Source organism: Patella vulgata, chromosome 4 (assembly GCF_932274485.2).
Source record: "Patella vulgata chromosome 4, xgPatVulg1.2, whole genome shotgun sequence".
Taxonomy (NCBI): Eukaryota; Metazoa; Mollusca; class Gastropoda; family Patellidae; genus Patella; species Patella vulgata.
The window spans coordinates 68,488,923-68,633,101 of record NC_065882.2 but is presented as its reverse complement, the minus strand read 5'-3'; the positions used below and the strand labels follow the sequence as shown (position 1 = coordinate 68,633,101).

Sequence of the window (144,179 nt, the reverse complement as noted above, 5' to 3'; positions counted from 1 at the left end):
GGCCCTTTTATCAGGTATCACAACCTCCCTGTCTAGCCCTTATATCCAGTATCACATCACAATCTTGATTCTTGACCCTTATGTCCTGTATCACAGTCTCCCTGGTCTGGCCCTTTCATCAGGTATCACATTACTCTGTATCTCACATATCAGGTATCACAGTCTCCCAGGTCTGGCCCTTATATCAGGTATCACAGTTTCCCTGGTCTGGCCCTTATATTTGAATCACGGTCTTCCTTATCTGTCCCATATATTAGTTCTCCATGGCCCTTATATCAGGTTCTTTTTTCATATTATTGATAAAAATACAAAAATGTTGGGGTTTTTTTTGCAGTTGGAGTTTTCCTCTTCTCATTTTTATGTGTTGTTGGATCATCGACATTTGCTGTTGGTGTAATGATGAAAGGAACAGCAGCCATGTTGCCGTTAATGTTGATAGGACGTCTGATCTTTGGTTCAGGAAATGGATCATTAACAAGTAGGTTCAGCAAGAAAATCTAGGGTTTTACATCTTAATATCAATTCTAAGACTGGTTTTAAAAAATTTTATTGTGTGCCAGGAATTTAGTCATGGCAGCAGCACTATGATTAAAAATGCGTCTTTGTTGTCATGTTATACGAGGACCATTCTTTGCACTCCCATATGTTACATAAATGATAGTTAAACAGATTCCAAATATAAATAGGTGATGTACTGAACGTTTTCAAAAACACACTTTTATGGATAACAGTTACTATGGTTTATTTCACTGCGGCGTTTCAACAAGGTTTCACAAGTCGTTATCAAGCATATACACAAATAGATAAAAAAATGAGAAAAATATGAATATATATATACAAACATCAGTGCGAACTATCCAATGGAATGCATGAGAGTGAACCTTAGTAGCTATAACAAGCTATTGATGTAACAAAGGTGCATAATCGTATATATTAGTATAAGCTTATTATACAATTAAAAGATCAAACAGGGGATCAACTGAGATTATCAAATATTGAAACCATACACATTATACCATAACTGAAACCAGTATATACTAAGATTGACTAAATAAACATTCAAGAAGATCAAACTGAGGGTTTATAGAATTATATCGAAACCATAATCTTTTCATTATATTTAAACAGATTCCAAGGTGAAATATAAATAGGTGATGTGCTGAATGTTTATATATATTTTGCTTTTTTTATACAAACTTAAAAATTAATGACTAATATTGTGGCCATAATTATATTATATTCAGTTGTACAGAACAGAATAACAGCTTACTGGTTCAGAAACAAGGAGCTAGCTATGGCTTTTGGTATAACTCTGGCTTTTTCAAGACTTGGTAGTGTGTTAAACTTTTTCCTAACTCAGAATTTTGCTCAAGTTTATGGTCTACAGTGGACTATGTGGGGAGGTAACAATTATGAACATTTATCAAATTTTGCAATCAAAAAACACTATTCTCGACGTAATACTTTGTAATGAAATAAGTGAATTATGCCATTATACATTGTGGGCATGGGTGGCTAAGTGAATTAACATGCTATGCTGTGGATCATGAGGCCTATCATCTATGCAAGCTGTGAGTTTTATTCCATAACTTCCAGTTTTTCTTCCATTGCTGAAGAGCTAAGTATGGAAGGAAATGGTTAAAATAAAGAATTGACATAATTATTAGTCCCAGAATAACCTAGTTTTGGTGACTTGACGGTAAATTCCATTTCTGTCTTTATATATTATTTTAACCCCTTCGCACTTAGACAGCCCCAAACTGCCCTGTCACATGGACAGCTGTGTGGCCCGCAAAAACTAGTAAATGGTCCTATAATACAAAAAAAACTATTCACATATCTCGGGCGGTTTGAAACAGCAAAAGTTTTCTAAATTCTCATTATGTTGTCCCCAATTGTGTCAAAATTTACACAATAATTTTGTTATTTCTAGGTGCAATGTTGTGTGGAATAGGTTTTGTTTCGGCCATTGTTGTTAGTTCTTTAGATAAATGGGGTACAAAACAGAAAGGTGATGATGAGACCTTAAGGTCAGATTCTAAAAAGTTGGTAAGTACTGAAATTAGACTATTCTTCCTGTCCAAACTGGGACTTTCATTAGGACATAGAGAGTAATGGGGTTAATGTCCACTCGACACAAACTAGGTCCCGTAGGGGTCTTTAGCAGTAAAAGGAAACCATATTACCCAGAGAAAACCCACAAGGTTGAACAAGCCACCCTATTCCTTGTCAAGTACATGAGACAAATCCCTTTGATAAAATACTTAATCATTCAATCTAGTCTGATTTGAAATAGCTGGTCTATTTAATAGGTTAGTCTGATTTGAGATAGCTGGTCTATTTACTAGGCTAGTATGATTTGAAATAGCTGGTCTATATAATAGGTTAGTCTGATTTGAAATAGCTGGTCTATTTAATAGGTTAGTCTGATTTGAAATAGCAGGTCTATTTAATAGGTTAGTCTGATTTGAAATAGCAGGTCTATTTAATATGCCAGCCTGATCTGATATTTGTAATGACCTTAGAATAAAAACATAACCTCAGCCAAAGAATCTACATCTAATATCTTTGTATGTATTTTACTCATCCATTTCACTTTTTAATGATTTGAAATAGCTGGTCTATTTAATGGGTTAACCTTTGTTGAAATAGTTTGTCTATTTAATGGGTTAACCTTTGTTGAAATAGTTTGTCTGTTTAATGGGTTAGCTTAATGTGTTGAAATAGTTGGTCTATTTAATTGCCTAGCCTGACTATTTGTAGCTGGTCTATTTAAAGGCTAGCATGATTTGAAATAGTTGGTCTATATAATGGCTAGCTGGATTTGAAATACCAGCAATATCAAAAAAAAAAAAAAGCAATATCACTTCGGTGGAAGCTATTCCACACTTTGAAATCCCTTGTGTATTTAAAGGGACAATAACACTCTTGCTGGCTTGAAAGCTCCAGAAAATAAATAATATCTCTATCTAAGTACTAGATGTTTAAGTGTCCTACCTGTTGTGTAAATTATCCATTACATCCTATTTTACTTGTCCAGAGAGTTCGAAAATATTTTTAAATCGAAGTTTCATTTGAAAAGGTTTACGTTAGACGTTTCAAACCATTATGTTGAATATTTCAAAATTTTTAAATAAGGTGTGTTAAGATGAAATTTGTATCATCAATTAATTGAAATATTCTAAAATAGTACAATTTTTTGACCAGAATAAAGATTGGGACATATTATTCAGTTACAAGAGTGGTATTGAGCCTTTAATGGGCAAGTCTGATTTAAAATTGCTGGTCTGTTTAATGGGCTACACTGATTTGAAATAGCTGGTTTACATAATGACAAAATTTTGATATTGATAATGTTCGTTCTATTTCAGAAATTCACAGACATCCGGTATTTCACATTACCCTTCTGGCTTCTTGTTCTAGCTATTATGTTCTTCTATAATGGAGTATTCCCATTTGTTGCAGATGCTAGGTAACAAATCTTTAACGCTTCATGAACTTCATATTATAACATTTATTTATATAACTAATTAAAGCCAAACAGTCAAAAGTAATTGAGAACCTGCCGTTAGTGTTTTGGGCACTACATTGACATGTGGACTTATTAAGAGAACTGCAAGTCACAGACGGAAATCCAGACGCTTATGTGCAGAGGGCTGTTTTTGCGCTATTGGGAATTTTCTTATCCTTTTTAGAGACAGTTTCTTGAGTACGTGATTATTGTTTTGCTCTAGACCATTTACACATAATATTCAATTTACATGAAAGTAATTTTCAAAAGTCTTTTTGAATAAAGATCACTAATTGTTATGTTACAGTAAATTTATTAAAGATAAGTATGATCTGCCTAAAACTACGTCTGCGTATCTTGCGGGAGCTGTTTATGATGTGTCTATGGTTGTTTCTCCATTCCTGGGAGGTCTTATTGTAAGTATTTATATATTTAATTGATTGCTTCTTCTAATAATTATTAATAATGGTCCAAGTAACCTATTTCTTAGGTTTAGCTTATTTTCAGTGTTTAATTTTTCAACCCAGCATTTTACAAAATATTTGTTTAAGATGGGTGAAATATTTATCATCTGTCTCATTAAATAACACAAAAATAATAACACCTAGGCCTAGGGTATGTTCGATAGAGTGTCTGGATGTTCTGAATTAACAGAATTACAATCAAGTGTCATAGTTCTGTTAGTCTTGATGTGTGAGAAGAATCATGACAATAAAAAACACATCAATCATGTTGTTTTATCTTTCATGATTGACCAAGTTACGATCTTATTCAGTCAAATAAACTAAATATTTGGAACAATAGAAATGTTTTAGTCAGTAATGTGAATATTTATGTAACAAATATGGATTAATTTGTAAATTATTTATAAATTATTGGTAAGCAGGGAATATTTATGTAATACAAGTTATATTTATAGCACGGCTTTCATGAGTTAACAGGTTAAAATATTGAGGCCGTAGGCCGAGATGTTAAACCTGTAAATGAATGAAGCGTGCTAAAAATGACTGGTAACATTGACACCTGCTCAAGATGCTTGTTGTTATTGCAAAGAAATCCCACCCCACTTGTCTATATGATTTCTACTAAAACTAGTGTAAACCAGCAAAATAGTGTAATAACATTGAACATGTCTAGTTATTGCACGGTTAAAACTCCATCCAATCTACTAGACGGAAATCAATCTGCATATGCAACAAAAAGAACCAAAAAAATTTCCCGTCCATGTTACAAATGTATTTATTTATAAATTACAGGATGTTATTGGTAAGCAGGGAATATTTATGTAATACATTATGTATTTATTTATACATTATAGGATGTTATTGGTAAGCAGCGGTATATTTATGTATTATATATATATGTATTGATTTGTAAATTATTTATAAATTATAGGATGTTATTGGTAAGCGAGGAATATTAGCCCTAATTTGTGCATTATTAACCATTCCTGTATTTGGTATATTGGCCTTTACATCTGTTTATCCATTGGTTGCTACTCTCTGGTTGGGAATAACTTATTCATTTGCTGCGGTAAGTTGACATACATTTTTAAATAATCTCATTAGACAGAGATTGGTTTATAATAATAATAAACCATAAATTCCCATATGTAAGGTGCTAGTTCCACTCAACTGCTTGTTTTCAGATTAACATATATATTTTTATTTGAATATTTTGTTTGCATGCACAAGTCTTTATTGATAGGAGTCCAGATTGGAACACATGGAGAGACCAGAGTGGGTTGATAAAATAATTATTTTAAAAGAGAGAAATGGGGTTTAACGTCCACTCGACAAAAACTAGGTCATTTCGGGACTAACATATGTTTATTTTTTTTAAAATTTTATTTCAATAATTCGCTTGGGCGTAGGGGTCTTTAGCAGTGGGAAGAAACCGCAGGACCCGGAGAAAACCCACGAGGTTGGACAGGCAACCCTACTCCTTGTCACGTACAACTGGGGATTCGAAACAAAGCCAGTTGACTCAATGACAGGCCTTATGTTACAGCACGTACGTGCTAACCATTCGGCCATCCAAATCCCCCAATTATTTTAAAAAGTTGTTCAGCTTTTATATTTAATCTGTATACTAGTTATATAAATTAATTTGACTGATTGTTATTTTTTCATTAGGCAAGTTTATGGCCATCTATACCACTGGTAGTAAGTCAAGCTACTGTAGGTACAGCTATGGGTGTTACGACATCAGTACAGATGATTGGTATTGGTATATCTAATCTTGTTGTTGGAGAAATTCTCGGAAAAAAGTAAGAATAAACTCTAAAATGAGGCTGAATTATTTGAGTTGAAACAATTTTATTTAATAAATAAATTTGCTTAATATCTAGGATCCAAATCCTCCTCCCAACACTGATTAGTGTTTTGTTTCCATTTGTAACTAATTAGTTAGACTATTATATGCCTGTGGGCTGTTACCTTGTTTATCAGATTTAGAAATCAAACGATTGCAGTTTGTGCACAATTATACTGCTACCATTCTTGTTACATGAACACGATTTGGACCATTACTGAATATCTCCAAGAACTGCAGTGGTTACTATTTCTCATTCTTGTTACAAGAACATGATTTGGTTGGACCATTACCGAATATCTCCAAGAACTGCAGTGGTTACCATTTCTCATGGTTATACGTACATGTACCGATAGTACATTTAACTAATTTTGGACTATTGCACTACATTCTTTCTTGGTTATAGTTCAGACAAGACTGCTCTAGGTAAATTGGATAGAACTCATTTTCCGTGTCTGTCACATTCCTATAGAACAATCTTCCAATAAAATTAATATCCAAAAACTTTTGTCTTCCTCCAATACTTTTAAAGATGCATTATGTAAGAGCTAAATCTGCCTATTGCAGGTATTATTTTCTAGCTTCAAGTCTTATATGAATTATTATTTAGACATTTATTCACATGACAAGCCAAGAATGAAGTAATTTGAATGAAATTTTCGATATATTCATTTTTCATTATCTATTTTTGAATTATTATAGCATGAACGGACAGCTCTTTATCTAAATCTTACATAATGGATCTTTAGATATGTAGAACAGACTAATTATTCTAACATGCTTAGAAATACAATGTAGTGCTATTAATAGACAGATAATAATAATAAAAACTGGTAATTACCAGGTAATAACTTAAACATACATTATGCAAGAGCTAAATCTTCCTATTGCAGGTCTTTCTTTAGGTCTTAAATGTTATCTAAATTTTTAATTAACTTACCAAGACCATAATCAACTCTAGATGCCATCGGATGCCTGCAATATTTAGTGGATTCAAATATATTTTCTGGTGGATGCTTTTACCGTAAAAATGGATAATCAAGACTTTGTTTATTATCGTAACAACGGTAGTAATGATGATTGAGGCTAGACTATAATTATATTGCCAATATCTGGGCTCAGATTAAAGTAATTTTACTGAAATTTTCAGCATATTCTCTTTTCATTATATATTTTGTAACTGTTATAGCGAGAACTGTCAGTTCTTTATCTAATCTTACCTAAAGCCGCTTTAATATACCTATAATTTATTTTAGTTTAACTGCTGTTGAGAGATTAACCAGATGGAAGTATGTTATGATATTCTTACTGGGCAATACATTAGCTTGTGTGGCTACAACACTTTTGATGAATATAACTGATAAGAAAAGGGTTTGTTTATTTTATTTTTATTGTATATTAATTAGATATGGGCACTCGAGTTTGGGCAAATATTAAAGTGATCATTTTATTAAATCTGATGTGTGTATCATAGTAAAGCAATGTTGGATTGACAACATTTTGTTTATCTTATTTATTGTAGCGAAACTACCTGGTAATCACTTAATATACCAATAATTTTATTTTCCTGAATCACAAAAACTGTATCTTTAAAATACAGATTTGACGTCATCCTTTGATGTTGGTGTATCATTATTTCAAATAATGGTACAAGCAATATGCCAAGCGTATATTATTTATACTAGTTAAAATTTTGGACCCGTGTGACGTATTTCATTGCAAAGCCCATGTGAGTGTCTTTATTTTTTAAGTTACTTAATGGTCTTGAGCTTAAGACATTGCGTAATATATTGAAACAAGAACTTGTGTCTATCGTCACTCTTGTTGTTTCAATATATTACTTAAAGGAGCTAAATCACTAATATTTGGGACCTACAAATTGACACAAATGGGTCGCAACATATATAATAATGTAATATGAATGTAAATAAACTGATTTACATTCCATCTTTTCCGTTTTACTCTCATTTCAAAGCAGTTATGTTCGGCGAAATATGCCAGAAGTCTCAATCGAATGGTATTCTCTAGCGACTGGTTATTCCAGTCTATACCGATAGTATTTATTGCGCATACTCTCCAGATAAAAATAATGGGGTCACCGTTTGACATGACTTGTGCAATATGTCTAAACTCGTTCTTCGGGTCGCTTGTTACAAATTGCACTGAAACGCATTATGGTACACGAATCCAATCGTAAAATGTTTATTTTGTCTTAAATATTGGATATCAGAAGCCCATCTTTTCCCGGTAAGATCACAACACCAGTGTGGATTAAAATTGACAAATAATTCATGTTTTCAATGTCGAAGGTTTTGGATGATACTGAGTTAGAGACTTAGCTACTTTAATGTCTCGTTCTCGACCATTAAACCACACTTAGTTAACAAAGGAGCATTATTTCATCTTTTACATTATACTTTATTTCAGGGTGGTATTCTGAACTTGAGTCGTAAACAGAAACTACAAAAGTTACATGATGTAACAGAAAGCTTTAACAGTGAAAGTGGAACATATGACACAGATTCTGAACGCCAACCAATTCTGGGTGCACGACATCGTAGTATTAATGCCTAATCACACTTTTCGGCACAGGAAATCAGGGTTTTTTTTGTTTGTAACACTGAATTAATTTAATTGATGATTGTCCAATTAAATAGGCATCATTGTGCTGTTGAGCTATTTGAGATCTTCTCCAGTTGGTAAAAATATAATTCCCTAATTGATGGGATTTGACTAAACAGTTATATTGAGATGTTCAGATTTGACAAGTATGCCAAATCATCCCCAAAATCTACTCATTTAAACTTTCAATTTACCAGTCAAAAAAAATTTCTATTGCTTTTTGAAGAGTCTGCATTTTGAGATGCTCAGATTAGACAAGTATGCCAAACTATCTCCGAGAACTAGTTGTTTCAGCTTTCATTTTGCTAGTCAAACATATTTTCTGTTGCTTTTCAAACAGTCTGTATTCAGAATTACCTTATCTAATGAGACCAGTTTGTATCAAATTAGAAAAATCTTCTGACATTATTTTTTTGAATATTTCTATAATTTAATGTTAGTGCTGTCAATAGTGCAATTGTTAGGTCATAAGTGTTTTTTTGTTTGTTTGTTTGTTTATAGGCTTAAAGGTAGTACAAACTACCTTTGGAGATCTTTGACTAACTAGTTTGTATCAATTTGTTTGATTGTTTCTTGAATGCAATCTTATTATTATTAATATTGTGCAATTGTTAAATCATATGTTTTCTTATTTATTTTTTTAAAATAGCTTTCAACATTTATTTATAATAATCTATCATTGTGGTATTGTATAATTATATGAATGACATTATGAACTTTGAACTTTATTACAGGCCAAGCAAAAAATTTTCTGTAACCAAGAACTTATATACAAATATAAATATTATACTTTGTGTAGTATCATGGGTCTTCTGTAAGACATGGAGAGCGGGCCATCAAATCCGGTCGCCACATCCTACGTACGACCCATGCATCTTTTCTTACTACATATCTTAGTAGCCTTGTGATCGTCTAGTATTTTCACTGTCGTCTTTGCTTCCCCTTCACATTGTGTATTTACTTCTTACTGTTTTCTCAGTTAAAAGTTTACCATGGTTTCTTTTATAGGACTCATGGACATCACGCACAGACTAGGCTATTCATGACCCTGAACCTGTGCAATTACTGATATGATTGGTTACTTTAGCCAAATGATGCAATAAGTAAATTTCCAATCACGTGTAATCTGGTGGTATTTTGTTGACACATAGAACCAGCTATGTTTTGGTTCTATAACTTTTTTTATGTCAACCTGTCACTTATATTTTTAGTGCACATTTAGTACAGTTGGCCAAAGACGTTAATTAATGAAATATACATGTAATGTGGCCATTAATCATAAGAGCAAAAATTCTAGCAAAAGTCTTACATTTGATAATTTAATAAACATGGATAAAAATAAAGTATAAGTATGGCCCAGCCCCTTTTGTACAAACTAACACCTCTGTGTGTGAATAAAATAAGTAATAAATTAATTATAGTGTCAACATGTAGGGGTATAATAAAATCTTCAATATAATTTCATACAAAAATGACGAACCACAAAACTATTACAGATAATGAAATATTTGTTTTTTTGTTTAACTCCATAATTTGACAGATTGTGTTATTAAATATAAGGTAGAGCATAATAGTTGCATTTTAAATGGATAGTCTGTTATTATGCTAGAATATGGTATAGTCTTGGTATTCATACAATCTATTCTGATTTTAAAAAATAAGATTCCCGGTACTTATTATATTTTATTTGTTTAAATTTTCATGTTATTTTTTTATTTTATATTTGATATTTAGTCCCAAATTTATTATCAAAATATTTGTACTTAATGTTAAAAAAAATTGAACATGTTACAAATGGAATGTATCCGTATTTTAAATAAGGAAATATTCTGTATTGAAAAAAAGAAAGAACTAACATAAAGGATTGATTGAAGTTTATTAATTTCCCAATTTTCTTGGATTCATTGTAGTGTAGAACTGTAATATTCTCACATCCATTTATTGTGAGATATTACTACTGAATTGATCACAAATATACTTTCTATTGTAAATATTTTCAAATTACCATTTTACATGGTTTTCTTAGTCTTTTAGTGATTAATTATTAGATTAGTTTTGTTTGTTTCAAAAGAATTTTTTTTCATGTTATTTAGTGTGTTTTTATAGATTAGAAATCCAACGGACTCAAACTTAGTTAATTTTAATTTAAAATACTGTAGTTTTTTTTTTGTTTTTTTTTTTTAAAAAAAGTGTGGGAGATTTATTATATTATATTTTTAGAATTAAAGAGCTAAATTATATCTTTCTCATGTATTTATAGAAAGTATTAGATAACAGTCAACAGTATTGAAATTATCTTAGTAGATTAGGTTATATTTTCATATAGACATGTTTAAATATTATTTTCATTATATATTGCATAGACTACATAATTTAGTTTATATTGCATATAGGCTACAAATTTTAGTTTATATTTCCATTATATATTTTTTTTGCATTGTTCATTATATAGGGATTGCATATACATACATATTTTTCATTATATACGGCATCCGTTACTCACTCATTGTTGTATATAATGCATGTTTGTATGTATTTTGTTTTATGATTATAATAATTGTATTTTAGTTTTTACTTAGTTTTATTTTAACTGTTTTATATATACTATTACATGTCTATATATAAAGCTATATTTGACACACAGCATATCTCCCTATATAATAATATACTCAGGGTCAATAAAGCAGATTTAATCAAATGAAATATATGGTTTAATTATTTGCAGTTGTCAAATAACAACAAAGAAAAAAATGCAAAGCCCACATTTAATTTCACTTGTCCCAAAATTCTCAAATGGTAGTAAATATTCTAAGAATCAATTAAAGCTACAATTTCATATTTTTAAGTTATATTTTTAAAATGTATTAAAATAAAGCCTTAAAATCGATGCTATGTATAAACAGTCCTACCTTGATAAAGAATAATCCTATTAATCCTATAATTCACTATTGCCAGCGGAGAAATTGGCAAAAATATCATTTTCAACTTCAATTTCAAACGTTTGTAGATAGCTATTCCATGGTAGGGAATAGAAAAACAAGGGAGGTAATTTTGTTATTATTTCCGGCGTGAAACAGTTTTGAGTGTGAAAATGATAACTATGATCGTATAATAGTGAGTTGACAACCTATTGAGCAAAAGACATAGAAATAATTATGTTTTGACTTTCTTAAGCTGGAAAAACATTAACTGTCAGGAAGCTAAGAAATTGAATGTAAAACTAAATTAAATTTGTTATAAATGAGCTGATAAATCTTGTAACCTTTGCTTCAGAAATTTGGGTGGGTGTCTCGTGAGTATTTTAAACTGGATTTAAGGGAAACATTTCCCTCATAGTAGTGTATGGGGTATGTCCGTCCCAGTCAGTGCAGAAAAATAGGACGTTAAACCCCATTTCATTCATTTATTCTGGGTGTTTTATGCCAGGTTTTGAGGCATTGATTAAGAGTGTGAACCTTATGGTTAACCATCACTGAAGTGCACATAAAATAGAAATAAATGCATGTACATCTTCCTCATTGTAAGTGCGTGTCAAGCTTATGTGGAGATGAATGGTTTTTAAAAGCCTTATAACAAAATATGACAAATATTATTCAGAGGATAACTTACGCTCCTTTTACAATGCACTTATATAAACTTATGACACATAATTTATTAAGAGTGCTTTCTGAATTTTCAATCACAATTTAAAATGGTTTAGCAAAAAAAACGTTTGGTCGTCCTCTTTTTAAGATAGATAGCGACGTTTACGCCCACCAGAAACAATGTTGTCCGAGTTACATATAGCTCTAAATGCATTGTCAATAATTCCACTCCACTCCGCGCAAGTATTAGAAAATGCCAATATTCTTTGCCAATATGTCTTTGATCCGCCGAAAAGAATTTGACTCCGTGATCGGGATGGGATATTCAACAGTATGATTTATTTCCCGCCTGTGTTTTTGAACTAGTTAAAACGAAATAGAAGTGACCGGGCTTTTTACAACGAAACTTAAGCTTACCTAGCCCAATGTTCCAATTTATTGGGGGTTTTGAATACAGTTCTTATTTCTTCATGGAGCCACGCTTGGCACATTGGGTTAGACGTTGGATCAATCCCTGGCACATGGGTTAGGCGTTGGTTCAATAACCAGGGCGCCGCAAAAGGATTTTTCAGTGTGGTTTCTCCTTGTCTGGTGGACTTTTATAAGTTAATGCCGAACTTGCTAAGGTCACTCCTATTTTATTCGAGTTTTTGAAATGGGTAGTCAAACGCTGGCTTGTTTACACCATATCGCGTTTATATCATCTGTAGAAGATACCTGATGTCAAATTTTTAATTCATGATATCTTAGTATATATTGAACGGAAAAATGAAATAAATGGGGTTTAGCATCCTACTGTTCTGCTGTAACAATATTATGGCAATATTGGTTCCAAATTTATGAACGCATGAAATATATCACGTAATTCAACAGACTGGTCATTTACCTTTTTGGTTGTCATAAATACATCATTTGGTTGTCATAAACTTAGTATATCCTCTCTTGTTTATGAAGACCCGCCAACGGTGATGAAATGTATTTTGTTGACAAAATTAGGTAATAAAAAGTCCCTGCCGTAATGGAAGGTATGGGGCATGTCTATTCCATATATAGAATTTGGTATTTTGGTCGGTCTATGACGTAAACCAAAATAGACAGCGGGGATGTAATTCGACAGAACTCACCCAGACTGACATAACAGATATTATTCTTGAGAACGGGGGAGATTTGTGACTAACAATTGTATCACATTTTGAAGAATAAAAATTAGAAAGACCCTAACTTGTAGTCTAGTTTTGCCCACGAAAGAAAAACACAACGTTAAAGTCAAAGATCCAGTAGTACTACACTGCACCAACTGGGATAATGAAGACGGCCATGTGTCATGCATTGTACTACAAGGAAATTTTGAACGGAAAGTAATGTGCCCGCCAATGTATACACGCTGTTCCACCTCCGTCCTGCACTACTGACAAGAGAAGAATATACGGAACGGATTTGAACCATTTTAGGCTGACATTTGTTCACAGTTACGTAGTTTGCAAGGGATTATAAATCCTGCAAATGGCGAAAAGGGACTTTTAAGTATGCCTGATATTGCATTATGTTTATGGGGTGGGGGGGGGCTACTCTAATGCCAGCATGCCTTGCTTATCAAAGGATCTGGTTTATAAAACTCGCCTCGATTATAATGATTAAAATGAGTCATGTTGAGATGATTGTAATTTAAACATTTTGTTATAAAGATTCTGCTTCAGGTAAAGATGAACCAAAAACATGGCGCGACTGCTTTCGAATGAATGAATAACAATAAAAGCGTGTAAAATTGATTGATATAAATTTTATTTCTTGTGGATCAAACTTAGAAGTCTATACAGTGAATGGCCCATGTGCTGTACTTGATAACGAAAGGTAAATTTCACCTACACATTATTTTTATAAAATGAAAGTCTAGTTTTATCCAGACACCGCATAATACAGCTTGGGACACCGGTCTTCATTTCCAGATGAAGACTGACGGGTTTAAGTTGTTGGAAAATGTATCACATATATTGAGTTTGTTACTGGACCCTAAGGTAGATGATTTAAAGGGATTTTAACACAAAATTAAGCAGTTTTATTCTCCAAAATATTATCGGGATTGGCCCTTTAACAATAGTTTTTATAAACATGAAATGTCTGAAGCTTATTTCAGCATCAGTAAATTAAAATAAATGATTAAGAAATATTCTTAAATAAAATAATTGATGTTGATATTAACAAGAAAATATAAGGCGTGAAACTTATTTGATTGTGAATAGATTAAATAATGAATAAATAAATGTTTTAAATATGAAATGTCTGAAGCTTATTTCAGCGTCAATAAATTAAAATAAATGATTAAGAAATATTTTTCAATGAAATAATTAATGTTGATATTAACAAGAAAATATAAGGCGTGAAACTTATTTGATTGTGAATAGATTAAATTAATGAATAAATAAGTGTTTTAAATATGAAATGTCTGAAGCTTATTTCAGCGTCAATAAATTAAAATAAATGATTAAGAAATATTTTTAAATGAAATAATTAATGTTGATATTAACAAGAAAATATAAGGCGTGAAACTTATTTGATTGTGAATAGATTAAAATAATGAATAAATATGTGTTTTAAAACGAAGAATTTAATGTTGATATTAACCAAAGTTTATGAAAATGAAAGTTGTAAAGCTTATGGTTATGAATAATTTAAAATAATGGGACACTTTTTAACTTTGATGAGTGTTTAATCAAATTGTACCTCTGTCAAGCTTCATGTATATGAAACTTCGATGAGTGCTTAATCCAATCGTATCTCTTTCCAGCTCCGTGCATATGAAACTAATGAATTTCAATATTATAAACTAACTATTCCCAGCTTTTCCATTTCGTGATCTTCTTGAGCGGCGTCTGTGTCTTCCTTGGAGCAAGTATTGTTATATATTGCGTTCCGTAGTTTAAAGATGATATAGATGAAAGAATGACAGAGAGGTGCACCCGCAAAGGGGACTAAAAGTACGTACATAATGGCCACATCAGTTTTGCCGGAGTAATCGAGAATTTTGTAAATATATGGTTCATTCTTATGATTAGTTCCACCAACAGCCCAATATAATACTGTAAATAGTGCATAAACCACACAGAATATGACTGAGTGAAAGAAGTGAATTAATTTGACTGGATGTCGGCTTATTATTGTATCCAGAACAACAAGAGCTACATTGATACCATGTGTATTAATACTAACAGCCGTTGGACCAGTTTCAGCTGGAAGAATAAAACAAAATTATCTCGTAAACACAATGGTCCAGGTTTCGTAGTCCCTTTAGGAACGGTGTTCGGACTATGTCCTCTGATCGTTCCTGTTCGTGCCTATATTACGCTGTATGAAAATACCATTCTACTCCCACCCGAGTTCTAAGACTATTTTGGAACCCCTACCTTCTATGTTCGCCATAAGCAATCATTTCTCGCCACATCTGACATAAATTTATAATAATTCAACACTAGAATTTTGCGATTAAAAAACAAAAACAAAATACATTTGAACTGGTCCGCCATTACGAGACTCGAACAAACGCAGAGTCCTCATATTTTCTAATCGCATTAAAATAATGTTGAATTATTATGAATTTGTGTCCGATATGGTGAAAAATAGAGGGTAAGGATTCAAAATAGGCTTAGAACAAAGGTGGGGGGGGGGTAGAGCGGTACATTCATATTGCAGCTTAAAGGAACTACCGATTTAGATGTCTTTAGACTAACACACTGCTATTTACTGTACTGGAATTTTACATATTCGCACATATAATAACACGATGCCAGCCTCGCGGCTATGTCCAGAACTAGTGGGAGTCGAGCTTGAATACCTGGGAGTCACCAGACCCGTAACTGGGGAGGGGGAAGGCGCACGAAAATTGACCGATTTCTTCAGTGTGAAAGGGAGAGAGACACCCCTCCCCTCCCGCAACCCCACCCTAGATATACATTGTCCGTCAATTTTACAGCACCACTGAGCTAGTTACGGCCCTTGACTATATAGACCCATTGCAAAGAAAATCAAACCAAACATGATTTTATATAGAGCGCATTTTTGCTATCGCTGAACTTCTTTTCTGGTCACAATTTTAAAACTTTAAATATTAGAATAAAACTTTTAGACGAATGCATTCAAACATGTAAATATCGAGATTGGCGGTAAGAAAGAGGGGTTCAGGAATAATATTGAGATGTTAGTCAATAAAGACAAAATATCTGTGAAATGATGAACTTACGATCATATACAGCCAGCCAGAATATTATACTGATGACTGGTGAAACTGTACTTGCTATATTCACAAGGACGAACTGAATCTTTAAAACTCGTGGAGTATACTTCCAGTAATATTCACCTGGATAAAATAAACAATAGAAATGGAGAGGGGTTGGGCATATTGACGAGAGCAGTAATAATCGGCCAATAAAAAATTGTCTTTCAGTCTTTAAAGAAGCGACATGACAGTCGGTCAATAAATTTGTTCCTTGTAGAAAAATGAAATGAAATAATATGGGGTTAACGCCCTACTTTTCTACAACCAGACTAATTAGGGCGGGTATAAACATGTCCGTGAGAGACAGCGGCGTTTCTGTCTGCTCTTAATCGCACTTAAAGAGTGATGGGTTATTTTACGTGTACGCCATGACCTCGGTTTTTCGTCCCATCCGAACGACTAGGCGGTCTCCGCCCTGCATAACTGACAATGGGAAACCAGGCTCAGTCTAGGATATTCCGAGGAATCGTGCCCGTTAACTCGTGGTCTTTGAGCCTGTTCATTACTCAATATTTGACAATAGATTATTTTATGGTACCAAAAACACCAAAATGAAGACTTATGTTAAATATGCAGTCATAACAGAACATTTATGCCAAAAACGTTTCTTTTGGAACTCATTCTGGATATCCCTTCCTAGAATGATTGCAATCAGATCAGGAGGCAGAGTGTAATGTCATTAATAAAAGGCTGCCGTTCACACTCCGGGGCATGTAAAAGTTAACTATACTACTTAATTTATTCGTATGATTATAAAATATCTCACCATTAGGATTTTTCCAATATAATCTGTATAACCAGGCAGTAAAACACCTAACTATAAAACTCAGTGTTAGTGTATAGTAGGCCCAATAGGTAAACCATATAAAAACTTTAGGACCGCTACTTTTTAAGCCTGATGCAACCACCACCATGATACTGTAGGCTGCTAAAACACTTCGATATATAGCATATAGTAAAGGCACTTTCTTGCACTGAAAATAAGAAATTAAAATGGCTTTTTGAACTTGGATTTGCAGCTGTGTATTTTCTATGGTTTTATGTCCAATGCATGAGAAGACATATGTTCGAGATCCATGACTCTCTTATTTGGAACCTAGAAATAGACAAAAATGGTTCTAAAAGCACATATTAATGTAATATGAATGTATGTAAAGGGAAGTATATTCAATTTTTGAAAAAATATTGTAAGTTCTAATCAATTATGTTCTGTGAAATACGTAAACAATCAAAATTAAACGGTAGTCGTTTACGCCTGCTTAGTGCATTCTACACGTTTTTTAAATTATTATTTTCTCTGTTGTGAATGAGCCTTTACTAATTACTTCCACATTGTGTTGTACGATATGTTTTTATTTGTTCATTACAAAATGGCACCAAAAACCATAAGGTACACGATGTTAATTGTGTCTTAAATATTGGATACTAGGATCCTATAGTTTCACGGCACGATAACAACATCAAAGTTGATTGAAACTGACTAATATTGAATTCTAATTTGTGTTTTTAATTTCGAATGTTATGGAAAATATTGAGTTAGAGAATTAGCTGCCTTAAAGGGGCATTGTGGAAGATTAGATAAAGAGCTGGTAGTTCTCACTATAATAGTTAAAAACTAGATAATGTAAAGGGAATGTGATGAAAACTTCAGTCAAATTGTTCAACCTTGAACAGAAATATTAGCGATTGAATTTTAGGCCAAGTCTCGATAATCATTATTAAAGTCGGTACGATAGAAAAACATAGTCTCGATTATCCAGTTTTGAATTTAATCATCAATGGCCGTTGAACAGCAGATCGGATTCAATGTTAATGTCTTTTAACGTTAATAAATGTCTAATTAATAGTTTATATACAATTTTAGGCATAAAGAAAGACTTGCAATAGCTCTTGCATAATGCTTGTTTAAATACCTTTCTTCTTACTCGATGGATTAAATACAATTCATTGCCTTTTGCGTTATATGAATCAGTGTACATACAATTTTTTGGCACATTGATAGGTTGGTTCCCCCACTAACACACCCGATGAAAAACAGGTCCCTTGCACACGATTAGCCACGATTAGTTGACCAGGGATATTTAATGTGGATTTAACGTTTGGGTGTAACTCAACGCCTTGCATACTCAGTGCCGATTCTAATATTCTGCGTATCATAGTTGAAAACGTTATGCAATGAAATGAAATGGGGTTTAACGTCCTACTGTTCTGCTCCTATACTGGCCTAATGAAGACGGGCATACGCCATGCAGTGTGCTATGAGGGAAATTTTGCCCGGGAAGCGGCACTATGGCCTACTCTTATATCGAATTCCAATTGCCAGGGGATCTTTTACGTGCAAGCCAATGTATACATGGGTCCTCGGTTTTTCGTCCCATCCGAACGACTAGACATCTGTCCTTGTCACGCCCTCCGTCCTGCACCACTGACAAAGGGAAACATAAGGGTCGGGTTCTAGCTTTAAACCGACATGGGGTTGGCGAAGATGGTATTTACACAAACTTTTAATGGTGTGTTGCAGACGAAAAATCAGGTTGTAATTTATCTAAAGTATCGGGAAACAAAAAACTATCCTACTTTACAGCTACTCAAATTATAAACTTCCCGGTCCAATGTTCATACTTCGCCCGACTATTATAAATGGGTGGTTTTAAACATTTTATATTGTAACTTGTTACGTTGGGAATTAATAAATTGTTCGAATATTGTATTTAAATATTTAGAAATGGCAAAATATAGTCAAAGTAAATGCGCCCACCTGCCACTTTGTGAGAGGTGGGGGTGGGGGTTACTTTCTGATTTCGAATTAGCATCAAATTACTATAACATTACGTTGTCAGATTCAAAACCATATTAATTATTCGTTCTAGTATATTTTTAAACTGTTCTTTCGGTTCATTTTTATCCAGAGTTTTGTTTCCGGAGTATATCTCATAAACCGTCCGAAATATTTTTGTGAAACTTTGTACATGTATACATCGACCTATTATAGTAGTTGTTCGATTTGCTAATTGGAAATGTTTCCGATTTATTAGTTTTGAAAGTTTTTGGTTCAAGATGTATTTATGAAATCTATAAAATTAAAAATAATTTGTGTTTCATGGAAACAAAATTGACTTGGTTTTTAGAATACCATTTTTATTTTGGGGCATATCTCATAAACTTTTCAATCTTTATGAAAAATTGTGGCTAAATAGTATCTATAATAGCTAAATATAAATTTCTTGGTTGAATAATTTTTGTTTTTTTACAATAAAAATATTTGACTTAGTTTTTGGTACATTTTTTATGCCGGAATATATCTGATAAACCGGATATCTTTATGAAAATATTTTGTGTTTGAAAACAAAGTTGAGATATCAACAATCATTCAAGATATCTGTATGAAATTTGGCTTTCAAACTTGTCTAATTCACCCATCTTGATCTGAGCATACAAATGCTTAGTCTTTTGGTACCTTCATAGTAATTGTTAAAAGAAAACGGCTGCAGTAGTTTGTAACCGAATTCTGTTTATGTCCACTATACTGTAAGATAGCTTATTGGGATGCCTGATGATTATTCCTCGTTACCATCGTCTCTAGGGATACCACATGTTGACAAATTTTCAATTCGTCATGTAAATACTAAACGGAACAGAACTATTTTTGGAATAATATTCCTTCCAGAGGCCTGTATTTCCCAAAAGTGTAGTTTGTAATTAAATAAAATGTCTCAAATGACGATCAGATAATTTGACATATAATATATAAGTATTCTAATTATAATTATGCCCCATATGCAGGGCCGGATTATCAATGGGGCGTGGTGGGGCCCAGGTCAAAGGGCCTCCGACACCCCCCCCCCCCCCAACAAAAAAAATCTCAGTTGTGGGAAAAGCGATGTGTGAGCATGGTTGGGCCGAGAATTACATCTGCTAGTGGCAGTGATGGCTGATGGGGCCATCCGAGGCTCTCCATCGGGTTTTCAAAGTCATAGACAGTGGGCCCCCTTCCATTTATTGTGGGCTGATGTTGAGGTATCCGTGTTTCTTTCTTTTTTTCTGGCTCATTTTGTTTTCGTTATACTATAGTATCAGTACAAATCTACAAAATATCAAAATTGGGACGAAATAAAGAATACCCATAAATTGAACCCATTATACTTTACAGATATGGAAAATGGTTTTATTTCTATGGGGATTAGCATATCTTCTGTAAGTCATTGCAGTTTACTATTACAGATTACCCAGACCTTCCAGGAACAGTTATTTGTTGATGAACACGTGACTAACAACCACAAACAGGTTTTTGTTTATAAAAAAACTCCAGTGTTTATTGCAACACAACTTGTTCTCTCTATTTGAAAATCGTGTGAAATCGCATTCATTTCGCTTTGATAGTGGCCATACAGATAAATTAATTAAAAACCTCACGATAGCGTATTAGATTTATAGTGAAATCGATGACATTCTAATATTAACGCCCTATGCTGTTCTTCACCGACCGGGCTAAGGAAGTCGGGCTGAGCAGTGTGTTATGAGAGAAATTTGTCTTTGACAGTGGTGCTAGCACCTACTCTTATTACGAATTCCAACTTGCACACCCGCGGAACCTTGGTTTTTCGACCAACCCGTTATGCACCACTGACAAGGGGACACGCGCTTTAATCCTGCGGGTGCGGTACATTCTCGGCACCAAGACAGAACCCCGGTCCTCCTGGTTAAAGAGCCAGCGCCTTACTCACCGAGCGAGCCCTGTCCCACTAACAAGGGGACACCACTCCGGACCAGGATCAAACCTGGACCTTCCGGTAAGTAAGCCAGCCCCTTACTGAGTCAAATACGGGTACAATACAGTTTTACCTGCCTCGTCCATCATGGCCTTACCTGGAATGTCACAAAGTCTTCTTGTTGCTTGTGATCCAACGATATATATCTGGCGAATTTAGAACAACGGGTTTTACGCGATTCCATTTTGATATACTGTGATCTCTTAAACAAAATATGAAATGGGAATAAAGGCTATATAATACCAAACCCTAATACACATTGTATGCTTAAGTCAAGTATATTCAATTGATTCATTTCATTTCCTGAACACAAAGTTTTGCTCGTGTGATAGTAGGACGGAAACTCATTTTTCAACTATTAAAATGTAGCCTGTGTTTGACCTTGGCTGATGTTTGATCTTGGCTGATGTTAAATTGTTTCAGTGACGTAGGGGCCTAATTGAACTGGAAATTGAACAGGGCTCCATTTTGTTGAATTGGCTGTGTCATAAAAATATATTGGCTAATTGGCCAATCTGTCAAGCTATTAACCCTTTGAGTTCATACTTAAGAAAGTCAAAACATAATTATTTCTATGTCTTTTGCTCAATAGGTTATCAACTCACTATTATACGACCATGGGCATTATTTCCCACACTTAAAAATCATTGACACAAGAAATAATAACACAATTACCTCCCTTGTTTTCCTATTGCCTCCATGCACTAGCTACCTTCAAACGTTAAATTTGAAGTTGAAAATGATATTTTTGCCAATTTTTCAGCTGGCAATAGTGAATTATAGGATTAATAGGATTATTCTTTAACAAGGTAGGACGGTTTATGGATACCATCTATTTTAAGGCTTTATTTTAATAAATTTTAAAAATATAACTTAAAAATATGAAATTGTAGCTTTAAAGGAGTAAGTCGCTAATATTTGGGACCTAGAAGTTGACACAAATGGTTCGCAACGCATATATATTTGTAATATGAATGTATATAAACTGATTTACATTCAATCGTTTCCCTTTTTACTCTAACTTCAAATCAGTTATGTTCGGCGAAATACGCCAGAAGTCTCAATCGAATGGCAACCTCTAGCGCCTGCTTTTTCCAGTCTACACCGATAGTATCTATTGTGCATGCTCCCCAGATAAGAATATGCCGTCACCGTTTGACGTGACTTGTGGATTATGTCTAGCTTCGTTCTTCGTGTACCAATGGTAAAATGTTTATTTTGTCTTAAATATTGGATATCAGAAGCCCATCTTTTCCCGGTAAGATCACAACATCAATGTTGATTTAAAGTGACAAATAATTCGTGTTTTCATGTCGAAGATTTTGGACGATATTGAGTTAGAGACTTAGCTACTTTAACGCTATGACACACATTATGTAAACTTAAGTTAAATCGCGTTGTTGCTATGTCTCTGTCATTTTCTGTACCGGTATTTAAACTTCTGCTTCCTGTATACGAAGGCCTGTACATACGTTATTTTAACCCTTAGATCGAATATATTATGTTTTTAATATTGCAACTCCCGTCTGATGGCCGATGCCTAGTTTTGGACACTCGTTACAATTTTTATTAATTTATCTGAATTATCGTCGTTAGTGTTGGGATTAGGTACAGCCCACAGAAAAAAAAAGTAGGCCATACAACTCATAAATACGTCCGTCATTTTTTTTTTTTTTTTTTTTTTTTTTGTAAGACTAGAGAATCCTAATCATTGTACTTCATTTGTTGACTTCATTGAAATAATGCAGGAGGACCAATGCACCATGGGACAAACTAGCCGAATAGAAATTCGGCCGAATGACTGTGGACACACTTAGTTAAGCGAAATTCGACGCCGATTGATTCGGCCGAACAATTCGGTCAATTCATTCCGCTGGTGTGTCCATAAGACAAACACACCGACAACATGCACAAATTACACGGACTAATTACAAGCAATAAACGACAAACGTAGGCCAGGTACACGTAGGCATATCAATTCACGTAAGACGGGAGACATCAGTAGTGGAGCCATTTCAACAATGTATATCTAGGTCAACATTTGGTTGAAAATTTTAAAATATCCGCCTCCATTAAAACCCAGCGTTACTAATAGTAAATAGCCTAGCTAATATCAAATAGGCCTAGGGGTCTATCTATCAGGTACATGCCTTGTTTTTATCCGACATAGATCTACATCGTCATACATCTCCCGTTTAAAAATGGCGTTCCTAGTAACGGCTTAACGATTCGATTTTAAATACGATGATTTATACCCGTTTCAGGATTGATTATATGCTTAATTGTAGTTGGATGTGGCAGAAATATTATAAATAACAATAATCAATCATTGTTTTGATGAAAAATATTGTCAATTTTTGCTTACTGAGGCCCGATGTGATTTGCGTTGGACTTTGCTACGTGGAACTATACCATCTCTCATCTCGAGAGCTAAGGTTTGTTATCTAGGTGATTTCCAGGGGAAAAAAATATTCACAGCACACTGCATGGCGTGGGCTATGTCTTGTTCGCTAGTCCGATAGGTGTGGACATCAAAATTCCATTCATTTCACCACTCGTCAGGAGGCAAACCACCATTAATTTCCCCATTGACTTCAATGTTAATTCTGGCCTCTTTGCCCACCTCCAACTTTTCGTTGGGCAGAATGCTTTTCACTACAGACAGAAGAACAAATGGTCATGTCTTTGCACAAAAATTTGTATGAGGTTGACCACCAAAATTTTGAGATACACTAACTTGAAGGGGCATACTAAAAAAACATGTAACTAGTTGCCTTACATATCACCGTATCCAACCTGGTTACCCCGTTATCCTTCCGCCTCAAAATCATGAATATTTACCAAAACCTGGCAGAAAATGTTAATTCCAACCCTCTTCGTCCATTCTAGACCCAAAAATCTACAAACATGGACATGCAAAAAGGGAGAAAAGAGACACAGAGAGAATTGCTATAAATAGACGAACTGGTACCGAGATGGTGAAATTTAATGGTGGTCTGCACCCGTCAGTCGTTCAAATTATACAAGTTACCTCCCTTGAGTCATATTTCGTTTCCATTGCCAATCCGTCTAAAAACTAGTGCAGTTGGGTCAGTGTCGTTTTATACGAAGTAGAGAACAGTTCTCAATTTTAATATTGGGACTAGACGAACTCCCAAAATGAATTAGTCCATAATTATTAAAGACCCATAACGTAAATCTAGATACATTGCATGTAATAAATTTCTCAAAATTTTGCAAGATCACCAATTTTTTTTTTCAGGTAGACTATTTTTTTGTTTACACGTATTGGATTCGGAACTGGCAAGGACCGTCATGGTGTTTACGAATTGGCAGTTGATTTAAGTTTGGTGTGTTAAAATTTTAGCACTTTACCATTTTGAATTGTGTGTTTTTATGTTGAACACTTAGTGTCGTTAATATTATACCCCAGAACAAGGCTACAGAGTACAGAGGCCCTGAGTAGGCCTACTGCGAGTACTGGTACTGTCCAAAATCATATTTCCAACACTCCAAGCTCACCTGAACTTAAGTGACCTTTACTTTCTTTATTATTGCAAGTGCAATAGGTTAAACATACCTTATGCAAGAGCTTAATCTGCAGTTTTGCAGGTCTTTCTTTAGGCCTGAAATGTTATCTAAATTATTAATTAGACATTTGATAATGACCTTATAACCAATGTAATATTTTTAATTTTATTTTTCACAGAGCCATGTCTGGTACAGATTCTGTAAGTGTGGATGTGGAAACTCTAAAAGAAAATATTTCGGAATTAAAATATGAATTGGCACATTATAAAACAACCAATGAAGATCTGGTTTCTAAACTAGCTAAAGCAGAAAGACAATTATCAAAAGTCAATGATTACAATGAAGAATTAAGAATACAATTAGAAAAGTTAAGTAAAGAAGTTCATCAATACCGAAAGACAGCCAAGTTAGCAAATGACAAACTCTCAAGCACTGTTTGTACTGGAGCAATTGGTGTACAAGTCTGTGCAGATGACTTTGAAATAGGTAATAATAATTTGTTTATCATTAAAGTACCTGATCTTAGATGTCTATTTACTGCATTAATAAGCCATGATATTATTTTTGACAAGAATACATTTGATCTGAGGGAGCCACGGTGGCTAAGTCGGTAAGATGCTGGCTCACTAACCTGGAGGTCGCGTGTTCGATCCCTGCATTGACCGAGAAAGTTCATCAGTATTTTCCGGCGTGGTTTCGTTTGGATAGGATGAAAAACCAAGGACCTGTGTATGCATTGGCGTGCACATAAAAGATCCCTTGACAGATGGAATCGATATAAGAGTAGGCCATAGTGCCAGTGTGCGGGCACACTGTACCCCCTCTTCATTAGCCCAGTCGGAGCAGAACAGTAGGACATTAAACCCAATTTCATTTCATTTTTTTCATTAGCTCTGAACATGTCTGACTTGAATGTTTAATTATTTTTGTTTCTTGTGTCATCATTCATCTTGCCATGATGTCACATAGAGTAGAACATTGGAATGAATGTACTCTTATTTCAATAAATACCTTTCATCATATCCTTGCATTAACTTATAGTTATGCCAAGGTTTGATTTGTCATCAAGGTGCAAAAAGAATTCAATTATCATATATTTATAGTAAAATCAGTTACTGATTCTCTAAATTTACTCACCTTTGCTCTGATTTGATTTTGGTGGCATAGGGTACAAAACAGTTACCTCTCATTTATTCACACCTTTTTTTCAATTTTGGCTACCTGTACTTTGACTACCATTATGACATTAGACCGTGACTCGGTCCAGATGCCCTAGTGCTACATCGGACAAGAAAGAAATGTGTTGCAACTTTCACGAATCAGTGATGTAACTATATGATTAATTTGCCTCTTTTGTATTTTAGTGTTTGAATCAAAAGCCTTACCTAGTTGGGACACTCAAGAAAAAGTTGAGGTAAGCTGAAATAAATATTTTAGTGTCTAGTGTCACATGAGGAGACTTGCAGTCTTCATGTCAACACAAATAAGTGTTTGAGTAAAACTGTATTTTTGCATTACAGTAAAAATGTTTTTTGAATTATTGTTTAATGACATCAGTGATAATTAAATGGTTATACCCTGGATACACCATTCAAATTTTGTAAACAAACAAACCATATTGTAATATATTTAGTATGGTTGACACATTGCAAAAAAATTTGTCATGGTCCCTGGTAAATAGTATGCTTTGAAGGAATATCCAACTCCTATTTACTAGGGTGACCACATTAGCTCGGTGAGGATGGTGCTGGCTCAATAACCAACAGATTCTTGGTTTGATCATAGAAATATCTTGATGTTGGTTAAGAAAGTTCTTCAGGATTTTCTAAACTTGTTTCTCCTTGTTGATAATGAAGGAACAGGATGAAGAGTTTGGTATTCAGAACAACTTTCTAGTCTTTCGGAGGGGGCCCACGGTGGCTCAGTGGGTGGGATGTTGACACACTAGTCTGGAGGTACTGTGTGCGATGGCAGAGATAGTTTATCAGGATTTTTTAAAATACATATTTTTTGAAAATTTAATTTATTCATTTTAAAAATTAAATGATAAATCAAACAATATATTTAATTAGTTATGTTTTATTTTAAGGATAATGTCATAGACACAAGCTGTATAGCAGATGCTTTGAAAGCTACTGCTGAGGCTGCTTTATATGGACAGGCTGACTCTACAACTCACATTGGTAATCAAACGGGAAAATCTTACGATTCTACCCAGTATGTTTATGATGAAACTAGTCAGATGTATTATGATTATAATTCAGGATATTACATAGATACTGTAAGTAGAACAAAGAATTAATACAAACACCTCCTAGCCTTTAGGTCGTTTACAGACTTGATGATCCAATCCCATACCCTAACCCTGGAAATTGATTGGTCCACATCCTGTAATCAGGGTAGAAAGTGTTTAGCATAAACCCTGAAATGCCCATAATTGTACAAGATTTATTCACCTTTTCCTTCATGGACTCTAGATTGAGTTCTTTCAAAGAACATATGCACCTGCCGCAAGACATCTGAAAGATCAAATAGTGCATAAACCATTAAATAATGTTATTAGTTATATATATACCTACAGTTTTTTTATGATTAAAAGAATACTAATATGGGATGGTTATCAAATTTTCTTACCATTCATTTATTCACATGTGTTGGGGTTATTTTTTTCCTTCAGCAAAACAATTTATATTATGATCCGAAGTCAGGAACCTATTTCTATTATGATACCACCACACAGACATATGAGTTTCACTCACAAATAGATATATCACAAAACCCAACCCCAACTAAACCAGTAGAAGTCCAATTTGATAAGAGAGGTAGGAGGGAGAAGCGTAAAACACACAAAAAGAAGGTAAGACATCCAAAGTTTTTAACAATTTTTTGTATCTCTTAGAGTTAATAGGTAAAACAGCCAAGCTTTGTAGCATATTTTTCTTTGTTTTTGACTTTTTGAGTGAATATTACATTTTGTCATTATGTTTGGCTAGATAGCTGAATTTGTTTACTAATCACATTACGATTAGTTGTATTGAATGTGCCTTGAACATCCAGGTTAAAATTACTCACACTTCTCAACACCCCTTTGCACTTTTAAAGACCCCTGTGAATTATTGGATTAAGATAGGTAGGTCATGAAATTAATCACTTGGTTAATGTCTCTCTCATTAATAGTGCTTATTTAATGTACTAAAACTTCGATACGTTACCAAATATAGTCGAAATTATTTTGTTGTTAGATGACTACAGATATTGATGAGGTGACTAGCTCCATTAGTAACTTACAGATACAGTCACAGATGAAACATGCTTTAGGTAATTATGATTGTTTATATATTATTCCTTTTAATTCCTAGGATGAGAAAAAACACAAGAAACACAAAAGAACAAGGTCTGAAAGTACAGAAACGTCAAAGAAATCCAGAAAGAAATCTAGAAAGGAAAAGAAGAGAGAGAGAAGTCATGAACACAGGGAACGAAAAACCTCAGAATCCAGAAAAGGAAGTGCGTCTAGAAAGGAAAAAACTTCTTTAGCAAATAAAAACTATTCCCCTGAGGCAGAGGATGAAAATGTGATCAAAGATCTTGATGATTTTCCCGTGAATTCTGGAGCAGTCTCGTCTCTTCTTTCTGTACTTTTAAAAGATAAGTCTGAACTTGAACATAGAGATTTGATTGATCCTACATTAGAAAAAACAAAATGTGAAAGTGAAAGTATGGAAGTCGATGATATTATGCTACTTGATGAAATAACAGACTCTAATAAAAATACAAATATTGATTCAGTGGAAAAATGCGAACCCAAAAAACCTAATATTTGTACTGAAGACAATCTCAAAGATAGGGAAATTGAAACGGTTTATTCGGAGAAGGAAATTACAGACTCTTCTGAGGTTGTATATGTATCTGATGGAGATTCAGATGGTATTTGTACAGGAGAATCAGAACTTGAGTCAGGTGAACTTTCTTCTGATTCCTCCAGTGATTCAGACTCAGATAACGATGAAGATATTGTGATAGAAGGTGATGGTACAATTGAGATATTGAATGAGTTTGTACCTTATACTGGTGATGAGAAATATCAAATAGCAAATGGTAATATATATAGATGTTATTAGTTTCTTAAAATAATTAGACAATAAGTTCTTAATTTGTATCAAATGGTAGCCTAATATAATGTTATTATTTTCTTAAAATGATTAGACAAGAAGATCTTAATTTGTATCAAATGGTAATATAGACTTTATTATTTTCTTAAAATAATTAGACAATAAAATCTTAATTTGAATAAAATGGTAATATAGACTTTATTAATTTCTTGAAATAATTAGACAAAAGATCATAATTTGTATCAAATGAAAAAGTACATAGATCTATATTTTTTTTAATTTTGTTGGTTTTGCATTTAAATGCAGAGAATATTGTTTATTTAAATATTTTAACGATAAGATTGTAATTAAGATATATATGTTGTTTTTATTATAGAAGCATCAGCTAGTTGGCCTCCATGTATTAGAGCTATAGTACAAGTATCAGATTGTTTTGATGTAGGTGATCTCTCTATTATAACATGTACTGGTGGAATTGTTGGTAGAGAAAAAGGCAAAAATCATGTTATAATGATTAATGATCTCAATATAAGTAGGGTAAGTAACTCTTGTTAGCATGATAATTAATTTGATCAAAGTAATGAGTAAATACAGTTATTTTAATTTCAATATTTGTAATATAGATACATGGTTATGATAATATCAGTAGGATAAGTAAATTATGTAATTGTAATATAATTATTAGTTGGATAGTAAGCAGGGTAATAGTCCATGATTTATGGCATCAGGTAGTATATAAATAAAATAAAATGGGGTTAAACATCTTATATTTCGGCAACGATTACTATACTCACAAATCCACCATGCACTACCAAGTACCGGTAGTACATAAATGAATAGAGTAAATACATCATACTATAATTATATTATAATAGAATCATTGTAGTATATGGTTTGATTATGATAACAATATGTGATATTATTTTATTATAGAATCACTGTAGTATATATGGTTTGATTATGATAACAATAACTATATGTGATATTATTTTGTTATAGAATCATTGTAGTACATGGTTTTATTATGATAACAATAACTATATGTGATAGGATCATTGTAGTATATGGTTTGATTATGATAACAATATGAGATATTATTTTATTATAGAATCATTGTAGTACATTGTTTGATTATGATAACAATAATTATATGTGATATCGTTTTATTATAGAATCATTGTAGTATATGGTTTGATTATGATAACAATAACTATATGGTTAAAGATGAAGGAAGTCAACATGGTACATATATTAACACTACTCGTCTATCACAGGTATGGTAGATTTCTTTACCTCTTATATTACAAACATCTACCGTATAGTAGGTATATCCTAAAGTATTTGTTTGTATTATATTTATTTGGGTGAGAGCAGATTACCTCCCTGTAACTGGTATAGTTTTAACTCAAAAATAGCCACAGTGACTAAATGGGTATGACGCTGGCTCGCTAGCCAGAAGGTCGCATATTCGATCCATGCATTGGCCTAGAAAGTTCATCTGGATTTTCCGACATGGTTTCCCCTTGTCAGTGGTGCAGAATGGAGGGCCTGACAAGGACAGCTGTCTAGTCATTTGAAATTTCATTTCATTTCATTTTAACGCAAAAATATTGATAAATAAATAGTAACAGATTGTATAATACTTATCAAGACCAACTGCTTTTGTATTGTATTCATATCACAAATGACTTCACTTACTACTAAATCTGATTGCTTTTCTATCAAAATCACAAATTGCTTAGATTTCACGACTTACAATGGATTTATATATTTATAGCCAAACAAAGTGAGTCATGAAGCGGCAGTAAATCATGGTGATATAATGAAAGTTGGTAGTACTGAGTTTTTATTACATATACATCCTGGTAATGATACATGTTTAGATTGTGAACCTGGGGAGGTCAAGGCCAGGGTTAAAAAAGATGAACCAAATAATATCGGTAAGTAATAAAAACTGATATTTTTATCTGTTTGGTCCAAAGAATTTTTTCTGAAAACATTAAGGAGCTGGATAGCTGATCGATCTTATCAGGATAGTCACCAATGAGGCATTTAGTTCATGGACAGATTGTATAAATTGAACTTTTTTGTCCCATGGAAGAACAGTGCCAACATGGTGCTCCTCTGCAATTGGGTTACCACCTCTAGCATAATTATGTTAACCCAAGCAAACGTTCTAGAGACAATTGCCTTGGCCAACCAGGCAATAGTTTTATCTTATGATTATGGTTATACATAAGGAGTAAGGTCATCATCTGTCTGTCCTTACAGGTTATCTTTGTGTATATCTGCCCACCACTGCAATAATAAGATACAGATGCATTATTTAGTGCCAAAATAGTCCATGGGGGTACACGATTGAACGTTCCGGAATTGAATTCTCTCAATCCCAAAAATAGTGACAATCGAGTGAAAAGATGGATTTCGGGCTACAACGCATGCATCAACTGAATAAGTAAATTTCTCAACCAACCATGCAGTCGAAACATATATTCGTTGTGTTTAATTATGTCACGATTCTACTCACACCACCTCTGTTGTCGGGACTGACATAACTGTGATGGGATTGAATTCTGCGTTACTCAATGACATTTCCTACTTTATCAGAAAAATAACCATTTTCTTTATTAAGTTTATTGAATATGAAAATTAATTAAACCTTTCAGTTATTCTGTCTGCGGCAGAGAAGAAAAAACAAAAGAAAGCTGAATTAAACACTATTAAAAAACGATATGGTTTGAAAGTGAGTGAATTATTTGTATCAGTTAAAAGTGGGAGTAGCTAGAGATAATTGTTACATTTTAGTTACACATACATTCAATGTGGACAGATTGTTGTCACCTTGTTAAAAGGGGGGTTGGATGGCTGAATGGTTAGCGTGCGCGCGCTGTATCATAAAGTCTGTCATTGAGTCGAATGGCGTGGTTTCGAATCCCCGGTTGTACGTGGCAAGGAGTAGGGTCGCCTGTCCAACCTCGTGGGTTTTCTCCGGGTCCTCCGGTTTCCTCCTACTGCTAAAGACCCCTACGCGCAAGCGAATTATGTAAATAAAATTGAACCATATGTTAGTCCCGAAATGGCCTAGTTTGTGTCGAGTGGACTTTAAACCCCATTTCTCTCTCTCTGTCACCTTGTTAACACACTACAGTTTGTTGTCAGATTGTTTTCAAATTATAGAGTTATCCCCCTGTTTACATTCTTGTTATTGTAACACCATGTTCCTGAAGCAACGACTGCGAGTTTTACAACATCTTGACGTTGCTAGATTACTTCACAATTCCCGAACTTATAGCTACGTTATCTACAGACACGTGAACAGTAGCATCCAATCAGAGGTTCTGACATCGCGACCTTCGCGGAAACCTTGACATTGAACGAACATTGAACTTTGCAGCTCGATTATCACAGGTAGATATTTTAGGAATCTGATAGGCTTACAAGCTGGGCTTGTACCCAATCGAAATTAGTGCCGAAATATGCAGGGTATTACGTGAAGGCCTTGATAAGATCTACGTAGTTAAAGCGAGATCAAGCCTCCTATTGAAGATGTTGTATCACAAGACAAGGTTCTCAACAGAACTTTTAAACTTGGTCAGATTACAGATCGTTGCATAAAGAAGAACCCTATTCAATTTTGAAAGCATTTCAATTCACATTTTGACAATTGACATGATACAGGAATTTTTTTAAAACACAGTTGGGATTGTTCATTAGGAGGAACCCTATCAAAATTAAGAATGTGTTGATGGTATATTTTTATGTTATCCCCCAGTTTACTTACTATGTAGTGTTATTAATGCAATACAGAACAGAATTCATGGTAAAGAAAAATAATTCAGTTCAAACATGTTTTCATGGACATTTTAATTTTTAAAGCTTGGGACATAGATCTTAATGTGGGATTTTAGATCAAGCATGTCTGACTGAAGTGGCTGGGTGTAAAAAGTGATGCTGTTTCAAAAATTTGGGGTTAATGGAATCCAGAATTAGGTCACCAGAAGTCATTTATCAGCTTCAGGAAATAGAGTCAATAATCTTCCATACCATGGGGTTGTCTATGTTTAACTCTATGTTTAACTTAATTTATACAGATTGTTGCTTTACTTCAATATGTGCATTCTTATTAGTTAAAGAAAATTGTATATTTTAGAATATGGCGTATGAGGATAATAATCAGGCTATAAATAATCCAGCGTATGAAGACAAGGCTGCTGTAAGACGTAAGAAAGTTGGTAGTGATGGACCTGGTCACAAAGCTGAAGCACCAGCTTCTGTCCATAAGTATGAAATGCTTTTAAAATTTTTGATGAATGATCTATTTTAAAAAAGATTACCAGGCATTGGAAGGGTATCTATAGAAGATCCCTGATCGTAAATTTTGAATGGGGTTGCAATCTTAACTTCCCAGGCTCAATTTAACATTTCGAGCTCGTAAATGCAATAAATTTAAAAACGTCTGAATGGAAATTTTATAAATTTATTGGGATTGTTCATAGATGAACCCTTTCAAACTTCAGGATATTTCAGTCGCAAATCAAAGAGATATCTCCATATTTACCTTCAAATTAATATGACGCCTTTTAAATGTAATACAGGGCAGTGTTCTCAAGAGACTGTAAGGAAGGACCCTATTGAATTTCACAATTTTTGAATCTTAAATTTCAAAGATTTTTTCTTTTCATTCAGATATTGACCTTTTAAAGTTTGGGGCATTGTGTATTAGGAGGTCTGATGAACCGTGTAGATGTTTAATTAATATAAAGATGAAATGGGGTTTAACATCCAACTGCTAACTGGGATAATTTATGTACTATACCGTGATATCCCAAATTAAGTTTTATATATCTAGTTATATCAAATTACCTCTTCTTGTCTTAATTCTTTGATTTTTTCTATTCTAAAAGTCTATAAAGTAGGCTTATTAAAATACTCTCTGTTTAGCATAGAATGCTTATTTCTGGTACAGTTTACTCTCAATTAACAATTATTTTTTTTCCTTCAGACCAATATCTGGTAAAAATGTTGGTCATAAACTGTTATCCAAAATGGGGTGGAAAGAAGGCGAAGGTTTAGGAAAATCAAGTTCTGGTATAGTCGATCCAGTGAGTAATATCTTCCAACTGTTACAATTATTTATTTATAAATGGTTTGAGGTCAGAGATGACACAGAAAACTAAGACTGACAATGTTTTAATCATACTGGAGCCACGGTGGCTAAGTGGGTAAGATGCTGGCTCGCTAGCCTGGAGGTTGGGTGTTCGATCCCTGCATTGGCCGAGAAAGTTCATCTGATTTTCCGACGTGGTTTCCCCTTGTCAGTGATGCAGGACGGAGGGCCTGACAAGGACAGCTGTCTAGTCGTTCGGATGGGACTTAAAACTGAGGTCCCGTGTATATATCAGTGGTGCAGGACAGAGGGCCTGGCAAGGGACAATGTATAGTTGTTTGGATGGTCCGAAAAACCAAGGTCTCATGTACACATTGGAGTGCATATAAAAGTTTCCTTGGCAGTTGAAATTCAGTATAAGAGTAGGCCATAGTGCCGTCGTCCGGGCAGAATCTCCCTCATAACACACTGTATGGCGTATGCATGTCTTCATTAGCCCAGTCTGAGCAGAACAGTAGGATGTTAAACCCCATTTCATTTCATTTTAATCATACCACTGGATTACTTTTTATTAAGGAAAAGCATTTTCTATATTCAGTCGTTCTTTCACTTGCAATAAGTCTCAGTGAAATAAAATGAAATTGGGTTTAACATCCTACATTTTTCCACCATCCGGGCTAGTGGAGAGGGAAATATGCCATGCAGTGTGCTATGAGGAAAATTTTGCCCATACCACTGGATTACTTTTTATTAAGGAAAAGCATTTTCTATATTCAGTCGTTCTTTCACTTGCAATAAGTCTCAGTGAAATAAAATGAAATTGGGTTTAACATCCTACATTTTTCCACCATCCGGGCTAGTGGAGAGGGAAATATGCCATGCAGTGTGCTATGAGGAAAATTTTGCCCATACAATGCCGCTACGCCTTACTGAAATGAAATTGGGTTTACCATAACGTCCTACTTTTCTACACCAACCAGGTTAATGGAGAGGGACTTATGTCATGCAGTGTGCTATAAGGGAATTTTGCCCACACAGTGGCACTACACCCTACTTTTGTTTTATGTGCATTATGTACCCACTGGTAAGGGGTTGCCAGTCTGGAAAATCCTGATGTACTTTCTCAGCCAATACCATTATGGTTCAACCTAGAACCTCCTAGTTAGTGAGCCAGCACATTATTCACTGAACTCCTGTGAATCCAGAACATTTGGTATCAAGGTATTAAGTGTAATAGGCAAGGAAACAGTTTGTTATATTTACAAACATTTAACACTTTAAACAGTTTTATTGACAAAATACCAGTAATGTACGTCTCTTATTTCAGATTAATGTTAATTATCGGTCTAATAAAGCTGCTGGCCTGGGATCATCTGTATCCATAGAACAGCCAATAGATAATATTGATGGTAGAAGTGTCAGAAAAGTTAACATGTGGCGTCAAGCTCAAGAACGATATGATAAAATCGATGAAACTCTTCGTAAAACACCACAAGATTCTGAAAGTCAGAATGAGATTAAAGTGCCAGAAAGTGAAAGTAAGACAATGTGGGTTAAAGGTGATACTCAGAATCCAACAGAACAGAGTGAAAATACTTGAACTGTGTACATTACACAGATTAAAAATACTTGAACTGTGTACCTTACACAAAGTTAAATACTTAAACTGTAGTTGGTCAATGGAAACACTTGAAAAAGAATTGAAACAATGTGGGTTAAAGGTGCTACTCAGAATCTAACAGAACAGATTCCAACTGAACAGATTAAGAATACTTGTGAACTGTGTATGTTACATAGAATCCAACAGAACAGAGCGAAAATACTTTGAACTGTGTCTGTTACACAGATTAAAAACTTAAACTGTGTCTGTTACACAGATTAAAAATACTTGAACTGTGTACATTACACAGATTAAAACTACTTGAACTGTGTATGTTACACAAAGTAAAAATACTTGAACTGTGTCCGTTACACAAAGTAAAAATACTTGAACTGTGTACATTACACAGTGTAAAAATACTTGAACTGTGTCCGTTACACAGATTAAAAGTACTTGAAATGTGTCTGTTACACAAGGTAAAAATACTTGAAATGTAGTTAGTTAATGGAAACACTTGATAAATAATTGAAAAATTTAACATTTTCAGTGCTACAGAGTCATCTGTAGGGGCTATTGTAGGGTAATTTTGATATAGTACAACTGTACAAAATACCACTAAAATGATAACAGTGAAATTCATCAAATACTATTAAAAAGGGATTTAATAGTGTGGCAATATAAATCCTATTAGTTTGTGAATATGCAGCAGAAACATCTTGACAACACACTCTTTGGTTAGAGCAGTAATTTTTTGGGGTAAAAAAGTCCCAAGAAAAAAGACAGTGATTGAGTATGGATTGGGCTGAAGTGGGTCATTGTCTTGATTGACAACAATTGTATTTATTTATTCATGGATGAATGATTCATAATTACTTATGTTGTGAATTTATATCTTGTTTGAAAGTTGTATGATATACAATAATTGTCTCAAACTATATATTGTTAACCTTTTTCATAAAATATTTGTATAATATGGTTTATTATTAGTGCTAGTCAGAGAGAGAGAGAGGAAGAGAGAGAGGGGAGGGGAGGGAGAGAGAGAGTTTAAAATCCACTCAACACAGACTAGATAATTTTGAAACCACTCAACACAGACTAGATAATTTTGAAACTAACATAAGGTACAATCTTTTCATTATTTCAATAATAAAACCCACGAGCAACCTGTATCATTGACTTGTACAAGCTTAGGATCAAAACAACACCACTCGATTCAATGACAGGCCTTATGATCTAACGGCGCACAATAGACCATTTAGCCATCCAACCCCATTCGAGTCAAGTAGATGTATATTAGTCAGAGGTGGTGAGGCATCATTGAGAATTGTAAAAGATTTGTCCAGCAATTGCAAACTGTTCCACATAGATGATATAAAACCATTCTTTCAGCACAGTGCAAATCACATAGCCTTGGCGCCACATCTAGTTTTGATTTGAACGCTCTATTTAGGCTACTTACTCCAACTATACTTTTTAGTTTCATTAGCAATCAAGGTAGGTTACAAGAGGTTATAACACAATGTCAGTCTGATAAAGATCATAAATTGGTTTCTTTACATAGATTCGACAAAGAGTAAGCATAAACATTGTCTAGGCAAAATTTCCCTCATAGCACACTGCATGACAAAGGCTCGTTTTTTAGTAGCTCAATCGATACATTTCGTTTGTTTATAATAATAATAATACAGAAATTACATTGTGCAGAAACACCACTGTAGCAAGGTCCCTAGTGCTTGATCTTCGATTCCAAAGCGTAAGTGGAACAGATATGTTTTAAGCCTACATTTGAAAATGTCAGTTTTTAAGGGGATGATTAGGATCGATCGAGTTCAATAATACAGATGAAGCATATCTAAAAGAGCGTCTACACATTTGGAGATTCACTTTTGGTACAACGAGGATGTTTTTGTCATTTGATTGCAGAGTGCGAGAGTGTTGTGGTTTGACAAGTAGATCGAATATATAATCAGACGCGGTGCCATTTATTGATTCAAATGTTAATAATGTTAATAATAATATTTTTATACAGTCAACACATCTTTCATTAAACTGTTTCATTTATTTTTAAAATAATTTCAGAATTTTATCGGCAGCAATACACAATATTAATATGTGAGCGCATAAAAATTGAAAAGCTGTGTCCTGCTTCAACCCAAACACAAGTTGTATGTCCACACGGTTATAGAATTACATCAAATAAAGTATGTCATCCATAACAATAATTTCTTGGCACAATATTTGTAAAAACAGTTTAATAATATTAGATATATTTATTCAACAAAATAGAATTTCCAGATTAGTATATTATAACTATAATAAACATTTATCATATATGATATAAGGCACAAATAAATCCTCTAATATAAAAAAATATTTCATCTATTTACTATAATAATATTATGATGTTATAAGGCATGGACAAATTCTCTTATATAAAATACTTCATCATTTTACAATAACAATATATATGTATTGCAACAAAATATTAAATTATTTATTTGACAAATACGACAGAAAGGAAAGACATGAATTTTAAAGATAATTATTAACATTCTATACACAATTGTCAACATCTCTGGCTAAATGAGGGCCATTATTTTCATTTATTAGATTTCAACGTTTTTCTTAAGTACAAGTAAATAACCATTAACCAAAATTAAAAGGATATTGACATAAAACAATCATTTATTTCTGAACAAAGTTTCTCTTAATACCAATTATTTATATTTATGAGACACCTGAAACACCTTATTGTGGCAAGAAACTATACAATAGTCATTTATACTGAACATTTAAATAATAGACTGTTCTCTGAAAATGAAACTATGTGTGGCAAGCTTTAGTAACAAAGAAATATAGGCCCACTAACATCATTTTAATTAAGGAAATTATGTTATACCAATATGTTGTAACTTTTAGAGTGCTCACAAGGTTTCTGGGTTAGAAATAATAACTGCAATAACTCTGCAAAAAATTAATAATCTACCTACAGGCCACACATCACCAATGATTTCCCTATTGACTTTAATGTTAATTTTGTTGGGTAAAACATTTTCTACCACAGATGGAGCAACATGTGGCAACCTCTTGCTCAAAGGCACTTTGAGGTTCATCATGGAAATCCTGAGATACACAAACTGGAAGTAGAGAAAAGTAACCATGGAGAGAAAGACTAAAAATAACTTTGACCCTTGTTTCGTGGCTGACGGCGTAGGAATAATTGATTAGCTGTGTCCTTATACAGGAGCAAATTCGGCTTTTTCCTAACTGAACAATCCAAGCAAATCTGACAGGATATTCCTAAATAAGCTGGGGGCACATTAACAATATATTTTTCTATACATACAATTATACAGGTGGTATCGTGAGCACTTTGATCTTGTACATATTTCTGAAAATATTTCTGAACACGTTTATAGTAAAATAGTATCTATCATGTGACATATACAATGTACAAATGCATTAATCTATAAAATATAAAGGCCAGTTGAAGACAACTTCTGGTGGAAAACAGAATAATATTAAAAACAATAAAACAAGCCAACAGTGAGGCTAATGTCCTCATCTCAATATTAAAAGAAATAGATGGCGTTCATTAATTATTGGCTCATTTAACTTTTTGTAAAACATTGAGCCATCAAATTGCTTACCCACTCAGCTTAACTTTAGCAAAAAATGATGATTATCAAACGTAGTACAGGTATTGATGTTAAGAAACTATACACCAAATTTCATCACTCTCGTACAATTACAATCACTGTTCTGAGGTATTGACAAATGACAAATCCAATTGCTCATTCCTGCTTAGCTGAAGCAGAAAATGCTGGCCATCAAACTCAGTCAAGGCATTCACCTTATGAATATCTACCTCAATTACAAGAAGAGTTGCTTTGTTCAAAACAGTGTACGACTGTGTAACCGACAGACTGGCAGGTAAATCTACTTTAACAGCACCCTTTAAAAGGCGGGGGACTAAAGATTGAATTTCAATTATATGGGAACTGTGAATATGAAACTAATTTCTTACAATAATAACAACAATCAGAATTTGTAACAAAACAAAGAAACTGAAAGATATAACATTCTGTATACCATGTACTTGAAGGTGCTTGCATGGTGTTAAAGGAGCTGTATATATTTTAGGAAATCAAACAGGTTAATTCTGCATGAAAGAACAATACAAATTTCAATTTTCATATGTTTCCGGCTTTAAGTCCCCAAATTCACCCTATCAATATAGCCTGGATAACCATGTCTCTAACTTTTATATTGGTAAGTTATAATTATCGTCCCAATTACAGTCTTTCAAACATCTGAGCAGTGGAATTCCTTAAAACAAGTTTGTTATACTGATTCAACATTTTTAGCTTTAACATTCACACACAAACCAGGATTATTCTTCACATTTTCATACTTAAAGCATTTTTATCAACTTGTTTCCTGTGAAATCTGGGACTGTCCCTTTAAGATAAAATTGAATCTTGCCATATCTGCCTAGCTTCATACATAGCTAATAATAATTTTTGAATATGTATTATACAAGAAATAAACACAATATATTTATAAACACAATGTAACATTATTATACTATCCATAATGAGTAATTTAATCCCATGTGACAACTGGAGAGAATAGTTCATGCCAAGTCACATGACACAAACATGACCTCTTTTAATAGACTTTTTATAGCAGGTGTATTCCCTCATGAATACAATGTTTTGCGAAGGATTTGAACCAAAATTTTGATAGATTAATTAGTTTGAATGTGTTTTTAGTCCAAATATATCATCAAATCACTCGGGAAGGTATCTTTAAAACCTAATATCAATAAATACATGTAAATAGTAACTTTATTATCCAAAACGAACACTAAACGGGCACTGTATATATATATACAGTGTAAAACAAGACAATGTTAATACAATTGATTAAATAAAGATATAAAATATATAGGTTAATACGAACACAAAAGCTGACAAAATTGATTCTTTCTTAATAGGTTTTTCAATAAAATTTGTTCAAATGCTTAAAACATTTAGATGACATCATTAGTACAGTGTTCAACATTGACATGATATGTGCTTTAAATCAGATGAGTAGGTGTATGTTTTATCGCTTACTGACTGACATACAATGATAAACATCCCTTGATAATAATAATATGTAGGATTCTTTAAATCTTTACAGAATTTGATCACCTCGGTAATGGATGCTAAATTTTATCATAATCTGAAGATGTTTCTAGTTTACCACATCTACATGTAAACAAAATACCATCCTGAAAAAAATATCACAATAATATTAATATTAATGCATGTCTTGTTGCAACACCACAAAGTGGATGACACTACCTGTACATTCATCGTTTTATAAAGTATTTATCACTCTGCTTAACCTGAGCAGATAATGTTCATCATTGAACTTAGTCAAGGTACTGATGCAATGAAACTACAGGTATACACTCAGTTGCATCACTTTCACTCAATTAGAGTTAGAGTTATCGATTTCCAAAGCATCAGCAAATCAAATAATCTATGCTTAGTCTCGGTGGAAAGTCAGACCCTGTCAAGAGCAGATGGGTGAGCAGACAAAACCATTTTAGTAATCCCCTGCATTCTCCAGAGCATCCCCTGCTCATTTGACACCACTTTTCGACCAATCTTAATTCAAGAAAGTTACATTTTGGTCGACAATACATAACAAATTCAGTATGAACTTACCGCAACATAAACTGGTAAAGTCATCCAGAAATCAGCATTAGGTATTACATCCTTTCCATGACGACCTCGAGCAATGTTCAACATGGCACCAAATGTAAAATAGACTATCAATGTAACTGTAAATCTGAAACATACACAACACAAACTAGGTCTTGAAAAAACACAACACAAACTAGGTCACTTATAGTTTATCCAATTCTAAATAACTCGACTACATACTGAGGTAATTAGTATTTGAGAGTGGAGGGTGGTGGCAAGCCGGCCACTTCACAGAACTGTATGACAGACAAGAGAGAGATAAATGGGGTTAAATGTCCATTTGATATAAACTGGGTCATTTTGGGACAAACATATGGCCCAATTTTATTTCAATAATGCACTTGAAGATGGAAGAATGAAAACCATTTATTTGGATCATGTCTTTATTCTAAATCAATTGATTGGCTCATTTTTCTATGAATGACATAGATAGGTTTGCAGCTGAAGTTGCAACTGTCAAGGTATTCTTAAGTCGATAGACAGGATGTACACAAGTAATTTACTTCTCTTCAATTTAAAGCTAGAAATATTCCATGCCAGGTTTAATGATCTGTTTGATTCGAATCACAAGAGAAATTGAACATTTGATCTCCGGACATGCATTTCTAGTAGTTGCCTGGTCTGTATTCAATGATATTGACAGCAATAAATAAAGAGTTTACAATTAATAACCATCCACTGGCAGTTAATAAAAGTTGTCTTTAACTGTATTTGAACTACAATATTAATTACATACTCAGTTTCAATATAACTCACAATTTCAATTGGCTTCATCTTATCTACTGGTATGATTAGTTGAAAAAGTCCAGCAAGTTTCAAAATTCAATTTAAAAAATTGTGGCCTGAACAGCAATCACAGGTTTACGAGGCAGGGGGGCCTTTGGGCAACAAATGCTGGGAAAATTTGGGCACACAATTATACTTTGTAAAAATTGTATTAAAAAAATATTGTGTTCTTGAATGTGTCCAATTTAACAGCGAATTTATAATTATTATGTAACATACTAAGAACCTAACTACATTTTTTGGGCACCAACCACCACCGCCCCCCCCTCCCCCCAGTCAAAAATTTCCCCGTACGCCTATGACAGCAATTCCAAGGTTTCAATGACAAGGGGATGTGTGACCCTGAATTTCAAGTGAGTTCACATCAAAGTACAGCAAATTTACATAAATTTGACCTTCACTGTGAGTACAAGAAATAGGACTGATCGATGGAACAGACAAATGCAAATGATGTACTATGGTTCTACAATAATAAGGGCTGGTGTACATACATGATTAATAAAATTGTTCCACCACTTAGTTGTGTTACACTTTCAGAAGGTAATATAATTACACATGCACCAGCATATTCAAATGTTATATTATACTGAAATCATAATACATAACAACAACAAAATAATTTAGAGTCATTTTTATCAAAAACATTAAATCAAGCCAACAGTGAGGCTGATGTCCGCCGCTGGAATCTCAAAATTAATAGATGACACATTATAATTAATTGCATATTTATCTGTTTGAAATGCGTCACACAAGCAACCTGCTTATTTAAACTTGGCCCATGGTGAAAATGCTCATGATCGAACTTTGTCAAGGCTTTAAGGTACCGGTAATGTAACAAATACACAAAGTTTCATTACTCTCCTTCAATTAGAAGTTATAAAGTCCCAAAGCATCAACCAATCAAATTGCTTATCTCTACTAAGCCTTTATTAAGAATGTTAATCAATAAACTCAGTCACGACATTCACCGAATAAACATCTACACCCAGTTTCAACATTCTAAAGCAGACTTATTGACTTCTAAAAGTTTTGACCTCACATTCAATACTCATCATTGAACTTAGTCGAGATATTCACCTGATAAACACCTACACCATGTTTAAATGTACTACCTTAAGCCTAGATCACAACCCGCCTTATGTGCTTTGACATGCATGGTTTTGGTAGATCACATACCAGCATGCAAGAAACCGGTTGAAAATTTTGAATGTGCGATCTTCTACAGTGCCCAACACACGCAAGTGACGTGTAAATTTTACGCACAGGTTTACTAAAAGTTACCCTGTAGACTGCCGTAGTAGCACGTACGGTGGGTTATGAGGTTATGAGCGAGGCTTAAATTGGAAGAAGAGTAATTTTGTCCAAAACATTTGACAGATAGACCAATCCATCTTACCCGCATTACTGGTAATAATCGGAATAGTTCACAGTTTTCTTTGAATTAAATCTACCAGTACATGCAGTTTTGATGAAAGCATATTAAACTTAGTAAAAAATTAATAAAAATATGATATCTAATTGTAAATCAAACTGCTCGACAGACTGCCCAAAGTTTCTACCAACAGGTTAATTGGTTCTTTAATTCCTATCGATATTATCACAATAAAAAGATTAAACATGCATTATGCAAGAGCTAAATCTGCCTACCTATTGTAGGTCTTTCTTTAGGCCTGAAATGTTTTCTAAAGTATTAATTAGACATTAATTAACTGGTCCAGGCCTGAATCAACTCTCGATGGCATCAGATTTCTCCGATATTAAATAGATTAGAATGGTTCAGCGATACTTTGATTTAATCAAATATGGAGGACCGATACTTAGCTTCCATCAACCAGTACAGTGGTTGAAATTATTGCACACATCTGTCAAACCTTCAAAGGCTAATATCTTCGCTTGCAATAGAGTAATTTGAATGAAATTTTCAAATTATTCATTTTACGTCATCTACTTTCGAACTATTATAGCAAGAATGGCTAGTTCTTTATCTAAATCTTACATAATGTATCTTTAATCAATATATATAACTCACCAGATACTGTTCTTTTACAAATACTATGACAGGATTAACAGGAACTTTACTTTCTACTGCAGTTTTGGACGGCCATAATGAATTAGAATTACACTCAAAAAAAATCTGTGTTTTAAGTAAACAAGATTTATTAAATAATCCCGGACCAAATGTTGTGTTAAAACCTGGTGGCACTGCAAATATAGAAACATGTGAAAATCATATGCTGGTAACTGTGCTAGTTTTGTTTTAATAAAATCAGAAAGAAAGTTAAAAGGCAGATGGGGGTTTACTATACAACCCCAATTATAGTCTCACACCACCCCAGTAATATCGGAGAATTGATTTGTCTCATTACTTGTTGTTTTTTTTAATGTGAGAGAGAGAGAGAGAGAGGGGGGAGGGGGTAGTGTCCACTCGACACAAACCAGGTCATTTCGGGACTAACATATGGTTCAATTCAGTTGCGCGTAGGGGTCTTTAGCAGTGGGAAGAAACTGGAGGACCTGGAGAAAACCCACGAGGTTGGACAGGTGACACTGCTCCTTGTCATATACAACCAGAGAATCGAAACTGCGGCAGTTGACTCATTGACAGACCTTACGATACAGCATGCACGTGCTAACCATTCGGCCATCCACCCTGGGCTGAAGGCACCGGTCACAGACTTTGTCAGACACAAATAATCACAGTCTCTTTATTATAATATATATGTTGTATGATACTTTGTTTCTGACCAATATATACGCTGTATGATAATTTGTGATTGACAATATCTGTGACATGTGCCTTATATCCCGTATTTATCATAAATAACTATAACTACTAATATCAGCATCAACATCTTGGTTTTTATCAATATGGTTAAATATCTTTTTTATGATAAAAAATATTTCTGAGTTCATCATTTAATGGTGGTACATCTAATTGTCAGTTGTTGAGCAATTTACTTTGCTTTAGAAAAATTGATGTCATTTGAGGTTTAACTCTCAATAGCTGCTCTTAAATGTTTTGTTAAAATTTGTTGTAATAAGAATCCCAAATTTGAAAAAAATTCAGCTACCAAAGAATTATCATGTGGAAGAAATGCATAGAATATGGATATATGTTAAATAAAAAATGCAAATGAACAAAAATGATACACTTAAAGCAGTGGACAATCTAGCCGAATGATTCGCCCTGCTGAATCAAACGGTGTCGAAATTAGCCTAGTGTGTCCACTGTCATTCAGCTGAATGAACGGTTCGCTAGAATCAAACATATATGTTTGATATATTTGCCTAGTGCTTTAACTTTGCCAATGCATTCGCCTGATTGTAGAATTCATTAGCCAATCACTACTCATCATCTACACATATCAAGAAGTGTCACGTGATTGTTTGAAGACATGGTCGCCGCCATGTTTAATCATGTGATGTGAAAGGTGATGCAATCAACTGGTGAATTGGGTGAAGGATTCGCCAAGTGTGTCAACCCATTCGCCTTCTAATAAAATTTTGTCCCAATTAATTCGGCTAATGAGTCCACTTCCTTATTAAATTATATTAATACTAAACGACCTGGGGACTTATTCCTAAAATCTTTAATAACTTATTTTAAGAATGATATCTTTTCATTGGTTTACAGCTAAAATGAGGACTATAATTTGCATTCTCGGCCAATGAAAATGCTGAATTGTTAAAATACTTTAGTTGAAATAATCATGAATAAGGCCCCTGGACAAAATATACATGCAATAGGATTCCTCCTAATAACTACCTTAACAATTTTTGCAAGTTTAAAATTTTTGAAATCTCAAAATTCTGACCTTTAGACTTAATGGTAAGTAGACTATTATGCTAGGTTCCCAATGTTATGCGATGCGTTATGATAGGATTGTCTCTAAATAATCGACACTCTGCTACATTTGGATACGTTTCGATACAATCAACACGATTGCTACAACTTACCTCAATATATGATAAGACCTGATAGGATCACCACGATTAAAACCACAATTCCAATCGTAGTGCGAATCGTGATAGTGGGAACCTAGCGTTAACAAAAACTGTGATAAGATGGACAGGCCAAGAAATGGATCAACAGGGATGCCAACAATATACAAATGGAGAATATAACTTAATACTTACCAGGATAAGAATGAAATGGATCTTCGGTATATCTACCCAGATTGAAATATGATGAGGATGAGTTAGATTTAGATGACTGACAAACTGAAGCATTGCTGCAATTTGCAATTTTTTGACATAAACCCATATAAAATGTACAGGTAGCTGGAACAGTACCATTTACTGGTAAACATGATGATCTGTTACCCTCAAATGTCCAAACTCTACAAAAATGATGTAAAAATATATCTTACCATAATAAATATACAATGAGCTAAGGAGTAACTGCAAAGTCCAAAAAAAAAAAATTTGTTCAATCAAGGTGCCCATTCCCATTAGAGGAATTCGTATCCTTGATTGAAGTTTGAAACATGTGTTTGTTTACCTCGTGCTACTCTCCCAGAATATACCCCTACACTTTTTTTTCTTAATTAAGCACCTACACCCATCCCCAACATTGACTTGTCATGGCCTGTCAAGTCAGTGAAATACAATATTTGCAGATATATGCAAAAGATGTGTCGTTAGATTGGGCTGTTTATGTTATGATATGTAGTGAAAAGCAAATGAAATGGGGTTAACATCCTACTTTTCTGCGCCAACTGGGCTAATAAAGACGGGCATAGGCCTACACTATACTACATGAAGGAAATTTTGTCAAGATACAGTGTTTCCATCCTGTGCTACTCTTCATTGAATAACTTAATTGTTAAGGCTGCTGTATGACAATTTGATTTCAGATTTGCATCCAATCATAATGAATAGAAACTTTTTTTTATTGCTAGGCTTTCTTTCCTGAACTACTGAGGTGACAAGGCTTACAAGGGGATCGATCATGCAGAGTAAATCCTGAGTAACTTTCTCAGCCAAGCTAAGGATAGAATCTGGCATCGCTGATAATTAGCAAATTAATGACATAAGATGTTACAGGCATTAATAAACAAAAAGAATTTGCGAGGTGAAAGTAAACGAAACCAGTAATTGCTGACGTTTAAATTATACATGTAGGTACCGTAACGGCGTAACGCGAGATGACCCTGGCCTTGTCCCTTCCTTAGTTCCTAAAATGTTTAGGCTAAAGTGCAAAGAAGAATAAAATATCTGAAACGGAACTTTGCTGTCAGGTTAGTCAAATCATATCCTAGTGCACCAGCTCCACAAATTTGTACTGGGGCGGCTTGCAAAACTGGTAGAAAACAAAAAAACAATGTCAATGTGCAGAGAAGCAATTTGTTATTGTTGATAGTCGCCATGTTTTATCATGTGACATCTATAAATAGGTTTTTCTTGTATCCGGGCAATCGGGAGTATTCGGTTAATTCAGGTTAACAGCCAAACAGAATCTAAAACAAATCCTCGGACATGGCACGAAAAAATATATAACAATCTGAATATCAGAATGTAGTAATTGATGGCTTGCATTGTAGTCTCCCGATCACAACAAAAGTAGTCAGCAAATGAATAATTTTATAGTTAAGGGCATTATATTGTGGAGTAATTGACCAAAATTATACTCTTATAGTTATATTACGGTACCGGCAAAAATTAAACACGCAGTTTCCACAAGACTGATAAGTTGACAGTCGGTTAGATCATCATTTAAAGCTACAATTTCATATTTTTAAGTTTTATTTTTAAATTTTTTTAAAATAAAGCCTTAAAATAGATAGTTAAACAGTCCTACCTATAATTCACTATTGCCAGCTGAGAAATTGGCAAAGATATCATTTTCAGCTTCAAATTCAAACGTTTGAACATAGCTATTCCATGGAGGTAATAGGAAAACAAGGGAGGTAATTGTGTTATTATTTCCTGTGTCAATGATTTTTAAGGGTGGGAAATAATGCCCATCATCGGATAATAGTGAGTTGATAACCAATTGAGCAAAAGACATAGAAATAATTATGTTTTGACTTTCTTAGAAAATATGAAATTCTCGCTTTAACAGCATATTAGGTAATTTTTCACATGATTTTAATTCTTTTTGTACGTTTGACGATAAATTTAACAGGATGACTTGCACAAAAAATATGTCTTTTTTTTCTCTCTGTCAAAACACAAGAATTATTCAACTGTGAAATATCTAATTGGAAAAGTCACAACTAATATAATAGGTTATGGGAGGAGTGGAGGTCATAAGGTCTGTCATTGAGTTATGTGGCTTGGTTTCGATCCCAAGCTTATAACTGATAATGAATAGGGTCGCCATCATGGGTTTTCAGGTTTCCTCTTACTGCTCTAAAGAAGTGTGCACAAAAAATTATTGAAATAAAATTGTACTATGTGTCAGTAGCAGCAGTTTGATAAGTTGGCATCATGCAATCCTGCAGATGTTCCGGATAAGTGCTGCTGTTGTTGAGGCATTGGCCAGTGGACCATACTGACTCCGGTAGAAACAATCAGATAGTCTCATAATAGTGGTGTAATGGCATCCAAAGTAAATGGCATCCAAATTTTGGGCAAAAGCTGTGGTTCTCATACCCTCTTGAAATATTACAATGGTGCATTTTAGAGTTGCAGTGACCCTTCTATACCTCTATGTCTGTACCATCAAAATGGAATGTTCAACATTCACTATCTGTAGACACATTCTGTCAAATTATTTTTTTTGTTATAAGAGCACACATTATGTAAATAGTAAGAAATAAAACAACAAACACTGTTTTGATAGTGTAGTACATGATTAACTTCTTTATGGCAGGTAGTGTTACCATGACAACATAAGATGAAATATATATAACAATGCATGATTGGCAACCAATTAGAAAACAACACATGTTTTCTTTTTTAAGATTGACATTTTTAATATATTACAAATTTATATAAAATAGACATAAATGAGAATGGGGAAAAAGACATAATAATGAAACTTTTTTTTTATGAAACTGGTGTTCTTTTCTTCTATGAATTCACTCATGTGAACAATGATTTTTAAGGAACAAACAGATGACAAAGTTATTAATGAATAATAATGTAGGTAAAATGATAGTCAAGTCATTGCTTTGAATAAAAGACAAAATAAAATGAGTATTATATTAAACAATAAAATTGGCATCTATAATACAAATATAGCTTTGTAACCAAGAGTTACATTTGTACATACTTCTGTATGTAATACAGCTTTTAATTGAACATAAACTCATTTTCATTAACATTTTATTACTCTTATAATCTATAGTAATCCATAGTTAGTCTAATTTCTTTAATTTTTCTTGTACCTAATATCATTAACTAACAATTTTAATACTCTTTCTTATTCGAAATCTCTTTGTTCATGCTATTAGCTCTCTGATAGCCTAACTGTCCAGTATTATGCTCTACAATACATATATTTTTGTTCTATTATTATCATATCAATGTATAATATCTTGTTTACATTGCACTTAATTTCCCCTAGATCTAATGGTATGAGAAAGTGTGTCAGTTTTAAAGTCCAAGATTTATAGATCTATGTAGCAATGATTATGAAAAGCATTGGACAATAAAAATCTGCTTGTGACACATTTTACTTTTCCATAATTAAACCTGAAATTAATAAATAATTTACATGTCCATAAAAATAATAAAAACAGGCTAAAAAATTTGATTCTATGTTCAACAAACAACATGTTGTATTCATAAACACAGAATCACAACAATAAAATTTCAGAATCAAGAGTAGTCTAGACATAACATTTTATTCAAAGATTCCTTTTATTTTCTATTGTCATCATAAGCAAAGCTGGTCCACTTCAGCATCATTTGATAAAAGTCTGAAGAGTTCTTAGCAATCAACTACATCTATTTGGGATAACATTTGATAAGAAGAAGAAAGGGAGATTTGAAAGGAGAAAAAAGAATGACACATATATATCTATATATATATATATAGGCTACCGACTACAATAGCACCTTTAGGAACAATGGGCTTAAAACTTTACAATAAAAAAACCAACAAAACAGCGCAGTTAAAATTCTTAACAACATAAATAAATACATCTCATTTACCAAACCATTCATAACAGACTTAGGCTTAACTTTGGCACAGTCTTTATACAATATATTAAATATATATTCCTACATGTTATATATTATCATCTTTTAATAAATATGACTAAGATTGTGGAAATGTTTTGAAATACATGTATGAATATATCCAGGTTATAATAAGTTGTTTAATACTAATTAACTGTAAAATGAAAATTTTATCTGTAATAATGAACATACTAATCATTTCCTGTTCCATGCACAGGTAGTAAGTCTATTTTTATTAATAAAATCAAATTCCAATTGGCAAGCTGTTCAGTAGACAAAGATCTAGGAGAGCTTGTCTCAAACCTTACACCCAATATGCTTAAAACAGAAATATGGCTTCATCCATATAAATTGCATTACTGCATTGTACTATGAAAACTTCCATATAACAACCTATCCTACATCTATTGGCAGAGTACTAATGTCATCTAGTAATGAATCTACCAACGTTCAAACAGCACCTTAGCCTGGAGTTAGAAATAAAAAACTTTACAATTGATATGCATTCTCTCTTATTACTTAAAGCAGCATTAGATAAGATTAGATAAAGAGCTGACAGTTCTCGCTATAATAGTTAAAAAAAAAATGGTAATGAAAAAAGAATATGCTGAAAATTTCAGTAAAATTACTTCACTCTGAGCCCAGATATTGGCGATACAATTATCGTCTAGCCTCGATTGTCATAACTACCGTTGTTACGACAATAAACAAAGTCTTGATTATCAATTTTTACGATAACCACATCGACCACAAAACATATTTAAATCTAGTTGTATCGCAGCCATCCGATGGCATAAAGAGTTGATTATCGTCATGATAATTAATTAATGATTTATATAACATTTCAGGCCTAAAGAAAGACCTGCAATAGGCAGATTTAGCTCTTGCATATGCCTATTTAAGTGGTCAATGGGGTAGTGAAACTCACTACATCTTATTTACATGCCAATAATCATTCACATACCGTTATAGTAGAATATGAAGAAGATTGATTTAAGAATTAGACACTCAGATAGGAAAACAATATGGTGATATATTATTTTAGTTAAAAATTTTCATCAATATATTAAATAAATATTCTATTTTTTTTACAAACATTAATATTATTTTAAGTCATGACAGCAAGTCAATGTCTGTAACATCCAAGCTCAAATGACTGATCATTTACCTACAACTCTCTGACATGATACAGAGACCAATAAATGCATCAGGGTGATGGTGCTGACATGACATTTCATGTCATTTTGTATAAATTTACCGTCAAGTTTTAACAGTCAAATTTCAAAATAATAAATTGGAATACAGGTTATTGTAAATCCACACAGTTCCGTTTTTTAAAGTTATAATAGATAAGCGTTTCAAACCAATCATTAACCTTTCTGCATTAAAAGGTCTCTTAGAAAAATTTAAAAGAATGTCCACTGAAATGTCCAGATTAAACTTCAATACTATACAAACTTTCACACCAATACAACGATAGCTGTTTCACCATGACTATCATAATAAATAAATATGTAAAGCACAGTCATAACAGTTACAAGTAAATCACCAGGTAATTTTTATCAATTCCATACAAACAGATTACAATATTATTCCACGACTTGTTAACCCACAGTCACCATAAATGCCATTAAAATTAGCTCTGATATTTTGATTTGTGTATGAAATACCATAAATGCCATTAAAATTAGCTCTGATATTTTGATTTGTGTATGAAATACTGATAATGTAGTAGTTACATCTATTATATCATTATTAATAACAAAACTATCAATATTCAAGCTACTGATCATCATTTACAATTTTTCAGACAATATCTAATATTTCATGGTTTACTCCACACTGATATGTACTCAGATTGATCATTAAATTGTTTACAAAAACAATACAAAAATATCAATGGTAGACAATCTTTCGGCATGGATTCAATTGGATTAAAATAGAGCCCATTAAAAGATTTTACCACTTACAGGTAATGTAGAATAAAAAATATTTCATGCAGAGGTTTTCGGGTTTTGTGAAATTTTCAATTCATCATATTTTTGTAAATACTGAAAGGAACTGAACCATTTGGTGACTGATGCGTCTTTCAAAGATTCTACACTCATAATATTGTAGTTTGCAAGGGATAAAAATTCCTTATATGGTAATCAGCAGCTTTCAAAAGATCACGTAACAATATAACTGTAGAATAATAATGTAAACTATTAGGCAGGCATTGATCAGCTGACTTGTGAAGATTATTATTCTCCACCATACATACTACGCATATATACATATATCGCACATTTAAACAACACACCTCACCTTATATTATAATCCTTTTAAATATTAATCTACGGTACAGACCTCAAGCCAAGACATCATCGAGTTATTACATTTGTCCAGAATATATCATGATATGTAGAATTCTTACACACTAGCATCATAAGTGTAAGTACCGGTATATATATATATATATATATTCATGAACCTAAAACCAATATATAATAATCATGGTTCAATCATGCACTCAATGTATCATTTTTCTTCGCAATTTTACCTGATTTAAAGATAGGTTGCCAGGCAATGAAACATACGCCCACAGCATCTAAATCGTCCGGGCAGTCAACAAGGGTTGTCTCATATTTTTACTTTTTTCGGTAATGAAACATTTATAATACACTAAAATCTGATTAAGAGCAACAACTCACGAAGTAATTATCAGAAAACTATTAGAACTTGTTTGGTTTTTATAAAGTTCTGGCCCATGCTAACGTTTTGTATGCAAAGCTTTTAATATCATGGATTTAACTGTTTAAGTCATAAAAATTCATTGAAAATCAATATACTTGTTCGTCTCAAGATCTTAAACTCTGTGTATCAATCGGATTATAACTTTAGCCTTTAGCGCATCACAAGATTTTGCAAAGTGATCAAGGGCCATAACTTTGGCAGTAATTATCGGAAATCATTGAAAATCAATAGGAATCTTCGTCTCATGACCTCAAACACTGTGTATAAATTTAAACTCAATCGGATATTAATTTTAGCCTCTAGAGCATCCACAAGATTCTTTGAAGTGATCAAGGGCCATAACTCTGGCAGTAATTATCTGAAACCGCTGAAAATCAATAGGCTTCTTCGTCTCATGACCTTAAACGCTGTGTATAAATTGAAAGTCAATCGGATATTAACTTTGGCCTCTAGAGCATCCACAAGATTTTTCAAAGTCTCATGACCTTAAACAGTGCGTATAAATTTAAAGTCAATCGGATATTAACTTTAACTTCTAGAGCATCCACTAGATTTTTCAAGAGCCATGACTCGGAAATCGCTGCAAATCGATAGGCTTCTTCATCTCAAGACCTTAAACACTGTGTATAAATTTAAAGTCAATCAGATATTAACTTTAGCCTCTAGAGCGTCCACAAGCAATTGTGGACGCTGGGCGGACGGACAGACGGACGGACGGACGGGGGCGACGACAATATACGACCACATTTCAATGTGGGCGTATAAAAACTAAATTTGTATTGCTCAGGATACCTTTGTCTCTTGTGGACGCCGGGCGGACGGACAGACGGACGGACGGGGGCGACGACAATATACGACCACATTTCAATGTGGGCGTATAAAAACTAAATTTGTATTGCTCAGGATACCTTTGTCTCTGCTCGGTTATTTATTTGATTAATTTAAAAGGAACTAATTATGCCAATTGACATATATTACTGTCCATGACAATAAAAAGAAAAAAAAAGAGATTCCTTTAATCTAATGATGAAATGGAATAAGTCTCTTAAAATACTATTAGTGCAGAAGACAAAAAAGAAAATATGGTGATCATGGCTATCAAAAAGAACCAGTACTTTTAATTTTGGGAAAAAGGCAAATATAATTTGTGCGTTAATATCGTTTTATTTCTTTAACCGGGTTAAATGTTAAATATCATAAAAATAAAATGAATGAAATAACAATAAACTAGACTCTCTTTCATATTAATAATTATATATATATAATCTAATATATGCACTTGTATCTTTCATACAATTTGGTAACAACAAACACATTATGACAACATAACAACACATACAGACATCCATTCTGTAACCAGTAAATTTCCAAGTCTTCATATAACGATGGATAACGAACATGTACATTGTACACATTGATAGCGTCAACTAATTATTCTTCATGTTTTAACTATTAAGACTTGAATTCTTTTTAAAAAAAAAAAGATACCAATGAAATGGAAATGACCATTGATTGTGTGAAAAGTGACATCTAATATGACTACCGGTATATTAGAGATATCAAGATATTATGAAATCTCCATAGAACAATTTACATTGTAAAGTGATTGTAAAAATAAGTCTTTACGCCTCTGTATATGAGGTTCTCTCCCCTTATCACCATGGTAACCAAAACCATCCAACCAGATGGCCATATGATGAAATCAATGTTATGGAATGTCAAAGGATAACGTTCTATAAACAAATTGACAATACGATGCTGTGGTCTATATTATAGCACTAAAGCCTGATCTAGGATCAGTCAGCTGAAGGACATGAAAAATGCTGAAATATGAGCGAACATTCCGTGTTAATTTCACACTTTCATTCAATAGTCTAAATAATGACTTCTGTTAAATCAAACAGATCAACACCAAAAGGAATCCAATTGAAATGAGTCTGGTTCAGCAAATTTATCTTTTTTCAATCTCTGTTTTTAAGCACATAAACCTGAATTCCATGAGAAAAAGATGTGATAAAATACATCTGACTGGGTCAATTTACAGCTTTCTAGTTTTAACTCTCTCAAATCATTAAATGATCATTACTAGCTGCTAGATGGGTAGATATTATTCCTCCGTTGATAAAGATAGACCATTCATATTATAGCAAGTCTATAAACGATCCAATTTAAAAGTGTCCTCAGTCGCTGGGTCAGTCACCATACTTGGATCAGTCAGCATCTGTAATCCATCAAGATCCAACGGATCCAACCCAGCTTTGAAAGCTTCATCAGTTGAGAAAAAGTCTGTATCAAAACCATCTGTCATTCCAATGATTGCGTTTCCAAGATCTTTGGCAAAATCATGATTTGGCCGACCAAGAATATCGTCAGCACCTGAAAAATAAATTTAAGCAAGTTCCAATTAATTGTTACTATAGTCTGTGCCATTTTAACTAGTCTACAAAGATATACAATGACACACATACCAGATCCAACTGGTCAATTTTGTAAAACCAAAACCATGCCACAGAATAGTTGGTTATTGGTCCAATTATTTCTTTTACTCAGAAACTATTAGGTTACATATATTATCATACAAATTATGGCATCACTTGTTCTTTGTACCAAAGGATACTAAATAGCTTAACCCTTGTGCGGAAATGTCTCACGAAAAATCTTCTCGGCACCAGGGGTAATCTAAGACCCAAGACATAAATACATGTAGGTATTTGGATATATAATTTTATTCAAATGCGATTAAACTAGAGCTTCATAAAGACAGACTAATAATCAATCAAAGTAAAACAAATTATTTGTGGTATTAACAGTGAAGATATGAATTACAAGGTATTTTTGAAACCGTCAAAATCTGCAAATAACATTATTGTCATTTCCATGTAGAATCGACTTTTGATGGGGTTGGTAGAGAACCTAGATTTATTTTTAGATCTACAATACTAGAATTATCAACACAATATCATCAGTAAGAAAGATTCCAAATACAAAGCTTGCACTGAGCACAGAACATATTAGGCACTTGCATTCTATTTGCAGCATTATACCCGAGGTTAAGTAGCTGACAATGTATATAAAATTCTCGCTAGACAATTATGTACCAGTTTCCCACAAATGTTAAGGATATGGTCATGGGGTCCCGAAATACCCCTTGTATCCACATAAGTGTTAAAGAAAATTTATGGCAGATGAATAGTTAAGAATTTATTTGAATTTGAACTACATGTAGGTAAAAATTAAAAGATTTTTTATTGACCCATAGAATATTAACTGCATACAAAAACGACACCTTACTACATGTAATTGCTCTTGCAAAAAATAATTCTGGTCTCTATAACAGAGGGAATGATAAAACTAAAGTTTGAACACCACATCTTCTAGGAAGGTATTAACCAGTATATCAATTTTATTCTAAGATTTTGAAAAAACACTTTATAGTGGTTCAGTGGGTTGAGATGCTGGCTTGTTAGCAGGAGCTCTATGGTTCGCTCCCAGTGCAGGACGAGGGGCTCTGGTGAAAACAGTGTCTTGTCATTCAGATGGCGTGCACATAAAAGAACCCTATTTGAAATTCCCTCATAGCAACTATATGGCATATGCCCCTCTTCATAAGCCCAGTCACATATTAAAATTAGCCTGTCTGTTTGCAGTTAGCTCCGCTTGAGAACCGACACTAAGTTATTTGACCAACAATTTGAGTCCTAAATCGATGATTTTAGTCAAAAACACTAATTATACTTCGAAAATTTTGTAACATGGTTATTCTGCTTCCATTTAATAAAACTGAAAAAGTTTATTTAGTCTTTGTGTGTATAACAGATGTGAAATGGAGCAGACCCACATTTCAAAACAGTGTACTCATTTTTGGATATGGTGGCCATTTAGGGCAGAGATCTATTCTCAAGTTACGAAGTAGATGGATCACTGTTTGCAGAATGGCCCAGTCAGTGCAGAAAAGTAAGACATCATACCCCAATTTATTTCATATTATTTCAAGAAACGTTTAATAATGTGTTACTTACCAGTGAGCACTATGTCTGGTATTTGATTACTTTGAGAGAGATGCTGTGAGATGCTTGATAGGGACTGACTGTGAGGTGAATGAGAAGAAGTGGTCAGAAATGTTGAAGGGCACATGCTGGACTCAAGCTGTTGGAAGTATCTCTGATGAAAATCGGAACTGCTGCCTATGAGAGCTTGTGAACAGGCTTGCGTATAAGCCAAGGAAGTGTTTATAGCCATACTATTATTAGCTAATGACGATGTGGGAGATGAAACCATTGTAGAATTAGGAATATCATGTGACTGTAAAAATAAAAGAGAAATGAAATAAGTCTAACATATTTACTAGTATATATCTAGTTTACTTAGTTATAAACAAATCTATGCCTGACTTTCAAAGTTTCAATGCTATTTACATCTTTTAAAAATATCTTAGAACTTGGTATATGTATCTATGTACGACATTACACCCCATTTATTTCATATTCATCTATCTATATTGCACTTGGATATATTGAAAGTATTTACAGATATCAAATGTACTATTTTTTTAAACAGATAATTTCAAATTTATTAAAACAGCTATAGGTAAGTTATATAAGGTATTAAACATATATATATATATATATATATATATATATATATATATATATATATATATATATATATATATATATACACACAAACATAACACATACATTTGATTAGTCGTGATTAAAACACCATACCAGATGTGTAAATTAACACTGATCTAGAAATGTATCAATCTGATTAAAACACAAATCCTATTTCATTTCGGTTCTTTTATAGTTCAAAATTCCGTTTTACTTGCATTCACTAGACTAGGATCTGGATGAGTTGTTATATAACCCGCATTCTGGTGGATGTGAGGGATTAGCCAATGAAACGGTTTGCTGTATCAAGTTCTTGGTATGCGGTGCACGGAACTGTGGGTAGACACTCGCAGCAAAGACAAAGCGAAAGTTATATTTCCAAATACCCACTAGAAACATCAACACTGATTGGTTAATCAAATGCCTGACGTCATAGGGTCAAAAGGCGTCCATATGACACGATGCAACCTCCCACTACAACCGGTCAGATCTTCATGTAGTGAAGGCCATCGAAAGTATAAAAAAATGAAACGAAATATAGATCTGTATTTTAATCAGATTAGAAATGTATAGTTCCACGAATTTCAAGCATCGCTTGACCATGTACTTTTTTAGAACCACCAAATTGAAAGATACTTAACTAGGCAGTAGGCTACATACCGCTGTAAATAATACTACACACAATCATGCAACTATTCTATCAACAAACAGGAAGCAAGATTTCTTGATAAGTTTTTAATTGGGTTGACTAATTTTGAGAACAGGTTTGTTTAAATTTTTGAGGAGCAGGTGCTTAGTAATAGGACAAGCCATATGCAATCATATTTGAGCACAGGCATGTTTACTCTTTTCTTTTTCGGGACGGGGGTGGGTTGGGGTTGGGGTGACATGGAGATGAAAATCAAGACTAATCACAATTCACAACTATTCATTCTACCTTCAGTCATACTATCAAACAAATAAAAAAACAAAGACAGGTTATTGGGATTGCTTACATCTATTCTTACCATATTGAAGTGTTCAAACTGATGTTGTAGAGCATTTGTTTGTTGTTGTTGTTGAATATAATAAGCCTCAGCAAACGGAGAATTATTAGCCGTGGAGACTGGTGGCAGGCCTGGAGATTGAGCTGGTGAGTAAGATGGCTGAGATAAAGGTGATGTGGGGGATTGACATCCACCGTCTACACTATTTCTATATTGAGTCATTGATGGCTGAAAACAAAATACATTAAAACATTGATCAAGGTATGATTTCAATTCAAAATATTCAATTAAAATATTGTTCATGCATCCTTTTTCAATAAAACAAAATCTTATTCTATTGTGATTGGGTTTAGATTTTTATGGTTGAAGGTTTGTATTTATTATTAACAAGATATAAGACAACTTAATATGAGTGTTGAATTATCTTGATTTTCAAATGTAATTTCTTTCATTTTAGAAAATTTGAAACCAAACAGGATTAAGTTGTTTCACATTTGAAATAATGAATGCAAACTTCATGGGCTCTATTGTATGATTTTTTAATCCAAATCAGTGAACAAGTTCAGTATCAATGGTTTTGTTTTATGACCCATTTTAGACATGCTTTTCGAACCACATTGTAATTGTGCCGGTCTCATCCAACAGCTTTTACATTTTAGGACTAAAAAAATAACATTGTACACGTATTTCTAATTTTCTAGATTATAAGGAGAGAATTCCTGCTGCACAGTAGCTAAGGCATATTATATGTGCACCACCCATTTCTACATGGAACCTTGCATTTCTGTCTCCATACTAATCACAGGCGCTTGTAAAATGGAAAATCTCTTTCAAAAATAACATTAAGCTGAGGCCAAGTATTATGCCTAAAGTCTATACAATTCATATAAGTGCGAAAATCAACTTCAGGGACGAATAACTGCTCTTAAGTCAATAATTACTAAAGGTAGGAAACAAGTTTGATATATAAAATCCCCTTTCTCTTTAATTTTGGCCAAAATAAATTTACTTTAATGTTCTCTAAGATCACTGCAGAATCAATTTTAAACCCCATTTCATTTTTCTGAAAGCATTGTACTTTCTAACAAAACCATTTCAACCACATAAATACTACTTGGTGATGATAAAATTCCAAGGTTTAAGCAGAGAAAGCTGGGATCAAAGGTCATGACCAGGACATTCTGTATATCATTACTCACTAATTCGCGATATCGACACTTGATAATGCTTGATAGTGAGTAGTCAGTATCACAACCAGTTGACAGAAAATCAAGCACTTCTGGCTAATGAAATCACCCATAATGTGAAGGAGGTTCTATGTCCAGGTCACAACCTTGATCTTACTTTTCTCTGTTCAAAGTTAAAAAAAATACACATTTTGGGCTATATATGAACATAATAGACTTTGGGCATAATATTTATCCTCAGCTTAATGTAATTTGTGAAAGTTATTTTCCATTTTATGAGCACTTGTTATCTGAATGAAAATACATATGTTCCTTGTTCGTTAATTCAATGATACATGTATAAATGAACAATTCATTAAGTCCATTTAAACAACAATCTATTAACATGCATAGCTACAATATTAACAAAACTAAGTGGGGAGGAGGAAAAAAAAATTATAAGCAAAATTAGATGTCAAATTAATAAAAAAAATTACATTCATTAACAGTGAACATGTATATCCCAATAAATCATTTTTATAAGTATCTGAGGAACTCTTTTCAGATCAGAAAACAATCGCTTTGTATTCCTACACCCAATACTGACCTGTGATTGGTCTTGTTGATCACAGCTAGTAATTTGAACTCTGGGAACATTAGGTGGAGTGGTGGGTTGTGTTGTTGTTTTATGCGGATGCTGTGACCTGTGATGATTGTGTAAAATGCGAGTTGGTGTATGATGTCGGGGATGTGTAGTTTGGGACCCAGGGGTCCGATGTCGATACATGTTCATATACTGTTGTCGCATTCGGGCTTCTGGTGTTAATTTACTTGGATCCACGCTTCCTGCCTACAACCAACAAACCAATCAGAAAACAAGAATACAAAAAGCACAAAAATAAACTAAAAACAACAAAACTTCACAAAAAAAAATAGGGTTGATGAAACTACCATGTCCATTGAGACCTTTCACATTTTCATACCCTTTTATCATTAAAAATATAGCATTATTTAGCTGAGTAGTATCGAAAATATGAATAAATCATGCAGCATACAATTAGATGTAAAGCTTCCTCACAAAACATTCAAAATACCATAATACATGTTGACCCCACACTGTATTAAGCTATTAGAATCTTTAAAACAATGAGCACTAACTAATACAGCACATAGACTAGGCAAACATCAAAGTTTCACAAATGCTAATTTTACAAATACATAAAACATAAATTTTTATCTGATTTGTCAATAGTAAGTTAGGCCTTAAGTTTTTGTCGGTCCATGATGTTTGCCTAGTGCAGCTGTCAGACAAGTTCCGTTATGTTTACTAACAAAAGAATATAATTATCAATGTATGTTGGAAAGGTCATCAATGAAGAGTGATTTATCTAATTTTACCGGCAACAAAAAATTGGGTTTATCTGTTGCTTGATTTAACAGCTTTCACTTTCAGTGCTATAACAATGATCATGCAACTAATAACATGTGATGACTGTTAGTTATTCAAATTTTGAACTATTATCTGTGTTGATTTACAAGTTGCATTTAATGGGTTATCTACATTTGAACAATTGAGGCAAAAAGCATTTTATTTTTTGGACACACGTTATACGAGTATATCTATTCTAATTTTCAAAAATATCAAATCATTCTAAGTAAAAAATTCCAAACATGACTTACAGGAGGTGAGAGGGGCATTGACATGTGATTTCCATTGTTCAGAACTAGAGGGCTGGGTACTCCTTGAGCTGGGCGTCGCCGTGGTCCAGGGCTTTGTTGGGTTGTGTGTGTCATTTGACCACTCATGTTATTATACTGTGGACTTGTCGGAGACAAACTAGTTGGACTGTTGCCTTGATTACCATAATGTTGTTGTTGTTGTTGTTGTTGTTCGTCTACATCTAATGGAGTTACCATTGGTGAAGGAAAATGAAGAACTGTTAGATCAGGAAGAGATCCAGTGTTGTTAGAGATGGGGATATGAATACCAGAATCTTGATCTTGGGATGGGTAGATACTGAAATATATAAATAGATTAGGGAATGAACATTATATTACTTACTGTAACTCATACACAAATATTTAGATTATCTTTGGACAGCATATCTGACAAATTATTCCAAACATCGGATTAGATGTCTGAGCATATCTAACTGTATACATTGCTGGTGAATATGTAATTTTTTATTTTAAGACGAATTTATTTCAAAACATTCAATTCATCTACATAGACCCATCAGTCTTTGTGGAAGCAGAATTAAAACCTCAGTCAATCAATCATAAGATATCTGACTTTTTTTTCTCATGGTCTGATGTCAGATTATATAACTAAATCCTATGATCACTGTATTTTTGAGATTAAATATTTTTTTTTGTATGCATGTACATTGATATATGTTTACACTGTTCTTAATGGACAGAATATGCATAGAAACCTAGGAATATGTGATTAGCTACCCAGAGTATTACAGATCAACACTTTATCTTAAAGCCTCTAAAAGTTCTTATCGACCAAGCTGATTATATTATATTAAGTAGAACTGAGAATCATATAAAACTACATATAACTATGTCATCGATGAATATCCGACAAATATGCTGTTCATACGGCTGAAATCCGATTTCAACTGGCGTAACAATGCAGGTGATCGTGGGGCAAACACACCAGTTTCAATCCTAAGCTCGCTAGCCATCTTTGAGAAAGTCTTTTTAAGTTGGTTTATCTTGGTCGAGTCAGTCTAAAACAATAGGCTTCACTGGGCTTTGGACATGCACAGTTATCTTATTGACAAAATGAGGGTATGTGACCCCTGAGCATGTGTAGTTAACTCTAACCAACAAGGTTAAAATAGTTAAGCGAAGTTTGCTTTTAATAGTAGTTTGAAATGAATGCTGCACTCTCCTGGTACAACCTCTCTAAGTGGGTGTACATTTACATACAGAGGAGATGCTTATTATACATGCTGATCAAATAAATAAATTAGACAAAAAGAAATAACTTACTTAATGTTTGGTACCTCACAGGACTTTGGTCTGGACTGTGCAAGCTAAAACAAAATATCATCATACTGTATTAGGATATACTGAATGCATTGATTGATATATTATTAAAATTATTACCCAAGAAATTAAAAACATTTGATTTGATATTTGTTGTTTTTATTTCTTGCAATGTCTGTGTAGTTTATCTTGCCTGCAGGTTTGTATTAATGATTTCGCTTGTGTGTAGTGTGGTCCTCCTACAGTTACATCTAAGATTAATAATTAGAAACTTCATTTGATCCCTTCTGATATCTAAGTTTTGATTAATTCAATATTTACCAATCCGTAAATGATACCCACCTTTTTAGGATCCCAATAACCTCTCTGCATGTCTGGCATTGAATTTTCAACCATTTCTGCTACTGAAAATAATGTATTCATTATTTGAAGGACAAGATTAATACACTGATGAAATTAGCAATTACACAGTTTTGGAATAGGTGGTAATTCATCATGTTTGAATTATCATGTTTTATCAGTGAGAAAATTTAAGTATTGGTATCCTGTGCTAGAAGCCCTGAAACTAATCCATTTGACTATCATTGACATTAAGAAAATTAAAATAAAAGTCATACTTCTTCGATGCGTAGGAGGTGTAGTTTGACCAAATTCTTGATTAGGATAGACCATTGCACTTGTATGTAAAGCAGAATCAGAGTTTGTCCTGAAATAATAATATTTCATATGTTTGAGATAAGTATGAGAGTTTAAATATCAGAATAATTAATAATTCCAAGGGTTTGTGCAGCTAAAACACATAGCTGATAGGTCTTTTTTACTGTACCTACAATCAAATTCAAGCATTTCATAATTATAACACATTTTTATAACACATAATCATAACACATATTTTATTTACACATACTTACATGTAAATCAAAACCAAACATATACAAGTGAAGGAATATAAAGATCACAAGCCAACAGTGAGGCTTGTATCCCACGCCAAAGTGAATGATATACGCCAGGTTTCACCATTGTCACTCAATTAGAATCAAAGTTGTTGAGCCCCAAAGTCTCGCCAAATCAAATTGCACATGATCCAAATAATTGATGCAGAAAATATTGATTATTGAACTTAGTCAAGGTAATGGAACTTTAGAAAATGTGCATTATCGAAAAACAGTTATCGTGTTCCAAAGCATCGACCAATCAAATTGCGTATTTCTGTTTACCTTAGTAGAAAATGCTCATCATCAACGCATGCAACTAATAAATACCTACACTGAGTTTGAAAATTCTAGCTCAATTAGAAGCAGAGTTACTGTGTTCCAAAAAGTGTGATTGACAGACAGTTGGAGAGACTCATTTTAATAGTTGCCTGCTTTCTTCGAAAGGGGGGGGGGGCAACAACATAAAAATTGAGTCTTTACAAAATACAGTATCTGCCAGCAGATTAATAGTGTACGCTATATCATCATTTCATTATAAAAGAAATCAAGATAGTGTTTACAGGATAAGTGGAATTTTTTATAAGAAAATCATATACGTAGCATTTTTGCTATAGCAACATCTAGTCATATACTTATCTAAGAAAAGGTGGTTCATTCAACTTAAAGACAGTTTTAAAATAAACAGCTGGTTATTTTTAGAATTGTTACAATTTATGAATTAATTCAAAGAAGTGTCTGTAAAACGACAACTATATATTTAATTATCATTAGGTTTTTCGAAGATCACCAAACACCAAATCTTACCAATGTTACTTATTCAAAGCACTAGAGTTAAGCACCAATTTAAAGAAAGGTACAAATAATTCAACTATTGGTTTTAACTTTGCATGAATTCAACTCAAATCTAATCATGCAACTGTTTTCACAGCCATTAAAAATAGCACGGCAGCCAAACCCCAATTCAAACTTTGACATGGAAATTCGTTTTTTTCATGGAATATTTAAAATATATAATCCATCCAAAAAACATTAGGTGGACTGTATTTCCACGTCAAGGTTAGAACTGGGGATTGTCAGCCGAACTATTACATCTATTTGTCGTTAAGTTTTTCCTGTACACATTTAATTGCAATTCTTTGTGACAATAATAACAATCCTAAATTTTAAATTAAATGTACCCTGTGGTATATATTATTCTGGATATAAAGGTATTGAGTAGTCTATGATATACACTAACTTTTCAGCACCAATCTTATTAAGACTTTCCATACTTGTTCCATGTGTAAAATAACCCAGAGGACACATAACAGTCCAACCATATGTTGTGTAATGATGGAGATACAAGCGAAAAGAAAAAGATGGGTTGCCAGGCAACAAAACATACGTCCACAGCAGTTAAGTCATCCGAGCAGTCAACAAGTGTTGTCGCATATTTTTGCTTTTGTCAGTAATGATAACATTTACAACACATGAAAATCTGATTACAAGTAATAACCCATGAAGTAATTATCAGAAAACATTAGAATTTGTTTTGATTGTTTGTCTCATGACCTTAAACAATTAATTATCGGAAATTGCTGAAAATGAACAGGATTTTTTGTTATATGACCTTACACACTGTGTATAAGTTTCAAGTCAATCGGATATTAACTTTAGCCTCTAGAGGTTCTAAAGATTTTTCAAAGAAGTCAAGGGCCATAACTCTGGCAGTAATAATCGGAAATAAATGAAAATCAATAGGCTTCTACATCTCATGACCTTAAACAGTGTGTATTAATTTAAGGTCAATCGGATATTAACTTTAGCCTCATAGAGTATCCACAATATATTTCAAAGCGATCAAGGGACACAACTCTGGCAGTAATTATCCGAAATCGTTGAAAATCAATAGGATTCTGTGTCTCATGACCCAACACTGAGTACAAATTTGAAGTCAATCATATATTAACTTTAGCCTCTAGAGCGTCAACAAGATATTTCAAAGAGATCAAAAGCCATAACTCTGGCAGTAACTATCGGAAATCGCCGAAAATCAATAGGCTTCTTTGTCTCATGACCTTAAACAATGCGTATAAATTTAAAGTCAATCGGATATTAACTTTAACCTCCAGAGCATCCACTAGATTTTTCAAGAGCCATAACTCGGAAATCGCTGCAAATCGATAGGCGTCTTCATCTCATGACCTTAAACACTGTGTATAAATTTTAAGTCAATCAGATATTAACTTTAGCATCTAGAGCATCAGCAAACTTTATTATCGTGCTTTTGAGCCAAGTTTGGAACACGGTAAATAAAATTGGTATTCTTTTGGTGATTAATATGTAGTTTATCACCCCAAATAACAAAACATGTCATATCTAATGAACAAAACTTAAAGTGCTAGCTTTAAAGTGCGCATTTTAGAGTACTCAACACCCTTAACATTGATTTTTCTAGTATTATTAATACCATACTAAGTGACATGAAATATTTAAAACTGATAACTACCAAAACCAGTTAGTAGAAATTTATATGTACATTACATCTATCAGCTATAATTACACCCACATCCATTAGCTTTGTTCTACATTGCTTTACAAATTTTATTATAGGATTAATTTGCACGCCACAACGATTATGTTAAACACAAATAAAACAAAGCAGTCTATCGTTATGGTGTTGGAAATATTTAATCATTATGCATAGATCGTGTGTTAATTGCTTTTCCATCAGTCTCACCAAACGAGTCGACAAACTTCCAGTATACAATAGTCTAATGCAATGTTCAAATAGAGTTTTAAACCTAGATGAAATATCTGTGCCGCAACAAGTAGGAAAAAATAAATTAAAAATGTTGCATTTTAGAATATTATTTCTAAGAATTTTAATGATGCAAGTTGTCTAACTGTAGCAGAAAAAGTTCAAATATGAGCCATTGTGGAGCTTGGAAGATTGGATTATCATGACAAACTGTCCATATGAACAAATCCGAATAAAAATAATATCACCATAATTTTAACAATATAATTAATATATAAAATTCTGTTCATTTACTTAAAAGTTTCAGTTGGGAAGAATTCTTCCAACCAATAATTCTTCCAATCAATAAATCTAACAGGGTCATTACAGGGTAAGTTTTCAATTTCTTAAATATATGTAGCCAGGCAATGAAACATACGCCCACAGCAGCTAAATCGATGCATATTAATTCTTTTGTAGGTAATTGGGGGCATTTACAAGACAATTTCAAACAGATGAGATTATAATTTTCGTCATTTAAGGGCTCACAAGGTTCTACAAACTGAAAGAAGATTCTTAACTCTGGAAGTAATGTACAGTAATTGTTGAAATTCAACTGGCTTTTTTATTTCACTAATTTGAATAATGCATATACATTTCATACGCATCAGACAATAACTTTTGTCATTCAAACGTTCACTAGGTTCAACAAAGTAAAACAATGGCCATAACTCTCAAATTAGTTGATAGAAATTGCTGAAATTCTATAGATGTCTTCGTTTCACTAATTTAAATGATGCATATAAATTTCATACAGATCGTATCATAACTTTTGTTCTTTGAGCATTCACAAGGTGCAACAAAGTGAAACAAGAGCCATAACTCCAGAAGAAATTAACAGACATTACTGAAATTAAACCGGCCTCTTCATCTCATATATATAAATTTCAAAACTATCAGATTATAAATTTAGTCTGCAGAGTGTTCACAAAAAATTGTGGACGCCGGACGGACCAACGGACAGGGGTGACGGCAAATACGACCACATTTCCATGTGAGCGTATAAAAATGTTTAAGCAATGTCAGACAGCAACCGTATGGGCCCTTGTCCAACCGTGTGAGTCTTTTAAAACCAAGTAATAGAATTTTTCTTGTTTTATATTATAATTACATGCTGTGTTCCCGTCAGGACACTGCTACATTTATGATGATCTGGCTTATATTTATACTATAATCTAATTAATTCTCTATGCATGCTGACATGTTTGTTTTGGGGAGTTTCTTTTGTTTCAATTGACATTATCTGTAACACATGCTTTTCTACCTCTGAAATCTGTCCTGGTAAATGGGAACAACAATACATGTACATGCATTTATTCTTTATACATGTATGCAACCACAGTGTTTTATTCTATTTTGTTAATCTGCAACTCAATACACCATTAATTCTGTAAACTATGCTTGAATCAGTCTCTATAATTGACTTTTTTTACTTTGAAACAAAAACAGAATTACAGTATTCTTCCTCGTGCTTTACCTATTTTCACCAGTTACCCACACACGTATTCTACAGAGTTCGCCTCTACAAACACCCGAAAACCAATTAAAATAACAAAAAATGCTGTTGACACACGTACATCAAAGTTCTAGTTTTAAAAACCCGAAACCAAGCAAAACCATGATGAAATTCAACCAATTCAATGTAAAAGTTGTGTTGTATTGTGTCTTTATGTTAGTTCGTTATATTATTAATGGGGTGTTGGGGAGTAAATCAAGCAGTAGGGTGGAGGGATGTTTAATTAACTCACCGTGAGAGTGTGGCACCGTTAAGATACGGGTAATTCCTGGAAAATGGTAATAACAGCAGGCAATGAAGAGAAAAAACAAAAAAAAAAGGTGGAAAAAATAAAATGCAAGCTAAAGGAGCAAAATCAAATTAAAATGAAAAAGTAAATTACAGAAACTCTATTTCAAAACTAATTTGAAGCCCCGCTTTTAAAATGCAAATGCTAAATTATTGATTGCTCTGGAATAAGCTCTGTAAATATGTTTCAACTTTAATTAATGTTATAAAACACTTGAGCAATAATATAGTCGATTGCATCTTAGTCTTGATTGCTCCAGTCCAAAATTGTATACGCTTTGACAACAAATATAAATATTCTGGACAAATATAGGGTTCACTGTGTATACAGAGATTGCAATATTTTACAGTATGCAAAATGTATTGTTTCTGATGGATTGAGACCGCATTTCAAAGCAGTTATAATTAAATGTACATGTACACAATGGGTGCTATATTGTCCAAGTTAATATTCAATGCAGTCGTAGCAGTGATAATTTAAGACTATTTCTGTGTTGTAATTTACTTTAAAAGAATCAACTAAATACTACAAACTAAAATTATCATACATTGTTGACTTGCTGATTCAAAATAAGTAGACATAAAATGAATTTCAATAGGTATGTTGAATCATTTTTTTTTTAAAAGGGGCATTATGTAAGATTTAAATAAAGAGCTGGCCGTTCTCACTGTAATATTTCCCAAAATTGATAATGCCAATTGAATATATTGAAAATTTCATTTAAATTACTCCGAGCAAAGTTTTCAATGGTTGTAGTTTTGACAAGATGTGTGCATTGATCGAAACCGTCATACTAGTCATTTAAGACTTAGCCTCGCTTCTCCATTTTTAAATTAAATCCTTAAAGGGCTGAACTGTTCTAATCTACTTAAAATCGGAGCCATCCGATCGCATAAAGAGTTCATTATGGTCTTGTCATGTTAATAAATGTCTAAATAATAATTTATATAACATTTAAGGCACAAAGAAAGTCCTACAATAGGCAGATTTCGCTCTTCCATAATGCCTGTTTAAATAAATAAATAGCACACCCAGTTAATTTGTTAGTTTTGTGAAACACATAAAGCTACCAAGTTTGTGAAAATTCTTGCAATTGAAACATTCTCATAATAATATTGCTATGGTATAATCAGACTGATACTAGTTTGGCAGTTTGGCGTCTCCACCAAGAAAATGGGATGCTCACTTTTGATAATAGAGCAGTTAAAAGCTCCTAGAAATAGATCATGGGTAATAACTCTAAGAGGAATATCAAAAATTGCAGAAATCCAAAAGGTTTCTTCCTCATACCAATTCAGACAATGCATATAAATTTGATATATGTGCTCACATGCAATTGTGAAGACTGTATGTCAACAGCAGTATAGCACTTTTACAATGTGGGCAAACAAATAACATGGCTGATGTTCAACAATACAACATTTATTCTGCCAACACAAATGTGAAAACAGTTTTTTCATATCAATCAGACTACCAGTATTTAATGTCCAATTAATAAGTTGATTTTCTACTTTTTATTTTGTTTCAGCAAGTCAAAGTTCAACTAAAAATAACAGAATGTTAATTCAATGTTGCTACATGTAAAAAAAAATAATCAACATATTTCAGAAAGTATTTAAGAAGAAAAAATTTCTAAGAAAACTAGAGTATACATATATACATGTAGCCAAACAAATACAATGACCACAAATAAAAGATGACTTAAGCTGAGTCTCCAAACCCAACAACTTAACATTGCTCCAATGCATGCCAAGGAGCCAAGGATCCCCGAAGGAAGAATATTTGATTTAGTTTGCGATCTCAATAACATGTTTATTCACTGCACAATGAGTAATGAAAGAAATGATTGCACAGTCTTGGAAATGGAATTGTTTCTATTAAATCCTGTAGTGATGGATAAGAACAACTGCCATTCACTTTAAGGCAAAAACTACAATATCTACCTCTAGTGTGATACTGTTAAGCTGTTGTTGTCATGCTTGACAGACATCCAGCTCTAATAAAGAACTACAATTTGAAGTCTTGTCATGAATGATTCTGGACTTGATTCATTGTTTTGGACTATGAAAGAAATGACATTTCAAGTTTTTTCTATATATTACAAGTTTTTATGTGACTACATGTAACTGGGTACTGTAATTACTTAACATGAAACCCAGTCAGATTCAAACTCAAAACATGACACAAGTCACAAATGATCTGGTGTTAATAAAAATCCCTAATGAAAGATAACTAGGTATGTGATTGATATGGTAATATTACATGTAGCTATCATGATACATTGTAATTCAAATTATATTTAAATTTGTTTTTGTGAGGGATCTCGACTCTGTCTCTTTGCCAAAAAATTAATTGAGACAGTGAAAATCAGTGGGTTCATGGTCATCTTTGAATAATTTAGTTATAGTAGAATATTATAGAAAAAGATGAGTAATAGTAATACTAAACTACTAGAATTTATACAGTATTCACTTGATACAAACACAAAATAGTCTAGGCATAAAAATGAGATGTACCTACTACAAACTCATAAATTTTGTACTTTTTATACATTGTACATAGCTTACATGTGTGTACCGGATATAAAGACAAATGCAAAACTAATTCAATATTGATCTAACGTTTTAGTTTAATCAAATGAATACTGTAAATATAATAATACATTTAATATTTTACTGATTAAAAGAAGCTAGCATACTTGTAGATAAAAATTGCTTATAATGCTAAATTGGAACTAAAAAGCATGCAGTGCTAGAAAGCTGTTAGTTGTGCATAAATAAAAGACTTGATAAGTGTATGTATGGATAAGTCTGTTGTTGATTTTGTGTACTTGTACAAATATGATAGTATTTTGAATTTGGACCTACATGTAACTGTTGTAATACTGATGTTGGGATTCACTAAATACATCACATCATAGCGAGAACTCTTATACATAAATGTTTTCACTGTTGTGATCCTGGGTTACATTCACATTACACTCAAGTTTAGCTTTCAGTAAATGCAATGCATGTATATCTGTTGATATTTGTACATCTATGTTATTGTGAATTGAAGAGAAGAAATTTTGATTGAATATTTTTTGTTGTTGTAATATTACATGTTTTGGTTACTATAAAATGCAGTGGTCATTAATATGAATGTGTACATATAATATATGAAAAAGGAACTTCTGTATATTGTATTGTGATCTACATGTACGTTATACTATAAACATAGCACATCGCATTCTGCTGTAGTCAAGATATTACACAGTTAAATCTACCATCACTAATAACTGTCAATAATAAATCACTTAGGTCAGTCCAGATAACAATAAGGATATATTTCCAGACAATGAAACATACACCAATGGCAGCAAATCGCCAAGCAGTCCATATACTGTTATCACTTTATGGTTCTTTTATAGGTTACAATAAACTTCAGTATTTGCAGACACCACATTGTGTAAAAATCCATGATCCGGAAATATTTTAAAAAATTTTCTAGAGTTAACATAAATAATAACCGTATTAGTTACAGTGTCCACAATAACTATGAAAGTGCTGTTTGGAAATTAAATGTCTCCTTTGCAGAGTTATTGTAGGAAATCATTGAAATAAACAGGATACTGCATTTCATAACTGTACCGTTTTGAAAATAATTTCTAGTCAATCCTTAAAAACTTTTTGAATCTAAAATGTCCAAAAGAAACTGTGGAGAGGGTGGGGGGGGGGGGGGGGGCAATATACAACCACATTTCAATGTATGGCATATAAAGCCATCAATGATCTTCATGTATATTCAATTACATAATACACATTTTGAAACCTACAAATGTAGCTTATCAGTATATTTCACTTTATTAGTTTATTTGATCAGTGTGTAGATGTATGTTTGTCTTTATACTGAACATCTTTGAACGTATTTACTGGAAAAGAGATACTTCACTATAAGAATATTGATGCATATTGGTCATGCAAGCAAGAATATAGAATTTTATATAGTAGATGTACCATATACTGCATGTATATAACTTTATGGTGAATAACTACTGGTATATACTGTACATGTATAATTGCATATGTCATGATATATGATTAAAATATTATCCATGTATGTTAATGTAATTAAAATTCTTTTAACCAATAACCCAATAAACATTAGATATTGAACAACGAATATGTGTAAAATACTATTCACACTGTAATTAGTTCAAATCTACATGTATTGTTAAAAAAAATATTAACATGTCATTTCACCCGCATTTCACCACACCAGCATACGTTTGAGTTTACGCCTATATTGAGAATATAAGCAAGCTAGGAAACTATTTTATCTAGAGTACGTATAAAGATAATAAAGTGATCATTCTTTATATTAGCAAGCAAGTATCAAGCTGAAGAAAAATAAGACAATCAATAGTTGATGGCCCACAGCCGAGGTTATTATCATTGAGTACCAGTATGTTTCAGGGCACTGAGTCACATTTTGACCTCATTTTGTGAAATTTTCAACATCAGTATTGTACATGTAATCCTTACATCTAATGTAAATATTTTGTTACTAAAATACGAAATGCATGTGCATGTTTTCTGAATGAAGGGAGGTAATGCATGATTTACGGTAACTTCTTTCATCTATTATTACAGGTGGATTTCTGCCAGCCTAAAAGTATTTCTGAAAGAGAATTTAATGAATAAACATGAACAACTCAATAAGATCAATGGGTTAAAAAAAATCTAAGAAAAAAAAAGTTCTTACCTGCGCCAACTTGTATCCGGTGGCGGTGAGAGATATGTGGAGCCATACGGCGAACTTTCAGCCTAAACACATGGTTAAGGTTACAAAATAGAATAAAAACCACAAACAGCATACAGTACATGTTTACATGTACATCAGTTAATCATATCTTACATCTTTCAAAGTATCAATTGCAACTACATGTACAGTGTCATTAATTTCAAATCATTATAGGAAACTACAAGTAGCTCAATTAGAAGCAGAGTTTTTGTGTTCCAAAAAGTGTGATAGACAGACGGACGTACAAACCATTATTATAGTCACCTGCTTGCTTCCAAAGGCAGAAGACAAAATATGTCTTAGAGTCTAGTGGGACATAACTGACCAGCAACAATCAAGTGAATAAAAGAGTCAGTCACAATGTCATATAAAACAATTCAAAAAGAATCGTAATCAACCGAAATCTTTGGTTATTCATCAGCACAACATTAAATATTCATTGATGATAAATTTGATGTAATTTTTCATATTCACAAATCTAAAATACATGTACATGTATCTTCTTATTTCCTTTTAAAGATAACTTCCCATGTACAAACCGGGTGATTTGATGATATATTTGGACTAATAAATCTATCAAAAATTTGCTTCAAATACTTTTGTGGGAAAGTACTTTAATCAAAAGAAAACTGTTTAATTGGAATATCTGAAATGTAATGCATACAAACAAACTAAGAAACACTGCTGAATTGACCAAATTTGTCACAACAAAAGATAAATCATAAAATAACAATTAAAAAGACTCGGCCATTGAAAAATAAGAAAATCTTTGGGTATTTATGATAAAATAAAGAAACAAAAGGATATTATATTTGTCACGTCAATAAAGATAAAAGTATGAGTCTAAATGTCAATAACTACAACTTGATAAAACTAAGTCAATATAATGGCTAAAAATAGGAAATTATAACAAAATATCCAAGTCAATAAATGTTCTATTGTATTTCATTCTTTTTAGTTTATTTACATTTACTATATTACAAAAAAAAGTTGTTTTTGTTGTGAATTGTATCGCTAGAATATAGGGCCCAAATACTATGACATGATTTGAAGTTACATGTCCTTTCTAAACTGTCTAAATATTCTAAAAAAGAATCCTTGTCAACAATCTCATTGATTTATCAACTTGAGATTTCACAATTTACCATGTGAATTCTGATTTTACAATGTAGGCTACCCAAGTAAGATTCTAAAAATAGATATGATAAACTCATTCAATAATAATAACAGAATAATGTGATCTTTGAGAATAACAATATACATGTATTTGAGTAATGTAACTACTAATAGTATCAATAAATACATTTGTAATGGATATGTACATGTATAGGTATTCAAATAGGAAAATTAACAAGAATCATTGCAGGATTTTTTAAAATTTTCTCTCATTCTAATATAAAAATAATATTTTACATCCTGAACTTTGGAGAGAACTTGGAACTTATGTTAAAAAAAACCTACAGTATTTATGACAATCAGTTCAGTTAAAAAAGTCTTTCCATGTTATGTCATGTCCGAATCTTACAAAAAAAACATGTTGTAAATATATATAACTACATATGTATGTAAATCTATTTAAACAGTTTATTTCTATTATTACAAACCCTACATCATAAATAGATTTATATTATAATTTGTAAAGTATATAAAGTCTTATAGTGGTATGACCTATCATATAATTCTATATTAATCCTCCTATTTCTCTTTAATGATTACCATAAATACTTGCTATCTTCATGAGGCTGATGTCAATATGCCACTCTATGTCTTTGTTAGTAAATGACTTGAGGCTATCTCTACTAGACCAATACCAGTATGACAACATTGATAATACTGTTTTAGCCTATTCACAGCCATTTAAAGCATCACTACTATCGTACGCCTACTTTAATTTCTTAATACAATCTTTACGTAGATAATGTGATCAGGAAATATGTCAACGAACTTTTAAAAATTTTAACCAAAAAAAACAGGTTGACCTATTTATGTTGAAGCCAACAGTTAATCTTGTGAATAAATTAACCTGAATACAGTGAATGTTAATGAGAGAACATGTCACATTAATTATTGATACAGAGGAGACAGTCTAGATGTACTGTACTAGTAATAGTCAGTTTTACATTCTAAATACACTGTTCAATAAATCACTGAATACTGAACATTTCATTTTCATTGGCAATGCAAATCTACATAAATCTTCCACATGACATCTTGTATTTTCAATATAAATTAAGGAAAGAAACGAAATGGGGTTTAATGTCCTACTTCTCTGCTCCAACAGGGCTACTGTCATGCAGTACCCTACAAGGAAATTCCAACTGTCACAGATTAATTTATGTGCAGACTACATGTGTATACAGGACCCCAGGTTTTTTTTGTCCTATTTGAAGGACTAGAGGTTGTTCCTTGTCAGACATGCCGTCTTGCAACAATCATAAAGTTAAACCAAGCAGGTAAATCCAAATGAATGGGATTGAACCTGGGATCTCCTATACAGTATGTAATTAGTGAGAAAGACTAACAGAATATATGTGCATGTATGTACATGTAGTACAGTATCCATGTTTAGCAAGTTAATAACCTGAATGCATTGATTAGATCTGACATGATCTGGAAACTGGAGCATAGTATGTTGAATTGGATCAGATGTATGAATGGTCAAATCCTATGATTTTATGTGTCAATTAGTATGGTCACCTACATGGCTAATCTCAGACTTTTCTTTGGGTTACTAATTAATTAATAAGGATATAACATATTGTGACTGGACATCCCCTCTCCCTCCAAAATATCTCACTAATTAATAGAATTCAGCAGACATTGATTGTGAAGAACCATGCTCAATTAACTTGACCTACAAATATTGACCTAATGTGTACTGGTATTAGCCTACTGTAATTGGATGTCTAATAATGGAAGTAGGCCACCACAGTTTGAGACAAGAGAAAAACTCAAAAGAATTTAATTAAAAACCTGGAGTTCTCCTGGTTTATCATAGTACCCTACAATAACACTAGAATAAAGGCAGCAACAAAAATCAATAACTCCGCTACTGCTTCTTTATATATATTAAACACAATGTTGTAAAAGTAACCCAGCCACCATTTTAACTCGTCAAATTGATCTCTATACAATACATCTACATTGTACTATCAAATTCTTTACACGCATTGTTTCACAATCAATGTTCGGCAAGAATGGCTATTATTGTTAATAATAATATTGACTATATATTTTCACATAAATCTTTCACCATTTGTACATATACTGTATCAACAATCCTCAATGTGCAAATAGAACATATTAACTGAGAACAAATTTAACATCTTCAAAGAGTCCAGGTTTAAATGTGAGAACACACTAGAGTAAACTGAAGATTTCTAAGCTGAGAACACATTAGGAACATATCAACTGAGAACAAATTTAACATCTTCAAAAAATCCAGGTTTAAATGTGAGAAAACATTAGAGTAAGCTGAAGATTTCTAAGCTGAGAACACATTAGGTACCGGATACACTCGGGGATTTGAGAACACATTTGGTAAAATAAACAGAAAAGAACACCATTACATGTAGGTAAACACAGGATTTCAGAACACATTTGATCAAAAGAAAGACATATATTTAAGCTGGGAACACATTAGGTAAAATGTAGATTTGAGAACACATCAGATTAACCTAGAAAAATAAGAGTGTTAGATTGGGTAACCAACATTTTGAAAAGGAAATGAATGTCCTTGAGAATAATTTATAAAGTTCTTTACAATATCAACTGAAAGTAAGCAAACTAAAGTCCAGACTAAACTGACACTACCCAGGTTATGTTTATTGGTGAAATAGGGTTATAAAGACTTCCTGAGTCCTTCGCATTTTATGTAAATCTAATATTTAAATAAATTTTCTCGGCCAACAATGCAATAAACCGGGACCTCTGTTTACTGTGCCACCACCTTACTCATTTAGCCACTGAGGCTCCCAATATTAATAATACAAGAAGTCGAGAGATAGCTCTACTAATTAAACAAAACTGGCATTTTCTTTGTCCTATTTCAAATATCCACATCAAAACTAACCCAAATCTGAGCTATAAAGTACGGTACATGTACATGTAGGTAAGTCAAGTATTCTGGATTGACAATCATATAGATAAACTGATATATTTCCAGGTTAAAAAGCCCTGTCTATGCAAGATTTCCCCATATAAAGAACCTGAAATGAAATGAAATGGGGTTTAACGTCCTACTGTTCTGCTCCTAAACTGAGAGAAATTTTGCCCGGGCAACGGCACTACGGCCTACTCTATGTGTACATGGGACCTCAGGTTTTCATCCCATCAGAACGGCTATATAAAGAACCTACATGTACCGTAATGTGTAACCTTCGAAAATATAACAATTTTTTAAAGAACTATCAATGGAATTAGAAATAAAGTCTATCATTAAATTATATTGTCAGTCAGTTTGTATGGTTATGTTTACCAATGTCGCTCTATGTTACATGTATTTTCACAAATTTACGGAAGTGCTATCTGTAATAGTTATTATGTTTACACTGTAACTCTACAGATTGTAATATAAATGAAACCACTCAATAGGAAAAATCAATGCTTGCTATCACCACTGTATTTTACTATTTACCACTGATAATGACAATTTATCAATAATGTATGTATTTAAACAAGTCTTTTTGTCCCTACTGAATACCATTCCTAATGGATCTACAATAAAACAATATTTTCACTTATTTTATTCTATCATGTATATTTAACGACCGTCTATCTTATTGTAACAGTTTTCTGTTATCAACTGGACATTTTTTGGGGATAATTTTCAATGTTGAGTTCCATGATAGAATAATAGTCAACTGCGTACATGTAGATACAAGTTTATAATATTTACGTCATTCAAATACCCTTGAGTTTGCGATTTATTAGCCATCTATATATCCATTATTGCCTTAATAACCATCCTAGATGTATATGTAAATGAATAATATATGTATATGTAGGTATTTCTAAGTGCAGTTAATCACTAAGCTATAGAATTGGTTGTATAGGTATAGTAACAGTTCATATGCCCAAGATACATACATGACATACATAAGGTGCAGTACAAATACAATTAAATCTACAGGAATCTTGGAAGGAATACAAATTTACATAATGACATCAAACAAAGTTCTAGAACAAGCTCGCAGGTCAATAAAAATATGAAAGGAATGGTGATATTTCTTCGAAAAACAACCTAAAAGCTAAATTTTCACAGATTAACATTTAATTGAATAAATCATATTGTGGTTAACTGAATTTGATCTTTTATTTGTTCTTGACCTCCCAATGTTTACTTTTACTAAGGATGTGGAATAATTTCATGACCTTGCCCAACACTACCAAGATCAATGGTCAGATGATATAACCAAGATCAATGGTCAGATAATATAACCAAGATAACTAATCAGATGATATAACCAATAGCCATAATCAATTAAATTCCTTAATTGTAATATTGGGTTGATTTGATATGTTATTTCGATCATTGAGATGGGGCAACCTCAATACAATGGGGCACAGATGATGCTGAAATTGGCTGGTTTGCTAAATTTTATTTCATTTTCATTACTCTGTTGATAGAGCACAAAATCAGATATATATGGAGACAGGGCACCATGGTGGCTCAGCGAGTAAGCCTGGATGTCTCATGTTTGCTCCGAGTGTTGGCTGAGAAAATTTCAGTGGGACGAAAAACCAAAGTCCTGAGTACACAGTGAAAGTTGGAATTTGATGGAGTAGGTTGTAGCGCCTTTGTCCAGGCAAAATTTCCCTCACAGAGTAGCACACTGCATGGCATACATATGTATGCCCGTCTTCATTAAGCCAGCCTGTGAAGAAAAGTAGGATGTAAAACCACATTTCATTTTATAAATGAAGACACCTTTTATCTTTACACATAAAATTTTCAATGAAGAAGACAGCTTGTCATACCAAAAAAAATCAAGAAATAAAATCTGATGGAATCAACAATTTAGTTTTTAGTACCAATTCAATAAAGTTTAAATTTAAAGTCACTGATCGTAATTTGCACTGTAGTTTGCAAGGGATTGAAAGGTCTCAAATGACCATCCGATAACCTAATAATATAAACAAGGGATTCAAAATCAATCAAATGACCATCACATAATCTAATAATATAAACAAGGGATTTAAAGTCCCTCAAATGACCATCAGTTAATCTATGAACATAAACTAGGTATTTAAAGTCCCTAAAATGACCATTGGATACTTTAATACATATAAAGTTATCAAAATTTGCTCCAGGAAAATGAAACCTTGGTAGAGAATGATCAACAACATACATGTACTTTCTGGCAAAGTTGTTTACCCTAAGCTATAAGCAAACAACATACAACTTTTGTACACTGTACATTTTACTATGATGGACTTAGCACATGTAATAGTTACATAAATTATTGTAACGTAAGTCTAAAAAAAATCTGTTTGGAGCCAAATTCGCGCAGATGATGCCCTACGTGTATGAGAATGTCTTGAGCTAAGTGAAGCACATCCAAGATATCAATCAACATGATGTAGCTATGTCAGATGCTACTTAGTAGCCTGCTAGGATCTACATGAGATACTATTACTGAAATATTTCCAATTACATCATGTCTGTTACTCAATTCAACAAAAGCCATAAATCACCTACTCAACCTCCACATGCAATATTTTGTGCTACAGCTTTCCAGTTAAGTACCTAAGTAATTTAAAACAGCCAATCAGTTGATTTATGAAAAAACATCACACACTGTGTGGATCTTAATGTACATATATGCTCTATGACAATTCTTAATATTTGTATGTCAGGAAATCAAGCAATTTTGGAACTTATAAAGTCATTTTCTTAGGCAAGATAAGAACCCACAGAATCACAGTTGACCCAAAATCGGTTCTAGTTAACCTGCGGACACAGTACCATATAAAAGTACAGTTTGTAAATTGTAGATTAAATATTTTTATGGTTATGTGAAACTATGAGGAACACAGAAAATGGGTTAAAAAATAAGTATGTCGACAAACATTAATGTCTGAATAAAAAATAGAAATGAGTTTTATGACATATATGTACTTTTAGAACTAATCGTATTCAGGCAGATGAAATAATACAAAAGGGGACTTAATTAAATTATTGTAGACATGTGTACCAGAACAAATAAAGTATCAAAGGGATAAATGTACGAAGAAAAAATACCTAATAGCCAAAAACCAAGAGATGTGCCAAAATGTGAAGTCGTTAAAACATAGTAAGTAATACTTTGCTCAACCCAGTGTGAGTAAAATAGTCAAAACTAACAACTAAGAGTAATGACATTGTACGCCTAATTTCTTTTGGCAGACACCAAGCATGCTGGCAATTAATTGATTTAACAGCACACCGAATGTACAAGTACATGTAGCAGAAATGATGAACGTACTTTTAAAATGTATTTTTCTTCGGATAATGTGCAGAATGAATTTCAGATATACAAAATTGTATGAGACTTCAGAAGAGTATTTTTTTTGTATGTAAAATCAGGAAATCCAATTAGAATGTTGTGCAAAGTTAGATGATTAGATACAATGCTTACAAACTTTGCTATGATTAAAATTGCAAATTCATTAGAAATATTAGAGGATAAAGTTCAAGACTGTGACGAATTAACTCTTTATTGTTAGTGCTGCAGATGGGTGGATAAATCCCTGTACAGTGCAGGCAGGTTCAGATCTCAGTGATATGGTTGGGGATCAAATTAAAAATTAAAAACGTATACCGACAGGTAATATTCCTCTAGCAACAAACTCTATTCCCAATAGAGTCTTGTCAAGTTCCTTGCTTGGGGAATAGCCGAATACTGCCTATACTTTTATTAATATTAGTGAATACACATGAACAGATTATGTCTCCACCACATGAATAATGCTAATGATAGATTTTCTACTACGAGTCTGATAATCAGGATTTATCAAATTCTGTATGTAACTCCATTTTTCGATTGTAAAAATGTTCAATACACCAGGGTTTACTGGCTTCAATTTTTTTCTGCCAAAATGGATGATAATTTTTGTCTACAAAAATGTTCTTATTTTTTTTTTCCACCAACTGGAATATTTTATCTGCCAAAAATGTGTGATTAAAAAGACAACATGCAACAATTTTATTTCTCAGGTGGGCCTATTATAAAACAATTACTGATATAATTACAATACACAACAACTTGAGATGATTTACTAAGATCAAATTTTATTTTTAGTGACTTTAGTCTATTTGCACACCGTATTGCATAATATATTTTTAGTATTTATACATCAATTCTCATCCAAGGATAGCCAATTTTCTATAACTTTATGTTTTGCAAGTACAATAGGCCTATTTTTATTTTCAGAATCTGAATCCCTGCGGCGGTAATTTGAAGCAAATGGCTATTCGACTTGTACTTATTTTTCCGACCAATGGTGATAATATAATTTTAAACAAAAATATCCGATTAGGCATGCTTGTATATTTTACATACCACATGACGCCACAGTAAACAAAATTCAACTGTCAAAATATTTAATTCTCTTTGGAAAGAACTGTCAGTCATTTTGATTATTTCCATTTTTTTTTTAAGACAAAACGAAACATCAAATGGATTAATTATTAGGAGTAAATAATGACTTGAGATAGACTTTACATATGTTGTTGGCAATTATCAATCAACTAATCATTAATCCGAGACCATTGGTAAGTATTACTCATTGACACAATCCGATTTATCAGCATGTTAATTAATTTATAGTATGCTGCCACGTGATTGACACCCAATAATGGTTAATCTAGGATATATACATGTACCATGAGAATTTTAAGATTTTTTCCGTCAGTTCTCAAAAAGAATCGCCAGTAGCGTACCAGTACACCAAAATTTTATCGCCATAATTAATTTTTTAATCGCTACTTTCATATTTTTATCGTAAATTGCAACTTTGGCGAATGACAATCTGAGCCCTGCAATACACTATGTACAAAAAAAGTAACATCTAAAAACAATCCAACCCTCAACATTGTGCAAATACAGCAGCTGAAATAGACATCAAAATCTAATTGGTCCATTTATTATGTTGAATGGTAAAAGATTGATTAATAAAGATGTTCTAATGTTCATAAGTTCAAGAGCAGAATCAAAACTGTGGCTGTAGGGACAAAAGGATTACATTACTACTATATATTTACATACATGTAACATAATGTATCTTTATATATCCACTGCTTTTAAATGACATTGTATGTTGACCTTAGATAGGTCCTTATGTACAAAATGACAGGCATTACTTTCGAAGGTTGCATAATAAGTATGATATTTGTATGATTACTCAAGCAGATATTATGTTGATGGAGACTTTCACCATAAAATACTGTCAATCATTATACATTGTATATTTATTGCCCAGGGATTTAACTAATTTTATATGAAGACAGTTTGTATCTACATGTACATGTACTCTTCACACATTATACAAGAGTTTTTTTTATTTTTGAATATTACTTTGTTTTTAAATGAACATAGCTTCTTTGCAAGCCATAAATTCCTTACCTCATACATCTATGATGAATTCATTTTTATTATCTAAAACTCAAACTGGACTGTCAAACCAATAAAAAAAACCCTTATAATCTGTGCGAGGCATTTAACAATTGATGTATACTTGGTATGGATACAACCAATGTTTATTACACTGTAGCATTTCATCAAGATTTCACAAGTCCTTTTCAAACAAATACTTAATGTTCAAATTAATGTGACAAATCGCAAGGGGAATATAATCAACAATGTAGTTAATTAGTGAGTTGTATAGACAGGTGACTAGAGTAATATATATAATTATTGTTAGAACATAAATTATAGTTACGTATTGAAAAGGAAATGAAATGGGGTGTAATGTCCTACGTACTGTTCTGCTCCGACTGGGCCAATGTAAACAGGATTATCGAAAAGGACATAAATAGCGAGGGGGGGAGAGAGAAATGGGGTTTAACCTCCACTTGACACAAACTATGTCATTTCTTGACTAAATGGTACAGTTTCTATATTTTAATAATTCGCTTATATTTCAAATAATAACAGTCAACAGTAGGGACCCCCCTACCTGGGCATAAATAAGTAGTACACCAACTTTAAGAGTACTTTGTAAGTTGTTATAAAGATATAAATATAAATAAAGTTGGGACTGTATTATTATTACATTTTAGATGTTACTCTTAGTTGAAATGGTTCAGTATAATAAGCATACTGATCGGGTGCTGTATGAAAACACAGTAATCATAACAATACGGAGTATTCTAGTATTATGAAAACATATGGATTGTCAGTAGTTTGCTTACTAAATACATTATCATCAATTTATTTTTATTTTCTAAAACTTCAAATTTTGGACTGTTAAACTTATAAAAAAAAACAATTCAATTCACTTCAGCTTGTTTGGAATTTCAGTATTTTCCTTACTAAACTGAGCTAAATTTTGAATTCTATATATGCATTTAAAAAAAAAACTCAATACATTTACAGTAAAAAATAAGCCATGTTTTAACAAAAAGGGTTATCAATAAATTTAAAATGGGAAAAATTGGAATTTATTTTTTCTTCAAATATATCATTTCTTCTTTCATTTAAAAAATCCCAATCTGATTAAAATACAGATCTATATTTCGTTTTGTATTACATGTACTTTCACTTTCGATGGCCTCTACTACATGAAGATCTGACTGGTTATATTGGAAGGTCTTGTCAGAGGTCACACGAGTCACTTTTGACCATATGATGTCAGACATTTTATTAACCAATCAGCATTGATGTTTCTAGTGGGTTACCCACAGTTCTGTGCACCTCACGTCAAAAACCTGCCGTAACAGACCGTTTCATTGGTTAATCCCTCAAACCATCCAGAACGCAGGTTATATAACAACTCTTCCAGATCCTAGTGTAGTAAAGACAAATTGTGAACTATAAAAAACGAAATGAAATAGGATCTGTGTTTTAATAAGATTGAAAAAAAAAACAATATTACCTACATGTACCTGTACATGCCAGAAACTAGCACCAAAAACTTTAATATGTACAAATCATAAAATAGACTTAAGCCAAAATTTCAATAAAAATTCACTAAAATATTATACATCTATCATTAAAGTCATGATCTTTACATTGTGTACTTTATTTGTTTGCATTAATGCAGAATATATCTGTTATTTCACGTTTAGCCTGGAGGTCGGGTGTTCGATCCCTGCATTGGCCGGGAAAGTTCATCCAGATTTTCCGGCGTGGTTACCCTTGTCAGTGATGCAGGACGGAGGGCCTGACAAGGACAGCTGTCTAGTCCTTCGGATGAGACGAAAAACCGAGGTCCTGTGTATACATTGGAATGCACGTAAAAGATCCCTTGGCAGTTGGAATTCGATATAAGAGTAGGCGATAGTGCCGCTACCCGGGCAAAATTTCCCTCATAGCACACTGTATGGCGTATGCCCGTCTTCATTAGCCCAGGTTAGAAGCAGAACAGTAGGACGTTAAACCCCATTTCATTTCTTTTCATTATTTCAGGTTACTAAACTAATGGTTTTTTTATGTAACACTAAAGTAAAAGCATTTCGAAATATTTTGAAAAATACAAGGAAGAAATTTAGCAAAAGATATTCACTTTCAAGTCTGAAGCTATCAAAAGCACTCTAATTAAATTTTAAAACCACCTTGACCATTTAAAATATTTCATTATATTGAAGTAATTATTTGATATTCATCAGTACTCATCTAATGTAAAAGTACAGTGGCAGTCCATAAATCATAACTGGGCCCTTATTCACGAAAACTTAAACTAAGATACAATCGAAATTTTAAGAAATATTGCAATTCGATTGGCTGACCAGTAAAATCAATTTGCATATATCCAATGAAGTTGCAGTATTTCTTAAAATTTCGATTGTAACTTAGTTTAAGTTTTCGTGAATAAGGGCCCAGGTCCATTAAATAAATGATCAAACTACGTGATGTAAAAGATTTTTAAAATAGGTCTCAAATTTTAAGAAGGGTACCAGAAAGTTGAAAAATTGCATTTTAGATTAATAAAAATACCCTACGCTGCTACAAAAAAAAATAGCTGTGACTATTACGGTATACAATGTATTGTAGTGAACAAGACTCCTTTACAGTTTGGTCTTGGTAAAGAAATTGTTATGTTAATAGGTGCTAATCCTCTTAGGCTTCCCACACCTGCTGTAGAAACTACCCATTGTTATCTAGTAATTATCAAGATTAGTTGATGATATCAATATTGGAAGAAGTGCTGTTGATTATATTGAGGATTCATTTATTTAGCCTGATCCTATTTGTAAAAAAAATATTACAGAAATTGTGTCATTTCATTTCTACTGACCTACAATTTGACCTATTTTACAAGCCTGTACTGATAAATGCAATTCCCAAAAGATTTACCGTTAGCTTGAGTTCCAGGAAGTGTAAAGAGATTAGATCAATTAATTAATCCAGACACCTGATTACCATGATCGTTTATTTAATTAAAGGATACTCTTTTATCCATGATGTTGATTCCGCGACGATGACAGGGTGTCTGTCTCTGACGGTCACGGTGAAATCTGTCTGTCAAATTTGGACGACCCGTTTTCATGTCTTCAAGATGTTGAAGTGCCGTCTGAAAATAATGGCAAAACATTTCTTTAATTAATTGATAATACAATAGTTTAAAGTCAATATGCGGCCAGAAAAAGTCATATAACCTAATAACAGTCGACGCCATGTTGTTCAACGGTAAATCGACACAGAACAATTAGGGCAATGTCAAAACGACTCATACCTGTAAATCAATTCCTTGATTTGATCCGATTTGGTTGACATTAGGTAATGATCCTCCTCGATAAGCTCCTAGATTTTGTGCTATAGGTAAATGCTGTTTAGGATATATATTTGGCGTTGGCTGAAAGAGAAAAATACACATTTTACTTCTAAAATTATACGCCTGAAAATTGTCTCGGAAGCGACTGTTTATTACTCCACTCACTCAGTATTTCGACAAGACGTGGGGAATTTATAATATTGAACACCTACCTTAGTAGCACAATTTACTTCCTTTAAAATTGCCTCAAAGGCAGCCGTTTCCTCAGCCTGTTTTTGGTTGTGTAACGCTATCTTTTCGCTAAACTTTCTGGGGTTCGCCATTTTGGCTGCAAAACGACAAGCTTGTTATGATTTTGGCAATGCAGGGGGGCCATAAGCTATTCAACCAATAGAATACCATTTTCCAGTCATGTGATCATATTCTAGATGGCAGCACAAGTTAATGTTTATAAAGGTGCGGCGAGCAAATTGAGAGTAATTTATCATTTAGCAGACAGGGCGAATAGACAGGTTGAATAGGAGTTACTATTAAATAGACCAGTTTTCCTTATTACGAATAAGAAAACAATAACTTTCCTTTGAAGAAAGGAGATTCCCCTTTAATCATGTTTTTGCTGTAGTCATGTGAAAAATAATAAATTTATACAATGTTGTAATTTTATGGAAGACGCCGAAAATCTCAATTCTGATATACACTTATCCAATAGGGAGCTGGTCTTATGATTGGGTTATGTGAAAAATGACAAATTCCAATTTAGTTTTTGTTTAAAGATAATAAAACAATGGGATAAAATAATGAATTTGGTAGGATGAAAAAAATGAATTTGATAAGAGGGAATAATGAATTTGAGAGGATGAAATAATGAATTTGAGAGGATGAAATAATGAATTTGAGAGGATGAAATAATGAATTTGAGGGGATGAAATAATGAATTTGAGACTTTGAGAGGATGAAATATTGAATTTGAGAGGATGAAATAATGAATTTGATACAATAAAATAATATGCTGAATGAAATTTGTTATGAATGAACACTTAGAGATAGGCTTATTTTAACGCTTTTATTGATGTTCTTGTTGCTTGAGTGTAAAATATACAAATTGCAAGTAAATATTTAAAAACAATATATTTAAATTCATGTATATAACAACTGAAAAATTTAAGTTCTATTGGTATACAGTTCAGCAACTTTGCAGTCTATTAAAGATTGAACCTACATATTAAATTGTAGGGAGGACAATAATTTATGGACAAACATGGGTCATATATACTGCCACGACAATTTTATTTTTATAAATCAATACACAACAAAGGACTTTAATTGGATAAAAATGTTGATTTATAATTGAATTGAATTTGATGTGTTCATTTAACAATCAAATTGAAATTATAGATCTTTATTTCGCTGACCTTTTAAGTTATGGAGATCTAACTATTTCTTTATGAATTATGTGCTCTCTTTAAAGTAAAATTTTAAGAAAAAAATCCAAAACAATGAATACCAATCCTGAAATTTAACAAATAGACAGACTTGCCAATTTTTCATTATAATGGCCACTGCAGAAAAAGTCTCAATCAACCAATCAACACAGAATTTGTATAGCGCAAACAATACTTTGATAATGTTTCTAATGTGCTTTACTTTAAAGTTTATGTTAAAACTTTGAAATGAAAAAGACTGTATGTGAATAATATGTAATATTTTGAACTTTGTTGCTTTTACAAGAACTAAATAGGTCCGCACCATCATACCAGATAAGATTATAAAAGTCAATTAACACCGGTTTAATATGCGGTATAAGTGTATTACAGATATAGTTCACAGTGGATATATATTTTTTCCACTTAAAGGTGTGTTTGTTTTTGTTTTAAGGCTTCCATCTTACGTCCGATAAAACTTAATAAATAGAACGGCGGATGTCCTCGTATTTTGGGAAAGACCAGGTAACCGAGGCTAACAAGTGCGTGTGACCCGAAGCCGTGACATATAAATTGAAAACGAGGCGTAGTTGTTTCAGTGAGATGCAAGTAGAGGAAGTAAAAATTAAAAACGAAGGAAACATGGACAGTTCTTATGAAGAAAGAAATAACCATCACAGTAGTAAACGAGAAAGGTAAAGTTCCATAGTTTTTATATGCCATTAAAATAAATATATTGTAATTAGTATTGATTTTAATGAAATATCGTTCCACCAAACTGACGCGTCCCGCTTGTTCGATTCAACATTAATAAAACCCAAAATGGCGTCCCTCTAAAGACAAAAGACCCTTTTCGATTTGGCCCAGATACTAGATAAAATATCAGGAAGATAATAGCATATTTAGAAGTTTTTATTTGCGTTTGTATAGGTAAATGCTCATGCCGTTTATCCAAGCCAAAATGTTTATAAATCACAATTTATCGAGGATTAGGTTAACAAAACATTTAAAAACAAATACCTAAACTCTTTCACTTGGCATGTTGCAATAAACACCACAACAAGCCAAGTGAATTATAAAATTGGGCCAAGCTACATTTGGATCAGTAGGTCCCTTAAAGTAGTGAAATCTCTATTCTTAGGCAGCTAGAAATGGACACAAATGGGTCGCAACACATGTAATATGAATCGTCGTGTATTGTATATAAATAATATAAACTGATTTATATTTTAATTGTTTCTGTTTAAGTTTTTACTGTAAATGTAATTTCTAATCAGTTATATTCAGCAAAATATGTGAAGAGTCCAAATTGAATGCCAGGTATGGCATCTGGTTTTCCAGTCTATACCAGTAGTTTCTCCTGTGGGATTGGTTTATCCTCATTCATTGAGTCGCTTCAATTTTAAATTTTTCATTGTGTCTTTTATATATTGGATCAGAAGCCCATCTTTTCAAAGTAAGATAACATCAATGTTGATTTAAATTGACTAATATGTAGTATTTGCAAGCGAAGACTACAGATTATATTGAGTTAGCGACTCATCTCCTTTAAATTATTTTTTCTCCGGGTCCTCCAGTTTCCTCCCACTGCTAAAGAAGTAAAATTGAACCATGTGTTAGTCCCGAACTGACCTAGTTTGTGTCAAATGGAGTTAATCCCCATTTCTCTCTCTCCTTTATGTATAATAACTGTGTTGAGGATTATCAAATAGCTCCATAGCCATAGTCAGGACATTTCAAAAGTTCACTACAAAATATCAACCCAATATAGTAAAAAGTTATTACAATTTACATATATGTATCAACAAACTGTCAGACCAGGATTGCACAAGTTTTTCGTACGTTTCTTAAAGCCACTGGAAGAGGAAGTGGGCCTAAATATAATACAATTTTTGGTAAATGCTAGTATAGCCTACATGTCAAAAATGAAATGAAATGGGGTTTAACATCCTACTGTTCTGCTCTGACTGGGCTAATGAAGACGGGCATACGCCATACAGTGTGCTATGAGGAAAATTTTGCCCGGGCAGCAGCACTATGGCCTACTCTTATATCGAATTTCAACTGCCAAGGGATCTTATACGTGCATGCTAATATATACACAGAACCACAGTTTTTTATCCCATCCAAATGGCTAGACAGCTGTCCTTGTCAGGACCTGTCCTACACCACAGACAAGAGAAGACCACATCAGAAAATCCTGATGAATGCAGGGATCGAACACCCGACCTCCAGACAAGCAAGCCGTGGCTCCCCCTACATGTCAAGCTGTTCTAAACTCACCTGAATCACTTTTAAAGTTGACAAAATTGGTTTTATCAACATGTAGATTATGGTGTTATTTCAATTTTCAGATCCAGATCTAGATCTCCAGTTAGAAGAGAAAGATCCAGATCCAAATCTCCTGCAAATGATGGCCGAAGACGTATTGTCAGTAATGTTACATCAAATAAAGTTATTATTAGAAATATTCCGTATGAAACTCCCTGGCAAGAACTGAAAGACTTATTCAGAAAAGAAGGTAGAAATTAAATTGTTTTGTTTATTTTGTCTTTCATTTGAATGGTTACTGTGACAGGACAGAGTAGCCTAAGGTTAGATGATCCAAGACAACAGCGCATTCAAAGAGATGACATCCAATGCACTTAAAATGATATTAAAATAATTTTATTGTCGATAGATTTCTAATTGCATGTTTTAGGGATTTTTAACGCTTTTTAAATGGACATATTATTAATATTTTTTTTTATTATGTGCACCATAATTTGTTCATGAGATAAAGAAGCATAGGTCATAGATCAATAACCTAGCTGGACAACACAACACATTGGATATTTAATTGTGAAATACGCAAGGGAAAGGTAGCCTATTTATAGAGAGAAAGGCAAAGTATAAAAATGTTGCAGATTACAATAATCTGTAAGAATTATTCCTTCAAAAATGAAAGGACAACCCTACTAACAGCTCCCTGTAATTTTATCAGGTACTCTATGCCATGGTGTAAATTTCTGCACAAAAGCTTTTCTTTAGTTTCATTATGGTATACTTTATCTTCAAAATGAAATCACAGCACCGGTAAGCCTACAGACTGAACTATGCATCAGGTCGCCAGATTGGATTAGATGAAAAGTTAAGCATTACTTTTACACACAGTGTTTATTTTAAAATGTCAGTATTCTTTTAAACTTTGCGAAAACAAATCCCAAAAAACAAACTTCTTTTGATGTTTCTCCAAAAATTACATGGATGGTCAATTTTTTTCTTCAGTTGGCTATGTGGTATATGTAGAACTTTTTAAGGGCAATGACGGTAGACCCAATGGTATGGGGTGAGTAAAATTTTGTTATATAATTCATTATATAATTTATATCTTAAAACCCCTTTTACAGTGCCTTTTGTTTTCTAATTGGAGAACCAGATTAAATCTACATGGATTTTCCTAAGTAGCTCCCACTCAGTCTCGGGAGCTGCTGAAAATGGAATCAATTACATAGGTTTCTTATGTATGTTGGGGAGTCACAGTGGCTAAGCGGGTAAGGTGCTGGCTTGCTAGCCTGGAAGCCAGGTGTTCGATCCCTGCATTGGCCGAGAAAGGATTTTCCGACGTGGTTTCCCCTTCTCGGTGCATTATGGATGGCTTGACAAGGACAGCTGTCTAGTGGTTTGGATGGGATGAAAAACTGAAGTTCTGTGTATACATGCACATAAAAGATCCCTTGGCAGTTGGAATTCGATATAAAAGTAGGCCATAGCACTGCTGCCCAGGCAAAATTTCCCTATATCACACTGTATGGCATATGCCGTCTTCATTAGCCCAATCGGAGCAGAACATTAAAACCCCATTTCTTTGATGTATGTTGACATTTATTTATTTTTTTCAGTGTGGTAGAGTTTAGAGATCGTGAAACTGCCAGGAAAGCCATTGAAAAAATGAACAAACATGTGTTGATGGGTAGAGCTATTATAGTTAGAGAGGTAGGAGTTTGGATTAGTTTGTTGTTTCAAACCTTTAATAGATACAACAAATGATGTTTGTAAGCTGAAGTATCGATTTAGAAATAACTTATAGTTTCTTAACCCGATTTGACCGTTTTTAAGACAGATTATTTAGTTCCCAGTGATGTTTATAAATCATGCTTGTATTTTGTACTTCAAATATGACATAGAAATACCCTGACAATGATATTTCTGTCTTTATCATCCAGATCCTACCTACTGCAGTCATTCTTTTTTTAAAGGGGATCACGTGGCTAAGTCGCTAGCCTGGAGGTCGGGTGTTTGATCCCTGCATTGGCCGAGAAAGTTCATCCAGATTTTCCGGCGTTGTTCTCCCTTGTCAGTGATGCAGGACGGGGAGGGGCTGACAAGGAAAGCTGTCTAGTCGTTCGGATGGGACGAAAAACCGAGGTCCCGTGTACACATTGTGTACGTAAAAGATCCCTTGGCAGTTGGAATTCGATATAAGAGTAGGCCGTAGTGCCGCTGTCCGGACAAAATTTCCCTCATAGCACACTGTATGGCGTATGCCCGTCTTCATTAGCCCAGGTTAGGAGCAGAAAAGTAGGACGTTAAGCTCCATTTCATTTCATTTCATTGCTTTTTAAGAAGAGCTATCGCTCTTAAGCGTCGGTCGCGCCCCTGAATGTCAACAGATCATCTCCTTAATTTCTATATCACTCTTCTTATTGAAGTTGGGAGAACTTTTTTAGGGGAGCGATTTTTAAATTTGTTGATCAAGGGGAGCGATTTTTAAATTTGTTGATCAAGGGGAGCTTGTTGTATATGGGCTCTGCAAGGTTGCTACCCTGATATTCATGAACTAACTGATTTTAATAATATGTTCCTTTATTTTGTACAGGAACGAGAAAACGATAAGAGAATGTATGGTCAGAACCAAGGTGGACCAGGTGGTCCTGGTGGCCCCGGTGGTCCCATGGGCGGTGGCCCCATGGGTGGTGGACCAATGGGTGGACATATGGGAGGACCACCAATGGGAGGAGGTGGCCCAGGTATGGGTAATATGGGAGGTGGTGGCCCTGGAGGAATGGGCCCAGGTATGGGCAATATGATGGGAGTAGGTGGTGGAGGGGGAAATGCAGGAATAAGCCCCCAAATCCTGAACCAATTAGGAATTGAAGGCCCTGTCACACCATCTGTTTTTGTAGCTAATGTAAGTATACAGTATGCATGTTCCTTGAATGACATTTAGAAGTAGAGGTACAATATTCATAATAACACAAAATAAAGTTTACAAAAATAAAGTTATAGTTCCCCTGTTAATTCATAAGACGTATGGAAGCAAACAAATCGGCAGTAGCTGAACATATAATAGACAATCCTACCCACAATATAGAATGGGATAATACTAAAGTGCTGACCAAAAATATTAGTGTATGAAAAAAAAGAGTATTGTCAGAAGCATTAGAAATCCGAAGACAAAAACCAAAAATGAATAAAGACAATGGGAGAGCTATTTCAAATGTATGTAATGAGTTATTATGTTAGGGAAGTAAATGATGAGGCGATCTTGTATTATAATTATCAGTGGAACTTTGAGTCACTCTGTATCAGTAGAACCTAATTTATTATTTAATAAGTTAATTTTAATTGATTATTTATCGGGGGATCTAAAAAATTATGAATTAACAGGGGAACTATAACTTTATTTTTGTAAAAAGTGAAATGGTTTAGAATGGGGTAAGATTATGCAAAGGGACATATACATGTTATAAGTGGTTAGTTTATATTGTGATCATAAGGAAGGAGAAGAGTAGAATCAACCTAAGCTAAAAGACACCAACCTAGTTAATTGTGTAGATAAGGGCGTATTGATTGTAGGATTATATTTTATTAGTTGGTGGCTTCAGTCCCCTATTTAATCTGTATATTTAATAGAGATAGTGAAGTCATATTCAAAGGGATATAGTTGTTGTTATAAATCTTAATTAATGTTATGTTTTGATTGTTATATTGTTTTTACTCATGGATGTACTATAAATGTAAGGTTATTATTCATTATTGATCATTGCTTGATAAAGATACCTGTAAGAGTATTGAAACGTTGCATGTAATAAACTAAGAAGTAGTAAATCCATAAAGTTGTGTTATTATGAATACAGTATGCATGTTTCTCAATTAACTTGTATTTCATATATGATATAATTTTTTTGATACTTAAATTATGATATTCTACTTCTAAATACTCAAGAACTAAAGTATTAAAGTAATGCCTTGTTTGTCTTTATTCAGCTTGATTACAAAGTAACTTGGCAAAAACTGAAGGATGTTTTTAAATTGGCTGGTAAAGTTATAAAAGCAGAAATTAAAATTGATAAAACCGGAAAAAGTCGAGGAATGGGGACAGTTTTATTTGAACATCCCATGGAAGCTGTCCAAGCTGTCTGTATCCTTTAGAATCTTGTCTACTATTGACTAATATGATTTAACAAGCAATGTTATTAAAAATATTACTTGATTAACCAAGTGTTCTAATCTGTCGCTTTACTTAAACTACAATGCTCATTAATGCATGAGGGGTGCGGTCGAGTCTTAAAATGTGCACTGTAGGTTATAAGGTCTGTCAAGTTAAGTGGTATATCGATCCCAAGCTTGTGCATTGCAAGGAGTAGGGTCGTATGCATAACCATGTGGGTTTTCTCTGGTTTCCGGTCACTGCTCAACACCGCTACACACATTATTTATTGAAAAATAAAATTGTACCATGTTAGTCCCGAAATGGCATTTTGTATTGAGTGGCTGTCATAGCTGTATATTTATTGAACCTTAACATATATTTAGCTATGTTTAATGGTCAGTCATTGTTTGATCGTGTTATGTCTGTGAAAATTGATAATATTGATGCTGAAAGAGCATCAGCTCCACAGTCGAAATTACCCTGTAAGTAGTTTGAGTAAAAAATGTTGGTCATGCCATTTTGAAGTCATTTCTAAACGCTCTTGTGATGTGCATTACTGTTTATTATTGAGAAACTTTGTATTGTTTATTCTTTGTCATCAGATATCAACAATAGATTGTAATATTTAAATTTACATTAATTTTATTCGTTTTTAGCTGGTTTGAAATCCATTGGCATGGGTTTGGGTACAGGAGGTATTCCATTACAAAATATTTCTCAAAGTAAGTCCATGTAAATATACTTGTATGATGTTTAAATAAAACTGTTAATACCAGAAATATTTCTCAAAGCAAGTCCAGTAACTTATCCATGTAAATATACTTGTATGATGTTTAAAAACAAACCTATTTGTACCAAAAATTAATTTCACTTTGCTGAATTACAACTTATTTGTTTAACAATTCATGCTTAATTCATTCATTTGAATTTTTATTTTCAGGCTATAACAGTGGTCCAATGGGAGGTGGAATGGGAAATAATGCCATGGGTGGAGGGGGAATGGGTAACATGGGGGGTATGGGGAGTATGGGTGGTGGGGGAGGAGGAATGGGGAATATGGGTGGTAATTTTGGTATGGATGCAGGAGGTATGGGTAGTATGGGCAACATGGGATTAGGGATGGATAGTGCTTTAGGTGGTGGGTTGTCAGGAGGCTTAGGTTCAGGGATGGGAAGTGGAATGTCTAGTTTGGGTGGTGGAATGTCAGGAATGGGAGGGGGTATGGGTGGTGGCATGCCTAATAATAATTTAGGCGGATTAGGTAATATGGGTGTTGGATTAGGATCAGGGTTATCGAGTGGAATGGGTGGGTTAGGGCGCAATTCTAGCATGGGTATGAGTAGCGGTAATATGGGCATGGGAATGGGATCAGGTGGTATGGGATTAGGATCTGCAGGTATGGGTGGTGATTCATACAGTAATATGGGAGTAGGTATGGGTGGTGATAGAGGTGGTATGGGTATGATGGACAATAGAAGTCGTATGGATAATTATGGTGAGAGAGATCGTGGACGACGTGATGACAGAGAAAGATCTGTGGGAAGTTTAGCTGATAAAGGTTTCACTACCAAACCAGACAATGCTACTGTCATAGTTAAAAATGTAAGTACTATTAGTTTCTATTACACTGCCAATACATTACACTTATTTTAATCATGATTGCCTTATTTCAAACATAAACATTACACTAGTGTACTAAGACTTGTTTTTATACACCCACTATCATTGCCCCCATTTGTCCATCACCCACAGTGGCTTGTGGATTCTCCAGGGACTAAGTTTATCATTCAATTGTCTTTAAATTTCTACACGGACGAAGAAGTATACAGATTTACTGCCACAGGTATGGTTCTTCTCACTCCGAAAATTCTTGTGGACTCTCTGCTGTGGCCGTATATGTTTCATAGCCTGGCAACTATGGAAAAGTAATTAATTTAAGGTAGATTAAAATCCTTCTTGATATATTTCAGTTACCATATTCTACTCAATGGAAAGCTTTAAAAGAAAGATTTGCTGATGTTGGTGAAGTAAGATTTGCTGAAATTAAAATGGAGAATGGAAGATCAACAGGAATGGGTTTAATTAGATTTGCTACGCAAGCTGATGCAGAACGTGCTATCAGTATCCTTTTATGAATTGAGACATTTTGAACAAACTAAAAATTCACTTGGCGTATGTAAGTGCTTAATTAACTGCAATATTGAATTATGTTTCTCTGTAGAGTTGGGGAGCCACACTTTTATTGTATTATTGGTAGGCCTATTTAACAGGACTTTCGGAACCACGATGGTCAATTAGGTAAGATGCTGGCTTGCTAGCCTGGAGGTGGCTTATTCGATCCCTGCATTGGCCGAGAAAGTTCATCAGGATTTTCTGACGTGGTTTCCCTGACATAGTCGTAGTCGTACCATGTATACATTGGCGTGCAATTAAAAGATCTCTTGGCAGTTGGAATTCAGTGTAATAGTAGGTCATAATGCCGCTGCCCGGACAAAATTTCCCCCCATAGCACACAGTATGGTGTATGCCCATCTTCATTAGCACAGTATAGGAGCAGAACAGTAGGACGTTAAAACCCCATTTCATTTAACAGGACTTCTTTAAATACATAATCGAATTTAGGGGGAAAACCCCGAAAAAAGTCTGAGTTAAATTTTCTTAATCCTTGTGTAGATGTGATGCATAAAACACAGATAGATGGACGAGAGATAACGGTACGAATGTACCGTTAACTGAAAGCCACTAGTTGTTTGCCACTAAACCAATGTGTATGTAACCTTTTTCAACACTCATCAGTTTTTGTTGATGGTTAGTTGTGGTCACTAGATGGTTATATTGGACATTAAAGTTTTATAAAGCTGGACAGTTGTCAGACAATGATACTGGTTGAATTTTAAAGATTTTTCTCTTTGATTTTAAATGGAGAAAATCGGGAATCATCAAGTTCACTTTTAGAAACTTCTCATATTTATCAAGGTGCTGATTTTAAATTAGTTTAGTGACAAACTAAGTAAATATTGATGTCATCGATCGTAAACTAAGCTACTGTGAAAATTGGTTATGTAGTTTTAAGTGATTCATATTTTTTTTTTATCATTTGATCAATCAAAATTGGACATACATTTGATGTAAAGCGTTCATTTATGTAGTGTGTTGTTATATCATAGGTCTATAATAAACATATAATTATATAACGTCTTTTTTCTTCTACTCTAACAAAGACAGAAGTTGGATATTGTAGGTTCTTCATTTTCATGGATTATTTGGAAATACTCATGTATTTAGTGTCAAAGAAAATTTCTCGGGGTTAAGAGAGTTCAGTCTCGGTTACATTTCAGATATATGTATCAGAATGCTTTGCCACATATGAATTATCATGGAACAAAAATTTATGCTGAATTGTTGAAAATAGTTCTAGCTCATTTCCATGGTTATGGAGTTTTTATCTTCACAGAAAATCGCAGTCTTTAAAGGAACAATAACACTCTTGCTGGCTTGAAAGCTCCAGAAAATAAATAATATCTCTATCTAAGTACTAGATGTTTAAGTGTCCTACCTGTTGTGTAAATTATCCATTACATCCTATTTTACTTGTCCAGAGGGTTCGAAAATATTTTTAAATCGAAGTTTCATTTGAAAAGGTTTACGTTAGACGTTTCAAACCATTATGTTGAATTTTTCAAATTTTTGAAATATTATTAAATAGTACAATTTGTTGACCAGAAAAAAGATTGGGACATATTATTCAGTTACAACAAGAGTGGTATTGAGCCTTTAAGACATAAATAAATGGACTACCTATTCAATTATCCAACCTGAATATTTAAGCTTATTTAGCTTACGGTTTTATGAACTTTTATGTACATATTAAAAATCATTCGATAGAAGATGGAACAAATCTGGCCTTGGTTACCATTTAGTGGACTAATACAATTCAAATCTTGTGATTTCTGATAGAAATCATTGATATTGCAACAAAAAGGGTGAAATGTCAAGTCATGTTCTAGATACCCAATATTTTGCCAGTTACATTATGAATTGAGAAGTCTTTCTCAGAATGTCGATCTCAGAAGGCCATTTTTATTGAACAACTTATGCATGTTTACTGTGGTGGACCCAATGACGTTTTTTTTTCTGTTGAACCAAAATATTTAATTGGGTGTGTACGGATGTGTCTCTTATAAATAAGAAGCCTAGCTGTATGATCAATAATACTCATTTATAGCTGCTCATTGTTTTTGTGTCAAATTGAATTTGTTGCCAATGTTTGTATTGGTGATGTTTTGCAGCCTTGAAATGTACTGTAACCAGCGTACTAAGAAAAGGGAAGTAGAAATGTCTTTCATTCAATACATTCTGTGCATTGTGTCCTTTGTCAAAGTTGCCAAATTCAATATGATTGTTACTTGGGGGTAATATTTGTTATGCTTGAAAGATGTATTACTTTCATAAGTTCTTTTTCAGGCTTGCTTTATTTTGTCAGTAATACAAACATTATCATTGGATATGTTGTCTGGGTTTAAAGCTCTACTACAAATATTTTGACATGGAATGTGAAATTCTTTTTATTTTGATCCTGAAATGATGTCTCCATATGAAGTCTTGAAATCAACCATCTGCCTTGTACATGTATCTGAGTTATTTATCCAGAGTAAACGGTTTGATTTTGGGTACCTGTATCATTATTTTCATTAAACAAGTCCTCAATATTTTTGTGATGGGTCGTGTCTGCATTTGGCTTTTGATAATCCTTTCAAAATACTTACTTGACTCTTTTTCAATGAATTGATTTATATGACACAAGTTTTAAGAAGATGTGACATTTATGGGGGTTGGGAGAATTGTGGGCGCTTTTCCTTTAATTCATTATTGAGGGGTTGGTTATGAGAAAGGAAGTGCAAATTTTTATTTGAGATGATAATAACAGTTGTGTGTGGATATTGTATTTGTAAGTATGGTTATTTTTTATTTACTTGAAATGGTGAATGAGCTAAGCTCTTGTTGTTTAATTAATGTAACTTCGAGCAAATCCATGTTGTGCACTATTTTTTTTTTTATTGAAAGAACAACACAATATACTGTTTTTCCTTTCTTTGATTGCCGTTGATGCTTGATGCAGAGATCCATAAAATAAATACATGTGTAAAGAAGTAATTGTTTGGTGTTCGAATATGTCTATGCTAATCAGGCTTTCATTGTTTAAAAAAAAAACACACCAGGAAACCTTGTGTTTATACAATAAATCATAGAAGGTTATGAGTGGGTCTTAAATACTAGTTTTTTTGTGAAGAAGAGATTACCAAAAGTCACTATCTGAAGATTGAATCCTCGCACATATATTAAGAAGAGAAGTAGAAATTCCCAGATATGAAAGCCAAAATTTAATTTGGTTTTTGGTCTAACAGGTTGTTCTCTCTTGATGTCGGTCATATTTGGTATTTGAAACCTATTCTAAATGATTATTCCATGTCAGTTTGCTCTGTTTTAAATTATAAATAACATTATTAAACTGTTCTGTATTGCAATTAAATTTCACAGGCCTGGTGCCTATTGATTCAAAGAAAAATTAAATATTAATGATTCTTCAATATTGCTTTTTTAGAACTTTTTTTTAGCTTTGAAAATCATTTTGTGCTATGTTTTAACAAATATTGTTTTATTCTACTTAGGTTGTTAATCAAAAATGGTTATGGTACTTCCTCTGCATGCATTTCATGGTTTTGTATAAACCTAGTGCAGGGTGAAATGGAAGGATCACCAAGGTAGGTTAATTCGATTTGTCTTTGACAATTTGTTTATTTTACCTGCATGACAGAAATGAACTGACTTGTTATCATATCGTTTTAGCCTCTGTTTTGTGGCGCATATAATAGCAAGGCCGTGAAATGAAATGAAATGAAATGGGGTTTAACGTCCTACTGTTCTGCTCCTAACCTGGGCTAATGAAGACGGGCATACGCCATACAGTGTGCTATGAGGGAAATTTTGCCCGGACAGCGGCACTACGGCCTACTCTTATATCGAATTCCAACTGCCAAGGGATCTTTTACGTGCACGCCAATGTGTACACGGGACCTCGGTTTTTCGTCCCATCCGAACGACTAGACAGCTTTCCTTGTCAGGCCCTCCGTCCTGCATCACTGACAAGGGGAAACCACGCCGGAAAATCTGGATGAACTTTCTCGGCCAATGCAGGGATCGAACACCCGACCTCCAGGCTAGCGTCTTACCCACTTAGCCACGTGATCCCCTACCTGCATGGCAACAACTGCACTAAAAAACTCTCGCCACATTTCCATGCTGCCAGATTTCTTATGTTTCCTCCAAGCTATTTTGGTTTGTCAGGCATTTTGATAGCGGTGTTGCTAAATGAACGACAGTTATCTCTGGACATAAAAGTAACTTCAATAGATCGTTTAGGTAATTCACATCTTCACCCTCCAGAAAAAAGAGTTTAAATTATTGAATTGCTTTGAACACCAAGTTTCTCTTTGCCTGTAGTGAGGGAATTAAACATTTTTTTTTTTCAAAGCCAGTTTGCCACTTGTGATGACTTATTTAATAAGTTTTCTACTGATGTCATCCAATGAGTATATATCAGTCATCGAGTGGGATTTGGTGGCCGAATGGACTGACACCTGCTCTTTAGATCATAACATTTGTCATTAAGTCAAATTATATGATTTTCGATCCCACATTTTTGTATAGAAAGGAGTTGGGTTGCCTTCCTAAAGACCCTCATGCCACAGCGATTTTTTTAAATAAAATTATACAATATGTGTGGTTTAGTGGTCGAGAGCTGGACATTAAGTAATATATTGATACTGCACAAGGGTGGAAACATCAAAGAATGATATTTATTTCTTCTGTTTAAAGGTTAATATTTCCATTTATTACAGAAATAAGACCGGGAATGATGCTTGAACAAGATATAAATTATGTCTTAGATTTAAAAATATAAGGTATGTACATTGTACAGTTACTAGACAACAGATTTATTTAAATATATTTCATCGCTCACTTAAAAAGATATATTGTACATGTATGTTAAAATCAGATTTTATTTCGAGTGTTATCCGATGTTTGATCCGATTTCAAAGACGTTTGTGAAATAATAAATATTGGATATTTGATTGGATACTAAATGATTAATGACTTTCTATTTATAGGTATGGTAAGCCATGTTGGGGATGATTGCAGATTGTGAACCAGAGAGATGACATGAGAATCTGTACAATGTTCAATAAGCTTATAACTAACTGTATGACATAGGCTAATGCCAAGTAAAGAATTGTGATACTTTTAAGATAGTCATGATCATTAAATGTATATTGTATTTTCTTTAAATACATATTATAGTTATGAGACTAAAATCCAACATAAAGAATTGTCTCTGCAGGGGCTAGTTATATTTTATATAACAAACCCATTTAGAAAAAGACGACGGTTATATGAACAAAGTCAATATCTACACGATTGTTTGTTCATGCTGCTGAATAATGAACTCAAAATAAACATTAAAAGCCAAAACGGGAAAAGTAAGACTGTAAATTGAAATTTCTAACCAACCCTTAAAGGAGCTAAATCGCTAATATTTGGGACCTAGAAATTGACCCAAATGTGTATCAACGCATATAATAAAGTAATCTGATTGTATATAAACTGATTTACATTCAATTGTTTCCGTTTTGTCTCTAATTTCAAATCAGTTATGTCCAGCGAAATACGGCAAGAGTCTAAACCGAATAGCAATATCTAGCGTCTGGTTATTCTAGTCTATTGCTCAAGCTCTTCAGATAAGATATGGCGTCACCGTTTGACATGAGCTGTTGAATATGTATAGCCTTGTTCTTTCTAGTCACTTGTTGCAAATGACACTAAAACGCACTATGGTACACGATTCGTGTACCACTTGTAAAATGTTTATTTTTTTCTTAAATATTAGATATCAGAAGCCTACCTTTTCATGGAAAGCTCACAACATCAATGTTTTGAATTAACAAATAATTCGTATTTTCAACGTGTAATGTTTTGGATATTGACTTAGCTACTTTAAGTAATATGGAAAAATAAACAATATTTCAATTTATTGTTCTTGGTTACTGATTTGAATGGAATTTGCCTCTTTATGCAGGATTATCAAGTCCTTAGTGGCAAATATTTCCCATTTTTTATGCCAACAATGAATTGTTATATATTGTGTTCCCCCCCCACCCATTTTTCCTGCAATCTTCTGGTTTCCTTTCTAGGTTAATATTTTCACCTGCATGGGGTTTGAGACTATTTCGAGGAGTCAAGTCCCCCAGAAATGGCCATATATTGAGAAATTGGCACTAAGAGTATTGAATGTTGATGTAAAACGATCCTTATGAGGTAACCCTTTCATCTGCAGGAGGTTCAAGATTATCCTGAGCAGGAAATTACCAGAGTATATCCATTCTCTTTTGGTGCCAAGCAGGCAGTATTAAAGAAATTGCTACGGCATTGCAAATATAGTCCATATATAATCCATGGTATAATTTATTATAGGGTCTTGTCATATGGGAGCACACATATCTGGTTAGACTGGCAACTATGCAAACGTGGGAGATGAAACCCATAAATTTCACAGAAAACGTTTTAGCCTTTAGCCCCTTCAATCAAGCTATTCCTGTAGCCATCTGCACAAAAAATGGGCTATCTAACCTTGAACAAAATTTTAGTTGGTAAATCAGTAGGCCTACTTCCAGTTAATGATCACCAGTATTAGTCTTTGTTGACCTGCTGTCAAATATTAAACCTCTTTTTAAATAGTGCACAGGGGGGTTGGATGGCAGAATGGTTAGCACGCGTGCTGTGTCATACGGTCTGTCATTGAGTCAACTGGAGGGGTTTCAATTCCCCGGTTGTACGTGACAAGGAGTAGGGTCGCCTGTCCAACCTCGTGGGTTTTCTCCGGGTCCTCTGGTTTCCGCCCACTGTTAAAGACCCCTACGCGCAAGCGAATTATGGAAATAAAATTGAACCATATGTTAGTCCCGAAATGACCTAGTTTGTGTCGAGTGGACGTTAAACCCAATGGTGACACATTCCTTCAGAATAGGATGGAGATTAATGTAACTGGTTTTAATCAGAAGTCAAGTGATTCTCAAAATCATTGACAGGGATACCACACACTAAATTATAATGATAAAATGAACTGGAATGAGGATGTCAATTTTGAAAAACAATCAAATTCTTTATTAATTCTGATATAACATTAAAAAAAAGTAACTTAATAAACTTTTTTTATCATCAGCATTTTGTTAAATATCAATTTTATACAGGTTAAAATAAATTAATTATATCTCAAATGATGTATTTAAATTGGCACAACCTATAAATCAGTGACATAACATAATATACATAAGTATTATCTATAAATTAATTAACATAATTTACTTAGATATATTGCAAACATAGTAAAAAATAAAAAAAAATTTATATTGCAAACATAGTAAAAAAAAAAAAAAAAATTTACAATAGAAATTCCTCAGTATGTCTAATGGTGTGACAACCATAGTGATGGAGCTATTAACATAAATATTAATATCAAATTTCATTCTGTATATAAACTAATGTCATTTAAAATTTGTATAAACAAAATTAATATTCAGGGCCCTTATTCACGAAAACTTAAACTAAGTTACAACCGAAATTTTAAGAAATACTGCAACTTCATTGGATATATGCAAATTGATTTTACTGGTCAGCCAATCGAATTGCAGTATTTCTTAGTTTAAGTTTTCGTGAATAAGAGCCCAGAACGCTGTGAGTTTTTGCTCTATTATCTGTTGTCCAATCTTGTACTATTCATTGTTTTTGACATCTAAAGACAAGCTAATTATTACATAATTTAACATAATTATTTAGTCTTATTAATATACACTATTTTCAAATGTGATAGTATATTATATTGCTTCAATAAAACTTCTGAGTATATTTATATCAAATAGTATTTAGTCATCAAAATCAAAATTGTTTTCATCTTCGTCATCTTCAGATTCTGGAGAATTTCCACGAGTCATCTTGTTAATTCTCCTCATACTCTCTTGTAATAATTGTAAATGGCTGTCATTAGGTGGTAATGATGAAGGGTTAATATCTGTATTATTTAAAGCTTTTAATGGGCGTAGTTTAACACCTTGCTTTATCAAATTAAACATTTCTCCCATTATATTACCATCTGAAAAAATATATATGAAATGTTGAAGAATTATTATGCCATATGCAGTGTATAGACCAGCTCCAGAAAAGGGGCTAAATTTTGGATGTTTGTGTTGTGTCCAGTTCACTGACATTTAATTGGTTGGTATGCTAATCTAAACAACATGTCCGACTTGATAGCATTATTACCCTTAAATGTTGACAACTATAAACCTGCCTGCTATTGGCAGTATTAAATGACATCATTTATTATAATCGGTATCATTTCTGGGGAATCAGTTGTTTATTTATTGAAAAAACTAAGTTTTATCATTAAAAAGAATGGTAGTGGATGCCAGAATAAAGAATTGACATCTTTCAATAAAGGTGAGCTATTTATAATCTTTCTGAAAACAGAACATATGTATTATTTGGTTTAATTGGATAAGGATTTGCATGTTTAAATCAGAGACAAAGTACATGTACTGTAGTAGTGTGTATTTTTGTACAGAATTTGCAAATACTTAACTAGATAAAATTTAAATTGCGCATTTCATTTGAAATTTCATTTCATTTCATTTAAAGTAACATTTCTTAAACTGTCATTTTAAATATGATGAATTAACTTAATGATTAAGTTGAAGTTGATAGATAACAGCTTAACACTGTTACATATGGAGACTGTCATATAACCAATATTCTAACCAACCCAATACATAACATATTCTTTTTATTCAAGGAAGAACACAGACACCAGACCAGAGCTGTTATTTTAATTTGAGAGGGCTCATTTCATCCGGTCCTGATTTTTATACGACTACATGTTCTTGTGGATGTACAATGCTGTCGCCACTGTCCATTTGTCTGGCCATAATTTGTTTGTGGACACTCAACAGGTCACAATTGTTATCCGATGTTGATAGAACTTGAAATATGGGCATATCTCCCAAAGATCTTGGTTTCTTTGGATATTGGCATGTACCAGACCGGGTCTCGTTTTTATGTTCCTAATGTTGATACTTCAGACCGTAACTTACTGGATTATGACCACTGATTGTACAAAAAATGCCGTTTTGTTAGCTTGTTCTGTCCATCTAATGAAGACGGACATATGCCATACAGTGTGCTATGAGAGAAATTTTGCCCAGGCAGCTGCACCATGGCTTACTCTTATATCGAATTCCTACTGCCAAGGGATCTTTTACGTGCACGCTAAGGTATACCCTGGCAGTCGGCTTTGGTACCATCCGAACGACTGGACAGCTGTCCTTGTCAGTCCTTCCGTCCGGCACCACTGACAAATGGAAGCCAGGCAGGAAAATCCCAACGAACTTTCTCGACCAATGTAGGGATCGAACATACAACCTCCGGGCTAGCGAGCCAGTGTCTTACCCACTTAGCAACCGTTGCTCTCAACAATTTAAGATACTGATGATCAATAAAAATGTAGACATTTTAGAATGTTTGGGAGCTTTTGTATACAATTTGTTCATGTCTTGTGTATCTGTATAATTATGTACATGTATATGTATCTTTGCTTACTGCATGTATCTTTCTATTATTTTTATTTGTATATGCACATAACCTTGTAATTTTTTTATGCAATAAAGTTTCTTCTATTACATCAAATTTAAAATATAAAAATCTTAGTATAACTTTATGTAATATTTGAATCAAATGTTATTTTTATTTATTAAATTTTTATTTTAATTTTTTTTTTCTACATTTAATTTGAATGTGAATTAAGTCTCATATAGAAACTGATCCAAACCCATCTAAATATAGAGCAGTGTAACAAATGCCATTCCAACGAGCCACCTGATAATTGTTAACCTACTACCTCATATAATTGTCTGAAGTGTGTGTAAAGTTACAAAGGAGTATGTACAAAGTTATTAAGGGCTGTAAACTAAGATTTCTGAATGAATATGTTTAATCTGTGCCTCGTGCAACAGTGGCATTTTTATGATATATTATAAAGATAGGTTGCCAGACAACGAAACATACGCCGGCAGCAAAGTCATCTGAGCAGTCCATAAAGGCTTCTGTAGATAATTGGAGCATTTCAGAACACGAATAAAAGTGTTAAAGGGCAACAACCCATAAAATATTTACCAGAAGTAATTCAAATTTGACTAGTTCATCCTACTTTTTTGGAAACCGTAGAAAATTAATAGGCTTTTTCTCTCATGAACAGAAACACTGCATATACTGTATATATATTGAGTCAATTGAATGAAAACTTAGCGTCCATAAGCAATTCTGGATGACGGACGGACAAGAAGGGGGAATGTGGGCATATAAAAACCAAAGATTTTGATTACCTTCTATTTTAGGTTTCAATACTCTTTCCTTTGCAGGTTTTAAATGCATTCTTCCAGATGCGATACTACTTAAATCCAATCCTCCATTGTTACTACTAGAGTTCTCATTAATAGAGCTGGGTTTCTTCAAATTCTTCATTGCTTCTGCCAAATTGAACTGTACTCCTAGATTTGGTGGTTTGGATAAACCTGTTAAAGAAGGAACTGGTGGAGGTGGAGGCAGGACTGCTGGGGGTGGTGGTGGTGGTGGTGGTGGTGGAGTCGGTGGTGGGGGTGGGGCTTGAGAGGGAGGATTTATCATAGAAGGATTAAATGAAGAGGCCATTGAATCTAGCTTTGCATTTTCTAATGTCTTTTCTCCATTATTTGTCTGATTCATAACAGTGCCTCCACTTATATAAAATGTTACATCACCATCCACATTATCAAATTTCTTCTTCGGTGGACGAACAAATGGTTTACGTGGAGCTGGCGTTTTCTTTTCTTTCACGGGAGCAAGTGAAGGATATTTTTGATTGCTTACTACGGATGGTGTCTTGTATCTACTGAGTGACGTCAAAGAATCTTTTCTTTGACTTGGAGGTTGATAACGTAATGGTTTTATAGTTGCAGGAACCGGATATTTCTGAAATGACAAAGTTATGTTTTGAGTTTTCATGTGTAAGAAAACTTACTGGATTATGAATTTTCAAACAAATAACCTATAGCTAAAAAAGTGTTATAATATTGTGTTCTACATCAAAATCACAAGCTTTAAGAATACAAGGAAGATAACTCTGTGATTCGGAACTGTATTTTGATAGGTTGTTATTTTACAACTTGAACCCTTTAAAGGTTCCCCTTCTGCTGCCCCTTAGAATATGCACCACTCAATTCACATACCCAAGTGTTTTAGAAGAAAAAGTCGAAAATTTAATATATCAACAGACAAATGACGGATAGGGGTTTGTACGTACGACAGGCGAATAAAACTGACTCAAACTCTATGCTCAAAAGATATGTGAATGGAGACAGATGATTCACGAGGGTGGATACAATATTGAGTTATTTCTATAAATTCAACATACCACTTTATGAGATTTCAAACGATCTATTGCTTTCTTTCTTTCTTCCACAATAAAATCTTTCTTGGCTTCCAGCGTTTCTTTATCTCTATTGCGTTTCTGCAGGTAAGCACATGATAATTAAAACTTAAATTTTCTTAAATCTATCCCATGATTATCTTCCACTCATTGTTCATAAATTGAACCCATATACTATTAGTTAATGATATACTATGTAACCATAGACAATGGTAACTATAGCCAATTAAAACCACAGTGTTACTATGTAAATATGTATAAATATACTATACTGTCCATCTTTATACAATGACATTATTTATGAATAGTCCCAAGACGGACGAAAGTACTTTAAAATTTTAAAATGTTATTAAACCAGTGTTGAAATCAGTTTGTGTCGGCATACCTTTTTTTTATCTTTTCATCATTTACTGTGAAACAAAGTAGTGCAGCTTTGCATTTGTGCTAATAATTTTGGATATATATATATATAAAAAGAAAATCAGGTTCTCGGATAATCCTGATTCACTATAAACGGGTTGTATGATCTGTTTTCATTTTTAAAAAATAAAAGATAAAAACAGTCTCATTAACCAGCATACCTAAACGTTTTATGAAGTACATAACCCTAATAAATGATACTGACAATCATAAATGATACTGGATAATCACATGATGAAATATGTGTAGTACCTTCCAATGTGATGTTTATGACAAGTCATTTAGCCCTGTGGTGATCCTTTGACAAAATTAAAACACAAAAATAAAGATAGGTTGCCAGGCAACGAAACATACGCCCACAGCAGCTAAATCGTCCGGGGAGTCAACAAGAGTTGTCGCATATTTTTACTTTTTTCGGTAATTAAACATTTATAATACATTAAAATCTGATAAAGAGTAACAACTAATTAAGTAATTATCAGAAAACCATTAGAATTTGTTTGGTTTTTATAAAGTTCTGCAGTCAATCGGATGATAACTTTAGCCTCTAGAGCGTCAGAAGATTTTTCAAAGTGATCAAGGGCCATAACTCTGGCAGTACTTATCAGAAATCGCCGAAAATCAATAAGCTTCTTCGTCTCATGACCTTAAACACTGTATAAATTTAAAGTAAATCGGATATTAACTTTAGCCTCTAGATCGTCCACAAGATTTTTTGAAGTGATCAAGGGCCATAACTCTGGCAGTAATTATCAGAAATCGTTGAAAATCAATAGGCTTCTTCGTCTCATGACCTTAAACACTGTGTATAAATTTAAAGTAAATCAGATATTAACTTTAGCCTCTAGAGCGTCCACAAGATTTTTTGAAGTGATCAAGGGCCATAACTCTGGAAGTAATTATCGGAAATCGCTGAAAATCAATAGGCTTCTTCGTCTCATGACCTTAAACACTGTGTATAAATTTAAAGTCAATCGGATATTAACTTTAGCCTCTAGAGCATCCACAAGATTTTTTGAAGTGATCAAGGGCCATTACTCTGACAGTAATTATTGGAAATCGCTGAAAATCAATAGGCTTCTTCGTCTCATGGCCTTAAACACTGTATATAAATTTAAAGTCAATCGGATATTAACTTAAGCCTCTAGAGCGTCCACAAGATTTTTTGAAGTGATCAAGGGCCATAACTCTGGCAGTAATTATCGAAAATCGCTGAAAATCAATAGGCTTCTTCGTCTCATGACCTTAAACACTGTGTATAAATTTAAAGTAAATCGGATATTAACTTGAGCCTCTAGAGCGTCCACAATGCCGGACGGACGGACGGACGGGGGTGACGAAAATATACAACCACATTTCAATGTGGGTGTATAAAAATCAACATCCTGCATCAGATTTTTTGTAAGGATTGTCTGACAACCAGAATATATTTTTTGTCTGGGTATGGCCTAATTTAAGTTTTCTTACTTTGCCTTATTTTCATTAAACTGTTTCCTAATGGTTGAGCGCTGTGCTACAGATTATTGCCAATACAATTGTGGGTAATTGAAGAATTTTGAAAAGAATGTGGACATGTATGTATTTAAAAAGAAAGAAGTATAGAATGATATTTGTATATTTCTGTACTGATCTATGTGGTAAAAGTATTTTATAATTTTCATTTAAATTATTTTGTTATAATGTTCATATAAATTATGTTGTTATAATGTTCACATAAATTATGTTGTTGTGTGCTTTAAAACATTGAACTACTATTTGTTGTGTTTAGGACAGAGAGAGAAATGGGGTTTAACGTCCACTCGACACAAACTAGGTAATTTCGGGACTAACATATGGTTAAATTTTATTTACATAATTCCCTTGCGCGTAGGGGTCTTTAGCAGTGGGAGGAAACCGGAGGACCCGGAGAAAACCCACGAGGTTGGACAGGCGACCCTACTCCTTGTCACGTACAACCGGGGATTCGAAACCACGCCAGTCGAATCAATGACAGACTTTATGATACAGCGCGCGCACGCTAACCATTCAGCCATCCAACCCCCCCTCGTGTTTAGGATGAATAAATATGTAACCTTTTTATCTACATTTTATTTAGTGGTCCCTAGATATACTTGGAAGTTCAATTTTACATCCCCTTCAGATAAATGTTACAAACTTAGAACTTTTTCATTTTGACCTATAGCAGTTTACATGCATAGCATTATTAGTATGCAAGTGCTGGGATTGTACATAATTTTAATTACAAGAGATTGGAATATTTATCTTAAAAGATGAATCTTGTCAAAAAAGTTATTTAAACTTACAATTTGTATAGAATGATGATGATTATGTCTTTCGATGTTCTCTTGTTTGATCTGTACCTTTTGTTTACACTGTCTTTCTAATGTTGACTGCAAATAAATATCAACTTTAATAAAGCCACAGTGAACGGAATTCAACTATAAAAATATTCAATTCCCCTCAAAAACAATTGTCAGCCATTTTGACTTTTTCTAATTTTATTTAAGACGAAGCGAAACATCAAATAATCATCGCTTATCAATTATCAATCAACTAATCATTAATCCAAGTCAATTGGTTAGTATTACTTATTGACATGATCCAGATTATCAACGAGTTGATTAGTTTATAGTATGCCACCATGTGATTGTGACTGGCACCTAATGTAATGGTCAATCTAAGAGATATACGATTAGAATTTAAAGATTTTTCCACCAGTTTTCACAAAGAATCGTCAGTACTCCAAAACATTATTACCAGACTTAATTATTTATCACCACTTTCATATTTTTATCGCAAATTGAGACTTTGGTGACCGACGAGGTGAGCCATGATATCAACCAAGTTTTTATAGAGAAAATATTATAGTAACTAATTTTTGGGGCTCATGAAAAGGAGCTCTATATGAGCAACAAATTTAAGTTTCATTTTTGGCTTACTGTGTCCACATACGAACACTGTATCAATTATATCTCAACATTGACCTCATATATTGACTTAAATGTTTGAACAAAAACAGATTTTCTACCTTTTTATTTCTTAGAATAGCTCTTCTACGATTAATATCAGCTAGTTGCCGTTTGAACTGTAATATTTCTGGATCTGTTTTATCATTAACCATATAGTCATCTTCATCATCATCTCCACTCAACTCGTCCATACTTTCAACAGCATCATAAAATGTAATTTCTTCATTCTTTTCTAAAAAGTTACACAAGTGTTATAATATTGTTCCAAGGTAATGACGTATAAACATTTCACTGAAAGTGGTAGAAGGGTGGAAGAATCCCTATAACAGTATGTAATGGATTAAGCCATTATACAGGGTGACCCAAAACAAAACCCAGAACCCATAAAAAACATTTAAATCCCACAAAGCCACCAAGATAACTGAAACTTTGGGGAATGATCGTATTATACAGGGTGACCCAAAACAATACCCATCCCACAAAGCCACCAAGATAACTGAAACTTTGGGGAATGATCGTATACAGACTGAAGTTTATGTCCAGCAAATTTCAGAAAATTTGCTGGACCTTTGTAGGATTTAATAAAAAATTTATGGCTTGTGGTCTTTTTAGGGTCACCCTGTACTTCACACAATCTTGTTAAGTTTGTTGCTTGGGAATTTTTTTCTTTTTGGATTATAATACTGGTTGCCAAGCAATGAAAAACTTTCTACATGTACCACCATCTTTTGAACAAAGGGAATAATTCTGTGTACATTTAAAGCTCATCTGTGAATTTCCTATTGGATGCCTAGCAGAAAAATTCTAGCAATTCGGAAAATGAAAAAATGAAATGTGGACCGAAGACAAAGTGCTTCCACTTGAAATACTGGCATATAAAAATACATGTAGAGGTATTCAAACAGCTCAGTGGGAAACTTTTCAAAACACAATCATTGCTACTTTATTCTTTCACCATCTTACCATTTATTATACGAAGACGATTGTTTAAATTAGTCTTTGCCAAATTTTCTTCTTCAGATAAAATGTTAAGATGTTCTTGATAAATTCGGATTTGACAATGATAGACACGTTCTTCTAACTTTTCCATATCTTTTCTCACTCTTGGTGTATCTGGTAAACTTGCAATCTGTTAAAAAAAAAAATGAAGAATAACTTTCAAAGACGTACATTAGGGTGGTCCTTATTTTGCAAAAATTTTGAAAAGTTAACGGGCTACCCTCAATTTATGATGGAACTGATATTATAACTTTTGAGTGAAAAGCAAAACTGTGACCAACAACTGTGCATTTATCTTAGACAATATCAAAGATATGGATTCCATGCCTGATACGGATGGTTCACTTTCTGATTTGAGGCGCCTTTCACAGTTTCATGTAGTCCATTAAATAATTACCTCTTGTTTGACTTTATCTCTTTCCTGAATACATAATTTCTTTCTATTATAGAATAACTGTAGTTTCTCTAGACTCTTATTCTCTTCAATTCTACAAAACAGGGGAAAAATTTTTTAATCCAAACTATGCAAAATTGATTAAATGGAATGTTCCACTAATTTTGATACATAGATAGCTAATAGCTACTAGAATCAACTTTCAAAAAGATTCTAGATGCATGCATTAACATGCCACCCTAAACTTATGTCTTATGGGGTTTTTTTGTGTGTGATGTGGTCCTCCTGCAGACCTGCACTAACTATGAATACACGAAACATTGAGTACTGTATCGAATTCAACCTAAAACATTGAGTATTATATCTCATTCAAGCTGAAAAGTTTTGGATCTGCCTTGAAATTTAATCAGTAGTAATTATCATCAAATGACCATTTGATATCAACCAACCTAAATAATCTGTCAGATCCAACAATTTCAAAAGCTTTCCTTCCAAACTTAGCCTTATCTTCATTCATTCGCTTACACATATCTGAAAAGATGAACAACATTAATACTTACATGTAGCCAGTATGTAATTCAAAAACATTTATTGATATCTACTTTTTTTCTTAAAGTAAATTAAAGATGCATTATGCAAGAGCTAAATCTGCCAAATTGCAGGTCTTTTCTCTGGCATCAAATGCTATTATTTAATCATTTAACATGACAAGTCCATAATCAACCGTTTGGCCATTGGAAGACTCAAATTTTAAGTAGATTAGAGCATGATTGTCAATTACCGTTTCCACTGCCACATGTATGATAATAAACAATCTACAGCAGATATTGTCAAAACTTCAAATACAGAATAAAGTAATTTTAATGAATTTTTCAACATATTCATTTTTATTATTTATCTAATCCATCTCTAAAATCGTACATGTAAGTGTAACTTCATAATTTATCCACCAAATTTTATAACTCATTGGTTCACTATATGCTGAAGCTGGAGTTCACTAACTACAGTGTCGTAGTGTGACCTTAATATATTATACATTAATGGTCAACTATCATGCTGCCAGGGTGCATTCCACGTATGTTTAGCACAGCCTAAGCATAATGGCGTCTTTAAATTTTTTATTCTGTGTATTGCTATACTGAGGGACAATGAAAACACACCAATGATTTGACTAGAAGTAGAAGTGCTGGTGAGACATGATGCAGCTGATATGTGATTTTTGGCAAAACTGTAGATCAGACATTTACCTACACATGAAAATCAATAAGAAATCATGGAGGCCATAAAAACTTTACAGTAAAAAATATGTACGCCGTACATTGCTTCAGAATTGGTCCAACTCACGTTCATCTGGTATGTAGTCAGGCATAGCGGAGTCAGGACCTACAGTGTCAGCACTGATGAATCTATGTAGACCCCCCCACAGATCTAAGCAACACTACAGGAAGCTGGCAGCCTGTGATCCTGTGTCAGATGTGTGATGTGGGAATAACCTGGAATGCACCCTTGTTTGTTACAATGTTTTCTAGGCAATGAGGTACTATGAGTATATTGGTAATGCTGATCCTGTTTTTGCTGTACTGTACTGAGGTGTTTCAGATCATGAATTATACATGTATTGTAATTTGTGCACAGATTCTGGCCCTGAGTTCACAAAGCATTCTCAGAATTAAGTTCATGATCAGCATCTACTCAACTTTCAAACACTGTTTATGTGAAATATCTTTGATCCAGAAGCAAAAAACTTTGCACATAGTTTCTTATCAATGTTTTTGATATATTAAATCAACAAAAGTTTTATAAAGGGCTTTTTTTTATATAATAGTTATAAGATATATAGAGGTAGATTTCACAAATTTAAGACACTTATATGGGTATACTACTTCTGAATTAATGTTGCATGTTAATTTATTAACATATGTGTATGTTTATCGAAACGTAGCATGTAAATAAATTCAGAAGTAGTATACCCATATAAGTGTCTTTAATTGGCTATATTTTAGTTAAAATAAGGAGAACAATTTTGAGTAAATTCTTAACTTTAGTCTGAGAATGCTTTGTGAACTCGGACCCTGTTTATAAATATTTTACCTGAATACATTTGACTTGTGTGTGTGTAGTATTTGATGTAAAATTCTTGTATGGAATCAAGAGCTTGTTCATAATGTCCATTCCACTCGGAAATAATTTCAGCACTTTCTTTGTGTATCCTGTCACCTAAGCGACGATCTGATAAATTATTTTTGGCCTGTTTGAGTTTATTGAAAGCTACTTCTCGGACATCTAGAAAGGGTTGTATTTGATAATTATAATATTCAGCTAGTGCTATGTTAAATCTAAAGACTATATCATCCTCCACAGAATACACATCTTCTAAATCTTGCATAGTTACACAATTGTCTCTCTCGAATATAATGTTTAACATTTCTTCTTCCAAATTTCTTAGCTGCTCCAAGTAACCCTCTCTTCGAAGTTCCCCGATATTTTCAAAATAGTCATCAAAGTTTGGTTCCTCAAACAGAGTGGATATAAGTAATTTTTCTTTACAAATTTCAAGTGCAATCTTGAAGTAGTTGCTTAATTCATCACATAAGCTATCAACATCCTCCGGAACAGGAATACTACTAATATACGCCATGAGACCCTTCGGTTGCTCGGGCAGTGATGGAAGATACAAAGATAAAGAAGGATGAATAAGACACAGCATTTCATGTATTCCCATTAATTCCTGAATACTAAAATAACCACTCTTTGTATTGTCATCTTGAGAATCAGTGCAAGTTCGAGAAGTCAGTCGGCATGTGACAGCTATTTTACCATCTGATTGATTCCATGCTACTAGAAATGTCATACGTGGAGGCAACAGGTCATCAACAAAAGGGTTGTTTTTAACGGCTACCCAACCTTCTAATGAGTCTGGTTGATCCATATTACCTTAGAAAATCCACAAACATCTGAAATAGAACACAAAACATGAAGTACTGGTAATGAAAGTTAGGCTACTCTGTGTATTAAAACAAAGGTGAAAAGATCTGTTTAAGGCAGTGGTTCCCCTTTTGTTGATTGTGACCCCATTCTAGAATCCATTATCTGATTGCGACCACCTGGAGAACAAATTCACCTTTTATAATGAAACATCATTATTATTTACAGACCAAAATGTTGTAATGAGAGACTGAAGAAACAAATCGAGAGCATGAGAGAGGAAAGACAATTGGCAATATGGCAAGAGGTGTATAGATCAGAGATTTTTATGCTTTTCATGAAAACATAGCATATTTTCAAAAGTTTCAACCCTACAAAAAGTGCTCCATGACCCCAGACCCAGAGGTTGGGAACCCAGGGTTTAAAGTGTGAGTTTAATTGAACTATACATCTCTTTAAAGCAGTGATTCTCAACCAGTGTGCCATGAGATCTTCTTAAGTGTGTAGCGAAATTTTGAACAGCACACTAAATAAAATTTCACCAATGAAGCCAGGTATTTGAATGCTTGCGTACACCATTTGTAACGAAGCGACGCGACGAACGAGGTTAACCATAGCCCAAAGGAGAATACCTATGACGTCTATTATAGACGGCATTGGAGAATACCCGCCTTCATTAGCCCAGTTGGTGCAAAACAGTAAGACGTTAAACCCCATTTCATACATTCATTCATTGGAGAAAACTACCGGTGTAGACGGGAATGACCAGATGCCAAAGGCTGCCATTCAATCGCGTATTTCACCGATCATAACTGATTAGAAATTACAGTTAAAACAGAAGCGATTGAATGTAAATCACTGTATATGTTAGGCGCAATCTTCACCCCTCGCGCAGATTGCAATCTGCGCTGTCATCCTGCGCAGATTGTACTCCGTGCGCGCAGATTGGACCCTGCGCGCAGATTGCAATCTGTGCTTATGAAGCTGGCGCGCAGATTGCCAACTTTGCGCATGTTTACCCCATGATGTTTTTAGAGATATTGTAGTGTGTCAGACGCAACTATATATTATATTACATGTATATATGACCTGCCTCCTGTGGTCTTTGTAGTGAAATAATTTTCAAAATCACTGCATAATTATCATGTGTGCTTAGAAAATAAGGTTTTAATTCTAGTCAGCAGTATCTCATAATTGGTGCTGACCATGTGACTGAATGTCAAAAATATTTGCTGTAGTGTAATAATAGTTTGACCGATAGTATTTACTTTAGTAACGAAGTCTTAGAGACCCGTATGTAGGTTCACAAAGTATGTCATGTAGACCTCTCGACGGAAACTGCTTTATAACTCAAAAGCCCTTCTACTACTTCCTCTTTTCTGGTAGTCAAATGCGGTGATACTTTTCTTTCCGTATCGATTTGCTCCGATTTGCTCGACGGTCACAAAATTCATTAAAATGTAATCATTAAAATGACTAATACTAACGCACTGATCCATAGTGAATACCGAGTAAGATTAGGCGGATTATCATCGCGGTAATCCATTTTAGTCCGGACAAAGTTCACTTCGTGCACGCAGATTACTTATCGGAAATTAGATGGAGATTTGCGCATGCGCGGGAGTAATCTGTCCGAGGAGGGTAATCTGCACTCAACATATATAAATTCATAATATTATTTATAGGCCTATGCGTTTCGAAGCATTTGTGTACATTTCTAAGTGCCAAAGTATATCGATTTATAGCTCCTTTAACAACTAAATTTGATTTACATGTAGATCTAACAGAAACAATGCAACAGATAATGGATATGAAAAATTGTCAACAAAATAAAAAGCAACAAAATAAAGATAAGATAGGTTGCCAGGCAACAAAACATACGCCCACAGCAGCTAAATCGTCCGTGCAGTCAACAAGGGTTGTCACATATTTATTCTTTTGTAGGTAATTAGGGGAATTTAATAGACAATTTCATACAGATGACATTATAATTTCCGTTGTTTGAAGGTTCACAAGGTTCTAAAATCTAAAACAAGGGCCGTAACTCGGGAAGCAATCTACAGAAATTGTTCAAATTCGAAAGGCTTTTTTCGTTTTAATAATTCAAATAATGCATATGAATTTCATACAGATCGGATGATAACTTTTGTTGTTCGAAAGTTCACAAAGTTCAACAAAGTAAATCAAGGGCCATAACTCTAGACGTAATTGATGGAAATTGCTGACATTCAATAGGCTTGTTCGTCTTCATTTCACTAATTTGGGTGATAACTGAAACTCAATAGGCTTGTTCATTTTACTAATTTAAATGATACATATAAATTTCATACAGATCGGATAATAACTTTTGTCGTTAGAGCGTTCACAAGGTGCAACAAAGTAAAACAAGGGCCATAACTCCAGAAGAAATTATTGGAAATTGCTGAAATTCAATTCACTAATTTAAATGATGCATATCAATTTCAAACAGATCGGATGATAACTGTTGTCATTAGAGCGTTCACAATATTCAACAAAGTGAAACAAGGGCCATAACTCTAGATGTAATTAACGGAAATTGCTGAAATTCAAAAGGCTTTTTTGTTTTACTAATTTAAATGATGCATATATATTTCATACAGATCGGTTGATAACTTTTGTCATTAGAGCCTTCACAAGGTGCAACAAAGTAAAACAAGGGCCATAACTCCAGAAGAAATTAACGGAAATTGCTGAAATTCAATAGGCTTCTTCATTTCACTAATTTAAATGATGCATATCAATTTCAAACAGATCAGATGATAACTGTTGTCATTAGAGCGTTCACAAGATTCAACATAGTGAAACAAGGGCCATAACTCTAGATGTAATTAACGGAAATGGCTGAAATTCAATAGGCTTCTTTGTTTTACTAATTTAAAAGATGCATATAAATTTCATACAGATCAGTTGATAACTTTTGTCGTTAGAGCGTTCACAAGGTGCAACAAAGTGAAACAAGGGCCATAACTCGAGAAGAAATTAACGTAAATTGCTGAAATTCAATAGGCTTCTTCATTTCACTAATTTAAATGATGCATATCAATTTCATACAGATCGGTTGATAACTTTTGTCATTAGAGCATTCACAAGATTCAACAAAGTAAAACAAGGGCCATAACTCTAGATGTAATTAACGGAAATTGCCGAAATTCAATAGGCTTCTTTGTTTTACTAATTTAAATGATGCATATATATTTCATACAGATCGGTTGATAACTTTTGTCGTTAGAGCGTTCACAAGGTGCAACAAAGTGAAACAAGGGCCATAACTCCAGAAGAAATTAACAGAAGTTATTGAAATTAAATAGGATTCTTCATCTCACTTATACAAACAACATATATCAATTTCAAAACAATCGGTTGATAAATGTAGTCTGTAGAGTGTTCACAAGAAATTGTGGACGATGGACGGACGGGGGCGACAGCAAAGCTCTTTTCCGGTAACACAGGAGCGTAACTGAAATTGTCACCCACAGACTGTTGATTAAAAAAAAATTCAGACTGGAACCGGATACACTGGGCAAAACAGGTAATGTCAACTTACCAAATCTCGCCCAAGCGAGATTACGCGCCTCATAGAACTATTTCTATGACGCGTCTAATCAATGACGTCACATATTTTTGACGTCAATGAAAATAATTCTCACACTTTTTTGTTCTTTTTTAAAAAACAAAATTTATGTATACAATTTAGATCTAAATGAAAATCAATTTGGAAAAACTAAATTATTTAACATTTTTTGTATCAATTGATAGGGTGACCCACCATAAATAAATATCTCCAAATATCTCGACAATTACGCCACAATATTTATATATATGCCAAGCCTCAAATCAGTTTCACACAATTATAGTCTCTAAATAAACGATCATGTTGTACTTAATAAGCTATGACCATTAATCATCTATAAATAATAGACTGAAAACTGGTTCCAAGTTGCGTCCATAACATCCAGACACTTTTGAGTAAAAGATAGGTTACGTGCCCTTGTTTTGACATTAGTCTCGCTTAACCAGTCTATCGACCATTCTACGTCTGATTGACAGGTCGGGATAATCAAGACTACTTTTTTACGAAACATAACAGAAAGCTAGAACAAGAAATTGAATTTAGAAATAAGCACTTTAGACAACTCAACAATTGTTTTAAGAAACTTGTAAAAGTAAAATGAAACTACTGCTAGTATCATGTTCCTGCTAAAGAAAGTGATTCAGAGATAGTATTTGTACTAAATTAAAAGATGCCGCTCTTAACGGTACAGTTAATGATAAAGCAATTTAAAAAATAAAACAAACGTAATTACTAAAGCTGCTGTAATAACCAAGGAGCTAAATTTTACTGCTATTCAAAATCGTCAACAATAGATTTTTTACGGCTGTAATAGTTGATATATTTGTAGAGAATTGCACGTGCCATGGCTATTTATCGACTCAAAGCGAGTGCGGGGTAGTCAGAAATCAGTTCGAGACACGCAACTGAAGCGTGCACATTTATCCGTGTCGAGACCAACTTTCTGTAAAGTGCACAGGTCACCCTACAATTGAGAAAATTAATTATGAAGGGTTTATATTTGACAATAATCAGCTTCGCTCTACTCAGGCAATGCCTGTTACTGTTACATATTAAGCATTCTTTCCGTACTACAAGTACAATGGAAAGAGTACATTCACACAACTGACAAAATAAATAAGAACTTCTGTTGGTTCCAGGTTATCGTCTACTGGATAATTTCTCAAAGTTATACCTGTTTATTACTCGTTTGTTTCGAAACGGAATAAGAGAAGGTCTAATGATGTTTACATTTTCTATTTCCGGAAATAATCGTCACCGTATTCCATCTATTTTTAGTAACTGCACGTGACGTTGAATATTGACAAAGGGAGGCAAATTGGTCTGTGGTAACAGACCACAATTCATTTTCTGTAAGTAATTCACATATTCCTGAAGCTATGGCCCGAGAAATCTATTAGAGTTGTATTATGTCACCAAACGAAACACTGGGAGTATGCCATATAGCAAATCAATCTGTTTTACAGACCTAATGCGACATCCGTCGGCCAAGCGAATATTCACTGCGGATCAGTGTGATAGCAAATGATTTGTTGAACAAGACTATTCGCCAGGAAGTCGATACATTAATTATCTCCCCTTGTATTACCCTGGAAACGCGTCCAATATGGCTACGAATGGTAAAGATGAATCTGTACTCAATGCCAGTTTAAAGGTTAACTCAGTTATGTCAAGTGAAGGGGGTGAATTAGAAAACCACCAAGCAAGTGTAGATATTCTTACACTGCTAACCCAAGAGCAATCTCCAAGAATAATGGAAACCGAAGAAAATGACCTTATGTTAGGCAGTGAAACTGAAGAAGAACCCGAAATCGAAAATATTGAGTTATCACCCGGTGGCATATTAGATGAAGAAACAATAGGACGTGGTTTATCTAATCTTGGGAGGTCTGCAAATGGAATGCATCAAGTTTATCTTCATCTCACTGTACCAGGTTTTCAGCTCATAGACATCAACATTCTGCAAGAGTACACCCATTTACAAAAGATTGAACTGCCGCATAACCAATTAACAGATTTATCTGTTTTGGGCAACTTGCCTCATCTCCTAATATTGGATGTATCTCATAATCTGTTAAATACTATGTTGGATTTTGAGCCACCCAAAAATTTACAGGAAGTGGATCTATCCTATAATGAAATAGAAGTAATGACTGACTTATCAGCTCATCATTCTTTAAAGAAATTGAACTTGAGTTATAACAAAATTAGACAAATAGATGGATTACCACAATGTAGAAGATTAACCGAATTAAATTTATCTCATAATAAAATAGAAAAAATACAAGGATTATCAGAGTTACCTATTCAGCATCTTAACTTGTCACACAATAACATTACGAAGATAGAAAACATAGAATCTCTAAAACCACTGAGAGTGTTGGATTTGTCTGGTAATAAAGTACGTAGTCTAAAGGGTTTAGAAGAACATGATGTATTAGAGAGTGTGGATTTAGAGAGTAATGAAGTTATTGATTTAATTGAGATAAAGTACTTGCAGAATTTACGGATGATGCGGAAGTTAAATTTACAACATAACCCTATAGAAGAACTACCTAATTATAGATTATGTATTTTGTTTCGCCTACAGTCATTGACTGAATTAGATCGACACAAAGTAGAAGTAGAAGAGAAGGTAGCTTCAAAAAACATGTTTGAACCCCCGCCAGAGGTAGTGGCTGCCAGAGATCATGCCATGCATGTTGTCTATTCGTTCTTACAACCAGCAAGAATCTTGGAAAGTACATTACCAAGTAAAGAAACTCCTTATCCTATGTTAGTGATTGTTGGTCCACAAGGTTCAGGGAAAAAAGATCTAGCATTAAAACTGGTTGAGGAATTTTCAGATTTCTTTGGCTTTGGGATATCTCATACAACCAGAATTCCATACAGTGGCGAAGTCGATGGAGTTGATTATCATTTCACTACTTTGGAAAAGTTTGAAAATGATATTAAATTGGGTAAATTTGTACAGACTCATCAGATAAATGGAGCTTGGTATGGTTTACCCATTGAGTCGATACAGAATGTAGCTAGAGAAGGACAGGCTTGTGTAGTTCACATGGAGCTTGAAGGTGTTCTGACATTAAAAAATACCCATTTTGAACCCCGCTATGTATTGATGGTACCAATGAACAAAGAAGCTCATGAAAAACGATTAAGAGACAGAGGAATATATTCAGAGAATCAGATATTGGATTCGGTTAAGACAGGGGACGTTTATAGTAATTATAATCAGAATCATCCTGGATTCTTTGATATGATGATAAACAGTGAAAATATACAGGAGGCTTATATTAGATTACGGCAGTTGGTGATGAATTATTTAGGTATTAGTAGTTTATCTCCATCAACAGAAGTAGCAGGTGAAACATCATCTAGATTAGAAGCTATTGATCACTTTCCACCTCCTACTACTACATCTACGACTAATCTAATAACAAGATCATGGTCTAGACCTAGTATCAGTGAAACACAATCTATACGGGCTCAACAGTCATCAGCCAGTCGAGGAATTGTAGAGGAAGAATCATTAAAACGAAGGCAGAGTGCAGCTAAAGATGTTGTTGTGGGATATATTCCTCCATTGTATGAACAATTATTAGAAAAATGTCCAAGAACTGCTCCTCAGACAGTTGAAAGTCAGCTTGGTTTAGGTGATGAAGGCCAAAGAGCATGCTCAGCTCCAGCTCATAATATTCCTGTCAGAAAAGGTCCACCTCGTATGGATTCTCCTGATTCTAGTGAAAGTAATATAACATCTTCAAATCTCTCTGACCTGGATTCTGCAACAGATTTACATGTAGATCGTTCTCCTGATGATACAACTAGAGCTGTGGAGCCAATTATCCGTCCTTTAGATCTAATAGAAGAAGGGTACAGATCGAGTTCTTCAACCAGATTAAATGCTCCCAGGCCACCATCTGCTTCAAGACCAGATTCACAGGGCTCACAACTTCTTAATCGTCCTGGCTCTGAACGACATATGGTGCTACCTCCAATACAACCAGTCAATTAAAACATTGATCATCTAAATTTATTTTAATCAGTGGTACATTAACCTGTGCACCATTTAACTTAAAACAAAACTAAAGTAAAAAAATGAGTGCATATTGTCGTCACATTAATCGTACATTTTGTATGTTTTATGTATATCTCTCTTTTTTGGTGCTGTCATCTTTTGTATTATAATTTTATCCTATTTATTTTTTACCCATTGTGCGTCCTTCTCTTTTTATTTGTTGTGCTATCATCTTTTGTATTATATTTTTCATGAAGATCAGGATGGTAGAAAGTCTTCTGCTGCCTAATCCTTTACCCTTCTCAAATAAAGCTATTATTATTATCAACTGTATATTATGATGTTTCACTAAACTCACACTTAAACTTAACAGGTGGTGACACATACTAGGTCCACAATCTCAATAGGCCTACATCACAGATAGATCTTTGAAGATGAGATTACTAAAGCAATCACATGTTCTCTCAGCCACTTCTTGTTTCATCTACATGAAGGAAAAATCTCCTCTATTAAAGGAAGACAGTTAGCTTATGATTCCATTTAACAGAATGAAGAAGAAACAGTTGCTGGTTTTTTTACCTGGACATATTTTCATCTGTTTATATTTACTCCCGCTAATGCTGTATAATCCCAAAATGCCCTAGTTTGTATTGAGTGGATGTTAAACCCCATTTTCTCACTAATGCTGTGAGTGAATGAAATAAGTAATAAAGTAATTTTCCCAATTAAGAACTGGTTAAAAAGTAGGTGAATTAAACTATCTCACAGAATAGGGGTATATTCTTTGAATGACATTTAGTAATTGGAACATAATCAAATAAAACATAATTTATGAATAACCATTTATTTCACTGGGACGTTTCAACAAGGTTTCGTTTCAACAAGGTTTCACAAGTCGTTATCAAGCATATATCAACACAAATGAATATAGGGAAATACATGTATATATTCTTAAATACATTTTTATACAAAACTATTACAGATAATCAAATATTTGTTTTTTTGTTTAATTGTCTCCATAATTTGACAGATTGTGTTATGAAATATAAGAAATGCTAGTTGCATTTTAAATGGATAGTCTGTTATTATGCTAGAATATGGTATAGTCTTGGTATTCATACAATCTATTCTGATTTTAAAAAATAAGATTCCCGGTACTTATTATATATTTATTTGTTTAAATTTTCATGCTATTGTTTTTTTCTTAAATTTAGTCCCAAATTTATTGTCAAAATACTTGTATTTATTGTTGTTTAAGATTTATGTTACAAATGGAATACATCCATATCTTAAATGAAGAAATATTTTGTATTGAAAAAAAAAAGAACTAACATGAAATGATTGATTGAAAAAAACAGATCACAAATATACTTTCTATTGTAAATATGTTCAAATTACCAATTTACATCTCTTTCTTTTTAGTGATTAATTATTAGATGAGATTTGTTTGTTTCAAAAGATTTTTTTTCATGTTACTTAGTGTGTTTTTATAAATTAGAAATTTACGTTAATTTGAATTTAAAATACCGGTAGTCCTTTTTTTTTTTAAATTGTGTGGTTGATTTATTATATCTTTCTCATGGATATATAGAAAATACTAGTACTTGATTTATGTAGGGGACAGTCAACAGTATTGAAATTATTATTTAAAGACTTAGTAGTTTCCATTATATTTTCATACAGAGAGGTATATATATTATTTTCATTATATATTGCATAGACTACATATTTTAGTTTATATACTGCATATATATTAGTTTATATACTGCATATAGAATGAATATTTTAGTTTATATTTTTTTTTTACATTGCATATAGACTACCGGTACATGTTTGTTTATTTCTTGACTACATAAAGACTACATAGTTTTGTTTATATTTTTCCTTATATACTGACTGCATACATACTACATAGTTTTCATTATATTTGACATTCTTTTCTCATTCAATATTGAATCATTGAGATTTAGTTTTTATACATTGAAATCTGGTCGTATATTGTTGTCGGTCCGTCCAGTGTCCACAATGCTTGTGGACACTCTAGATTTATACACAGTGGTTATGGTCATGAGACGAAGAAGCCTATTGATTTTCAATGACTTCCGATAATTACTGCCAGAGTAATTTGAAAAATCTTGTGGACGTTCTAGGGACTAAAGTTATTGCCGGATTGACTTTTAATTTATACACAGTGTTTAATTACTGCCAGAGTTATGGCCCTTGATCACTTTGAAAAAATTGTTGTGGATGATCTAGAGGCTAAATTTAATGTCTGATTGATACACAGTGTTTAATGTCATGAGACGAAGAAGCCTATGGATTTTCAACAATTTCCCTTAAATCATCACATTTCTCCCAAAATGACGAATCTGATTTAAGCATTGGGAATTATGCATTTGAAATTTGCACTCGGTTGTTATTTCTGTGGCCGTCAGATAATATTTATGTAAATGGCATTCCGTGTCATGATGTATATGTATGAAATATTAAATCACAAATAAATGTTATTTCAAACGCATAATTCTCAATACTTAAAAGATACATTAAGTAAGATTTAGATAAAGAGCTAACCATTCTTGCTATAATAGCTCAAAAATAGATAATGTAAAATGAAGTATTGAAAATTTCATTCAAACTACATCATTCTGAGCCAAGTCATTACTGTTTGTAATTTTGACAAGATGTGTGCATAGTGGTGACCAGGGCACTGGTATATTTGAGACTTAGCCTCGCTTTCCCATTTTTAAATTAAATTTTTAACTGGTGAACTGTTTTAATCTAGTTAAAATCTCGAGTATCTGATGCCATCGAGAGTTGATTATGGTCTTGTTTTGTTAATAAATGTCTAATTACCGGTAATAGTTTATATAACATTTCAGGCATGAAGAAAGACCTGCAATAGGCAGATTTAGCTCTTGCATAATCTATGTTTAAATATATCAGATTCCTCGGTTTGCAAGAACTGTGACAGATTTCTGCCAGAGTTATGAACCTTGGGCCTTAACCTCTTTGAATATTCTTGTTCACAGACAAAAGTTATCATCCGATTGACATTATACACAGTGTTAACAGTCATGAAACAACAGAGTCTATTGACTTCCGATAACTTGAACAGGAAAATTCATAATATTAAATGGTTTGTATACTAAACATTAGCATGTGGCAGAACTAGAAACCAAACAAAATTCTAATGATTTCTGATAATTACTTCATGTAATGTTACTCTAAATCAGTTTCTAGTGTGCTGTAAATGTTTTCATTTAACCGAGAAAAGAAAAAATATGTGACAACCCTTGTTGACTGCCCAGACTACTTAGCTGCTGTGGGCGTATGTTTAGTTGCCTGGCAACCTATCTTTAACTCCTTTTATTTAACTGTTTTATACTACTATTACATCTGGCAACCTATCTTTAACTTCTTTTATTTAACTGTTTTATACTACTATTACATCTATATGTATTATTGATATATAGCATATATTTTGTTCATAGTATATATACTTGGGATCAATAAACAAAATTTAATCAATTGGAATATACTGGTATGCTTTATCAACAAGGAAAAAATGTAAAGCCCACATATAATTTCACTTATTCCAAAATTCTCAAATGGTAGTAAATATTCCAAGAATCAATTAAAGGAGCTAAATCCCCAATATTTGGGACCTAGAAATTGACACAAATGGGTCATAAGGCATATAATAATGTAATATGAATGTATATAAACTGATTTACATTCTATCGTTTCCGTTTTTTACGCTATTTCAAATTAGTTATGTTCAGCGAAATACCCTGGAAGTCTCAATCGAATAGCAGTCTCTAGCATCTGGTTATTCCAGTCTACACCGATAGTATTTATTGCACATGCTCTCCAGATAAGAATATGGGGTTACTGTTTGATATGACTTGTGGAATATACAGTATATAGCCTCATTCTTTGAGTCCCTTGTTACAAATGGTGCTGAAATGCTCTATGGTACATGATTCGTGTATCAATGGTAAAATGTTTATTTTGTCTTATATATTGGATATCAGAAGCCTATCATTTCCCGGTAAGATCACAACATCAAAGTTGATTGAAATTGACAATTTGTGTTTTCAATGTCGACGATTTTGGATGATATTGAGTTAGAGACTTAGCTACTTTAAGCTGGAAAAACATTAACTGTCAGTCAGGAAGCTAAGAAATTGAATGTAAAACTAAATTAAATTTGTTATAAATGAGCTGATAAATCTTGTAACCTTTGCTTCAGAAATTTGGATGGTTTTTAATTATCTTCTGTGTATTTTAACTGGAATTCAGTTTTCCGGGGAAAATCTATCTCATAGCACACTGTATTGGGTATCTCCAGTGACAGATCATGGCGAGGGCAAATGCCTAATGCCCGGGTCCTGGCGATTTGGTGATAAAAAAAAAAAAAATATTTAATAATGAAAAAAAAAATTTTACCGATGGGTTTTGAAATTATTAGGTAGGGAGACCTCAATGGGTACAAGTCAGCAATATATCTAATATCAACATTTTCACATTTGATGGGTTGGCAGCGGGAAGTTGATATCATAAATGTTTCCATAACCCGAAACCTTAAATATTTCAGGTTGACATTTAGCGGTCTTGATAATTTGAATTATATTTTTGTGTTTCCATTGACTACATTAAATTATTGAGTTGGCATAAATAAAGTTCCAGTTGTGGCAGTATCGAAGACCATTGACAAAATTTTGAATGATGACTTAACTCATTATTACCCTAGGTCGGGTGTTCGATCCTTGCATTGGCCGAGAAAGTTCAAACAGTTTTTCCGGTGTGGTTCCAGCTGTCTAGTCGTTCGGATGGGACGAAAAACCGAAGTTCCGTGTACACATTGGCGTGCATGTAAAAGATACCTTGACAGTTGGAATTCGATATAAAAGTAGGTCGTAGTGCCGCTGTCTGGGCAAAATTTCCCTCATAGCACACTGTATGTATGGCGTATGCCCGTCTTCATTAGCCCAGTTCGGAGCAGAACAGTAGGACGTTAAACCCCATTTCATTTCATTATTACCCAGGACTCCTGGGCTAGGAGCTATTAACCACACAGTCTGGACTTCAGTTACAAAAGGTACCATCTTGTTGTGGGGGTTCACACAAGTAAAAAGCAACAGGTCTGACGCCAGCACCTTGTATTGCTGAAACTTTCCAGAACCAAAGACCTCTACAACTGAAGTTAACTGAAAGGAAATACTTGGAATGTCTGGTTTATAAAAAACTGAATGTATTAAATTGCGTATAGATTCTGATTCATTTACGCACAGCCATGGCACTTTTGTGGGAACCAATTTTACTTTAAAGTAGCCAAATTCTACATTTAGGTAAAAAAAGGCTGTATTATGGCCATCAATGGAATCTTACCTTAAAGACACCTTTTGAAAATTCATATTCCTAATTCAGTCTTTTTTAACTGTAATCTAAATAAACAATAGTTGTAACTACCTGAACTGAAAAACTCATTAATTCTAAATTAATATTGTATAGATTCATTGGATATTTAACAAACAGCAGCATGACCGCCCCTTCCCCTTACTACACTACTGTTCTTATTTTGTTGTTGTGGAATTAATCAAATTTTGCTAAGTATTACACAATGCATTTATTGTCATATTGAGCAGTAAATATATCATACAAAATATACTAGAGCAATATCAATTTAAAATGACTAGACCTCTTTCATTGGGGTCAAAAGTAAAATTGTCGATTTCATTGGATATTGTACTACATGTACATACCGGTATGTTAACTTCTGTTGTGGTATGACAATCTGTTTTCGTTTCAGTGTTAAGATATAAATTAAACGTAACGGTTAATTTTTCGAAACAAAACTTTAGTACTATAGAGCATCTCCCATGACAAATCGACAGAACACATCAGATCAATCCAATTTTACAGTTTAATTTGACCTTAATTAAAGAGGTTTAGCTCCTTCACAGTTCTTCTCCCTTCAGTTTAATTTGAAACATACCTCTACTCTACATAATATTATTCACAAACGTACGATAATCTTAAAGCTTTGGAACTCTAACAGAGGAGGGTGCTACATATATATTTAAGCTGTGAGACAAAGCAAGAAATTACTTACATGTATATTACTCTAATGTACATCAATAATAGATAACAATCCTGACAGCCTTTTAAGATAATAATATCTACATATTTGGCAAGCCATGGAAACAATCGTTTTAAATAATTAATATTTTATGAACAATATATATGGCCTCTAAAATCAATTCATAATTCCTTATTAAGTCTGTGCACAGACAGATATTGTTACATTGTAGTTTGTACTACTTAATAAGGCATGCATAATTTCATATTATTTCTTTGCTTGAAACATAATATGGCTAGTTAACCACCACATCATTAACGGCTGTATGGCAGATATGGTTAAAATAAGATATAGACTTCGTTTACTTCCAGATGTAAAGCCATCATGTTGATGAGGCAGAATCTTCACTCTTAATGTCCTAATTAAAAAGAAGACAATACACAAACTATACCACAATAAAACAGAATAATATCCATTATTCTTTAATAGAAGTCCTGCTAATAAACTCATGATCATTCCAACATATTTATAACCACAATATGCTAATGTATCTAAATATTTCAACTCTGTATTCATATTCATCACATATAGAGATAATGTCATGGCTAACACTTCTATAATAATCCACACCAATGCTGAACTTGCTTGAATTCCTAGTTGTTCTGGAGTAAAGCGATCTTGTGTACCCAAAACAAATCCTGCTGTCAGAATATATGTTACAAATGCCATGACAGGTATATAAAGGTCTGGGGCATTATGATCATATCTGGGAGCTATAGGTTCATCTTCATTGTATCTTATTGACCAATCTGAATGAGTGAATGGAAATGTCAACAAGGCCAACTTTTTACCAACATAAGCAGTATCAACTGCAAAATAATACTTGATTTTTGAAGCACTGACATATTTCTCAAGATTTTTGTTCACCATTTCTTTTCCCTGTCCGGCCAAAGAAGTGCCATACTGTACTGCCATATTCGCCATCGGGTCGTTCATGTATTGTTGTCCAAGAAACTGATTTTGTGGCATGCCATAGCCTCCTCCATGCATAGCCATCGGATCATGTTGTGGCGGGTAATAAGCATCAGTTTGTTGCAAGCCAGACGAAGGGTTGACACTCGTGTCTTCAAATAACTGGGGTCGATTTTGTGACTTGCTTGACTTTTTCTTTTTGCCAGAAGACTGTCTAAAGCCGGACGGTACATCCATGGCGGCCGTGTTTATCTTCCTGTGCCTTAAACTTGAAGAAACTGTCGCCACGTCACGTTGTACCAAAATTTTGGAATCAGATATGGTTTCCAGTCCCCTACGTCAATGACAATACATTTAAAAAAAAAGGTTATGAGGGATGCAGTAGATGAACTAGTATCTGCCGAAATGTGAACCTTGTCTAAAAATATAAGCTTTCAAATACATACAATTAGCTAAATAATATTTTTTCCTAAAGTAAAGCTGGGTGGAATGGGTTTGCCGCTTATACCATACCAAAAACAGGAAACTTCTTTGTAGAGTGATCTCCCTTCTATCACAGACGTTTATAAAAAAAAACAAACCCAAAACTAATCTGGATTGGGCGTAGTCAGATCTATTTGCCAAGGAAGCATATTTCCTCACGGTCACGAGAGTTAAACAGGGTTAGGGCACGCGATTGTTAGGATTTGGGTAAGGCGTACATATCTCGTAATATAGATCTTCCTAACCCTGGTTAAGACCTGCAAATTTCGTCAATTTTATTTCAATAATTCGCTCGCGTAGGAGTTTTTAGCAGTGGGAGGAAACCGGAGGACACGGAGAAAACCCATGAGGTTGGACAGGCGACCAGTCAATTACGTACAACAGGGGAATCGAAACCACGCCAGTTGACTCAATTGCAGACCTATGATACGGCGCGCACGTGCTAACCATTTGGCGCGACACTCAAGACTACTACTAGCCCCCCCTCACACCTCACACAGGTTTTCCAGTCCCATAGAGTTACATTACTCTATGTCCAGGGTTAGGTCTAAATATTAAGACCAACTGGGCAACTGCAGATTTGGAATGAAATTTAATGAAATGGGGTTTATTCTGCTTACTGTTCTGCTCTGACTGGGCTAACGAAGGCGGGCATACATACAGTGTGCGATGAGGGAATTTTGCCCGGCAGCGGCACTATGACCTACTCTTATATTGAATTCCAACTACCAAGGGATTTTTTATGTGCACGCCAATGTATACATGGGATCTCGGTTTTTCGTCCCATCCGATCTACTAGACAGTTGTCCTTGTTAGGCCACCGTCCTGCACCACTGACAAGGAGAAACCACGGCCGTCGGAAACGCGTGGGCCTATATACATGGTCAGTGGGCCTAACACAAATCGAATAAATATAAATATTGAACATTTTAATACGACCACATTTCCCACTCTTCGTCTGTCAATTCGTCCGTCAACATTTGGGTTGTGAAATTTGGTGTGAAGCATTGTGGTCATGAGTGGACAAACAATATCGATATTCAGCATTCGGGGAGCTTCCATCTGGAATTATCTCCCATTTGCTGAAAACGTTGTGGTTGCAATAGAGGCTGCAGTTTTTAAAGGATTCTTTTCAAATTTGATAAGAAGCATTCTGGTCATAAGTTGTCGAACCCTGTTGACATTTAACGTTCCGTGACCTTCCGTACTAGAGTTATGCCCCTAGCCGTAAACATTGTGGACTGGATAGAGGCTATAGGTATTAACTGATTCCTTTCAAATCTGGTATGAAGCATTGGGGGTCACGTAAGGACCAGACCTATTGATATTCAACGTTCTTTGATATTCCATGAACGCTGTATGGGGAACTCGCCCTTCTTCGGAAAAATTTGAAAATTTAACCTCCGCATATGCATGTTTCTGCAATTCTAGCCCATGAGTCCAGCAACTTTTGCAACCGAAATCCCACTCTATGCCGAACTGAATTCCAATCATCCAGACTATTGGAGCTGTATTCACAAATAATAATTAGTGCCCGAAAAATGTCACCCAAACCAGTGTGGCTCTAGACAAACTGTTTTAATCCACAGTCAATTTAGTACATATTCGCGGTATTCAAATTATATTAAAAGAAAAGTAAAATTAGTGTTTTATTAGATTTCGAGCACCAATTAGATGATATTTTTCCAAGCAGTGTGGCTTCCGACGAAATGATTTAAAGTAGCTAAGTCTCTAACTCAATATCATCCAAAGTCTTACACGTTGAAAATATGAATTATTTGTCAATTCAAATCAACATTGATGTTGTGATCTTACCAGGAAAAGGCAGGCTTCTGATATCCAATATTTAAGACAAAATAAACATTTTACCAATGGTACACGAATAGTGTACCGTAGTGCGTTTTAGCGTCATTTGCAACAAGTGACCAGAAAGAACGAGGCTAGAAATATTCAACTAGAGAGCCTGTTCAATTGACTGGAATAACCAGACGCTAGAAATTTCTATAGGGTTGAGACACATGCCTTATTTCGCTGGACATAACTGATTTGAAATTAAGAGACAAAACGGAAACAATTGAATTCGGCTGTGTATCTGTTATCACTCGTCGCTTCAGTCAGTTATATAGAGCGGTGACTCGTGTTTTCCTTTGGCGTTCGTCACTTCCAATACGGGAAACCTGTATTACTCAGCTATCGTAGCAATGATCTATGGGGCAAAAGTATATTTGGGATGTGTTTAACCAACTCTAACACATATGTGATAATGACTGGTATATTCGGTTCAGTGATAACAGATACACGGCCGAATTTCTACTCACTAATAATTCCTTCGATGACCAAAAGTTGTTATATGGGACTGTAAGAGGATATCTGACAATTCAATAAAGTAATTGAATGTCATTAGATAAGAGAACACGAGAAAAATAGAGATAGTCCGTACATTCCCTTGTTTATATTCATTCTATACCTTATAAAAACATGGTAATGCACGGTCGTTTTCTGTTTTTCTTTCGTGTTCTCTTATCTAGTGACAGTCAATTCTTTTTATGAATTGTCAGATATCCTCTCACAGTCTCACACAACAACTGTTGGTCTTCAAAGGAATTATTAGTGAGCAGAAATTCGGCTGTGTATCTGTTATCACTCGTCGCTTCAGTCAGTTATATAGAGCGGTGACTCGTGTTTTCCTTTGGCGTTCGTCACTTCCGATACGGGAAACCTGTATTACTCAGCTATCGTAGCAATGATCTATGGGGCAAAAGTATATTTGGGATGTGTTTAACCAACTCTAACACATATGTGATAATGACTGGCACCAATATTGTCCTTTAAAGAGTCGTTCACATCTGACATGACGTTATCATTACTAGGAAAATGACGACCGGCTAGTTCCTTTTTTTCATTTTAGGGAACAGATGGAAGTATGACGGGGTCAAATCGAGCGAGTAAAATGAGTGGTCAATGAGTTCGAAGGCACAACCATGGATGACTGACAAGGCAATCACCGATTTATGAACAAGAGAATTATCTTGATGGAACAGGACGCCCTTAGTGAGCATTTCCCGTCGCTTAGGTTTGATAGCTTCAAGCAACTGTCTTAGTAGGTCAGTATAAGATCTATCATTGATAGTCTGGTCTTTTTCAAGATAGTCCATCAGCAGAATACCCTTGAAATCCCAAATGACTGAAGCCATCACCTTTCCAACTTTTGTTGTGACTGACGACTCTCCATTGTTTAGACTGAATTTGGGATTTTTGTTGAAAGTGACGAACCCAGGTCTCATCCATGGTTATAAATCTGGCCAAAAAATACCAGGATCTGTTTCAAAACGGCGCAGATTGTCACGGGACGTCAGGAATCTGCCACGTTTCTGATCCGCAGTCATGAGCTTTGGCACCCATCTTGCAGAAACATTTGCCATTCGATCCTAAATCGCTGGCGATAATGTGCTCAATCTTCTCATGAGAGATGCCCACAACACTGGCAATATGTCGAGTAGGCAGTCGTCAATCAGTCATCACCATGTTATGCACCCGTATAATGTTTTCTTTGTTGCTATCGATGGGCTCTCTCTGTGCTGCTTAAATTCCACAGTCCACTTTTTTACAGTGGAAAAGGAAAGGGCATCATGGAGACCAAGGCCGCATGTATCTGTTAGCTCTTTCAGTTGCAGTTGATGATAGCCCTATATCCAGTTTTGTCCATTTCTGATGATTTCAATGGGTTGGTTCACAAGATGGTCTGGTTCGAAGACGAATGATAACGATAAAACTACAGTTGCAGTTCTTATATCTATGATTCATTCAATGATTGTACTCGTTGTGTAATAATATTATGGCTTTGACTAATTATCCACCATTGTCAGTATATTAGCTATGGTATCAGTTTATTTTTAAACGCAAATTAAATTGTTTATGAAATATTGCGACAAATATAGGACATTTGGGGCCTAAGGCCAAGGATAAGTTCTATTGTCTATTACACTCATGTGAGGAATAATCCATTCCACATTCGGCTTAGTCAGGGGGTCATTAGGCTTAGTAACCAATCATCAAAATGAATTTCGTAATATTTGACCAATTAAAGAATAGATAGCAAATGTCAAGGCATATACAATGCTTGAGCCCTGGGTGATTCTTTAGACAACCATGTTATAGATATAAGAGAGCAAACATCATTTTGTTGGGAGAGACTATTGAGGTTTAAGTGGCAACATCTGGATTGAGAGATAGAGAGAATGACTTTTTAATATAATGTTTGTAATCTATGTATCACAAGTCTAATAAAATATGTGGCAAAGGAGAAAGTATGTGCCACACGTTGGATGTTGGGAATTTTTGACTGTTAGGTTTTTCACATTTAGCCAGCTAATCATAGAAGAGAGAGAGAAAGAGAGAGAGAGAGAAATGGGTTTAACGTCCACTCGACACAAACTAGGTTATTTCGGGACAAACATATGGTTCAATTTTATTTCCATAATTTGCTTGCGCGTAGGGGTCTTTAGCAGTGGGAGGAAACCGGAGGGCCCTGTGAAGACCCACGAGGTTGGACAGGCAACCCTACGCTTTGTCACGTACAGCCGGGGATTCGAAACCACGCCAGTTGACTCAATGACAGGCCTCATGATACAGCGCGCGCGTGCTAACCATTCGACCATTCGGCCATCCAACCCTCCTATTCATAGAAGAGCATCGTATGACATATTTGTTTTTGGTTGCTGGTGGCTTATAACTATTGAGACCGCCCTCGTATAGTATTACAAATTGAACTGAATTGATTCAATATTAAAATGTCATTACAAATCTAGTTAACATTTAGGATTTAAAAAAAAACCCAAAGAAACCAAAGACGTTATGGGCTATTAAGGATTATTTAGAATTATCAATATTTCATGAATTTGAAGAATCACATATATTGAATTGGTAATATGATTTTTAACTTTTTTTATTTCAAGAATTTGAACAATCACTTATATTGAATTTTTAATATGATGTTTATCTTCTTAATTTTGTTTTCTGTTGATCTGAGAAAACCTCGACTTTAATATTTAATTAAAATACAGATCTATATTTCGTTTAGTTTTTTTTTTTTTATATATATTTTCGATGAGACAGAAATGGGGTTTAACGTCCACTCGACACAAACTAGATCATTTCATTTCATTTCTAATATATGGTTCAATTTTATTTCAATCATGGACAGGTGACCCTACTCCTGTCGCGTGCAACCTGAGAACCGAACCCACACCATTTGACTCGATGACAGACTTTATGATACAACGCGCACGCGCTAACCATTCGGCAATCCAACCCCGCGGGTCGCGTCAAGAGTCATACGAGCGGCTGTTGACCCTGTGACGTCATGCATTTGATTTACCAATTTACCTGATGTTTCAGGTGAGTATTTGGAAATGCATCCTTTGCATTGTCTTCGCTGCGAATGGGGAGCCACGGTGGCTCAGCGTGAAAAACATCAACCAGAAAGCGGGTTATATAACAACTCTTCAAGATCCTAGTGTAGTGAAATTTCGAACTATAAAAACGATATGAAATAAGATCTGTGTTTTAATCAGATTGTAAATTGTTGTATTATTTTCTTGTTGCTTTCAGACTAGGATTCAATTCCGTCCATTATGTAAAATCTAGAATAACACATCGAATCCCAATCTTAGCAAAATATTTTATTTTTCGCAAATATCAGTGAATGAGGTAGATGTGACGTCTCGCTGGCATCTTCAGTGAGATAGATGTCACGTTTCGCCTTTATCATCAATGAGGTAGATGTCACGTTTCAATGACATTACCAGTGAAGCAGATGTCACGTTTCACTCGAATAACCTGTCACGTTTAACTTGCTTCATCAATGAGACAGTCACGTTTAACTTGCATCAGGGGGTTGTTGGCCCAATGGTTAGCGTGTGCGCGCTGTATCATAAGGTCTTTCATTGAGTCAACTGGCGTGGTTTCGATTACACGGTTGTACGTGACAAGGAGTAGGGTCGCCTTCCAACGTCGTGGGTTTTCTCCGGGTCCTCCGGTTTCCTCCCATTGCTAAAGACCCCTACGAGCACGCGAATTATTGAAATTGAACCATATGGTAGTCCCGAAATGACCTAATTATCATGGACAAAAGTGACCACCATGACACCGTCTCCCGTCTACTGTCCGACCGCACCACCTACAGAAATTTACGAAAAGATCCTACCAAGGTCGATAATGACAAAAACACAGCCCATTTGAAAAACCTGAAGACTTAGAAGCGACTAACACCCTCACTATTCGACCAACTCGTTGTATTACATCTCACAGCACTGTCCTCTCCGTTAGGCAAAGAATCTGATACCTTCATTAAAGATTTTAAAGACTTTTGCAATCAATTACAAAACCAACCCCGCATCCGATAATGTTGTTGATTTATTCACCAATATTCCCCGTGAAGATGCCGCAACAGCACTCCGTCAGAGATTAAACAACTCCATTAGAAACCAGCTTTACCATCGATGCATCATAGTGCGCAGCGAATCAACCTACTTCGCATGGGGAATATTTTTTTCATGAACAGGCACATGGTTTACCGATAGCTTGGTTCCTAAAAGTTGATGATACTTTCGTCATCCTTGATAAAAGTGATGATCCAGACGTCCTTCTCCAGTATCTAAATAACCAGAATAACAGAATTGAGTTGAAAAAGAAAATGACCTGTGCCTACCATTTTTAGATGTCTTTGTTAGGAAAACAGATACAGGACTCACCACTAGTGTGTATAGAAAACCTACCCATAAGGACCAGTATATCAATTTTAATTCTAACAAACCGCATACTGTCAAAAATTCAACCATAGTTATGTAAAGATATTATGTGACGACAATTCGCTCCCCAATGAACTCAACCACATCCTTAATAATCTGAACGACTACCCACCCCATTTAGTTAAGAATATCATAAAGAAAACAATTGAAAAGAAAACCGTTGCTAAATAGCCAAAGCCAGACAAACCAACTATACGAATAACTATACCGTTTCAAGGGAAGTTATAGTACCACACCAGAAGGCTACTCACGACGACGGGTGTCCACGTCATTTCTCTAGGGGAGACCACCTGAAAATGAATGGTAAACTCCAACCAACCATTCCATGAAGTTGTTTGTTCATGTCACAGCACATATATTGGTGAACCCCCACAGACCCTACCCAATAGACTCGCCGAAATTCATTCAAAGTCCTCACAGCAGAATCATCAGTTACTCAACACCTTCAGTCCAATCCAGGCCACAAAATCCATTCGTCTTATACCATAGTACTCAACCAAAGTAACGAAAAAACACGAAAACTTACGGAAACTATACATATCAGGAGATCCAAACCAGATCTTAATCGCGACACAGCAATACCCCAGCCCCCGCCCCCAAAGAGCCTACGACGAACCAATTCTAAACTGATGTGTTCATGCTAAGACATGGCCCACATGAATAAGTTTCATTTAATTTGTAAATCACGTGTATTTAATTTGTGGAAATAGCTGTAGTAACTGGTCTTATACACATTCCATGTCTTTTTGAAATTATAATAATTAATCGGTGTTGGACAGTTGAGTATAGTGGCCCATGGTTATCATTCAGAAATGTGTAAAGCAAAAAACCCAAAAAAGAAAAAATGTAAAAAAAATATGAATAAAAATAAAAATTAGCCAAAATATAAATAAAACGAAAACGAAAATAAATAAAATAAAATAAAATAAAATTAAATTAAATTAAATTAAATTAAATTAAATTAAATTAAATTAAATTAAATTAAATTAAATTAAAATCGTTTTTGATAAAACAAAGTAAAATAAATTAAATTAAAATCATCGTTTTTGATAAAACAAAGTAAAATAAATTAAATGTAAATCAAAAACCGAAATGAAAGCAAATTAGATTAAAAATTTAAAAAAATAAATTAATTGAAAACATAAATGAAAAAAAAATTTAACGTTTTTTTTGGTTTTTTAAATCGAAAACTAAATCAAAAAGTGAAATGAAAACTAAAATACGCATGTCTCGACGTGGCCAATCGCTATCATTAGCCCATCGTTATCATTTAAACGGAGCTGTAATCTAACGCGCCTCTAATTTGTTGTGGGCGAATAACTCTAATCATAAGTTGATATTTTACATCCAGTGAATCGGATGTATATGATATTTAGAAATGGGATAATGAAGACGGACATACGCTATAAAGTGTGCTATGGGGACAATTTTGCCAGGACAAAGGGATCTTTTAAGTGCGCGGCTGCACGCCAATGTGTACACGGGACCTCGGTTTTTCGTTCCATCCGAACGACTACGCGTTGTTCCTTGCCAGACCCTCCATCCTACACCACTGACAAGAGGGAACCACGCCGTAAAATCCTGATGAACTTTCTCGGCCAATGCAGGGGTTGAAATAACGCGGGATCTACAGGTTAGCGAGAAAACGCCCTACTCACTGAGCCACCGTAGCTCCTTATTTTATAAGGACTAAATTTTCCAAATTCCAGGATGATTCATTCAAAATTGCGGTCTGTAGGCAATAAACACAAAAATTGGGCGTGGCTCTGCTCCTCGGGATTGGATATGGACCAATATAAATTGGTAGAACCCTGAACAAAAGTTTGAACAAAATCTGTTAATAGAGTCATTTCGGGACTAACACATGGTTCAGTTTTATTTCAATAATTCGCTTGCGCGTAGAGGTCTTTAGCAGTGGGGGGAAATCGGACCCGGAGAAAACCCAAGAGGTTGGATAGGCGACCCCACCCCTTGTCACGTACAACCGGTGAATCAAAACCACGCCAGTTGACTCAATGCCAGACCTTATGATACAGCGCGCACTTGCTAACCACTCGGTCACCCAGCCTCCCGCAAAATCTGTTAATAACTGCAATAAAGTATTAACAAAAAGATGGGGTCAGGGCATGCACCAAAATCAATAGTTGCCGTCAGGGTATAATGAATAAGTATGCCAAGTTCCAGGACGATTCATTCAACATTGCACCCCGTATAGGTTATACACAAAAAGCTGCCATTAGGGGTCGGGCATGCGCCAAAAACAAAAGCAATCATCCCTAGGGACGATCCTTTAAGACTAGCAGCTTGTAGGCGACACACAGACACAAATATTGGGCGTGGCTCTGCCCCTGGAAGTCAGGCATGAACCATAAACAATAGCAGTCATCCTTAGGCTATAAGCTATAAATGGCACCACGTCCGAAAAACCTGATGAACTTTCTCGGACAATGCAGGGATTGAACACGCAACCTCCAGGTTAGCGAGCCAACTTCTTACCCTCCAAGCCACCTTAACTCCCTATATATACTCTTCAAAAAAGTAGAGGATATTGAAATGCAAATACAGTGATATGATAAATAGTCATGGACACTTGACATGCTTTGAGAATATGTTCACAGATGAAGAACTTATCGCCCCAACAGAACCACTGAGCTGCAAATTTGGCAATTCAAGGAAGGGTCGATGAAAACTGCCGCGAGCTGGTTTATCCATGTTTGCTTTCCTATCGGTTCTTCCATGAGATTTACTGTTTAGCGTATCTTTGCTTTAGTGTGTTACGTTTAATTTGCAAAGAGACGTCTTCAACATGATGAACGTCTACGTGCTATTGGCATGCTTCAAATGGGTTCTACACAGCGAGCAGTAGCCAACATGCTTAATGCGTCACAATCTGTGATCAGCAGACTGTGGAACCGGTACCAACAAACACACAATGTTGGTGTTAGACTTCGTTCAGGTCGTCATAGAGCCACTACACAGGCCCAGGATCGATACATTCGTACACAGGTCCTGCGAAATTGAGGACAAACGGACAATCAGCTCGCCAGCACATGGCAAACAGGCGTCAATGGTGTAGACAGCGTAGAAATTGGGGTCATCGTTGATGGGCGCGTGTAATGTTCTCAGAGGCATGTAAATGAACGTCATGCTAACGTTAACGTCAGACAGCATGACAGATTCGGGCGTGGGTCTTTTATGGTGTGGGTAGGAATCACCATGACTGGCAGAACGGACTTGCATATTGTTCCAGGAAGGGTCACTGGTGTGTACTACCGTGCTAACCACTCGGTCACCCAACCTCCCGCAAAATCTGTTAATAACTGCAATAAAGTATTAACAAAAAGGTGGGGTCAGGGCATGCACCAAAATCAATAGTTGCCGTCAGGGTATAATGAATAAGTATGCCAAGTTCCAGGACGATTCATTCAACATTGCACCCCGTATAGGTTATACACAAAAAGCTGCCATTAGGGGTCGGGCATGCGCCAAAAACAAAAGCAATCATCCCTAGGGACGATCCTTTAAGACTAGCAGCTTGTAGGCGACACACAGACACAAATATTGGGCGTGGCTCTGCCCCTGGAAGTCAGGCATGAATCATAAACAATAGCAGTCATCCTTAGGGTATAAGCTATAAATGGCACCACGTCCGAAAAACCTGATGAACTTTCTCGGACAATGCAGGGATTGAACACGCAACCTCCAGGTTAGCGAGCCAACTTCTTACCCTCCAAGCCACCTTAACTCCCTATATATACTCTTCAAAAAAGTAGGGGATATTGAAATGCAAATACAGTGATATGATAAATAGTCATGGACACTTGACATGCTTTGAGAATATGTTCACAGATGAAGAACTTATCGCCCCAACAGAACCACTGAGCTGCAAATTTGGCAATTCAAGGAAGGGTCGATGAAAACTGCCGCGAGCTGGTTTATCCATGTTTGCTTTCCTATCGGTTCTTCCATAAGATTTACTGTTTAGCGTATCTTTGCTTTAGTGTGTTACGTTTAATTTGCAAAGAGACGTCTTCAACATGATGAACGTCTACGTGCTATTGGCATGCTTCAAATGGGTTCTACACAGCGAGCAGTAGCCAACATGCTTAATGCGTCACAATCTGTGATCAGCAGACTGTGGAACCGGTACCAACAAACACACAATGTTGGTGTTAGACTTCGTTCAGGTCGTCATAGAGCCACTACACAGGCCCAGGATCGATACATTCGTACACAGGTCCTGCGAAATTGAGGACAAACGGACAATCAGCTCGCCAGCACATGGCAAACAGGCGTCAATGGTGTAGACAGCGTAGAAATTGGGGTCATCGTTGATGGGCGCGTGTAATGTTCTCAGAGGCATGTAAATGAACGTCATGCTAACGTTAACGTCAGACAGCATGACAGATTCGGGCGTGGGTCTTTTATGGTGTGGGTAGGAATCACCATGACTGGCAGAACGGACTTGCATATTGTTCCAGGAAGGGTCACTTGTGTGTACTACCGTGCTAACCACTCGGTCACCCAACCTCCCGCAAAATCTGTTAATAACTGCAATAAAGTATTAACAAAAAGGTGGGGTCAGGGCATGCACCAAAATCAATAGTTGCCGTCAGGGTATAATGAATAAGTATGCCAAGTTCCAGGACGATTCATTCAACATTGCACCCCGTATAGGTTATACACAAAAAGCTGCCATTAGGGGTCGGGCATGCGCCAAAAACAAAAGCAATCATCCCTAGGGACGATCCTTTAAGACTAGCAGCTTGTAGGCGACACACAGACACAAATATTGGGCGTGGCTCTGCCCCTGGAAGTCAGGCATGAATCATAAACAATAGCAGTCATCCTTAGGGTATAAGCTATAAATGGCACCACGTCCGAAAAACCTGATGAACTTTCTCGGACAATGCAGGGATTGAACACGCAACCTCCAGGTTAGCGAGCCAACTTCTTACCCTCCAAGCCACCTTAACTCCCTATATATACTCTTCAAAAAAGTAGGGGATATTGAAATGCAAATACAGTGATATGATAAATAGTCATGGACACTTGACATGCTTTGAGAATATGTTCACAGATGAAGAACTTATCGCCCCAACAGAACCACTGAGCTGCAAATTTGGCAATTCAAGGAAGGGTCGATGAAAACTGCCGCGAGCTGGTTTATCCATGTTTGCTTTCCTATCGGTTCTTCCATAAGATTTACTGTTTAGCGTATCTTTGCTTTAGTGTGTTACGTTTAATTTGCAAAGAGACGTCTTCAACATGATGAACGTCTACGTGCTATTGGCATGCTTCAAATGGGTTCTACACAGCGAGCAGTAGCCAACATGCTTAATGCGTCACAATCTGTGATCAGCAGACTGTGGAACCGGTACCAACAAACACACAATGTTGGTGTTAGACTTCGTTCAGGTCGTCATAGAGCCACTACACAGGCCCAGGATCGATACATTCGTACACAGGTCCTGCGAAATTGAGGACAAACGGACAATCAGCTCGCCAGCACATGGCAAACAGGCGTCAATGGTGTAGACAGCGTAGAAATTGGGGTAATCGTTGATGGGCGCGTGTAATGTTCTCAGAGGCATGTAAATGAACGTCATGCTAACGTTAACGTCAGACAGCATGACAGATTCGGGCGTGGGTCTTTTATGGTGTGGGTAGGAATCACCATGACTGGCAGAACGGACTTGCATATTGTTCCAGGAAGGGTCACTGGTGTGTACTACCGTGACCACATCCTGGCACCGATAGTTCTGCCCTTTGCTCAACGTGCAGGTCGACGTTTCATCTTTCAAAATGATAATGGCCGTGCCCACCGCGCTCGTGTCGTCAATGACTACCTCCAGCGTCACCATATTGTCCATATGCCTTGGCCAGCCATGAGCCCTGACCTTTCCCCTATAGAGCATGTCTGGGGCATGATCGGGAGACGTGTTCGTCGACGTCAACGTCAACCGACAACACTGCATGAATTGGCCGTGGCATTGCAAGAGGAATGGGTCAGATTGCCCCAAATCGTGATTGGACGGTTGATTAGGAGCATGCCACGACAAATTGCTGAATGTCTGAGGATTGGTGAAGGAATTACTCATTATCAAGACAAAAATTTAAAAATGTCCATTTTCACTTTGGACAATGTGTCTCTTTGCGACTGAAATGGGGTCGTCAGAGAAGCCGCCCATATCAACTGTTTATGTTCATGCGTAGGCAATTCGCCTGTTATTAACATACACTGGTTACCTCTAAAAAAAAAGAAGTGCATTTCAGCAGTTTTGTATTGTTTCTGAATATCCCCTCCTTATTTGAAGAGTATATTTAGATGTCTTTGTGATGTAGGGAACAGGAATGGAATGTCAATGAGGAATATCAGAATCCATAAGTCTCAACCCATTTAACTGGATTATGGGCCTACTTTATTTGTATACTTTTAGTTTGGTAGCCGATTTTATGTTTGGTCGGACATGATACACGTGGAAATAAAGTAGGCCTATACTCCAGTTTAATGGGTTGAGGCTTGTGGATTTTGATATTCGATTCCTGTTCCCTGCATAGCACAGACATCTAAACATTATATACATCCGAACGACTATACGTGTCCCTTGCCAGGACAAGGAGGAACTACGCCGGAAAATCCGATGAACTTTCTCGGCCAACGTAGGAATCGAACAAGGGCTCTCCGGATTAGCGAGCCAACGTCTTTTTTTTATTAGTAATATTTATTCACAGAAAGAGATTTATACAATTACAATGCGAATAGAATCATTAATTACTCATTAATCGTACATTTATTTACAATATAAAATCTTGTTTATGGGCCTTAAAAACTTTTTTTTTTTTATAAAAAAAATATATAATATATTAATTAATGTATAAAGGATCTTGACATGTCTAAGGAAACTGTTCTGAAAACCTAGCTTTTCAATGACTTTAAACATATAATTGAACTGAATTCTATCAAAGGCCTTGAGGGCGTCTAATTTCAATAAATATCTTCAATATCAGTGTAATCAAGTACGTCCCTAAATGAGATATTATGAGAAATGTCGCGGCCAGGAATTCCAGTTTGTTCCAGGGAGATTATCACGAGTAGGACTATTTTAAGCCTTAAAAGCCAAACCGCGTAAATCTTGTAATCTACATTAATTTTTCAAGTCTGCTTTATCGACTTTGTTTTTGTAAAATATACTGATTACACCGTTCTTCATAGACCTACTCAGACAGCCCTTATCAAAAACAGTTTCTAATATATACAGATAAATGGGTCTTATTACATCCCAGAAGTGTACA

General features: G+C 34.1%; 7 protein-coding genes and 2 long non-coding RNA genes across 21 annotated transcripts in view; 5 read left to right on the top strand and 4 right to left on the bottom strand.

Annotated features, from left to right (window-relative positions):
* The window catches only part of LOC126818344 (major facilitator superfamily domain-containing protein 1), a 16,734-nt gene extending 5,512 nt beyond the window's left edge, over positions 1 to 11,222 (top strand). The window contains exons 5-13 of the mRNA XM_050545704.2: positions 335 to 478; positions 1,245 to 1,403; positions 1,934 to 2,049; positions 3,372 to 3,472; positions 3,819 to 3,927; positions 4,907 to 5,044; positions 5,647 to 5,780; positions 7,081 to 7,195; positions 8,252 to 11,222. Coding sequence (XP_050401661.2) covers positions 335 to 478; positions 1,245 to 1,403; positions 1,934 to 2,049; positions 3,372 to 3,472; positions 3,819 to 3,927; positions 4,907 to 5,044; positions 5,647 to 5,780; positions 7,081 to 7,195; positions 8,252 to 8,398 — 1,163 coding nt within the window. The 3' untranslated portion in view covers positions 8,399 to 11,222. The remainder of the gene's footprint in view (positions 1 to 334; positions 479 to 1,244; positions 1,404 to 1,933; positions 2,050 to 3,371; positions 3,473 to 3,818; positions 3,928 to 4,906; positions 5,045 to 5,646; positions 5,781 to 7,080; positions 7,196 to 8,251) is intronic.
* Positions 11,223 to 24,134: 12,912 nt separating this feature from the next.
* On the top strand, positions 24,135 to 36,390 carry LOC126818183 (angiogenic factor with G patch and FHA domains 1). Of its 3 annotated transcripts, none has more exons than XM_056100667.1 (14): positions 24,135 to 24,419; positions 24,779 to 25,086; positions 25,965 to 26,014; positions 26,690 to 26,881; positions 27,278 to 27,457; positions 27,843 to 27,863; positions 27,960 to 28,698; positions 29,089 to 29,249; positions 29,885 to 29,986; positions 30,490 to 30,652; positions 31,379 to 31,455; positions 32,863 to 32,993; positions 33,715 to 33,814; positions 35,147 to 36,390. In XM_056100667.1, the coding sequence occupies exons 2-14, from the start codon at positions 24,783 to 24,785 to the stop codon at positions 35,417 to 35,419; spliced, it is 2,493 nt and encodes an 830-aa protein (XP_055956642.1). In that variant the 5' UTR covers positions 24,135 to 24,419; positions 24,779 to 24,782; the 3' UTR covers positions 35,420 to 36,390. The 3 variants fall into 3 exon arrangements, with proteins under 3 accessions (XP_055956642.1, XP_050401397.2, XP_050401396.2); XM_050545439.2 differs by having other exon boundaries at positions 24,146 to 24,262; XM_050545440.2 differs by lacking the exon at positions 27,843 to 27,863.
* Positions 36,391 to 37,385: 995 nt separating this feature from the next.
* On the bottom strand, positions 37,386 to 47,334 carry LOC126818003 (uncharacterized). 3 transcript variants are annotated; one of them, XR_007679150.2, is made up of 6 exons: positions 46,466 to 47,334; positions 46,102 to 46,304; positions 43,994 to 44,166; positions 42,456 to 42,550; positions 41,140 to 41,263; positions 37,386 to 40,697 (listed from the first exon to the last, which is right to left on the bottom strand). It is a non-coding gene; the product is annotated as an uncharacterized LOC126818003 (long non-coding RNA). The 3 variants fall into 3 exon arrangements; XR_007679151.2 differs by having other exon boundaries at positions 47,093 to 47,334; XR_007679149.2 differs by having other exon boundaries at positions 47,194 to 47,334.
* A 2,072-nt stretch (positions 47,335 to 49,406) lies between these two features.
* LOC126818002 (CREB-regulated transcription coactivator 1) lies at positions 49,407 to 86,177 on the bottom strand. 6 transcript variants are annotated; one of them, XM_050545172.2, is made up of 13 exons: positions 86,024 to 86,177; positions 85,773 to 85,892; positions 85,488 to 85,610; positions 72,858 to 72,919; positions 68,058 to 68,093; positions 63,213 to 63,301; positions 62,938 to 62,999; positions 62,599 to 62,642; positions 61,276 to 61,612; positions 60,203 to 60,445; positions 58,439 to 58,657; positions 56,850 to 57,132; positions 49,407 to 55,206 (listed from the first exon to the last, which is right to left on the bottom strand). In XM_050545172.2, exons 1-13 carry the CDS (start codon positions 86,132 to 86,134, stop codon positions 54,983 to 54,985), a joined length of 1,953 nt encoding a protein of 650 aa, XP_050401129.2. In that variant the 5' UTR covers positions 86,135 to 86,177; the 3' UTR covers positions 49,407 to 54,982. The 6 variants fall into 6 exon arrangements, with proteins under 6 accessions (XP_050401129.2, XP_050401131.2, XP_050401130.2 ...); XM_050545174.2 differs by having other exon boundaries at positions 58,451 to 58,657; XM_050545173.2 differs by having other exon boundaries at positions 62,938 to 62,996.
* Positions 86,178 to 87,698: 1,521 nt separating this feature from the next.
* On the top strand, positions 87,699 to 101,736 carry LOC126817986 (heterogeneous nuclear ribonucleoprotein M). 2 transcript variants are annotated; one of them, XM_050545164.2, is made up of 14 exons: positions 87,699 to 87,927; positions 89,587 to 89,753; positions 90,500 to 90,560; positions 91,114 to 91,207; positions 92,091 to 92,402; positions 93,482 to 93,635; positions 94,031 to 94,129; positions 94,304 to 94,369; positions 94,588 to 95,249; positions 95,618 to 95,768; positions 96,321 to 96,415; positions 99,317 to 99,409; positions 100,547 to 100,609; positions 100,817 to 101,736. In XM_050545164.2, the coding sequence occupies exons 1-11, from the start codon at positions 87,836 to 87,838 to the stop codon at positions 96,377 to 96,379; spliced, it is 1,917 nt and encodes a 638-aa protein (XP_050401121.1). In that variant the 5' UTR covers positions 87,699 to 87,835; the 3' UTR covers positions 96,380 to 96,415; positions 99,317 to 99,409; positions 100,547 to 100,609; positions 100,817 to 101,736. The 2 variants fall into 2 exon arrangements, with proteins under 2 accessions (XP_050401121.1, XP_050401120.1); XM_050545163.2 differs by having other exon boundaries at positions 87,700 to 87,927; positions 96,321 to 99,409.
* Positions 101,737 to 102,849: 1,113 nt separating this feature from the next.
* LOC126817985 (junction-mediating and -regulatory protein) lies at positions 102,850 to 120,068 on the bottom strand. 3 transcript variants are annotated; one of them, XM_050545162.2, is made up of 10 exons: positions 119,985 to 120,068; positions 114,091 to 114,953; positions 112,449 to 112,530; positions 112,003 to 112,093; positions 111,570 to 111,735; positions 110,666 to 110,838; positions 109,941 to 110,027; positions 107,203 to 107,298; positions 106,136 to 106,760; positions 102,850 to 103,851 (listed from the first exon to the last, which is right to left on the bottom strand). In XM_050545162.2, the coding sequence occupies exons 2-10, from the start codon at positions 114,926 to 114,928 to the stop codon at positions 103,625 to 103,627; spliced, it is 2,385 nt and encodes a 794-aa protein (XP_050401119.2). In that variant the 5' UTR covers positions 114,929 to 114,953; positions 119,985 to 120,068; the 3' UTR covers positions 102,850 to 103,624. The 3 variants fall into 3 exon arrangements, with proteins under 3 accessions (XP_050401119.2, XP_050401118.2, XP_050401117.2); XM_050545161.2 differs by lacking the exon at positions 119,985 to 120,068 and adding an exon at positions 116,193 to 116,927; XM_050545160.2 differs by lacking the exon at positions 119,985 to 120,068 and adding an exon at positions 119,691 to 119,890 and having other exon boundaries at positions 102,851 to 103,851.
* Positions 119,827 to 126,071, top strand: LOC126817999 (uncharacterized). The gene is made up of 2 exons (XR_007679147.2): positions 119,827 to 119,868; positions 122,911 to 126,071. It is a non-coding gene; the product is annotated as an uncharacterized LOC126817999 (long non-coding RNA).
* On the top strand, positions 119,907 to 126,071 carry LOC126817984 (leucine-rich repeat and guanylate kinase domain-containing protein). Its single transcript, XM_050545159.2, has one exon. The coding sequence runs from the start codon at positions 120,123 to 120,125 to the stop codon at positions 122,532 to 122,534; it is 2,412 nt and encodes an 803-aa protein (XP_050401116.2). The 5' UTR covers positions 119,907 to 120,122; the 3' UTR covers positions 122,535 to 126,071.
* Positions 126,072 to 128,151: 2,080 nt separating this feature from the next.
* On the bottom strand, positions 128,152 to 129,951 carry LOC126817993 (protein YIF1B-B). Its single transcript, XM_050545171.2, has one exon. The coding sequence runs from the start codon at positions 129,826 to 129,828 to the stop codon at positions 128,887 to 128,889; it is 942 nt and encodes a 313-aa protein (XP_050401128.1). The 5' UTR covers positions 129,829 to 129,951; the 3' UTR covers positions 128,152 to 128,886.
* Between the last annotated feature and the right edge of the window lie 14,228 nt (positions 129,952 to 144,179).

Bases quoted from the DNA above. Each gene is read 5' to 3' on its own strand.
- LOC126818183 (XM_056100667.1), top strand. From the start codon at position 24,783: ATGTCTGGTACAGATTCTGTAAGTGTGGATGTGGAAACTCTAAAAGAA. The intron at 26,882-27,277 runs GTAAGTAGAACA...TTTTTCCTTCAG, and splicing joins CAGGATATTACATAGATACT to CAAAACAATTTATATTATGA. The intron at 32,994-33,714 runs GTATGAAATGCT...TTTTTCCTTCAG, and splicing joins GCACCAGCTTCTGTCCATAA to ACCAATATCTGGTAAAAATG.
- LOC126818002 (XM_050545172.2), bottom strand. From the start codon at position 86,134: ATGGCGAACCCCAGAAAGTTTAGCGAAAAGATAGCGTTACACAACCAA. The intron at 63,302-68,057 runs GTGAGTTAATTA...TTATTATTTCAG, and splicing joins AACGGTGCCACACTCTCACG to GACAAACTCTGATTCTGCTT. The intron at 61,613-62,598 runs GTAAGTTATTTC...TATATATTTCAG, and splicing joins TGTGAGGTACCAAACATTAA to TATCTACCCATCCCAAGATC.
- LOC126817986 (XM_050545164.2), top strand. From the start codon at position 87,836: ATGCAAGTAGAGGAAGTAAAAATTAAAAACGAAGGAAACATGGACAGT. The intron at 94,370-94,587 runs GTAAGTCCATGT...TTTTATTTTCAG, and splicing joins ATTACAAAATATTTCTCAAA to GCTATAACAGTGGTCCAATG. The intron at 95,769-96,320 runs GTATCCTTTTAT...ATCCTTGTGTAG, and splicing joins TGATGCAGAACGTGCTATCA to ATGTGATGCATAAAACACAG.
- LOC126817985 (XM_050545162.2), bottom strand. From the start codon at position 114,928: ATGGATCAACCAGACTCATTAGAAGGTTGGGTAGCCGTTAAAAACAAC. The intron at 110,839-111,569 runs GTAAGATGGTGA...GTAACTTTTTAG, and splicing joins TCGTCTTCGTATAATAAATG to AAAAGAATGAAGAAATTACA. The intron at 103,852-106,135 runs GTAATCAAAATC...ATATTTTTTCAG, and splicing joins ATTGAAACCTAAAATAGAAG to ATGGTAATATAATGGGAGAA.
- LOC126817984 (XM_050545159.2), top strand. From the start codon at position 120,123: ATGGCTACGAATGGTAAAGATGAATCTGTACTCAATGCCAGTTTAAAG.
- LOC126817993 (XM_050545171.2), bottom strand. From the start codon at position 129,828: ATGGATGTACCGTCCGGCTTTAGACAGTCTTCTGGCAAAAAGAAAAAG.